This window comes from Motacilla alba, chromosome 13 (genome assembly GCF_015832195.1).
Source record: "Motacilla alba alba isolate MOTALB_02 chromosome 13, Motacilla_alba_V1.0_pri, whole genome shotgun sequence".
In the NCBI taxonomy this organism is placed as follows: Eukaryota; Metazoa; Chordata; class Aves; order Passeriformes; family Motacillidae; genus Motacilla; species Motacilla alba.
Genome location: NC_052028.1, coordinates 8,551,297 through 8,694,263, shown reverse-complemented (window position 1 = coordinate 8,694,263; position 142,967 = coordinate 8,551,297). Strand labels below are relative to the sequence as shown.

General features: G+C 45.8%; 4 protein-coding genes across 12 annotated transcripts; 3 read left to right on the top strand and 1 right to left on the bottom strand.

Moving 5' to 3' along the window:
* The first annotated feature begins 7,851 nt into the window (after nt 1-7,851).
* Nucleotides 7,852-23,337, top strand: PPP2CA (protein phosphatase 2 catalytic subunit alpha). The gene is made up of 7 exons (XM_038149752.1): nt 7,852-8,150; nt 19,079-19,288; nt 19,788-19,961; nt 20,142-20,231; nt 20,523-20,684; nt 21,430-21,548; nt 22,297-23,337. The coding sequence occupies exons 1-7, from the start codon at nt 8,049-8,051 to the stop codon at nt 22,367-22,369; spliced, it is 930 nt and encodes a 309-aa protein (XP_038005680.1). The 5' UTR covers nt 7,852-8,048; the 3' UTR covers nt 22,370-23,337.
* A 4,951-nt stretch (nt 23,338-28,288) lies between these two features.
* On the top strand, nt 28,289-33,505 carry LOC119706671 (atherin-like). Its single transcript, XM_038150588.1, has 2 exons — nt 28,289-28,305; nt 31,679-33,505. Exon 2 carries the CDS (start codon nt 32,873-32,875, stop codon nt 33,503-33,505), a length of 633 nt encoding a protein of 210 aa, XP_038006516.1. The 5' UTR covers nt 28,289-28,305; nt 31,679-32,872.
* On the top strand, nt 33,373-42,661 carry SKP1 (S-phase kinase associated protein 1). The gene is made up of 6 exons (XM_038149751.1): nt 33,373-33,501; nt 36,166-36,262; nt 38,509-38,582; nt 39,687-39,830; nt 40,500-40,640; nt 41,402-42,661. Exons 2-6 carry the CDS (start codon nt 36,166-36,168, stop codon nt 41,435-41,437), a joined length of 492 nt encoding a protein of 163 aa, XP_038005679.1. The 5' UTR covers nt 33,373-33,501; the 3' UTR covers nt 41,438-42,661.
* Nucleotides 42,662-46,756: 4,095 nt separating this feature from the next.
* TCF7 (transcription factor 7) lies at nt 46,757-117,503 on the bottom strand. Of its 9 annotated transcripts, none has more exons than XM_038149741.1 (12): nt 116,795-117,502; nt 116,623-116,689; nt 116,130-116,239; nt 66,749-66,881; nt 63,637-63,730; nt 59,095-59,181; nt 57,054-57,164; nt 56,667-56,829; nt 56,354-56,461; nt 53,769-53,817; nt 52,144-52,216; nt 46,757-48,204 (listed from the first exon to the last, which is right to left on the bottom strand). In XM_038149741.1, exons 1-12 carry the CDS (start codon nt 116,990-116,992, stop codon nt 47,904-47,906), a joined length of 1,494 nt encoding a protein of 497 aa, XP_038005669.1. In that variant the 5' UTR covers nt 116,993-117,502; the 3' UTR covers nt 46,757-47,903. The 9 variants fall into 9 exon arrangements, with proteins under 9 accessions (XP_038005669.1, XP_038005671.1, XP_038005670.1 ...); XM_038149743.1 differs by having other exon boundaries at nt 63,637-63,727; XM_038149742.1 differs by having other exon boundaries at nt 116,130-116,236; nt 116,795-117,501.
* Between the last annotated feature and the right edge of the window lie 25,464 nt (nt 117,504-142,967).

Below are 142,967 nucleotides of genomic sequence, written 5' to 3'. Positions count from 1 at the left end.
ATATGACTCTTCTCTTTAAGATACCTTATACTTTGAAGAGAGAGTATTTCAGTTTAGAAAATCTGCTCATATAACTAGCAAAATTAATAGTGGGTGTAACACTTCATAGAAGAGAAAGTGGGAGTTGAAATGGCCTTGAAGATCTTTAAAAAGATACAAGAGACATCCTCTCCTGTCTCCTGATCTGTTCCCCAGCCCATGGTGCCTCCTGCTATACTGGTTTCATAGTACAGAGTGAGAACAAGAGTTATTTTCTTTAACACAGAAGTGCAATAAATAGTCCCATAAAACCAGAAGAACTTGTTTTGGAAGAAGTCAGCCCTATCTCAAGGCTACTGTAATGTACACACCTTTATTGTGGAAATTCTTTCACTTGGTATATTAATTACACATGTGTTTCTTGGTAGATTTTGGTACATTTCCTGACTGTCTTCAGTTGGGCACTGTCAAAAAATAGAGCTGTAGGAGCTATGCCAGTGAAGATTTTCTGCCTTCTAGAAGAAAGAATATGAGTGATTTTCTGCTGTAATAGATAAGATTTGTTAAAGGAGTGTAACCATAATCAGGTCAGAGAGGGGCATTTATGAAAAGTTACATTGAGAGATTCCATACAGGAACAGCTCCATCACAAGAATGGTCAATTTAACTGCCATGCTGTTGAGAATAACTTGAAGTGCATCTGATGTCTGGAAGGTGATGTTTCTGGAATAAATGTTCTTCTGAGGAGGTTCAGACAGATTTCTTAAAAATTATTTTTGATAGTAAATTTGAATCAGAATTAAACTTGCTGGGCAGTGCCCCACAGCATGAGCCCAATGATTCTGTGCTGGGGAGCCTCCCTTGTGAAGCTGGAAACTCCCTCTCACTCTGCACAGCCGAGATCAATCACTGCTGTGACAGGCCCTGATTGCCTCTCACTCATTCAGTCCTGAGATTTTTATCAGTCAAATTTATAACAGTGTATTTTTTAGTTTCCATTATATTTATCTTATGCAGAACTCCAGGGAGAGAAAACACTCTAAAATTACATTTTCAGAGCTCATGAGGTATTGCGGATCATTTGGCTGATCCAATTCAGTGAAGCTGAAAAGGGGGAAGAAAGGAAGTTATGGACAGGAAAAGGGATAGAGGAGAAGAACAGCATTCAGGAAGAATAAATGCTAGCTTTGTTGTGAAAAGGATGTTGATCAAGGAGGGAAGTCACAGTATGCAATGAAATAGAATATAAAAAAATAAAATTTATTGTTCAAATAGAAAAATCAGGTTTTGTTGTTACTGTTGATAATCACATGGAGAGCAGGGGAGGCGGGGAGCTTGTTACAGCTGAAGGGAGGCATCTAATATTCTCAGAATTGATCACTACCTCTTCCCAACAGTTTTCATCCTTCCCAAGTCATATGTGTTTGATGGATATGATGAAGCTTATGGCTGGAGAGATAAATGGTCTTAGCTACTAAAAATGGAGACAGTACTTTCTAAATGAACACAGTGTTGCTAATGTTACTAATGAGAAAGCTCAGGTTTATCAAGTGTGGCTCTATCCCCCTGGAGATATTCCCTTTCTAAGTAATTTACCATTGTTAGTACGTTTTGCATGTTTATATATTTACTATTATTACACTCACAAATATTTGGACTGTCATTGAGTTGGAATTACCAGCAGTTTCTGCTTAGGCAATTTACCTAAGGATGCTTGTGACTGACAACACAGGACTTTCTCATTCCAAAGCACAGACAGTCTACACATTTTGATATTAATTAATATAATTGTTTTGATTAATATTAAAATGGCCCATCAAAAAAAGAAGAGACAGCTCTATCCAGATTCTGTATAACCCAGCTACAGTATTGCAAATAATTTCAGGTTGCTACAGCATGTTCTTCCACTCCACACTTAAAATAAACTTTTTGGTGAGAACATTGTTATGTAAGGCTGCAAACGAGATTTGGAACAATAAGAATTATCCACTTGCCACCTATTTTTAATACCTAAGATGGAAGGCACTGAAATTCTGAATGAGAATATTCAAAGAGCAAAGTACAGCAGTGAACCCACCTATTACAATTAGATCTGATTCAGTATTAGGTTAAAAATAAGGTCAGGTTCTTATTTGTAACTAGCTATTACTTATAATCCAATTGTTAACCACAGTGAAGTGAAATCAGGATCTAAGTGTGCCTGTGCAGTGAACTTCTCCTTTGTCCTTTAGCACATACACAAAGAGATTTCAGAAGAAAATTTCCCTCCCCAGGCTCTCTCCAGAGGAAGCATTTAATCAGCAGCCAGCACTGCTTGGAACTGGGCTTGAGAACTGAGGCTGAGCTGGAGGCCAAGGCAGCAGTTTAGCCAAGCCATCCTTAGCAGGCTGAGTGGACCTGTTTTGTCACACAAGACACCTGTGACATCTCCAGACCAATGTGGATATCGTATTAACATGCACTAGAAGTCATGGGTACTCCCCAGATGAGTTTATGCTCTTTCACTAAAAGGCAGTGGCAGTGCTATGAAAAAAAACCACAGTCAGTGGGCAGGGAAGTGAGGGAGCAATAACTCAAGTTTTCTTGCTGCAATTCTTTTTTGCAGCCTTTCTGTAGCTTAACTGCTTGGCCCAGCTCAAGGTCATTATGACAGTAAGTGTATTGTAATATTAACTGATAAGTAAATATCAGGGAGAAAGAATAAAGAAGCAACAGCTAGAAAATGCAGAGAATCTCCTTCATTCACCCCTATAAACAGGTACACAGTGGCTCCAACAGCCACATGTTGCCCGGCTGAAGTGCAGCAATCTCCAGGACCAGACAAGAGGTGCAGAATAAAGGTAAGAATGGTTGAAGTGCACAGTGAACTACTTTGCAAGGGCACAGTTAAAGAGTAGAAATGTTATGATCATCCGAAACAAAACGTCACTGGAATTTATAGACATTTAATAGGATAGCAGTCTCATTCGAAGGAAAACTATCCTCATTATGGCCCTGAAGCCTCCCCAGCTACATTAGCCAGCTGCCTTCTTTTGGATAAATTAGTGCATTTTGGCATAATTCTGTGGACCAAGATGAGGAGAGAAAATACATCCTGCGAGGTTTTAGCCATAATTAGGATGTTGCATTGTGTCTGAGATTTCACAGAAATTAGTTGTTCCGCCCCTTTTTAATATGCTGCAGCTTAAAAAAAAACCCCATGTCTTACAAGTCCTACATTTTTCATATTCCTAAAGCCAGCCATCTGAAAGCCAGAAGCAGTGGTTTCTCCACTGGGTATTGGCGTAAAAAGCAAAGATATATATCTATCCTATATCTAACACAGGAAACATGCAGGAATTGTCCATACAAGGCATGTGGGATGTGCCAGGTTTGTGCCACTTACAAAAAATGCACTTGGGAATCACATTATCTCCATGACAACTGCTTGCACGTATTAATAATTTGTTGTGCACTTAAACATAGCTTATGGAAAGGACTGAATAATAGGAGTTTTTCCAAAGAAAGCACTTGTAACACAAGTTGTGCTGATCAGAGCATTACACCAGCAATCAGCAAGCCTAAAACCTCGCAGCATGAGCTTAGCAGGGCATTTCACAGATGTTTATCTTATCTGTGTAAAAGGAAGGAATTTAAGGATGGGCCCAAGTATCTATTGAACTGGGGTCTCTACTCTCGACTCTCAATGCTTCTGTCATGTTTGGAAAGTGAGTTAATTTCAGTATCTGTTTCCTCGGGCTGAAATCATGTATTTGTCCATCTGGCGATAAAGTGATAGTATTTGTCCTGGCAGAGGTGGTGTTTGTCAAGTATTCTAGGGATAAAAACTGGTAGATGATCGGTAGGAGGAACGTGGCCCTGTGCTCAGGTGCACAAGGATGTACCCACTGCCCCAGTGCCCTACCCAGCCAGGCTGGACACAGAGTTCAGTGCCACACTCAGAGGGAGAGAGCAGGACATACAATATTTGCAAAATATTAAGCCCCTACCATTGAGGAATCAGCACTCTATTCCTAGCTTTTAAAAGATTCTTGACTATGAAATATCTGTAACCATAGTGACTTGAAAATGTGATTTTCATGGTTACTCTGTAATTTCTCCTTTCAGTAAGACACTGCACTTCCTGCTTTATCTACAACACGAGGGTGAATGATGAACTAGCAGATTTCTATGTTTTGTGGTACACAAGGTAATTAATAATGAGATTCTATCTTTTACAGAAGCCATTCCATTGAAGTGAGTGGGCCACTGTTGATAGTGGCATTACTGATGTCACTGATTTTGTCATGTACTAGCTGGATTCTGAAATTAGTCAAATATACAGAAAGAGCATTTGTTTGTGATGATGTAACAAATATCTGATGTAAAAGTGTTCTGTTTTTCTTTCGGTCTTTTGCAATGGTTCTACCTAAGATGACAGCCTTATCTGATTTAATGGGACTATTAAGATACAAAACATATATTTTATACAGTAGTGGCTGGTATCTGAATATGCAAGAGACTATATGAGGTGTACTTCTGAATTTATTTGATCAGAAGTCCCTTTCCTCATAGAGGCAGTTGACGTCCACACTAGTGCACCAGTGTCTATATTCTTTGCTTGCAGAAATACACATATTAATCAAAGTTGGCAGGCCTACATCTAAAGATGACAGCTCATTATTACACTATTGTATAGCCTTTAAATTGTATAGTATAGTCTTTATATTGTATTGCATAGCCCTTTAATTCTGCATTTAGTATTAAAAAACCATAGCAACAGACATTTTGGACGTGCATTGATGGATAATTTAGAATCACTAAAATATTCAGAGAGAGTCAAGTGTGAAGAAACTAATTTACGTGTTCCTTACTCTACAATGCTAAGTTGACAATACGTTGTGTAGTTGGGTGGTGTGATATAAATCCACATAAATCTGCATTTAAACACTGATGTCTCATAGTACAATGGAAATGTTGGTGTTACTGATAAGATTATTGCAGTTGCTAACAACTTCATCCATGAGTTTGAGATTAATTTCAGACTAGTAGAGAATTAGTTGGCACTATAGGCTAACCTGGATAACTTAAAGCTAGATAAGTGCAGTCAGCCTGACCAGTTCACCTCTCTCCAGAATGCCACACATGTGACACATTGGTCCCTGACTCAGGTGTCAGCACAGCAGCGTGGCCTCCATACCCCTGACTCACCGGGGCAGCCGCACCCAGACAGCTCCCTGGGTACAAACCACACACATGCCTGGCATATAGTCACATTCTAAATACGATTTATTACTGCCATCTCACAGGTTACAGTTTAATCGTACTGTGTATCTGAAGCCTTGACAAACACCCAATTTATGCAACACAGCACGTATCCTGTCATTATTACATTCTCCTTTGAAGGCTCAGATAAATATCTAAGAAGAGAAAAGCAACTGTGATTCTCTAAACTATTGATTGTCATTCTCAAGTCAGAGGGAGGAAGGAGATCTGATTTCTGATCCACATATAGACAATTCAAAAGAGTATGAGGATAAAATACAGAGCTAATGCTTGGAATGGAGATGGAAACCAAAGCTTTCCCCTTCTCTGTGAGTGTACCAATAAAGGAATCCTGAATTTCCTCTGCAGAGTCCTGAATTCTCCTGTAGTGACTGGCACAGCTTCAGCTTCCAGCAGCAAGCAGGGAGCTGAAGCACCGACCCCTTCCCAAGTGGAGATTGCCTAAAAAATCTGCGACCGAGCCTTTTCAAACAAGTGCTCCTTTCTTTACCACTATGCTCCTGGGAACCAGCGCTGGGTTGGGAACCATCACAAGTGCTCTGGAGACAGCAGTGGTTGTTAATCTGTGAGGTGTCCAGCCTGATCCACACTAGTGGGAAGAAACTGTTAACTTGGCTTGTTTGCCTGCAAAACTGCAACTGAAATCCTGCCGTGTTTTATCTGGTTTTTAGGTGTGAGGAAAGCACAGCTCGTGTAGATGGTTTGCAGTGTGATCCTCAAACATGTAAATATGCCAGAAAGTCAACAGTTATTGAAGAAAATGAACTTTAGTTTAGCAAATTACACAAGAGTTGATGTTATTGTTTCATATTCTTCGCATATATTTGCTCAAGAGTATTTTGGGAAGATGTGCTACAGAGTGAATTCTTGAAACCTATCACTTCTCAATGAGTGGTACTTTTCCTTCTGCAACTTGAAGCACAAAACTCAGGTCACCTGAAGATGGGAACCTGTGTAAGAACAGCAAAATTATTTTGGAACATAAACAAAACCTAAGTCAGGCAATTCAAACCAACTTGTCTAGCAGGAGAGTATGACACCAAGAAACCGAGACTGACCCATGAAAGCAAACATTCCTTACTCCTTGCTCACTATGGAATTCTTAATTTCCTTCAATAGCAGGCAAAGAATTTAACAAGTCAGACTACGTATTAGGCTAGTGATGACCAAGACAATTAACACAAATTAACTAGGAAAAGTTATTGTGCCCTCTTGATATTAGCAAATCAATATTTTATCAACATTTTGACCCATTTAAGTGAAAAAATATTAAACTGATAATTTCATGCCTTTTGTAAGTTATTTAGGGGAAATCTTCCTCTATAATTTAAGATGCAGATTGCAATAAAATACATAATTCATTAGAAATTGGTTCTGCATATTTCCTATATTCTTTTTTATTGCAACTTATCTGTGTCTTACTGACATATTTTCCCTTAGGTAGCAAGTGTTTGAGTATAATAAGGTAGCTGAGGTCACCACTAGTTTCCTGAAAAAATACCACCTTCCTGAAAGTTTCCTGAATGGTCGACCACTAATTTCCTTCACTGACCACTTACACTGCACTTCATACATTACTTTTGTCTAAAAAGGTCATAATAAACTCTGGACTTCCATGAACTCATTCAGTATAAATTGTTTTAAAGAAATCCAGCGCAGCCTTTTTAACCTAAGCACTACCTAGTGGTACAATTAAGATGGTATTTAATGCCTATGATTTAGAGCTGAAAAGTTTTATTTCAAAGTATCCAACACCAGCAAGTGCCCCCACTTCTCTCTTCTCTGACAGACACGGTAACCCGGCTCGGGACCTCAGCATCACAGAATTGTTCGGGTTGGAACGGACCTCTGGAGATGCCCCAGTCCGGCCCATCATCGGCCAGGGCCGGGTCACCTGGAGCAGATGGCACAGGAACGCGTCCAGGGGGGCTTTGAAAGTCGCCAGAGAGAAAGCCTCCACGCCCTCCCTGGGCAGCCCGTTCCAGTGCTTTGCTACCCACAGAGTAAATAAAGTTCTTTCTCGTGTGGAGGTGGAACTTTTTGTGGTTTAGTTTCCGGCAAGTGCTCCTCGTCCTGTCACTGCAAAGACCCCGGCACCAGCCTCTTGGCACCCGCCCCGGGGATACCCACATGCATTAATTGCAGGGGGAACCACGAACACTGCGGGGCCGCAAAAAGCCCTCAGAAACATCATCTCCCGACCCCGCAGCAGGCACTTAGCAGGCGAGGACCCTGCCCAGCCTGTACCCCGCGAGGAGCCGGCGCTCAGCACCCGGGCACAGGAGAGGCCGGTACCGCCATGCCGGCGACCCCTCACGGCAGTGCCCTGGCTCCCGCCTCACGGCTGCGACCGGGCGGGGCTGCTCCGCGCCCCTCAAACAGACCCCTCCATGGGGACAGCGCCAGCCCCCAGGGGTCAAGGAGCAGACGCGGGAACGAGGACCGGGACGAAGCACATCCCCCGCTCCCGGGGCGGGCGGGAGGCTCACTGCCCTCACCCGCCCCCTCCCCTCAGAGCGCACTCGCGGCCCCGCCCGGGCACCGCGCACGCGCCGTCGGCTCCCGCGGCGTCCCCCTCCCCGCGGTGGGGCCGGGGCGGTGACGTCAGCAGCGGCGGCCATTACAGGGAGCGGAGCGAGGAGCGGCAGCGCTGCCGCAGCCGGAGCGCCCCGGGCCGCCCTCTCCCCGCGCCCGCCCGCCCGCCCTGACGCGTCGCGGCCGCCGCCGCTGTGGGGAGCGCGGATCGCAGGGGCCCGCGGGGCGGTGCGGCAGCAGCAGCCGGTGAGGAGGAGGGGGAGAGCGGGATGGAGGAGAAGGTCTTCACCAAGGAGCTCGACCAGTGGGTGGAGCAGCTCAACGAGTGCAAGCAGCTGTCCGAGGGGCAGGTGAAGAGCCTCTGCGAGAAGGTGAGAAGCGAGGGGCTGCGGGGAGGCGGCGGGGCCGCGCCGGGAGCTGCTGGCGGGGGCGGTGCCGCTCGGCCGGGCGGGCGCGGGGCCTCGGGCGGGCCGGGGGCTCGGCGCGGCCCGGCGGGGGGAGCGGGCCGGCGGCCGGGGCCGGGCGAGCCGCGGCCCCTCGGCGGTGCTGGAGCCTCGGCTCCGCCTCCCGCCCGCTCAGCGCCTCCTAAAATGGCGCCGCGGCCGCGATGGATCCTCGGGAGAGACCCCCGAGAGACCCCCCCCGGGTAAAATGTTAAATCAACCCCCCAAAGCGTGAGTTGTTATAATGAAAAGAAAAGATTATGGTAGGCGCTTGGAAATTCCACGCGGTAAAGAGCTGCTGCTTTGATTTATTTCTTGTATTTTTCATGATATGAATAAGAGCAGACGCATTTATATCTGATTGAAGGGTAAATTAGCTTTGGGGTTTTGGTTTCCCTCAATAAGATTCTGGGTTTCACGAAATTCACAGAATAAACATTTGCGATCCTATATAACTCCATATTTTTATGGTGGTGGTTTGAGACGTGGATGTTACAGGGCGATGTGTTGATTGAGACACTCATAGCTTAAAAAGGTTGTAAAGCTAACTTAGGACAGATCGTGTCTTGGAAATTCGGGAAAATTTTGTTCTAGTAACATCCAGAGGCATTTTCCAGTTAAATTCTAATTGTGGATGTAACCTCATAGATGAGGGATGATGGTGGTGGTTTTTGTTTGTTTGGGTTTTTTTTTTTTTTTTTAATCACTGATGGTTTTATCTCTTTCTAGACTGAATGGAATGTTTGTGAATTTTTTTGGGAACTGGGTATAAGGAATACATGAAGTTATCAATGTACAGGCTTCTAAAGAGGCCTATGTACCTGCCACAGAAAGTAGCTAGAATATTTTTAAATAGGAATCATGCTTTCAAATACTACATCAGGTTGTTTTGGAAGCAATTTTTTTCGAGAGGACTGTCTATGAACTTAAAAAAGAATTTGTAGTGATTTTGGCCAGACCAGCTCTTGCTCCTGTACAGATTTTAGTTCACTTGTATTCCAGCAACTCAACACTGTTTCCGTTTGATCCAGGCTGTGTATTTAAAGGCTGTTGCAAGCAAGTGGCAATGTCACCGCCTGGCTATTTCCATGTGCGTCTCCAATGACGGCGGTCCAGCTTCTTCCTTGTATTGCTTTATGTGAGAGGCAAGTATTTCACTTGCCATCGTTTATGAACTGATGGGTGCTGAGTCCTGAATCCCACATTTTGTGGGGCTGTATGGTACATTGCAGGCCCTCGAGGAATGTATAATGTACAAAAAGCTTTCAGTGTTCTGGGCGTTTTGGTTCAGTGAGAAGCAGGCATACCACTAGAAATTCCTTACAGAAGATGCAGTCCCAGGCATCAGTGTTGCACAAGATGACATTTTCATTTTTTCCCAGTGAAGAATAGAAATGAGCTGCATTTATGGATAAATGTGTAATGCTCACCACCAAGATAATGATAAAGTAAAAAAGAACAGAAAACTTTGTGTCTGACTACCATGTGTTGAGATGAGAGACCATGAGAATGTGGAAGAGAAATCTGCCAATCAAAGTATTATTTAGCAGCAGCCTTTGTGTTGCCTGAGTTGGGTCTGGGGGTGCTCTGGGTGGGGTGACCGTTCTCTCTGTGTGCCAGGCGTGTGGTCAGCACTGTGCAGAGTTCAGCCACAGGGCTGGTGATGTTAGGGAAGGTTGATTTGTTGCTGATAACTACAGGTGGATTTACTTGGACTTTCTGCTAAGAGTAATTAAGTTTCTTCATGATTGCTGATGGAAGGAATTGGAAGTAGGCCCTTGAACTCTTGAGTTTTCCATCTTGTTGTCTCTGCCATGTTCATGGAAGTTGGGTGAGAGCTCAGTTCTGCACCTTTGTGCTGAGGGACAGCACTTTTTTTAATGTGTTTCCATGTTCCCAGCACTGACTTTCATCAACCTCACTGGGTTGTTCTTTGTTTGGACTGTTTAAGTAGTTTTGTGGATGTAATCACATCAAAAGGCTGTTTTTCCGTGAATAGCTTAAGGACAGTGTCAAATGCAGCTATTGTTCCAAAGGACAGATGAAGACCCTACTAGGTATAAACTGTTGTTCTTCACCACACTGAATTGCAGCTAGGGCTAGTTAAAATAAACAATTTTAAAAAATTAAGGGCTTTTCCTGTTAACACAGTTTGATTGGATGATCTCCCTGACGAGTATTTCTTGATCTGCTGGGGCTTCATGTGTGCAGACTGGTGCCTGTCTAATAAGAAGAAGCCTAAGGGCTCTCTTGTATTTCAGTATTGATACCTGAAGAACTTAACAGCTTTTTACGAACGTGATAATTGTGTGGCCATTTGTGCATCCCAGTTACTTTCTTGGTGTATCTTTCACTGAGCCTAGTTACCTGGGTGATGGTGGTGGTGGGAACTGGGCAGAAACATCTTCGAAGTCTAAAGTAATTTGTAACCATGAATACTACATTATACTTTCACAAATGATTTGAAATAATCAGCCTCTGCGTGGCAATTAAATTACTCTAGGCTTAGTACGTGCTGTGTGTTTAATGCTACATCAGTTGAGCGACCAATTGTGTGTGCTTTGCTTCAGCATTTGAGAAGTGCAAGTTCTAAAGAAGTGGTCAAAATATACCCAGTACAGTTACTGTTAAGTGTCAGCAGTGTTTGTCCTGTTAGTGCTGAATTGTTTATTGGCAGAGGTGAAAGGAAGTCCTTTATGGCCAGGTGAGAGTTTTTCCACTGGCCATTTTGAATGAAAGGATGCCGGTTTAGTTTCTTTCCCATACATTGTGACGGTGGAGGGAAATGGTCTTGTCTCCTCTGTGTATAGATACCCTTTGTCGCAGGAACTGGGGGTGTGGCACATTGTTCAGGAAGGTGGGATGACAGTCTAAAATTGCACGAAGGAATGAGGTGAATTTTTGGATAGAATTTGCTTTGGTTATTGCAGAAAGTATCTAGTGCAGGTGCAGAAGGAGGTGTCAGAGCCACTCCCTCAGAAACACTACTCTGTAATTTAGTGAGTTTGTGTGGCATCTCCAGTTTTTGGAGAGAGGTGTGAGTATTTGGTCATATATACTGTGTAAAGCGTTTCAGGGTTCTTGAATTGCTAGTGAAATACCTTTGAATAGATAGTGCTGCTAGCCAAAATACGTTAAACTGAGTGAAGGGCTGATACTGGGAAAGGCATTTAAGAAACCTTGATTCAGGGTTTGACTCGTGCGGTTTTTGATCTGTAACAATGATATTGGTTACATTTGCTTTTTGATTTGTCACCGTTGCTAATTTTTGTAGTGTAAATGTGTTTCTGGGCCGTACTGTTTTCTGGTGTGTACCTTGTTCATGGTATATTTTTCTAATTTTTTTTCCGTCGTAGAATTTTCATTTTAGCATCTGATCTTCCAAGTTAGATGTTCTGTAACCAAAGATTACCCACTGCAGCTGTGCGAGTTACGCAAACTCATTTAGCTTATGCTGAGTGACTTAATTCTGAGAGGATGTTTCTGATGAGGGTTTCTTTTGGGTCAAAAAATGCCTGTGCAGTCAAAGTTCAGTTCCTGTAATACACCAAACTTACATGTTCAGTGGATCTCACTCCTGTGTTTTAAGCTGAGCTGTCTGTCCAACCTCTTTTTCAGACACAGGCAGATTTCCCTTCCGCTTCCTACATTCCATTCTGTTCAGGTGTTCCCTTTCTTAGCTGATTATTTTGACCAGGAGTGGATGTTTTAAACTGTTTCCAGCTGCATTTGCAAGGGCTTTTCCATTAGCTAGCTTTTGTATTCCCATATCCATCATGTATAGCTAACTATTCTTCAGACTAAGATTATTGTGAAAATTAATGTTCCTGTCTGAACTTGCTGTAAACCAGCCAAGAAACTTGTCCCAACAGAATTCCCAGGTAGTGAGAGTGTGCCCTGTGTGGTGGGCTGTGCATTTGGCAGGTTCTGTGTTCTCTGCCCCTGGCAGAGGAGGAATGTGCAGCATTGCAGTTCTGCCTTGCCAGTGCACTGGCTTCTGGATTCTGTAGCCAGGGAACGCCGCTGCCAATGGCGGGAGGGCCCCTCAGCAGCTGTCCAAGGGGCTCTGGGAGACCAGAGGGTGGTTTAGGGCTCCTTTGCTGCTTTGTTGAACATACCTAGAGATCAAGTCATTGGTGGTGCCCTGTAGTTATACCTTCTGTCTCTGAAGAGTTACAAGTGTAGTGTACAAAGCCTTTTGTAACATTTAAATGACTGTGTTTTAGATTATTCTTGAACACTTTAAAAAAAATCGTTTGATACCCAGTGTTCTGATTTGTTGTGGGTTTTTTTTTTTTTGTGGTGGTTTGTTTTTTTGTTTCATTTTGTTTGGTTTCTGTTATGGTTGATAATGAAAAATGGAAATTGTCTCTTTCCACAGAGGGCATTTGAAGAGTCAGCCTTGCCAGCCTTCTCACCTTGTCTGGATTCACATGCAACATCTTGATGTGCATATAAAAATTTAGTCTTGAATGTGCCAGTGATTGTACCATCAGCAGCTTTCTGGGTTTGTTTTTTATTTCAATTCTAGTAGGTTCTGTGAAGATTGAGTTGTGCTAGCAGTGAGATGTTTGGCTTTGTTTTTTTGCTTTTTAGTTGCAATATTAGTTGTGATCAAGTAGGAGTGAAAGATAGTTGTGTTGTTTTGGGCATAGTTTAGGTTAACAGCAGAAAGCACTCCTAAGTCAGAGCAAGTTCCTACTTGAGTTCTGCCAGTTTGAGGCTGAAGACATGGATGAGGCTGCAAGACTGATGTCCTCTTCCAGATCTACCTGTGCTGAGGCTGTTGCCTCCTCAGATGTGATGACAGTGCTGCTCTGTGATCGCTGCTGAGCCATTTACAGTTACTCACCTGGGTTGCTTTGCCCAGCACAAAACCCAAACCTTAGTCTGGCCTCATGCGGAGGTCTGTGTGAGGGGAATCACAGGAGCAGGGATTGAATTTTCACTCTTGCTTAGGGACCCTTAAACACTATGCTGTGTTCAGTAAGGCTGTTCTTTTTTTTCAGGTAGTGTATATTAAGCTGGAAAAAGTTTATTCCTAACTAAAGAATGAATACTAGAGCTCAGTTACTCAGTAGGCCTCCAATATTTCTGCTGAATATTTTGTACATTCCTTCCAGTGCAGATGTTTCTGGTTTGCTGGTTGGTTTTAAACTCTTTCTTGAGGTTGGACATGCCATTCTCCAACTGGTGTCCTGACCTGTAGCAGGACTGTGCCAAGCTGTGTTGGAGTTACTGCAGCAAAAGGGTTGAGAACTTTGAGTTCATTGCATGAAGCTGGACTTGTTGATACCAGGCACAACTAGTTTGGGAATAGGTTTAGCCTATTTCTTATTTTAAAAACGAGAGTGATTCAAAATGAATGAATACAGCTTGTTCTACAGGGAGGACTGAAAAACCTCCCTGTAAGTGGTCAGCTTCCTGCATTGCTGTCATTGCTGTGTTCCTTGGAGCTCCCATGAGGCAAGGAAGGCTTAGGGCTTCCTGAGCTATTTCACTTGTTAATATTTTTTTAAAGAAGTTGTTCCTAGATTATTTTTCTTCGATTTAAAGATACTAAGATCTTCTATAGGAATCAAAATCATGACGCTGAGTTCTTTCAGAAGACCCTCTTCCTCTCCCCACTGCTCTTGTCAACTACTGATTGATTAACAGCCTTTCCCCTTCTTCCAGATTTGCCTCTGAGGGCAAGAACGCTTAACAGTTACTCTGAGTTTGTAAGGCTACTGAACTTTTCAGATGGAAATGTTGCAGGGACTATCAAAGTGTCTAATGGTGTCAGTCCTTTTGTAATACAAAGGAAGGCAGGGTTATTTGGCAGAAGTTTGCTGCTTGCATGCTTTCTTGTAGGCCTTCTAGAATTTACAGGCAATGAAGGAAAGTGGTCATCTTATTTTAATCTTACAGCAGTCCTGGCATTGGGGTTGCTCTTTTGGTTGGCTAATATCTTCTGTTTAAACTGGTCTCTCTTCTCCCCGGACAGAAGAGATTAGAAAAGCAGGTGTAGGTGCTAGTCACAAATCCTGAGAGAATGCAGATGCATCAGCTTCTGTTCCGGCAAAAGAGTTTTATGCTGCTTAGTATTTCTATGTGGATGGAAATCTTGGTTTTACTTTGGAATACTAAATAATTACATATCAGTGGGGAGCTTTGTGTTTTAATTTTGTTCCTACTTACACATTCACAATGAACTCCTTAGTGGATTGTGAAGTTCAGCATAAATCAGTTTCCCATTTGTGTCATGTGTAATCTGACTGCCATGCCTCCTTCACAGAAGGGTGTTATTTGAGGCTTAATTTATCTAGTTTGGTTTGAAATGTCAGTGAATTTAAACACATTTTGCTTTAAAAAATAAGCCTTTTTTGTCTGAACCTGCTCTCTTTCTTCCCCATGTGAGGAGTGGGGAAATCTTTAAATTGAAAAGCATTGACTCTGCAGGAGAATTGCTGACTGTAATGGATGACTTTGCTTGGAACTGGAACCTTTTCCAGGTCATGATGTTTGAACATCTAAAACCAGTACTCATCCCAATTAGCTGATCATTGTGTCTTTAGTCACATCCTGTGCACCTTGGTGACAGGAAATTATGGGTGTGGTTGAAGTCTTCAATCTCATCAAAATATCTTTATGGTAACTACAAATAACTATTTCTTGGTTACAGTGGGTTCTTCTCATTACACACTTTAGTAGCCAGCGTGGTGGGCTGCAGCTGTGAATTCTGGTCTGCCAAGAATGACACGTGTCCATCTGCAACCATGACTTTGGGGTTGTGTTGTCTAATTGAAATAATGGTTGTATTTTCTTTACTGAGTTAGTAGTGGTAATCTTTAGGTGACTAGTTCATAGCGATGCTTCAAGCATTGATTTGCAGTTCTACACAGATACAGTGATGTTTTACTGTTTGGTTTGGGTCTTGTTATTTTCTTTTATGTGCCCCAGAGTTTTTTGTGGTAGATAATTGGGCTGGCTTGTCAGAGCTCATGCTAGAATGTAGGGACCTAAGAAGGGCTCAGAGTAATTACAAAATAACTGGTATATTTTGGAAACACAGAGGAATTTGGGTACAGATTAATTCAGAGGATTTTGTAGAAATAGACCCCTGGAAATTATTTCTGTGAAACAAGGTTGATGATGTACATTGCTCATAAGGGAAGCTTGCATATCCTCAACACAGACTGAGTTGAGGAAGTAAAATAGATGGATTATGGCTTTTATGGCACTCAACTCTGAGCCCTAATTTGTGGCAGATAGGATAAAAATATTTGGAGGGAGCAGGGGAAGTAAGAGATACATCTGCATGTATACAATCCATGCATCTTAATAAACTGAGGATCTGAAAATCATATGGTAGTGACTTTAATAGCCATCTTCTCAAAATTCTTATCCATGGTAGTTCATACACTTGGATCTTGTACTGTCTTAAAAAAAATGAAGCTGATCTTTGTGTTTTAAGACCAGCACCTTGCAGAGATGTGCTTTGTAAACAGAGCCACCAAAGCAGCTTGGTACTGTTCAGCTGGGCCTTTAGATGATGTGCAGCAGGCCAGGAATGGTTTAATTCTTAAGTACTAGCTTGAGTTTTTATGCAGTGCTACTCTTTTTTATAGTAAAGTGAAAATTGGTTGTTTTCTGATGTGTTTAAACCAATGTTGGTTTTATTCTTGTTAAGTTTTGGGATTGTGCAAGTTTTCTCTTTGCAGAGAAATGACTGAGTAAGCCAGTTTCAAGTCAGAATGAATTCCAGTCACTATGACTAAGCTGAAATGTATTTGATACTTACTGCTTATTGTTTGGACTTTGAGATTGTTCTGAGTAAAATATGTGACTTTCCACCTCAGCAGTAGTGTTTATGACAGCATTGCACTTGGTTCTTCTTGTACTCTTCTTGTGTAACTGTCTCACAGCTGTGTGTTTTTTGTCTTTGACTTCTTTGGTAATTGGCTGTAAAATTAGCATTTATCAACTTGAAGTAACATGTTCTTTGCAGTCTTACTCTGTATGTGTTTGCACTTTATTTTGAAATCTGAGAGTGTAGTGCTGAAAAAATAATTAAACTGATTCAGAGGCAGGGTTTTACAACTGTAATATGGTAGGTTGTTGATAACAAGTTTTTGCCTAAGTATCTTGCACCACAGAGGTTTGACTTGTGGTGGTATTCTACTATGTAAAAAAGATTAATTAAGTGTTGGAGGTGTAGAGAAGTTCAGGGCTGTCTTAATAGTAGGAATTGTTGAGAGCTGAAAAAAGGCAGAGATAAAAAAGAATTAATAGGTGCTTGAGAAAATCTGTGAATTTTATCATTGTTTGTCCTGATGCTAGTCAGTAAAGCCTGGATGTTTCAAAATGTTGATGTTAAAATACTGCACTGTTGCACTATTATCCTTTGTGGCAATAGGTCCCGGGCTGTTTGAAATTCAGGGGATGATGTGTGTGTGTCTTTCCAGTTCTCTTTTGTCAGATGGTTGGATCAAGGAGTTTTCTGCCTTCTGCTGGAGAGTGCTGAGGAGTGCTCTGCTGCTTCCTCTGCGTGAGGAAGTGTAGGAGAGCTGTTGATGGGAAGTCCATTTGGTGGAGAGGAGGATGGGTGGGTAGGGGGAGGGAGTTGTGTGATGCGGTGAGCGAGCAGCACCTTCAAGAATCAATAAAAAGAGGGAGTGGAACCAGGTGGAGTTGCTGTGTGTGATCCAGTGCAAGGTCAGGGGCACAGATGCTGCAGGAGTAGTATTAGTGATCACAATTTGCCATTGTGAAACTGTAGTATTAAATCTACTGTTGTCTTACCAACTTGTGTTTGTATTGTTATGGTATATTAAAAGTCCTTTTTTTTTTAACTTTACCTTTTTATAGGAATTCATTATAAAAGTTGGGATATATAGACTGCTTGTTGGTGGCTTGCTTTCACGATATTATTTTTTCTACCTTCAGCTTTGCTGAAGCTCTTTTATAGAGCCGAGTGTTTAAGCATTTGAGTATGTGCCACTTCTGATACTGTGGGATAGAAGAGTGTAAATGAACTAAACAGTTCATAACACGGTCTACATGAAACTGGTTTTAAAACATGGAAATGTTGGAATCCCTGCACCAGCATTCCTCCACTGCAGGATTTAAACGGAGGTTGCTGTTTTGCAAATTGACCTGGAACAGTCTTTTTCCATCAGAGCAGCTGTCTGACTTCTCTATGTGTTTGGTCATGTGTGTATTTGAGAGATTTAATATTTCAGAAACTGAGGAAGCAACAACTCAATTGCTGAGAACTCTGCCGTTCTCAGCACAAACGCTGCATACCTTTGATGAAAAATGAATGCTGCATTCTTTGTGCAGTGCTTCAAGGGTGTTAAGAAAATCCAGAGGTAGAAACATTCTCATTAAAGAGGAGGTTTTTTATATCGAAGTGCTGTAAGCATCTGTGATGTTCTCTATTTAAAGGAGAATTAAGCTGGCTAATGCTTCTGAATGTAAGAGAGTGTTAGAAGAGGCTAAGGCTGTTAAAACACCTTCAAAACATCCGGTGAGTGTCACTGCATTAAAATTAGCTCAAGTCAGGCTATCTTAAAATACATCTGCACTTTAAGCATTGACCACAAGCCAGGAATGACCTATCTTTGGTACTGGGCACAGCGCAAGTGGGAACTGTCATATGAGACTGACTTTTGATGTAAATACGTCTGCAGTGACATCTGAAGCTTTGTGTTGTGCAGGGTGCTTAGCCATGCCGTGTATTTGCATTTCTTTGCAGTGAAACATTGAATTTCATGAATTTCCGTCATTAAACTTAGGTGTTGCTTCTGTTTGAAGTGGTGACCACGGTGGTCAGCCAGGATGATGTGTGGGACAGTGACACCACTTTTGGGTGGGAGTGTCAGCCACTTTCTTGTAGACAACTTGTTATAGATTAGAATATAATTTTTATGTATTTTCTTGTAATTGAGTTAATGAGGTAAAAAAGGATCCTTTTTGAATAGGAGCATTGATTCTTGAAAAACAGGGAAGTTTTAGGAGATGGTAACTAGTAAACCCGTTACTATTTATATTTCTAATAGCTTCTTGATTTAGCAAATCATTGTGGCATGTGTCTGGTGACTGTTCTGAGAACAAACTGTAACCACTGTCTTGCATTATTTCAGAATTACCTTTCTGGTGCTATATTTAGCCTATGCTTCTTCATACAAATTACCTTTGTCTACAACTTTTATATACACAATTTTTTGGGAAAAAATGGTGATGACAAACATCTTAGCCACTTTTGGTTTATGAAGACACAACTTGATGTTACTAGTTTGTGTTTAATCCCAAAACTTGAGAGAACCTGTGCAGGTAATGGCCTGCTCTGTAATTGCTGGTACCAGTGGCTGTTTGTTCTCATTCTGCTTCATGCAGGACTCCCTGCCTTTGCAGGTGGGTTGGAGATGCTTGTACAGGTGAGTGCCAAGGAATTGGTGGTGTTTTGGCTGTGTCAGAGTTCATGCTTTTGGAAGCAAGATGTTGGCAGGATTTTTAGATTCAATTTTTCAAAATTCTTAAGAACTTTTAAAGTTCCAGTAGTGGTGTTCATTGTTCTGTGTTTCACAGAACCATTTTTGTAGAAAGTCTGAGCTTTTACTTAAGATACCGTCCTCAAGGAGGAAAAAAAGCCACCCAACTACTAATTACTAATATGGGGTTTCATAAAGTGAAATGCTGTTTTAATGGCATTTAAGTAAAGATAAACTTCTCCCTCGAGTCCTTCAGGGAAGGAAGGGACAAAAGTCCCTAAAGAGATCAGGTAGCAGAGTTAGTTGGAAGTGGTGGAGTGTGCTTTGAACAAAACAGCTCTTCATAGACAAACTCACAGTTTGTGCTTTTTTGCTTTACAGGCTAAAGAAATTTTGACAAAAGAATCCAACGTACAAGAAGTGCGATGTCCAGTCACAGTCTGTGGAGATGTCCATGGACAATTTCACGACCTCATGGAACTTTTCAGAATTGGAGGCAAATCACCAGACACAAACTATTTGTTTATGGGGGACTATGTTGACAGAGGATATTATTCAGTCGAAACAGTCACATTGCTTGTAGCTCTTAAGGTAACTTTTCTTCTCAGCTTTGCAGTCTTGTATAAAATATATCATTACTATCCTTACTACACTTAATATCTATTATGATTTTCACTGCATTGGTATTAAAACTACTGAAGCTGACTTCTTGGCTTTCTTAGTTTTCTAAGTCACTTTAAAAAAAAAATAAAAATGTTCAGGTGCAAGCCTGAGCTTTATCTAAAATGGGTGTTCATTTTTTACCTGCCTAAGTAGCAGTCTTTAAGAATTTGCTTGGAGAGATCAGCTTAATGCACAGGTGTAGTGAAGTCCCCTGGTAATAATAAATACAACTTGTAATTAATCTCAGAAGTAATTGGCAGTTGAAGATTGGAGTAAATGAGTCCTTTTTTCCCTTAAAGGTTATTATATAATAATCTTTAGAATGGTTTTAATTGCTTTATTGATGTGTGGCAGGGATTGAGGAGTGCCAATTCTGTTCTGGGGAAGAGTTGCTCATTGATGTGCTGAAATAAACTCTTCCGTTTAGGTCCGTTACCGCGAACGTATCACAATTCTTCGAGGGAACCATGAAAGCAGGCAAATCACACAAGTTTATGGCTTCTATGATGAATGTTTAAGGAAATACGGAAATGCAAATGTTTGGAAATACTTTACAGACCTTTTTGATTACCTGCCTCTAACTGCCTTGGTGGATGGCCAGGTATGTTGGCATTTGACAAAGCTGAATGTTTTTTATTGTAAATGGAGTTCTTAACATTGCATTCTGTCAGTTCTCATCTTTAAAGGAATCTCATGCAGATTTTCTCGTAATAATTTATTCTGAACTGTTATAACTGCACTGATTAATGCAAATAAACTTCATGTTTCTTAACTCTTGCAGATTTTTTGTCTACACGGTGGCCTCTCTCCATCTATAGATACACTGGATCACATCAGAGCACTTGATCGCTTGCAGGAAGTTCCCCATGAGGTACTGAAAAATCATTTCCTAAGCCAATAAGATTGATGATTCAGCATGTATTGGGGGGTTAAGCTTGCTGGCTGAAAATGAAATTTAAATCAGCTTAGCAATATCAAATGGCCTGTTGTCTTCCTGTTCTGAATTTTTTAAAGGAAAAATGAGGGGCATGTTCTTGATTAAAGAAACATATTAAGTCTCAAAGAGTTGTGCAGGGGTGGTGCAAGTGCAAGCATTTTTGGGTTTTGTTTGCTTTTGGTTCTTTGCACTTCACCTGTGAAACATCATCTCCATCTCTTACAGGGTCCAATGTGTGACTTGCTATGGTCAGATCCAGATGATCGCGGTGGCTGGGGAATTTCTCCTCGAGGTGCAGGTTACACATTTGGACAGGATATTTCAGAAACCTTTAACCATGCTAATGGCCTTACGTTGGTTTCAAGAGCTCATCAGTTGGTAATGGAGGTGAGCAGGACATCCTGTGTGTTCAAACTTTGGATTGTGTTCTTGGTCCATTTATTCCATGCTCTGTGTGTGAGAGATGTACTTATGCTACTGTGGCAGGTGATGATCCAGCTAAGAGTATTCCAGAAACTTGACCTTGGCAGTATTCACGTGCTACTAAAGGAATTTGACAGTGGAGTAACCTTTTTATTTTGGCCTTGTTTTCCTGAAAATTTACAGCAATATCTCAAACCAGGCTTTGGTACTAGATGTGGTATTGCATTTGTGTGTAGATAAAAAGGTTTTTAAATATGTGTCTCTTGGAAAAAAAGGTGTAATTTTTCTTTTTAGCTTGGATTCGTGCTTTTGTTCTTGGTCTCTAGTTGTTCCTAGCAGTTCCAATCTTTAAATGTATGTCTGGTTTTGGTGGTAACAGTTGAAGGTTCCGAATGGATTGTGTACTTCAGTTAAAACTTGCTGTTTTAGCTATTTAATGCTAATGCAATGGAGAAATATTGCTAGGTGGGTTGTTTCTTTTAAATATCTAGCTCATATTTACTAGTAGGAAGCAACCTATGAAGGCTAAAATTCCTTTTTACCCTTTTTCTCTCCAGAAGAGGAAAAAAGATACAACTTTAAGCTTCTTTAAAGTAACCCTACAAATGCCACTTAGGGCTGTGCACATAAAAAGGTTGGTTTGTAGTCAGGTAGTTACATGGGGTACATTAATTTGGTTGTCTGAATTATTTTTTTCCTTCCTCTCCAGGGGTACAACTGGTGCCATGATCGGAATGTAGTAACAATTTTCAGTGCTCCAAACTATTGTTACCGCTGTGGCAACCAGGCTGCAATTATGGAACTTGATGACACTCTAAAATACTCCTTGTAAGTATATTTTAAAATGAGAATTATGTTGCTTGTGATTTGAAGATCCCATTTAATTATGTTAAAGTATGGGTTTTTTCCCCTCTCTAAGCTTTTGGGAGGTGGAGTGAGTGTGGAATTGTTGGGTTAGTCACATTTAAAGTCTTGAAGTCAAGCCTCTGGAACAGTGTCTGTTGAGATCTTCTCTGTTAGATGAAAGTGAGACTCTTCAGTTTTGTTTTGTATAACTACCTGGATTTTAATGACTTACTGTGTAGGGATGTGATTTGAGAGCAGGAGTAGTCTGTGACATCTAAGGGAAATGCCTTCCTGTTGGTCTTGGGCAGGAGACTTCTGGAACCTTTTAATTCTTCAGGTGTTGGGTGTCAGGTCTTTAAATGAGATTTCTAATTAACTACTGCAGGAGCAGCTTTATTAGTAAATTTGAGGCAAAAGCCCTGTGCATACTGCCCTCTTTGATAATGACTGGAGACTTTATGATAGATATGAATGTTCAAGCAGTTTGAGTCTTAAAGCTAAAATTAATTTCTCTCCAGCCCTTCATGGTAAGAGGAATTTAAAATGTGATGGTTAAAAGTACATACTAACAGGAGTGGAAGAGCTGGAACACTTGTTGTAGAAAAGTTACCTTGGTTGATAAAACTTGCAGAGACTCACTTGTGTTAAACCACTGCTCCTGTAACTGATGGCTAGAACATCCCTGAATGAAGGCTGAGCTCTCGTTCTCATTGCTGTCTGTGCTCTTCAGTTTGCAGTTCGACCCGGCACCGCGTAGAGGTGAACCGCATGTTACTCGTCGCACCCCAGACTACTTCCTGTAAAGAGATTTTAGACCTGTACAGTATTGCCATGAACCATATGTTGACCTAAAGGAAATGGGAAGAGCAACAGTAACTCCAAAGTGTCAGAAAATATTTAACATTCAAACTTTGTTTTCACATGGACCAAAAGACGTGCCATATTCAGTACAAAGCCTCTTGTCATCAACAACTGTGACCACTTTAGAATGAACCAGTTCATTGCATGCTGAAGCAACATTGTTGGTCAAGAAACCAGTTTCTGGCATAGCGCTATTTGTAGTTACTTTTGCTTTCTCTGAGAGACTGCAAATAATAAGATGTAGACATTAACACCTCGTGAATACATTTAACTTTCCATTTAGCTATAGCTTTATTCAGCATGACTGTAGATAAGGGTAGCAGCAAACAATCATTGAAGCTTAAAGAACATTTTTAAAATAAGTACCAAGGCCTCATATTTGTTCTGAAACTGTTTGTTTGTTTTATTTTCAGGGAATACTGTTTAATTTAATTGTATTGATTTTTTTTTTTTGTCTGCACTCAGTTCCCTTTTCCACTCTGCCCTACCATATTGTCCCTTGTAATTGTCCAAGGATAGTGAATTACTTTGAACAGAACTGTTTTTTTCTGTAAAACAATGTTACTGCAGGACAGAGCTGCAGTGTTTTTCATAATAAACTTGTGAACTAAGTATGGAAAAATGTCAAAATTCTAATTGCATCTCAGGTCAACTGTGGTTTAATAAACTAACATGTAGCTGGATGGGTTTTATAAACTTGCATAGAAATTTCACCTTATAAATAACTAAAACTGAGGTGATTTGGAGTGTGCTGGAAAACTCTGACCTTCTGAATCCTGTCCCAGGAAGGCACCTGGGCCTGTGTCTCACAGCTGAGAACAGCTTGCTGGTTACTCACATGTTGCTCTTTCCCTCTTGGTGCTCTACTGAAATACTCAGAAATGGAAGAATATAAGTTCACTTAACTGACTGCGTGTGGCTTTATTTCAAGTGTAAATCTAAGTTTGAGACATTTACAATGTAGGTGCTAATACTTAAAATCCTTTTTCTGAACAACTAAGAATAAAACCAGTTTTGTAAATATTAAAGGAAACAACTTGAAGTTTAGTGCTACGTGTATTTGCCCAGGCTTCTATTCTGAAAAACAGTGGTATGTGGTTTATGTTAACTTCTGTTTAAGTATTTCCTTTCTGCTAACTTCTTCAAAATTTGAACCCAAATTTGATTATTTGGTTCAAAGCCAAAATTCACAAGTTATGCCTTCTTAAGGCTTGTGTGTGAAACTTCTTGGGTACATCTAAATGATGTACTTGGCTGTTGACTTAGTAGAAGGTCTCTTAATATTCATATTGTTTGAGACTTTAAATTTCTTGGGCAATGTAGATTCTGTAATAACATGGAGGTTTGTTTTTTACACTGCTTGTTTCTAAGGGAACACACAAATTTTGCAAATGTCCAACTCACCTAGACATGATTTTCTGAAAAGCTGGAGGACCACTTAATTCTTTAACTTGCGAAGAAGATGCTGCATTTCATCAAGCATTACTTCATTCCCTTTCAGAAAGGCTCAAGCCATTGCTTTTCCTTCAGCGGAATTTGAGCCTTGTCCTGTAGGTTGGGTTCCAAGTGGCTCCTGGAGACCTCAGTGCTGTAGTTTGATCTCTTACAGGAAGAAGTGCATGCTAAAAATAAGTGCATCTGAAGCAGCTTTTTTTAGTATATTGGGAGCTTTTGCTTTGATCACTATTAAAAAATCCTTTACTGAGAGTAGTTCACGTTCCATTCCTGTCGCTTGTCTTTCTCTGTGTTTGTGTAGATGAGACTTTGTGCTTTCATTGACACCATTCCTTCAAGAGGAATGACTTTGCCCTATTTTCTGCTTTCCTTGTTGCTTTAATTGGTGTGACTCATCTGCTCTGGCAGGGAGCAGTCCTTTCCTTGCTTCAGTTTCTGTACACAAATCCAAGTGGTTAGTAAAGTCCATGGACAATGTTGGAGTCACTCCAGTTTTTGTGCTTTCCTCTATAATTACGTTGTGATGGTCTGTGTGAAGATTCCAGTGCGAAAACCACATTGGGAAGAAAAAATACGTTGCTGTGATGGAGCACTAGCCAGCTGACCTCATGTTCGCAAGATGCAAGAGAAGAAACAAAGATACAGATCATTGGGGTTTGGTTTATTGGTAGCTGATTGGTACCTGCACAAAACTTCCTTTCCTTTACCCTGTGCCCATGGTGGCTGCAGAGAAATGAGCAGGTTTTGGAGATCACTGGTAATTCCTCCCTCTCCACAATGCCTGCTGCATTCCATGCAATACAAAATAGAGGCATAGCTGAACTCTTGAATTGTGGTGGTTCAGTGTTGAAGTGGAAATGTCACACCCGGTTCTTAGTGGGGAGGGCTGCCATTGGGGTTTAGGTTATCAGAAGGCAGTTGGGGATGAAGTTATACTTTTCCATGAGCTGTTCTTTCTCAGAACTTGCATAGAGCCAGGAGAATATTGATGGACAAAGGAGGAGGGTTTTGAGCTTTCCAGATTCCATTTTGCATAAGTCATTGGCCATATCCTATCAAAGTAAGCACCCTAAACTGCTGCAGGCCTGTCCTGAACTAAGGGCCCATTAAATCAAAAACAGAAGACAAAATATGCATTATATACATACAGGAGTGTATAGAGTTGCCAGATTTTTCCCCCCCTTCACCCTCTTTCTACACCTTTCGTCTACTTCTTTCCACCCTGTGCTTTGTTCCTCTATTTATGCCCCCCCTTCACAGATCCCTGGAGCCTGGGGCTGGCTGCTGCCCCAGTCCCTGCCCTGTTGCTGCCCGAGCTGCCGCTGCAGGTGGATGTTTGTCCAAGGTAACCAATGTGTGTGACTTTCACCTGGCTCATTTCAGATTGTTTCAGCTGCTGATGCTGCTGTACACACTCAGTATCCCTGCCTGCCCCAATGCTTGGGCAGTGTTACCTCGTTTAGGTCTTCTGTTCATACCCTGGCAAGATACTGGATGCGTGGGAGAGTGCAGAGAGAGCGTGACCTCCTTCCCCAGGTGTCTGGATGGTGACAGAACAAATTCTGCCCTCTGAAAAAGGTGGTGAGGGGACATCCTGCCAATGGAAGCTGTGACATTTCACCTGCCTCTGTCTTGGTCCAGTTCCTGTCAAAAGCTCCTCTAGTAACAGAAAAAACTGCCAAGAGGTGCCTACCAATCCTAGCAATCCAATACCTACCAATCCACGTTCCATGGGGTTTATTTTGATTTTTATAGTAGTAAACTGAAGTACTGAGTCCTTTTTAGAAAGCAATTGTGTTTCAAGGACCTTGGGACAAGTCTTTGCTCTGCCAATTTAAAAACGTATCCTGACTTGTAAAGGATTTCCTCCTGTACAAGACAAAACCAAATGGCTATGATAGTGCTGGGTTTATTTTGGGCCTTTTTTCATAGTTCAATAAACATATTCATTCTTTTCCTTAGTAATACTGGAGTGCAGTTTTTGCTCTTGGAGGAGCTGTGACCTTGGAAGGGGGCTGAAGGATAAGTTCTGTTTTTCATTCAGGAAAAATGGTTGTAAGATGCAAGTGTGATCACAATTTTGAATTTCAAATTAAATGCTGCTCCCATTTCAGTGAGTTGAAGGTGTGCCTCCACTCTCATTACTTCCTTATGCACCTGTTCCACACTCATTTATTGCTTTAATTGCTGCTTGTTTTGTCTGGATGCAGAGCACTCCTGGAAACTCTCAATATATTATAAGGGTTGCCAGGTAGGTTAGAGCAAATTTTGCCTGAGAAGTGGCTTTTTACGTGTTCCATTTTTTGGCAACAATACTCATGGTTTGTATGAGCTTGGGTTTTTGGAGCAAAATGTCTGCAAGCAGGGATTTTTGAAGCCTTGTAGAAGGCATTGGATGCCTTCTGTGTTCTGTGGCAGTCATGACACAGTATTGGTGTTCTGCAAGTTCTTCTGGGAGAAGGTTGGAAACAGGTAAAGTGTTAAGTGAAAATCACACTGGGCTGCATAGAAATCTTTCAGTACCCATGAACACACCAACAAAGCCCTGCACAGTCAGCAGTTCATGAGTCAGCCTTCTGTGGTTTTACAAAAAGTTATTTTGGTGCTCTAATTCATTTGGCTTTACTCCTTTTGGATGGAACTAAAGACAGGCTGCTTTCTTGAGCAAGGGGCCAGAGTGCTTTGGCATATGGACAGGGAAAAAAGGCTGAAACAACACTTTTGGTTTTAAATTAAGCAGTGCTGCAGGTTTTATCCTTTTAAAATCTGTGCGGGAGCTTAAAAGCTTTAGTCTTTAAGATGAGTTGAACTACTGATCTCTTAATTACTCTCTGGCGAACAGAACTTTGGGATGGAGACTAAAATGATTGCTGCTGGTATGAATAATGTATAAAACATTAGTTGCTAATAGTACCTGGCACTGCTAATTGGAGGAGGAGCAGTGTGATCAGGGTGAGCATCCTACATGAGAACTTGCAGGAAAGTGATTTTGAGAACATTCTCCATTTTGCAGCTACTCATATCATTGCACAATGTTTTATAAATTCAACTAAATCTTTGATTTTGGTTGTCTTGACTTCTGTATACATCTTCCTCAGTAGATTTCCCCAAAATACATCTGGGTTTTTTAGGGTTAGGTTCTTTCGGTTTGTTGCTTTAGTTTGTTTAGTTTTTAATTTCAATAAATCTATAAGCTATTTTCCAGATGATGCATTTAAAACCGAAAGTGCTGAACTGTAAAAGAGGAGTGTCCTGTTTACATTGATAATTGCATGATCGATTGGGCTGAAAGGCTTTAGCCTGCTCCCAACTGTCCTTATTTTTCAGGTGTTTGAGAAAACACCCCCTTACAGCCAGCCTAACCCTGAACCTCGCTGTGAGAAACCTTTATCGTGGCCACCAGTGCAGGAGTCGGCAGTGATGGCTGCTCTACTCTGCTTCTTTATTCTTTATTTTATGAGGAAAACTGGGGGGGTGGGCGGGTGGGGTGAGGCTGGAGAAGCCCTGGCTGGGAGTATCCTGTGGTGGGTGTTTCATTCCACGCTTGACCCACTTTTCAGGCAGCTCTGCTCCCTTTCCACTGCTGTGTTTGTCCTCGGGGAAGAGGAACACAGCCGGCTGCTGCTGGAGCAGGGACAATGCCCAGGGGAGGAGATGCCACAGCTTCCTGGGAGAGAGAATGGCTGGTGATGGCTTCTGTTTGTCTGGTCATGAGTTTATCCAGCTGTAGCTCAGCCGTCTCAAAATGTTATTGGACTGTCCCTTTCTCCCCTGGAATCTTCTTTTAAAATGCTTTGAATGCATTTTAAAATGCTGACTTCTGAAACACACAGTTTTTATTCCCATGGACTTTGAAACCTCAAAGCAACTGCTCATTATCATCTGTGGCGTCAGAACCAGCCCAGAATCTGCTTTTTGGACCTTGAACGGCTCCAGCATTGGAGACCAGCGCCAGGCAGCCCTGTAAAGCTAACCCAGTTCCCTTCCCCTTGCGTTTATGACAAGGATTTTTACAGTTTTATACGCTACCACTGAAGATCGCTCTCAAGGCCACCTACAGCAAGTCCGCGCTTTCCATTTTCCCGGGAATGCCCGGGAGCGCATCTCCCCGGGACCGACTGGCTGAGGCTGCCGCGCCTCGGAGCGAGCCCCGGCGCCCCCGCGTGGCACCGCCCGCCCGGCGGGAGCGCCGCGCCCCGCGCTCCGCTGCCCGCAAGGCTGCCGTGCGCTGGCTGCCTCTAACGCGGCTGGACGTGGGTGACCCTCACCCTCGGCAGCCGGAGCATCCCGCCTCGGCTCCTCCAGAGTGCTCCAGATCATTTCAGAGGGTGCCAGGGCAGAACTGGTACAAAAATCCCTGTTTAAATAAGGGGAGGTGGAGTGAGGGTGAGATTAGGATCTAGGTGCTGCAAATAGGTTTGAGGTAGGTATTTCTATTTTCAGTCTTCCTCCTCTTCATCTTCAGTTTTTTAAACTATCTCGAATCCCCGTTGTTATATAAGGGGAATGGGAGTGCTGTTAGAGAAAGGAATAGAAGCTGATTAAAAAATCTCACTCGGTGTCTGCTGGCCAGGATTTGGTTATTGGGTTTTGTCAGTCCATTGGTGTCTACTTGCTCCCAGAATCCCCACCTGCCATGCTCTGGGATCCCCAATGTCAGAAGAATGTGGACCTGCTGGAGCAAGACCAGAGGCTGTGGAGATGCTCTGAGGGCTGGAGCCCCTCTGCTCTGGAGCCAGGCTGGGAGAGCTGGGGGTGCTCACCTGGAGAAGGCTCCGGGGAGACCTGAGAGGCCAGGTCTCAGTCCAGTGCCTAAAAGGACTACAAAAGAACTGCCTTGGGACAGGGGCCTGGAGTGACAGGACAAGGGGAAATGGCTTTAAACTGAGAGAGAGCAGGACTAGATTGGATGTTGGGAAGAAATTCTTGCCTATGAGTGTGCTGAAGCCCTGGCACAGGTTGCCCAGAGAAGCTGTGACTGCCCCATCCCTGGAAGTGTTCAAGGCCAGGTTGGATGGGACCTTGACCAATCTGGTCTAGTCCACAGCAGAAGGTTGGAAGTGGATGAGCTCTAAGTCCCTGCCGACCCAAACCATTCCAGGATTCTCTGACCTGGATTATCACCCAAGTGCTGGGCTCCACCACCCACCATTTTGCTGGGCTACAACTTCTATGAAAAGTGACACCGTCTCAAGGATGCTGCTTTAATACAAATTTTGATGAAGTGGAAATGCAATAATTAGCTTTTTATATAATTAGCTTTTTCAGACTTGTACTGAGAACAAGAATTTTCTTCTTCTGCCACTGCATTGTTCCAAGAGTGCTTTAAAAAACAGTGGCCCAGGCCTTTGAGCTCAGCAGTGTCCTTCTACCATCTCTCTCACATGAATAATTCTGATGTTTTCTGGTTTTACACTGAACCACTCAGTTCAATTATTTTCAAACTTGATGTGCCTGCTTGTTTTAAAAAATGCTCTTCATCTTTTGTATTCCTGAAAAAAGGGATGATTTCTGCAGCAAGTCTCATTCTCCTCTACATGTAGATTAGGTTCTTTCTCAGATTCCATGGTCATACCTGGCTCTCTCCCTGGCTTGCTCTCCCTGGTTCAGTGAATTCAGGATGAGTTCTGTGGATTTTTCCAACTTGTTGATGGAGCAAAGCTGAGGTCTTTCAATCCTGATTGTCATTAGACTTTGACAATGCCAGATCACATTTGTATTGAAAAAGAATCAGTGTGTTATTTCCATAGTCTCTAAACCACCAGCAGCAGCTAAAAAAAATGGTGTTTCTCTGTCCAAATGGAACGTGAGGTGCTCTGAGGAGTGGGGGGCACATTAATTTTTGCCCGAGAGAAACATCTAAGAAGGGAATGTGAGGCTGTGGAGCAGATGCAGGGCTGTGTCCAGGAGGCTGCTCCCTCACGTTCAGCACGTGAAACTCTCTTCCCCTGCGGCTGCATGGCTGCTCAACTGGCTGTGCCTGCAGCCCAGGGATGCTGTGAATATGTAGGTCAGGGCTCTTCTGGATCTGATTAAGCATTAAATCAAGCTCAGTTGCTCCAATCTTTTCAGGTATTTGCTTTGGTGTTAAGCTGCTCCCTTCCTCCTCCATGTTCTCAGTGGCCAAATGCCCTTAATTGTAATTTACCTGTGGCAGATCCACGGTGTGCTTCTCGGCACTCAGGGGAGCAGTGCTCAGCTTTAGGATTATTTGCAGTGCAATCATTACCTGTGTGCAGAACAATTGAAATCGGGCCACCCCTTTTTTAAGCAATCTTGTTTTTGCCTCGCAGCTTTAGCCAGGGATGGGGCTTTTGTGCCATTATACTGAGTGACTCACAGGACCCGGGCTATCGGCGCTGCAGCAGCTGCTTTTCACAACAGATAACGGGGAGCATCTGCAGCGGCTGGGCAGGCTCTTTGGATGATATGTAGGGCACAGTGGGAGGTGCTGTGTGTGATTACAGCGTATCTGTGACAGCCATCTGGCTCTTTTTGGGGTGTGGGGTGTTTTTGCTGTTTTAACTTTCCCAAACTTCTAATTCAACAGTCGAATTCGAAGTTCACTGAGGATGGAATTTCCTCCTTTGGAAAGCTGTAGAGAGCTGTACCAAGTATAATCAGCAGTAGAATTTTGAATTAAATTTATCCACAACTATAATTAAGCATGAAATTTAGCTTTCTGCCTGTTCCTAGATTCCATTAGATTTGTCTTGTATTGAGAGCAAACCCCATCCCCCCTTTGCTGAGCCTGATTTGCAGTCTGTGAGCTTGTGCTTGCTGGTCACGAGCCAAATCAGAAACCCTGGTCTTTGGCAACACTGGGAAAGGGAATTTAGAATCTGTAGATAGGTTTTCCACTGGCCACCTTCTCTTATCATCTGATTCTCTAAACCAAGGAGTTTTAATATAAATAAAAACCAATAATTTAAGGAAAATAAAGGCAGTGGGTTCTAGTGCACTGAATGCAGTTCTCAGCACTGGGGTATGAGACGGTGTGATTGAGGGAGAAAGAGGTAAATGTGAGGCTGGTACAATCAAAAAGTCAGGTTAGATGTAGTCTGGAGCCTTCACACTCTACATATGAGATACATATAAATTAAAAATGAAAACTGGGTCCCATTCAATGGTGAACAAAGAGCTTATGTGGTTATCAATACCAGGATCTTCTGTTAATGTCCAAGTCTGCTGCCAAGCATCACCTGGCTGCTCCCTCAGCTTTTAGGAAGAGTTCCAGGGGAGCACACAGTAATCCAGGCTGGAAGGGACCACAGAGGTGACCTGGGTCCCCCTGCAGTCAGACCAGGTTGCTCAGAGTTGTATTCAAGTCTGTTCTTACAAGCTGCTCAGCATCCTGAAGCCCATGGAACAAGCTTCCCAAGTCAGGCAGGCGCCTCAACAGTTCTTTGGAATTTATGGAGAGGCCTGTTCTAAGTGATGTGCTCTGATGTACAACTCCCAGGCTATCAGCTGAGCTCCTGGAGGTCCTTTCTGGCTGAGAACCTATCTGAGTCTTCCATCTCTCCAGAGAACAGCCCCAATGAACATGGTATTTAATACTGAATATTTTCTAATTGTAGTCTCACTCGGTATGTGAGATAGATACTGGCACTGAGGTTGCCAAGAGGAGCTGTGGCTGCCCCACTCCTGGAAGGGTCCAAGGCTAGGATGGATGGGGCCCTGAGCACCCTGATCTAGTGGAAGGTGTCCCTGCCCATGGTGGGGTAGGTGGGACCAGATGAGCTTTGAGGTCTCTTCCAACCCTTAACATTCTATGATTCTATGTCCACTCTCAGATGGAAGGGAAGGGAGCAAAGGAGAGAAGGGAGTAAGGAATACTTGACACTTCATTGGCTTGGCTACTGGACTGAGCAGAACAAGATTCTCGACTAAGAAATTCTGAATCCTGGGAAAATTCTTCATGGTAGAAGATATCTTCCAGTGGGTCTGGAAAATAAGGATTTGTTAACGTGTGGGGTGCACAGCCTGGGAGTCTCTGGGACCCCAAGAGACAGGAAACCTGTGACTAAGCACAGAAACATTAAGGCTGCAAAACATTTCCAAGATTGCCAAGTCCAACCCTCGATTGATCAGCACCTTGTCAACCAGAGCAGAGCACTCAGTGCTACTTTCAGCTGTTTCTTGCACACCTCCACGGATGGTGACTCCACCACCATGCCAGTGCTTGACAACCCTTTCAGGGAAGAAATCCTTGCTGATGTCCAACGTGAACCTCCCCTGGTGCTGCCTGAGGCTGTAAACGATGCTGTCCTCTGCAGTGTGTTGCTGTCCAGTGCGCTTACAGGCACCCTGGCTGCGTCTGCATTGGAGTGATGTGAAAACATGCTTTCTGGCTCCTAAAACATTTTTGTTCAGGATCGGAAGTAAAGCAAATTGTCAGAATCCTGTGTTGTCACTGCATCGCCTTGCCTGCTTGAAAGCCATTTTGCCATGGAGAGCTGACACAAAGCTGGGCTCAGCAGAGAGCACGGAGTGCGTGCTGTGACAGCACAGCACAGCCTTCAGACACTTCACAGTGAGTGAGGGATCACACCCTGCCCTTCCCCACAATGCAAAACCCTTCACATACCCTGTTTATTCCCCTGAAAACCCAGCACCTGTAGCTTTCTAGCACCCACTGGTGACCTGTCAGCTGTCCCCCGTGCTGGGGGCTGTGCCAACACAAAGGCCTGGGCTGTGTGCGGGTGCCCAGCTCTGCTCTGCTCCTCGGCCCGGGGGCTCCTGGCAGAGCTGCTGTCCGGAGATGCTTTAAAGGGCTGAGCTAGAGCTGCCTGGAATTCCTGGCGGCACCTAGGGCAGATGTTCTGTGAGGACACTCGGAGCTAAATCCATTTCCGGCTCCACGAAAGCTCCCGCACGAATTTCCACTGGAGGAAGGCTGTCTGATGTCGGAACAATTTTAAGCTAGCCCGTTGTTCAATGTTGTTTTTCGGCTAAAATGTCTTCCGCCTCTGGAGCAACACCTGGCGATGGGCTGTCACCGCGTGTACCTGCGGAAAGCCTCCACAGATACTGGCAGCATCACCCCGCTTACCCCCGGGCCTCGGCCTTTCTCCCCGGGAAGGAAAACCAGCACCCTGGGCGTTCTGGGGCGAGCCCGGGCTACCCTGCATGACCGATTTCACCACGCGACCCGCCAGCCGGTCCGGCGGCAGGGCACGGAGCCAGCCCCGGCCAGCGGCGGCCTCGGCCGCGGCGGGAGCCCCGCGCTGCGCTCAGGGGCGGCCCCGGCCCCGCGGGGCCCGTTCGCTGCGGCCGGGGGAGGGGCCTCGGCCGCCGTCCATTGTGCGGCTTCTGGCGCGGTCCCGCCGCTGCCTGGGAAACCCTGCAGCGGCCGCTCCTTCGCCTCGAGCTCGTTCCGGCTCCGCTCCCGCTCCGCACCCCGCGGAAGGCGGCGCGGGCCCCGGACGGTACCGCCCGGGAGCCGCGGGGGCGCGTTTCGCTCAGGCGTTCGCGGCGGGCAGCCCGGGCGTTGCGAGGCGGCGAGGGGCGGGTCCTTCCCCCCTCCCCCGCTCGGTATAAGAGCGCCGCCGCAGTCGGGCCCGAGCGCCGCCGCCGCCTCCTCACGGTCCGTCCGCGGAGCCGCCGCCGCCTCACGGTGAGGCCCGAGCGGGGCGGGGGGGCGCGGGGGCCGTGCTAGGAGCTGTGTGGGCGCGGCGGGCCCGGCTTGCCGCGGACGGAGGGTCGGGAGGCCGTGGGGTGATGGCGGGGGCCGGGCCGGGCGGACAGATGAGCGCTCCTGGGCCGTGCGGGGATGGATGGAGCTCCCGGGGTTCGTTGGGCCCGAGCCCTCCCGGGCCGTGCGGGAACGGAGCTGCCGCGGGGGCGGCGTGCGGAGCCTTGCCCGCGGGGGTGGTGAGGGAAGCCTCCGAGCGGACCGAGCCTCCCCCCGCGGCTCCGGGCGGCTGTGCCTCCCCCTCCCCGCTGCCCTGCCCCCGGGGCCGCGGCGGCCGCGCCTCAGGTGCGAGTTCGTTACCTGGCTCCTGGTTACCGGCGCTGCCGCGGGAGGCGAGGGGGAGGCAGCGGGCATCCATCTGGAATGGCGCTGGGAGGCGCGGCTGTAGGTGGCTGAGCTCGGCGTTTCAGGCTCAGACGAGTAAATTACCGCTGTAATTCAGGTTTGGCTTGAGCTCGGCTCCCAGCCTGTTGTGCTGTTGTCAAATAAAGCTTTTAGGACTGGTTTGCTTAGTCACCCAGTGGTGCTGCTGCCCAGGGACTGTCACCTGCCGGAGCTGTACTGCAGCTTGCTAAAAATTAGTTTTGCTTTTTTCCTATTTTGTAGGAAATGGAATTCAGCGGTGCAAAAAAAAAAAAAAAAAAAAAGAGAAATTTGGATGAAATTCTGATGTGTTGTCAATGATTAGGCAGTAGTTTAACTTCATTCTATCTATTTCAGACCCTCAGTAATAACTGAAGGTATTGCTAGAAGCAGGGTTGGGTGATAGGAGGGGAATATCCTTGCTGGGGCTCCCCTGGCTGAGGCAGCATCCCTGCCTGCCTCTGCTGTGCAACATTATGTAAGCTCAGGCTCAGGGAGGCTGGCGATGGAGCTGGGTTTGTTCTGGAGTGCTCCCAGGCAGTCACTGCAAGAACAGATGCATTAAATTTAAAATGTGTGCCTACAGCACTTTTTCCAAACATCATTCAAACTGCTAGCACAGAGCTGTTCTGTCGTCCAGATTCTGGTTTTGTGTGTGTGTGTGTATATATATATATGCATACATACACACACACACTTGTACCTTTGGAACAGTCATGAGCGTGTTCCTCCAGAACACCCATCTTAATTAGAAGTAGCGCTGTCATATAGAGTTACAATGCTGTGTAAACATTAACTGGCTGCTCGCTGCCAAATGGAAATTAAAGCGATGAGGACTCGGGGCTGGTGTGAGCTGCTTAGTAACACGTGTTGGCCGAGCCTCCCGTGGCCTGGCTTTGCACAGGGCTGTCAGGCTCAGCCACGCTACACCGATGAGCTTTCAGAAAGAGGTAATGCAAGTTTGCTTCAAGTGGTCCGGTTAATTAACTGTTGATAGCTCAGTACTACCGGGAGGATCTAGTGTGTGAAGCTGGTAAGTTTGGTGGGGGAAGAAGGTAGGCAATTCAATTGCAATTGAAATTCTTTGTTCCCAGAGCTGTTCACAGAAGTTGCAGGCTGTGCAAACACATGCTTCAGTGATCTTGAGGCAGGTAACTCGAGGACCGGAAAAGAAAGGAAACTGTTGCAATGGTTTGCTAACGAATATTTTGAGTGGTAAAGGAACTTATAACACATCCTTCTAACTGGTTGAGAACAAATTTATAAAATGTATGTGGTCAGACAGTTGTGTTTATAGTGTCCTTTGGTTGGCTCAAGTGCACTGATACCCCACAGTCTGCATGCCTCGTTTCAGCCAGAAGTTGTAATCTCCTGGCTGCTGTGTCATGTGCTTTACTCCTGGGTTTCAGTTGGTACATATCTGCAATGATGCTTTTTTGTAGAAGTTGATTGTGGTTTTGCTAATGACATCTTTCAAGCCTGCTGCCTCTTTATTGTAGGTCTTACTACAGTTTGTTTGAGGAACTTTGTTGAAATGCACGTTGTCTCAGATGCTAACAAAGTACCGATCTTGCTTCCTGCTTTGCAAGGGCAGTAGTGAGTGCTGAAGGCCTTCCTTGTAGGAGTTTATTGCTTTTTAATCTCTTCAGAAAACCAAACACTTTTCTGGAGGAAAGCCTTTGATCCTGAGTAACCTGGCCTGTTTAACTCTGTTTGGAGCAAGGGAGGCTGGACTAGACTGTCTAGAGGCATGCCTTCCAACCTCAGTGTTATGATTCTGTTCCAGAGGCTATCATTTGAAAACTGCTTTTGAGATCTGACATTGTTTGAGCAGTTGAAGTGAGGAGCAGTTGTTTGGATTTGAAAGCAAGTGGTGTTTTGGAAGTGTTGAATTTTTTTTCAAGAGAAAGATAGCTGTAGTGTTACACTGGGGAAAAAAGGCACTATTGACTAATCTGTGTATTTTTTGCTTTCAAGTTAAGGAAAAAAGTTCATGGATTAGTGTTAGACTTCAGTCAATCCTTGTTTCTTAAACATGAGGATTAGTGAATTTAGGGCTGTTGATTCAAGGAGTGAATAACCTGACTGCACCTTTGGTGGCACTGGGCTATCTGCTCTTGGGAAGAAACAATTTCAGCAGTAAAGGTGATGCACATCTTTGAGTCAGCTGAACGTGTAACATCTGCTGAATATTGTGTGGAAATAACTGTCCTTGTCTTGTAGATGCCTTCAATTAAACTGCAGAGTTCAGATGGAGAAATCTTCGAAGTTGATGTGGAAATTGCCAAACAGTCTGTGACTATAAAGACTATGCTGGAAGGTAAGAGTGAGACCCTGAGGAAGCCTCTTGGACAGGAATTGAGACAAGCTGGTGCTGTGGTGAGAAAGGATTCCCAGGTCTATGGAGCAGCTTGCTGTCTCCTGCCTGAACAGCTGTAACTCCTGCTGTTGTAGCTGAAACTGTTTAGGGTGGATGTGCTCCTGTAAAAAGCCCTGGTTAGGAGCACTTGTAGGGAGGCCAGTAAAATACAGGCAGCCCACTGCCTTGCCTGCAGTCTACTTCAGTTTTGTAAAAGTTAAGCAAACAGAACATCAATAATATTTAAAACTTGAGTTTATTTAGTCACACAAACCAGTCTTAGAATGTAAATATCACTTGTATGGAGTTGGAGATAATAAACCAATGCAATAAAGAGCTGAAGTTAAACCTGTATTGTGAGCTTGTGAATGCTGTTAAATTATTTGGGATAAATACTTAGGTCTGATCTCCTGCTGACATAAATTTGAAACAAAAGAACTCGTGGCGGGGGAGGGGAAATCTGCCAGATGGCTGGGACACAGAGCAAACTGTCTAATCCCTCTAGTGCAGATCCTCATTGTTTACTGCTGTTTTTTTCTAGTTTTTGGATGTATTAATTAATTAACTTAGGAAAATTATTTCTGTACCTGTAGTTAATATTATGCTCTTGCATGTAAATGTTTGGTTGCGACACCTTACAAGAACAGTAAAAATAAGGTTGAATTATGTCAGGCATCGAATGCTTCTGTTCTGTTAATAAGAGGCTGTTGGACATGGCTGGCAACACAAACAGGAAATGGAATGTATTAGGGTGCACAATTCCCAGTTTTCTCCTGCAGCAGTTGTGCCAGTGTTGGTGTTTAGTGCCCCTCAGCTGGAGATAGAGCGAAGTTATTAATGGGAAGTGTGTGAGCTGGGCACCATAAACTTGCCTCTTTGTAACCTGGGAGAGAGCCAGTCTGCTAGCACAGGTGAAATGCATTTTCAGTGCAGGTGGCTGAGCATCAGGTCATGTTTTGTGTGTTGGGTGCTGCAGCTGAGAGAGGAGGAGCTGAAAGTTTGGGTTGTACTGAGCACTATGGGACCACTGATGAAATATCAATTTTCTGCTTACAGATAAAATTGCTGGTGCAGAGGTGATGATGACAAGCAGAGTTGACTAAACTTCAGATATTCAAGCCTCTCTTGCTTGAATTATTCCAATATCTTCTAATGGCAATGTTTCAGTTCTGAATCTGTGGAGTCATTTCAAGCAAAAAAGTAGTGTTAATTAGCATCCCACTGATAACAGTAGCAGACTTGGCTAAATACAGAAGTACATGATTTTTATCACGTACAGATTTGAGGTGTGATGATGGTCATATGTTCTTAAAAATTAGATTCCTTGGCAATGTAGAATTGGCTCATCTGTGCATGTAATGAGTGAAGATGTGCATTGTTAGTCAATTGCATAACTAATTCCAAGACGTCTTTGACAGCTAGGGTGTCATCCAACTGTTAGCATTTGGGTAATAAAAAAAGCACATTCTTTAATCAAATGTGGTATTTGTTCTGTGTATGAAGTTGAAACTTTAATTATCTTTTTCTCCTAATTTTTACATAAATTCCTTGATCATATCAAGGGGACAAATCCAAATCTCTCTGGAGTGTGCTGACAAGCTTTTAAAAAAAGGAGTGTTGGAAACATGCTTTATAAATGCTTTTTTTGATGGAAGGATTTGTGCTGCTCTCTTACCATGTGAACTTCTTCAGCTGGTACTGGATCAATATGAGTGATTGGAGCCTGAGAGCCGCACTTCTGTGGCTACACAATTTCCTGCTCATGCAGAGGACAAGATACAGTGTGTGTTTACCACAGTAGATTTGAATTCCTGTTTAATCATTAATGGAATGGGAGCCCTCAGAGCTTGTGGGTTCAAACTGTGTAAGTGGTAAAAATACACAAATGTTTGTCGGATTGTTCAGCATCTGAGTTCATATTCAGAACACTGAGTTAGCAAGTGACAGCTTAGCTGATGGTTTGTAGATGCTGTTATTTGATGAGGCAGCCTTATCAGCCACTTAACCTCAGCTTGGTACAACCTAGGATGTATAATGCAGCCATAGTTCCACACAGCCTTCCAAAAGCTCCTTACTTCACACTTTAGAGGTCCTTTGTTACCAATCATTCAGCCTCAGTGTTGTCAAAATAGTGAAGAACTGATGAAGCATCCCAGTTCAGTAAATGGTTTTGTCTGCCAATTGCTCAGTCGTCTTTCCATTTTTAGATTTGGGAATGGATGATGAAGGTGATGATGACCCAGTCCCTCTTCCAAATGTTAATGCAGCCATCTTAAAAAAGGTAAGATGATGAAAGCTGTTTTGCTCCATGGCAGTAAGGAAATGTAAAATTGATCTTGGGTATTATGAACTACTAGTTAAAAGATATTTTTCATGTGCTACAAGCTTAGCCAAGTCAAGGTGCATGAACATGCACATGAGGGTACAGGGGTGACCTGGAACAGCAGCTCTAAGCCAGACAGGCTTCCTAAGGAAGTGGTGCTGGGCATCTCTGCACACTGGCATTTCATGGCGTTAAAGCACTGGTTTTAATTGGATTCTGTGAACTGAGGTGGCTGTTCATGAGATGCAAATGTTTGGAGAAAGGATTAAGGGACAGGCAGTGGTGAGAGTGACTGGCAGTGGCGGTCGCTGTGTCAGGGTGGCAGTGACAGTGCTTAAGAGACACTGTGTGCACTTGTTGGTATTGAATTCATTAGCGGACCCTGGTCATTAGGCCAAGGGAGGAAAGTGTAGTTGTGTGGTGTCCAAGATTCTTTATGCTTTCAAATAGAGTAGTGCCAAAGTAAGCACCAAACTATTGTGCCTGTTTTGGGGTAAACACAGGGTTAGGAATTGCTTCCTACTGAAAAGACACATAAATAAATTTGTGAAGTCTCTCAGGTTGGTGAAATGGCACAGGATATTGCTTGCAGTAGATCCCTGCTTCTTGTATATGTCTGGGTCATGAGATTGCATGTGCCCAAACTAAAAAAAAAACCCAAAACAAACCCCAAACCAGCACTAATGGCAAACTTGCTGGCTGAACTTTGTACAGGGTGAATGTGACCTGCTGGTAGCTATTACCACTCTGCTCTCTTCCCCCATATAGTGTTTGCTTAATACCAAGTATGTTTCTTTGAACAGATTAAATGCAGCAAAATGAGGTTTAGGTTTTCTTTGTACAGCCCATGTATGTTAGCACAGGGACTAATAACTTCATAGCACCAGCAGCTGGCTTTTAAGTAATTAACATGCTACTACATTAGTTGGGATTTCTGAAAGCTGTTGTATTCTGGGATTGGGGATCAATTGTTCTAATTTCTTCCAAAATGAAGTTAAGTTGTAGTTGGGGTTTCATGGGAGAATTGCTTGGATAAAACTTTAATATCGAAACCATAATTAGGTGATTCAGTGGTGCACCCATCACAAGGATGATCCACCTCCTCCTGAGGATGATGAGAACAAAGAAAAGAGAACAGATGACATCCCTGTGTGGGATCAAGAGTTTCTGAAAGTAGACCAAGGAACACTTTTTGAACTTATCCTGGTGAGTGTCCTCAAGAAGGGCAAAGGCTGTGCCTGTGAAGTTATGCTATGCCCTTGAGAAATAAAGCCTTTATGCTTCTTGAGTTACTTCTTCATTGGAAAGGGGGGATGTGGGGAGGGCAGGTGGTTCTGGTGAGTATTGGCTGAAATTGGTGAGGATGTTGGGATGTTTGTTGGCCTAATGCTGGTATTAATCTATACTCACTCATCAATCAAAATACTTCACTAAATAGCACTGTCTTTTATTCTTGTTGCTTGAGTCCAGGTTGAGGGCTTATTACTACTCACAGAGATCTGGAGATCTGCATAAAAATGAAAAATCTGACTTTGTCTGTTAAATTTGTGCTGTGTATGGACCTGTGAGGCAACATTACCTGCCTTGGCTGGTTAACAGTACTGCAACACTAAAGATCTTGGATGTTTGCAGACTTCTGAAAGCTATTTGTAAAGGGTGGAGCAGGAGTGTTTTTCATGGTACAAATGAGTACCTTCTGTTTGGCAAGCAAGTTTTAGGTACTGTCCCATGAAGGTTTTAGCTAGAAGCTCCTCAAAGTGGAGATGATCTGTTTGCATACAGTATTCTAAAATTTCAGTGTAAACTTAACTTCTGTAGTGCATCTACAGAGACAGAATATTGATATGGAGGCTTTAAATCTGAAAACTTTCACAGGCTGCAAATTACTTGGACATCAAAGGTTTGCTGGATGTCACATGCAAGACAGTGGCAAACATGATCAAGGGGAAAACTCCAGAAGAAATTCGCAAGACATTCAATATTAAGAATGACTTCACTGAAGAGGAAGAAGCACAGGTACTTGGTCTGGGTTTAATTATAATTTAGATGGCTGTTTGTGCTGAATTACTGTGTGGTGCTTCATAACTCAATTTGTGATGCAGCAGACTTGTTACCAATAAATGTAAACTAATGCATCAGCTCCTCATAATTGGGATGTTACTAGCAGAGGACTTTTTGGTGTCTACCACGCTTGCAGTCCTGAAAAGGTCAAACCAAAATGTGTTGATTTTTCTAGCTCCAGCATGTCTAATAAGAAAGCATGTAGGGTTGTTTGTGGCAGTCTTAGTTTGTTGGTTTGGGGCAGTCATAGGAATGCTGAAGATGTATTGCTACATGTGGCTGGAGAGGTGAGTTTGGGTTCTCTAAGTAATAAACTCATTGATCTTAAAACTTGACCACCAAACCAATTGCAAAATGGCAGAGTTGGGGAAAAAGCAGAACATAATGCCTGGTTTCAATACAGGGCAATGAGTTGTAGATTTTTGAGGGTATTTTTCAATGCTGTGTCATAAACAGCTTAGACTTCAGATATTCCATTTGCTTTGCTTGGTTGGAAAATTTCAGATTGGATCAAACCTAGGCATGAAAAACCTGGCTTACACTGATAAATAGGCCCGTTTGGAAGACAGATTTTATAATTGCAAAATCTCTGTGGAAAACTAAAGCTGCTCCAAGTTTGTCACTGTGCAGTATATAATCCTGAATGCTTGTGGATATTTACAGCTAAAGGCTTAGAATTTCCCTGCAACACACTAACAGTTAAACTGCTCTTCCAGGTACGTAAAGAGAACCAGTGGTGTGAAGAGAAATGAAGTTTTGTGCCTGACACTCGAACACTGTAAGGATTGTTCCAAATACTAGTTGCACTGCCCTGTTCATAATTGTTAATATTAGACAAATGCAGCAGCAAATGAAGTTGTGTTAGCAGGATGTTGTTCCCTTTGCATGTGTAGTGTTTTTTTGAGTACAGATCTAGATCTCTGAGTTTTTACTAGCGTAATTGGATGTCTTTTTACTTTGCAATGAATAAAACTGAACTAAGTGTGGATTCTGTATGGGAAGTAGCACTTAAGGTTGTCATTTTCATCACACTTTTAAACTGCTGAAGTCCAGATATAGTACTAAGGATTGACTCTGTTGTAAATAAAACATCTATTACTTCTTCCTCAAGAAGAGCAAAACACATGTATTTACAGGGTATTGATAACTTCAGAAAGAAAAACAAATCATCATGTGTCTTGGGGAACTAGATAATATAAAAATGTTACTGGATTTCTTACAAAAGCATTGTGGAAAAAAGTTAAGTGTTACTTAAGCTATATAATTTTCAAGATGGTTCTTGTCCTGCATTTAAAAAAAATTAAATATTTGACCACTTTCTTGTTCTTTTAGTCTTGCCTTATAGACTAGTGAAAATGTGATTTAGAACTAAACAAGCTCCTGACAGTTAAATTTGAATACTTCAGTCATGTCTTGAAGACCTGCCTCTAGGTGATAGCAAATAAAGTGTGTTGCTTTATGCACAGGATGGGTGTGTTTTTATACATATTACTGTTTAAAGTGGAACCCAGATTTGACCAAAAATGACTGACATTACCAAAGTTAATATTATTGACCTGTGCATGCCATTAGTGGCTGGTTTTTAGGCAGTTTGAAAGACCCTTGTGATGTAGCTCTTGGAAACATGGTTTCATGTGTCCACAGGAAATCTTTTGCCTCTGTATGTGATACTTCAGCTTGTAGAGACTTAATTATTGCATACAAAGCTAATGCAATATCAAGCTTAACTTCTTTGGACAAAGCCACTTGCAACTAGTTAAACAGTAACTGGTTTTCTGATTTTTTTTTTTTTTTTACAGTTCCCTTATAGGGAGTAGGGGATGGTTGTGTGGTAGATCTTTGAGGTGTGCTCTTAGCTTGTATTGCATTCCATTCTCTGTATAAACCTTAGAGTAGAATGAACCTTAATAAACATACTTATCTCACTTGAAATATTGGTGTTTCACTTCTGAATTAATAAAGGGCTTTAAAACTTTTGTTTGCAAATGGTTCTAGTTATTTGGAACTAGAATAGTTTTACTGTCACTTACTAAGTGTAGAAATAATAGCACTTAGGCAGTGGTTAATTGAAATAAAACAGATGTAAAGTTTTTAAGTGACTAATGCAGGGTACTAGTCAGACACAGCAGGCAACTTTGAGATGAAGCTGGGTGATGGTTAAATATCCAGAGAGATGTTTTTTGATGGCTTACCAAGACTGCCTACATTTTGAATGTAACCATTATGAAAGCATTCAGAATTTGCTCTAAAGCAGCATTCAAAGCCATGCTTTGGATACAACTGCTCCTCACATCTGGTTTCTCAGGAGGTTGTGGGGCCTGCCTTTGTGCTGCCGTGCATTATATTGGGTGTATTGTCAGTGGGCATAAAATACTCCACTGCGACACTTGGACAGGCTGAAGCCTTTCCAGCAGCCTGTATTGCAAACAATGCACCTCAGTTTAAAAGTGCTGCTAGAGGAAAATGTGATGTCCTTTCTGTGGCTATGTTTGTAGTTAATATTCAGAAGCCTGGTGTAATTGTGCTTGGTGGCAGCAGCCTGTGGGAATTCCTTTGGGTGGTGTCAATGTTTGTCAGCAGCCACCGCCTTGCACGATGCCTCATGCTGCTTCAGGGCGAGGGACGACGGACAAAGACACGGTTTATCTTCCTCATTGCACTGCTCCCACTGTGCCGTGCCTGCATAACCACACCTGCGATCTAACTTGGTAGTTGTGAGAGCAGCTGGCCCAAATCTGTGCTGGTCAGAGGTGCAGTGCTGGAGCCTGTGCTGCAGCCCCGGGTTGTGCCGCTTGGCTGTTGGCACTGAGGTACCTGTGGAGGTGTAGGGGAGGGCTGCTCTGCATGCTCCAGGCTTTGTGTAGCTTTGGCAGATTGTAATACTCTCACTGCTTTTGGTAGTTATGATTGCATACAAGTTACTTTCTCTAATTGAAATTCCCCTGCAGTACTGACTCAGACTTCAGCCGGATTCAAATTCTGTAGCTGCCTGGCAGGGATGGCAGCAGGAAAGGATGTTCTTTTGAATCTCTCAGTTGTCTTACCCACTCCAGTAATACTAGTGCTCAGCTGTAGAGAAAGACACTGGGGAGGTGCTGAGAGTTTGGGCTGTCCTGTGGCTGCTGCCTGTGTTCCATGCTTCAGCTGAGCTTGCTGCTTGTGGCTGTAACAGGCACTGGCTGTGTACTCTGAAATTCCAGAAAGCAGGAGAGGCTGATTTCCTACTTTTAAACTTTCTGTTGCTGTTTAACTTGCATGAAAGCTGTTTTTTTTTTTTTTCCTAACTTTTTTTTTTAAAGTCAGTGCACAATCAGGGATCAGGCTTCTCTTGGATAAAGGGATTGAGTGTGGGGGTAGGGAGAGGCAAGGCTGGGTGTCAGTAGGAATTGTAGGAAAAAAGTATTTTCTTTGTACCCTCAGCTTAGTAGTTCAGTCTTACCCATTGAAGGTTATTGGCAGTTATTCTAAAAACTATTCAAACATACAAATGCTGAAAGGAAAAAACAAAAGCAAGCAGGAATCCTCTTGAATGCTAAGAAATAGTTCCTTGAGAGTTTGATAGCATTATAACTTCCAGTGGCCTCTTTTGAACAGCCAGTCTGGCAATTACTTTATTTATAAAGCTATAAACATACTTTGAACATAAAAGCCAAAAAATACAAACTCAGTGAAGTAAAAAAATTACAACAAATGATGGATAGTCATTGGACAAATGAAGGTACAGCTGCAAAACATTTATCCCTGCTACATACATACAGTGGTTTTACTTGTTTTAATGAAGTGGTACTTCCATGACTTCTACATTCAGACTGATTCCAGGAATTCAAATATGTATTTCAGGAAGAGTTAAAACTGCTGTAAAATAACTAGAAAAAAATTCTTGTTCAGTTAAAAACTTCAGGGCAAAGTCTTCCATGTATTAAAAAAGAGTATTAACCCAAAATAGCAACACTTCATATGGCAGTTTGAAAGACACTTCTTTTGGTATTAATAACTTTGTTTTGGCATTGGTTATCAGCCATGGGGCCATGGAACAGAAGTCATGCTGCTTTGTCTTGGAAAGGGGCAGCCAAACTTATCTTTTCTGTGTTGTGGAATAAAGAGAATGACATTTTCTCAGTTACCCCAGTATAAACTGAGTGCAGTATATCACACGTGGGTATTCTGAGTTTATCCTGCAGCAGCTGGAAGCACAGGGTAAGGTCTGGCCTGTATGTATAGAGCAGACAATGCTGTGGGTGTGACTGCTGCGGCTCTGGGGCTCTGAAAATGCTTCTGTGCCACGAGGGCACAGGGAAGGGCGCCTGGAGAGGGGGTGTTAGGTGTCACTGAGGAGCTTTGGCAGGAATCAGTTGGAATAACAATGGTGAGAGGAGGCTGTAATGCAGATGAGCCTTTTGCTGGTCGAGGCAGGGACTCACGACAGCACGGAGGGGCCAGCGGAGCCTTGAAATAACTGGGGGAAAGTCCCAGGGGGTGAAATGAATGAGGGCTGGTCTGGGTGCTTCGGCCAGTTTAATACTGATCAGGACTTTCCCTGAAATTTCCTCAGGTGTTATTTAGACACATCTGCCTTTCCTTTTCTATCTGCCTTTGCTGTGCTGCTCAGTTCCATCTGTCATCCAACCACGAAATAGCAGTTGGGTTTGAGTTCACCAGACTATGGTGGCTGGTCTGTCCCCTGTGGTGTTTCCAGTAGGTGACACTCACAGCACCTTACAGCAGAGGGTCTCAGAGTGACGAATGATGAGCTGAGACACAGCCATTTTTAAAGCTGGTTTTTTTTTTTTTGTTTGTTTAAAAATCAAATGATTTAAAGAGACCATATCAGGTCTGGCAAGTCTACTGAGTTCCTCTGTTCAGCACCGGAACATGCTGTTGGCTAAGCTTGCTAAAATAATTTAAAATGAGCAGATTGCATATTGATCTAGTGCTATGTCATTAACCCTCTGAGTGCAGTCAGTACAAAAGTGTACAGTTGGCATTGGATCAGGTAATGCTACTTCTCCAAGGGTTAAAAGGATTCAAACTTCAAAATGACTCTTTGCAAACTTGTCAGGTTTGTGCACATAGCTTTCTGTCAGTGCTTCTGAAGTTACATTTATACAGGAGAGGAATAAAGAAATAGGTTTAGATCTTCAAAACTAAAACCAGAAATAGAAAATCTACACTACTAGAAGCAAAACCGTCTAAATAAAGGGACTAAACCCAAAGCTGCTCTACAGACTAGTTAGGGTTTTTTTTTTTAATTTTTAAATCTTTGAGGCATAAACTTGGTTAAAAAGTTACATTTAATCCAATGTAAAAAATTATGGTTTGTGTTTTTGCATTAAGAAAAAAATATAAAAATAGTTTGTACATTATAAAGGTCATCTTAAATTTCTTGCAGTTCTACAATAATATTACTACATAATTTGTATTCAGTACTCCAAAACCCATCTATCAAGTAGGAAAAAAATAGTGCCCCCTCTACCTCTGTGTGGTGTCATTTTTCTCTTCAGCAGTCTGGAATAGATTTCTTTCAAACAGGAAAAAAAGTCTGCACCGGACTAGACTGTGGTCTCTGAGAAGACTGTAAACCTGAAGTAAATCCAAAACTTGGAATTATTTGGGATTTACATCAGTTCATGGAGATCATGCTCCATCCACAGTGTTTTTTGTTTATCAAACTCAGAATATAAATACAGTACCAGAAACTGGTAAACATTTTAAAGCTGGAGAGAATACATTAACATTTGGCATCATCATTGTGGTGGAGGGAGAATCTTTTAGAAAAAGCTAGAATAAGGTTTTTTAAAAAGTTCTACAGTGAATCATGAGAAAGAGGGTTCTTATCTCGCCGAGGGTGTGTACAGACAGATGCCTACAGAGCAGGGCACTGAGTGCTGCCATGCTGCTCTGCTGCCACGCCACAGGAGAACTCGCACCTCCCCACAAGGACCCGCTGGGCTAGCGTGGTCCTCAGCCCTGGGCTAGTGTGAAGCTGGGTCACTGGCCAGTGTGGTCCTCTGCCCTGGCCTAGTGAGATCCTGGGCCACTGGCCGCTGTGGTCCTCAGCCCTGGGCTAGTGTGATCCTGGGCCACTGGCCGCTGTGGTCCTCAGCCCTGGGCTAGTGTGAAGCTGGGCCACTGGCCGCTGTGGTCCTCAGTCAGCCCTGGGCTAGTGTGAAGCTGGGCCATTGGCCAGTGTGGTCCTCTGCCCTGGGCTAGTGAGCTCCTGGGCCACTGGCCAGCCTGTTGGAGCTGGTGGCTCCCCACATGCCCTGCCCTGCTCACTGCTGCGGAGGTGCGGAGCTCGATCAGAGCCTACAAAAGCAACAGACTGATTCCTGAGGCTTTGGCCAGTCTGTCTGGTGGGATTTCTGACCATCCACATGTGCAGAGGACAATTCCTAACAGCAGGACAGACCCTGCACCTGACCGATGCTCTGAGCAACCATCAGCCCTTCCAGCAGCCTCTGTGCTCCTTCGCCTGGCTGGTGCTCCCTTTTCCTGTGCCTGGCTGTACAGCCGTGGAATGGGACATGTCTGCACACAGACCTGTTACCTGCAAACAACATCTTCCTCTTCTCAAACAAGAAGTTCAAAAAATTCACCTCATTGCTTTAAATATTTAATTTCTCTTTTACCTGGTCAGATCAGAATGCTGGCATTGCTTCCTTTCCTTTTCAGACATATGGGCTTTTAAAAAATTCTCCTATTCCAGCTTTTCCAGCTCCTTGGTGTAACGGCTATGGGAGATCTGTGAGTGACTACACTTTCAAGCAGCTCGGAGGGCAGGGAGTGGAAGCCAGGGTTAGACTGACAGCACCTACCACCTACAGCAGCAAGCTGGGGATGTGGCTCTGCTCTCTGCCACACTTGGGAGATAATGCAGTAAAAAAGAAATCAAAACAAAACCCCAAACAAACAAAAAAAGCATCACAGGGCAGGGACAAAAGGCTTGTTTACTCATCAGCACTTTAAATTTTGGCCAGTACTAATTTTTTTACCTTTTTTTTTTTTTGAAATTGCTTTTCTATCTTTCACCCCTCCCCTCCAAAAAAAAAAAAAAAACCCAACCAAGTGAGTTTTCCATCATCCTTAAGTCATCCTGTCGCCAAACTTTGCATGTTTTACAGTGAGATGGGGATTTTGCTGGGCCTCTGGTCCTCGTACGGGGGCACCGGAACCAGTTGGGCGAGCGGAGTGCCCGGTGCGGCCAGCGGCCGGCAGGGACTATGTCCCCGAGGAGGCGCGGCTGGAGGCGGGGGGCGCGGCGGGTGCCGAGGAGCGCCGGGCGCCGGGTCTGGAGGGGCCGGAGGCGGGCGGGAGGTGCGCGGACACGGGGCAGGGGTCGGGCTGGTCGCGGTGCGCGGGGTCGGCGGGGGCTGCGAGCTGCTCTGACGGGAAGGCGGATGGGATGCATCGGAGTGCGTCCGGTGGGGATGGAGGGGAGTCTATAGCACTTCCATCGGAAGAAACTGGGCTGGCACAGCGTCCTTCTCCTTGTAGGTACCGAATGCACTTCTTTTTCCTCCTGGAACAGCAGAGAGAGGCCCGCGTGAGTAACGGGAGGGTCGCGGCAGCCCCGCGGATCCGCCGTCCCCTTCTCCCGGCGGCGCTGCAGCGCTGCGGGAACACCGCCAGGCGGCGCCGGCGCGCCGGGAGCGGGGCTGCGGGAGGGGCTCGGGCAAGCGGAGAGGAGGAGGAGGAGCGGGAGGAAGGCAGGAAACAGGAGCCAGGATCAGAGTGCCGGGAGAAAAATGAAAACAGCAAAAACAAAAAAACCCCAAAAAACCCAAAAAACAAACAAACAAAAAAAAAAAAACCAACAAAAAAACCACCCAAAAAACCAAACCAAAAAACCAAAAAAAAAGAAGAAAAAAACCTCCGCCCCCTCCAAATTAATAATCAAATAATCATCAAGGCCATGAAAGGAAAATAACAATAAAAAAGCGAAACAATACAATTTTAAAATAATAATATAAACAATAATAAACACCCCAAAAATGTAAAAAAAAATTAATCAGAATAATAATAATAAAAATCTAACCCACGAGGTCATTCCTCACTAGTCACCACCCCGACTGCTCGGATTCTGTGTGGGTGCCTGGCTCTCGCAAGTTCAGGACTAATAAAGCATTTCCCTCCATGCATCCCCTCCCCAGCTGCCACAGAGCCCACGCAGGGCCCGTGGGACAGTCGTGTGCACTGGTGTCACAGGGCATGTCAGCACCACTGTGCTTGGTGGCCCCAGGCTGTGCTCTGCTGGGACACTGCCCTTCACCAGTCTTGGCTTTTCTCATCCCAAAATCTGAAGGTTCCAAGAGCTCACTTCCCAGCACTTTCCTAGCCTTGTGCACAGTGTCATCTACCTAGAACCACAGACTAGTTTGGGTTGGAAGGGACCTTAATGCTCATCCTGTTTCAAACTCCCTGTCATGGGCAGGGAACCTTCCACTAAACCAGAGGTTGCTCCAAGTACCATCCAACCTGGCCTTAACTCTCAGCTCTTTTCTTCTGCTCTGAGTGTACTTGCCCTTCATCCCACCTCCAAGGACAACTCTGATACAGCTGAGCAGAAATGTGCTCAGCTACCGTTCAGGAAAAGGGAAGGAAATGGTCTGGGATTGGCTGGAGGGAGATGGTCTGAGCGTGTCTGAGGTCCTACTTTGAAAACTGGAACAGTCCTGAGGCCTTCAGAGGACTTGTTGCTTCTTGGAGGGCAAATCACCTTTAACCTGCTCACTGAGCTGAAGGAAAATCAGCCCTGACAGAGCTACCAATCACACTTCAGCCCAAGGGGTTCCTGGAGAGGAAGAATTTGCTGTGACCTCCCCTTAGGATGTGACCTCTCCCTTGGGAAGTGGAGTACAGGTACAAAGTGCAATGTACCTGTACGTTGGGCAGACACTAGGGAGAGACGGGCAGAATGGTCCTGCAGTGGTGACAGACTCAGTTCCAGGCTCATCAGCTGGGGATGGCTTTACTGACCCAAAGGGGTTTTTACAGGACAGCACCCATCGGGGGCAGCTCTCCTCCCCCAGCCCTGCTCTTCTAGCAAGAAATCTGCTGGGACTGGGAAGGTTCCTAAGGCAGCAGCCTTAGAGAGCAGGGACCAGCCTCCTTTAGTCCCTCCTGGAAGAAACACTCAGGTTCCCCACATGTGTGTTATGATTTGGGGGTATCAAAAATACAAGTCACACATCATTCTTGCTGTAGCTGGGTTTGGCCATGATTCCCTCACATCCTGTGACAATTCTGTTCAGTGTTTATTCCGAGTTCCAGGTGTCACCTTGTACATCCAGATTGTTTGAACTACCGCTGCTTGTCCAGAGTCAGTCCCTCACACTATCTTGTCTTCACTGTTTGTTGAGCTGGTTTTCCTTCTCTCCACGTGACAGATCCCCCATGTCACCTGCCTTGGGTCCTTAAGCACCTCAGTATAGATCCTCAAACAAAAGAGCTCTCCAGATTGTCACCTTAACAGTATTGAAGGGACAATTGCTCTGCTGGAGCCTTTACAGCTAGAACAGTAAAAGAACATCTCCCAGGCAGCTCCCTGCCTCGGCTGCCTGAACCGAGGAGAACGGATCCAATGGAGAACTCACTCATGTGGGCACACACCTGTCTTTGATCTTCCTAATGAAAAACCAGTGCGAGAATGAGTATCAACTAGTGCAGTATTAAACATGACTTGCACTGGATGTGAACAAGAGCAGTGCCATCACTGCTGGCAGTGCCATCGTCAGCCGTGCTGACCCAATTAATGCGATAGGAAACACCCCAGCCCAGCTGAACTATTTAACTCGAGGGCATTTTCCATGCGTGTAATTCCCCAGAGACAAGCCTGAGGAAGAGCTGTGTTTCCCAGAGACATCTTGGGAGTAGCTGCAGGATAGAGTTTCAATGATCTGTTTAAGATTACAGGAATATGCCCATTGATTCATTGGATTTTTACAGGGGGAAAAAGCAGATGTGATACTACAGACTGCTGATAATGGCCCAGTCCATGGGTTATGCTGAGGTGGGTGTTACACTGCTAAAGGTGTTTATCCCTCTCTCTTTAAGGGAACTTATCCCTCTCACTTTGGAAACTACAGCACCCTGGAGTGTTTGTCCAGGGTATGGGGGAGGAGTGTGAAAGCTCTAGAGCAGGAACACCCAGTCTTAACCAGTTAACCTCTCCCGTGGAGTGGAAATCCTCGTGGGGAAGTTGTTCTCCACAGGTGAGCCGAGCACGTTGGGCAGGAGCCCCTGAGTGGCAGCAGCACGTTAGTACAGAATTGCAGAGCAGCTCTGGCTGACCAGGGCTTGGTTACACGGGGGACACAGGAAGAGCATGCCAAGGTGTGCGGGCACTCCAGCAGCCGGTGTTAATTGGGAAGCCGTGCAGAGAAGTGAGTTCAGAGCTGGAATGGAGGCAGAGGGAAGGTGAGGAAGTGTCCATGAAGAGTGGGGCGCTCAGCGTGGCAGCACAGCTGCAGGGGCATGGGGCACTCCAGCAGCCCCTCTGGACATTCAGGTATTAATGAGACACTAAGGGAGCTCTGCCTAGATTCTTAATCAATTAAAAAATGGTGCTTGATGACACCACCCAGGGAATAAAAGGCAAACAGGGAGCTCTGCCGTTGTGGCACGCTGAAGTGCAGGAGGGGACTCAGCCACAGGGACTGGAGCTTGGGGTGCTGCAAGGTGTGGGTCAGCTAAATTATTTTAGTCACTTCAAGCTGAAGTGAATACATCAGGCAGTGTTCCACTTTACTTCCGCCTTTTTCTTCATGCATTGGTGTAGAACTGCAAATTGCAGATCTCTGTCCTAGCTGGAGTCTCTCTGTGCTCCAGCACCCAGATCCAGAAGCTCCCAGGAGCTTACCCTGCCTGCCTGCCTTTGCAGCCCCTCTGAGCCCAGCAGCACTTGGCTGATGTGAACTTTGCTATTTCTTGACGAAATCCATCTCTGGGAGCCTGAGGAGCACAGCACTGCTCTGTTTTGCTGCTTGAGGCTGTCCCACCCCACCCGTGGTGGGTACTGCAAAATTTAAGGCTCAGGAAGAGATGGATCTTGAAATACATGGTTAGCCCAGTATAAATAGGAAAAAAAACCACATTAAATCCTCACTTGCTGGCCCTAGGGTGTGACTAATGTGATTGGAAATAAAGCCTTATGTAAGGGTCACAGAGGTCTCCATCCTGGAATTGAACTTTTAAGACCAGGGAAGTCTATCAGCTGAAGAACATGTGCAGCACTAAACCAACACTGCCCCAGAAGGGATGAAAACCCCGGAGTACAGCCTGTCCCTTGCAGCTCAGAAAACTCCTGAGGATGCCCAGAGCACGCCCCATCCCTGCCTGGACAGAGCAGCCCCCGCTGGTGCCGGGATGGCTGCGGGACACCTGGATGGCTGCGGGGGGACACCTGGAGCTGGACCCCTGTCCCAGGAACACCCAGCAGCGAGGAGATGCCGATACACACCTGCACGGGCCGCACCAGTCCGTTTGTTGGTTGAGGCCAAAGCGAGCTCTGCATTTCTTAGGAGAGGCAGGATCTGAACACAGAAGCATGCGCGGCGGAGAATGGGCAAGGCAGAGGCACAAAGAGGAGGAGGAGCACGAGGAAGAAAAGAGGCAACATCATTTTAGCCACTTGAACACACGACTAACAGACTACAATCCCATTATTTTCTGCTACTGAATGGCGCTGGCACCACCTGGAAAAAAGTGATCGTTAGGCAAATATCAGTGATCACTGCTGGCAGCTGGAGGTGGTTTGGGAAACAGCTTTGAGAAACGTGGGCAATTACAGGGAAATTCACAGCTCTCCCAATTTCTTAAGTCTGGAAAAGCTGCCAAATCCGGAGGCGATGCCTGACTCCTGTATCTGCATCCTTCCCGGCTCCCTGCCTTTCCAGCAGACACCACCGGGCTGCCAGCGAGCTCGGACTGCGCACGGAGGAAAGAGGAGGAAACGTTGCAGAAGCAGGCTGAAAGCAGAGTTAGCACCACGGAGACCTAGGCACAGCTATTCCACTCTGCCCCCCATCAAACCCTTCCAGTTTTAATGGAAAAGCTGTTCTCCACGGCCTTTCCTAAAACGTTGCTGTTTTGCTGTATAATTTCAGGACTCATTAGGGTGAAGCCCTGTTTGCTTTCAGGCACATGATGTTTTCTCTGGTGTTGTGAATGAGACTGGACAGCACATTTCTGTGCTGGATTCAGCCTCTCTTTCAACCACCATCAATGAATGTCTCGTTTTGTACAACCAGTAGTTGGTTTCCAATCTGTAACAGGTGAAATTATAATTTTTGTATCACACAGACAAGACATACATATGGATATATAAAAATATACAATGCACTCTACATGGAGGCCTAAAAGCTTGTATTCTTACCAAACTCAGCACTGAATGAGATCAACAGTGTTAATTAAGCTGAAGGCATTATTGGGACACATCTCTTGATAATGATTCCCCTTTTAACTAATATTTATTGGTACAGATAACATTTATTCCTGATATGGTAGGAATACTTCAGAAATCAGCACATGAATAGCCTTGGATGATGGGAATGTGTCTGTGACCAGCTGAAATCTGTCAAAAGGGCCTTTTCCAATCAGGAGGGTGGTACAGGGGGGTGGGGTTTAGTATGACTTTGCTTCAAGTCTACATTACTATGAAATGACAACCAAAGTTGGAGTACTCCCATGAGTGATCTTCAGTCCTGCCACTACATTTCATCCCGCACACAATATGGATGCATTTGAGAGGAGTTTTCTTTAGTTAGTATCATCTGTAGGTCTGATGGGGACATTCACCTTGGATGTTTTCAACAGATAAAGTTTAGTGATAGTTTATATGAAGTTACTATACATTTGCCCAAATCTAATCTTTTCAGTTTTCACACACTACCCATGTTCTAAGTCAAACACGTCCATTAAAAAGTCACAAAAATGTCAATTTACCACGGCTTAAAAAATAATGCATATGTATTTCTCTAGTTAAGCTCTGGAGAATAAAAGAAAACATGGTAAAACACAACAACTGCTTTGGATTGTCCCATCTGAGCAGGAAAGCAGAACAGCTGCCAGGCTGCAGGCACTCACCCGAGCTGGAATCTTGCTGCTTTTCCCGTGTTCGTCTCTTCTTTTTCCCCTAGGAAATCAAAGGAAAGGCTGTTACCTGTGCTCCAGAAAACTGAGGGTGCTGTGCAGGGTTTTTGGGGCTGGACTGGGTGCTGGGGATGGCTGCTGCCTCCCAGTGAAGAGCCATGGTGCTGCTGGCTCAGCCCATTCCAGGAGGAGATGAACTGGAAAAGGCTGCAAAGGGACCACTCAGGTTTATCTGTGAGGGTGTCCCCTGCCTCTCCTCTTGTCCCATTCCAATGCTCCTAAGAAGAAACCCAGGAGGAACTCTCAAAGTGAAGCCCAAATGTGTTTTTGGGGACTTGCTATGGCTTCTGCACAGCACAAATTCATTCTGGGCTTGTGCCTTTTCTCAGGGATTAACCCTCATTTCCAATTCCCCGGATCCAGCACCACAGGCATTTTGGCTCAGCACTTTGAGTGAGACCTGTGCATTTGTGGAAACTGCAATAAACTCAAGAGGTGGTGGCAGCCATGTCCCCCCTCCTACCCCCACGTCTGCTCCATCTTCTCCCCAACACACTGCTCTGGTCTATGAGTCCAGGACTATGCTGCAAATGCAGTTAAGACCCAGATCTATGGTGCAGGCTGCGTCAGAAAGTGTGAGGGAAAATGTTAGTGCATGTAAACCAGCTGTAATAAAGCCAGTGCCTGTGCCTGTGCTGCTCAGCACCTCTGCCAGCTCCTGCCAAAACTCCTCAGCCCACTCTGATGCATCTCACTTGGGGATCCCACCCATTATTGCTTTAGTTAATGAAGTGATGGTTTAATTAATATATTTAATGAGATCAATAGAGTTAAACATTTGCTGCATGCAATGGAGAGAGTATGATCAATGGCTGATGCTCCTGTCATATTCTTATTCCTTCTCCTTATGTTTCTAAAAGCACTTGGTCCATTTTAGAAGCTTCCCTATTTCCAAAACATGCTTTAATGTGGTGCCTTATACCCAAACTGAAACTGGTTCTTGATATTCCCTGATTCCAAATGGGAAAGAAAGTTTTAGGAAATTCCCAGAAATTTATTTTAAGTAATACTAATCTATTTCAGTGCTTTTGCAGTTTTGGACCCATCTCTCATTCTCCTTTCACTAATAAAAAAATCCTATTTTATCCCCAAACTGCCTCTGATTCACAAGATGCAGCACCTCCCCATGCCCCCTAATGAGCTGATTAATGAGGGCACAGCAGCACGGAAGCAAATCTGGCTGTGTGGCACAGGCAGCTCCCAGGGCTGCCTTTGACCTGTGACTTTTTGTATGACTTCTTGTGGTTTAAGTGAAGGTGGAAAGCTCTGAGCTGTGGTAAGCTTTTCCTTCAGTGGGGGAGCAGCTGTATTTCCTGCCCGATATCCGCATCATATGCTGCACGAGTGACCTACATTCCTCCTCCTCATCCCTGCTCAACTTCAGAGAGAGCAGCACCTCTTCCAACAACCACAGCACCCAAACCAGCTGGTTCACAGTGCTGGGAGGACCAATATGCACTTTTGGAGCCCACCATCTATCTTCTGTAGAAAGGAACCAGCCTTGGTTCCCCAAGGAACCAGAGGAAGATGATACAGGACTGGGATTTCCATGGAGGATGTGCTTGGTCTTGGAGGAAGATGGTGCCATGCTCTCAGCAATGCTGATGCCTTCCAGATGTGTGCCCATCAAAATGTGGGCTGGGGGCTTCCCATCACCTCTGCTTTTTCTGCATCATCTCTGCCCTCTGTTTTTGGGGGCAGTTTGGGGTGGTTTGGGTCTGTTTACAGGTGTTTTCTTGCCCTTGGAGGTGTTTTGTCATTCTGGAAGGAGAGCTGGAGTCAGTGTGGGAAGGATGGGCTCTCACTGTGCAGTTCCCAGGGGTAAGAAAGTGTCTGTGAGGGAAATGATGGAAATGTATGGATGGACAGATGTCTGAAGACTTATGTGTGCTTTGCTTCAGTTCACTAATGAGCTTGTTAGGCATGTATTGTCAAAACAGTATGGAAGTCACAGGAAAAGACTCCCTACAAAAAGATCCACTATTTTAAGTCACAGAATAATAGAATTATTTGGGTTGAAAGGGACCTCAAAGATATCCTGTTCCAACCCCCTGACATGAGCAGGGACACTTTCCATGAGACCTGGTTGCTCCAATCCCTGTCCAACTGGACCTTGAACACTCCCAGGGATGGGGCAGCCACAGCTTCTCTGGGTGACCTGTGCCAGGGCCTCACCACCCTTACAGATACCTCAGCTGCTGTCCAAGATGCACAGAGCTGTTTGCTTCCATAAAATTACATTTCCAAAGATATATCCACAGCACTTAAAAGCTTCTCTTCCTTTCTATTTGTATTTGCTTGGACAAAAAGCAAATAAAAGCTTGTGGTTGCTGTGGGCTGTATCATTCACCCTTTAGACAGGCAATTAGGCAAGAGGGTGTCAAAATACTCCTGAAATGTGAATTTCTATGGCTCTTGTGAGGCATTTCCAGGAGCAGGTGTTTGGTAAGCACCAGCCAGCCCCCCAGGCCATTCTGGGCCATGCCCTAGGGTGGGGGTCCCAGCACGGTGGCACTCACGTAGTTGTCTCTGGCAGACCAGCCGGGGTAGAGCTGCATGTGGAGCTGCCGTTCCTTGCGAGCCAGTTCGTAGTACTTGGCTTGTTCCTCCCGGGACAGGGCGTGCCACTGCAAGGACAAACAGCAGTGAAGCATGGCACTGCTGTCCCCTCCTGGCCCAGCCCACCACGGCCACCCCGCCCCAGGGCATATCCAGCCCCTGTGCTCGTGGGAGCATCCGGATTTGCAGCAGATGCTTGTAATGTACTTAACAGCAGCTGTAAGGGACAGGGATGTGGCACTCGGTGATGACACTGGCCCCGTGAGCTCTTACCCTCCTTCCCAAGATCTGGTTGATGGCAGCACTCTCTTTCAGGGTGCACTCGGCGATGACTTTCGCCCGCATTTCTTTCATATACAACATGAAAGCGTTCAGGGGCTTCTTAATAGTGGGCTTCTTGGCTTCCTTCTCTCTCTTTGGTTCTGGTTGAGGTTTCCTTGGTGGGACAAAAGGAGGGGCTGTCAGCATCAGAGCCAGCAGAACACTCGGCCCCAAAACAACCCAACAGCACGAGCAGGTGGGGGGCCGGGATTTGCTCCTCAGAGCAAATGCACTGCACAGCTCAGTGTCCATCCATCCTCCCCCCGCTGGAGCACTGAGAGTGACAGACGAAATGGATGTTGAGGAGCTGCTGCTGCCGAGCCAGCCCTTCCCACTCACATGTTTCGGTCGTAGTGCTCCATCTCTTGCTTGCCGGAGTGGGGCACGATGGCGGGGTGCGGGATGCCGGTGGTGTGCATGCCAGAGCCCAGCATCAGCGGGTGAGTGAACCTGCAACAGAGAGCGGGTGAGCCGTGCCGGGAGGGCTGCGCCAGGCGGGGACACGGCGGGGGCCGGGCAGCCAGGGCATCCCTCGGAGTGCCAGGCAGCCAGGGCATCCCTCGGAGTGCCGGGCAGCCGGGACATCCCTCGGAGTGCCGGGCAGCCGGGGCATCCCTCGGAGTGCCAGGCAGCCAGGACATCCCTCGGAGTGCCAGGCAGCCGGGACATCCCTCGGAGTGCCAGGCAGCCAGGACATCCCTCGGAGTGCCAGGCAGCCAGGGCATCCCTCGGAGTGCCGGGCAGCCAGGGCATCCCTTGGAGTGCCAGGCAGCCAGGGCATCCTTGGAACGCGCTCGGACGTGGCGAAGCAGACGGAAAGCGAGGACATGGAAAGCACGCAGGTGCTGCCAGGCTGGCGGGGGGCAGGCAGTGCCCACCACCCCTGGGTCACCCTCGTGGCATGGCTGGTCCAGCTGTGGGTATGTGGATGGAAAGGATCCGGTGCCACAGGGAGGGAACCCGCCTGCAGCAGGAGCCAGCCTGGCTGAGATCAAGGGTGCTTTCACCCAGCAGTTTCAGCTACTCAAATCTCTATTGGAGTATCTCATTAGCACTGCAGAAAGGAACAACAAACTCAACTTGGGGTTTGGATGGCAGAGATTAGGACCACCCCACACCTTTCTTTTATCAGAAATAGACTAAGTCTGAACATGAACCCAGCTGCAACTCTAGGAGGTGCACCTTGCCTAAGCAATGCTCTCCACAACACGGGCTGAGATCACGAGAGGTCTCATTAGCTCTCAGGCTTCATTAGCTCTCTCCCAAGTTCTGGAGGATAAAGCCAGCAAAGTCAGCTTTGCCAAGCTTGCCACTTTATGACTGCAGCTTGAGATGGCAGAATTGCCCATGGGAGATGAACTGTTCATTAGATATGCTGGCACGAAAAGAAAAGCTGTTTAATTTAATCCACCAGCACAGTCTGATCCTTATCTGACCAGGTGTACTTTCTCGGCTGCAGCAGTGCTGCAAAATCCACCCCAAAATCCTGCAGGCAGGAGCTCAGGGAGGCTGCTGGGGCTCCACAGGGAACCGTTAGCTCCTCTTGCCTTCACTTTTGAAGCTGTGCATGGGTCATACCTGGCGAGAAAGGAGGGCTGGCAGCACTCCCTCCCCTCTTCTGCAAGGCTAAGGGGCTCCATGGATCAAGGGATGCATGGATCAAGTGTTGTACGGATCAAGGGTTGCATGGATCCAGGTTTCTGCATGGCTAAGGGCTCGCCTGAGCAAGGGTTTGCATGGTTTTCCTGTGGGAAATCTCCACTAACAGCTCTTCAGGACAACATGAAGCAGAAGCAAAAGCTGGTGTGGCCCTGGCATCCCTATGGAACCAGGAGGGCTTTGCCCAGCAGCATGCCTGGAAGAGCTGGGCTCAGTGATTCCCATCCACAGGGGATGCATTTTGCTCACCCGAAGGCAGAAGCTGTGTCTTAATCTCACAGAAAAGACTTGTTTTGCTGGGAGGGCAGCAAATCACTGCCCCCCTCCTGTCCTGCTTTAAAAGACCAAGTAAACCAGATCCATCTCTGCAGAGCAAAGCGCTGGTGGCAGCAGGGACACATTCAGGGTTAGTGACACGGAGCAAAGTCCTGAGCAATGGATTCCACCCCATTTCCCAATCCTGAGCTGAAGGCTGGAGTTTTCGACTCTGTTTAGAGCTCTGCTGAATAAAACCCAACCGTTGTGCATCCTTCCTCCTCAACATTCCCCTGAGCACCCTTTGTACCAGACACTGCCTAAAAGCGCCTTCTGTCCCCGTGGCTGCCCTGGGGAGGGTGGGTGGCTGTCCCTGGGTGGCTGTGGTCTGCTGCAAGCTCCTGCTGCACAAACTGCAAGCTGCACGACCAGCTGAGCTGCCCTGTCTGCCACAGCTCATACTCACCTGGAGAAAGAAGCCCCAGCAGAAAGCGCTGACGAGTACGGCTGTCTAAATCCACATGACGGGAGCGGATAGACAGACTGGCTCTGCCTGGGATCAGGAAGAAAGAGGCTATAAAGCATCCACAGCTACGTGGTGTTTCCTAAAGATACCCTTTGCTAACGGGACTCAGAGCACTGATGCCCCTGGTTGGGTGGACACTCGGTGTCCCTCAGGCTTGAGGGGCAGTGTGGGCTTTGGATGTTATTTTGAGAGAACCTGGGCCTTCCTACGAAGGTTGGATCCAGTTCTGAACCCCTCTGCCCCTGGTACTGACTAACTTTGCTGCAGCTTTGAGTTTACCTGGCAACAATGCAAAGTGCAGAGGCGTGCTGAAAAATCAGGACGTGTTGCTATTGTACAGAAGAAGCTGCTCAAAAGAGCACAGTGTGACAAAAAAAAAAAAAAAGCCTGCTTAGATTCTCTGTGTGGTGCTTAAGAAGCTTCACCAGGAGGATAAATATAAAGAAAACTTCATTAATGTGCAGTGACCAAGCACTGGTTGCCCAGAGAGGGTGTGGAGCCTCCCTCACTGGAGATACCCCAGGGTTGTCTGGATGCAATCCTGTGCCATGTGCTCTGGAACAACTCTGCTTGAGCAGGAAGTGACCCGCTGTGGTCACTTCCAACTTTATCTACTCTGTGATTCCCCAAGCACAGGAGACTCCTGGAGCCTGGAGAGGAGGTAGCTACCCTGCCTTTGTGCTTCAGGAATGCTCTGATTTCCTCAGCACACCCTTTTAAGGACACCCATCAGTTTTAAAGAAGCCAAAAGCTCAGTCCTGCATTCTTTTTGAAAGCTGTTTCATACTGGGGACCAGACATGTATGAGACCTGGGGCTGGAAATTATTTTTGAGATAGTAAAATAACTATGCAGGAAGTTCCTTGTTGTTCCCAGCAAGGGAACCCCCGCATTTTCATATGGAAATAGCTCAAAAATACCTTGGATTGTTCTGCAAACCTGCCAAAAGATGCTTCTAGCCTGAAACTGCACATGGAGATCATAGAATTACAGAATGGTTCAGGTTGGAAGGGACCTTAAAGCTCATCTCATTCCAACCCACTAGACCAGGTTGCTCCAAGTCTCATCCCACCTAGCCTTGAACACTTCCAGGGATAGGGAACAACGGGGTGCTTACAGCTGTGCTGTACTCACGCTCCTCTGGCCAGGCTGCACAGAGCTGCACCTAAACCCAGGGCCAGCCATTTTCAGCTCTAATGATGAAAAAATTCACAAAAAGTCCATTATCATTAAGTGTGGTGAACTGTGAAGGACCCAAGCTCCTGGATGCCTGGGATTTTTCGGGGCTAAAGAGAAGTTTCTGCCCTGAAGAGGAATAACGACAGCGGGGCAGCAGTCAGAGCCCTGAGCTGTGCTGGGCAGGAAGGAGGCTCCTGTTCCTGCTGCTGTCTGAAATCCTCCTGGCTGGACTGAAATCTGTGGGATCTGTCTGCAGGAAAGGCAGCCAGGGCTGTTTACACCCTGGCAGGCAGAAGCCCTCTCCGACCCCTCAGATGTCGGCAGGTATAAACACACCAGCAAACAGCCAGCGCTGCGCACCGGCAAACCCAAACAGCCTTTGAAGTTGGAGGCGGCTGCCCCAGGGCCAAGAAAACACTTGGAGCTAATCCAGAAGCGACCTGGGTTACTCCAGGGGCCGGGGTATTGGGATGGGAATGGAGTCGGGCACTTGCAGCTTCATCCAAAGTCCCTCTGACATGAAAACTAAAGCAACTGCAAAATCAGTCCCTGATGGTTGGGAGTGCAGGATTACAGCCCATATCATGGGATTACTGGTCTAGGTTGGAAGGAACCTTAAAGCTCATCTCATTCCAAGCTCCTGCCATGGGCAGGGACACCTCCCACTAGATCCAGCTGCTCCAAGCCCTGTCCAAGCTGACCATGAACACCTTCAGGGAAGGGGCAGCTGCCATGTCTCTGGGCAATCTGTGCCAGGGCCTCACAAGCCTCTGTGTAAAAAACTTCCTAACATCTGATCTAACTTTCCTCTTTTACTTCAAAACTAACTGCCCATATAAAAAGTGCCTCTCCCTCTTTTTTATAAGCTACTTTTAAGCACGGGAAGGGACTCTGAGGCCTCCCTGGAAACTTCTCCAGCCTGAACAACCCCAGCTCTCTCAGCCTGTTTCCAGAGGATCCTGGTGATGGGAGGGTGGCTCAGGAAAAAGGCTGTGGGATTGTGGAGGAGAGGCTGCCATGGCACCACAGAGCCCGGCCCCGGGCACGGGTGAGTGACACGATTTGCAGGTTCCTGGCTAATGTTTACTGCCAGGCTCCCATAAGCAAAACTCACTGGACTGGACTCTTGGAAGCTTTTATCTGACTGTCATCCCAGCTTAATTACAGAGAGAGTGATTGCAGCTCCTCCTCCTGAAGCGCTCAGTGAGAACAAAACCAGTTTGTGCCCAGCTCCTGCCTGCCAGCTTGTGGAGGAAAAGTTGCTTCCCATGTGTGGCTGCCCTGGCCTGGCAGCTACTTGGTGGCACCAGCACAACCATGGAATCCTGTAATGGTTTGGGCTGGGAGGACTCTTAAAGATCATCCAGTTCCAACGCCCCACCGTGGGCAGGGACACCTTCCACCCAGGTTGCTCAAGATCCCTGGTCCCATCCAACCTGGCCTTGGACACTTCCAGGGATGGGGCAGCCACAGCTCCTCTGGGATGCATCCCTGACATGACCATCCCCATCACACCCATCTCTGGCACACAGCCCTGCTGCCTGCTGCTGGCATGGGGGGATGCTGCCACGAACCTGCCAGGCTTCAGTGCTTCTGCACCCACCCACAGCGGTGTGCTGAGCCTCAGCTGAGGACTGGGCACTCCACAAGGGGGGCTGGGGCTCTTCCATACATTTTGGGCAAGGAAAAGAATGAGCAAAACTCTGTTAGACACATGTGCCTCAAGGTGCTGCTCTCTGCATGTCAGGCCCTCTGCTGCTTTGCCATATCTGCTCTATTAGCCATTAATGGAGACAGCTGATGAGGCTGCAGGAGGATGCCAAACCCCACGGATGCTGGAGCAGCTCTCAGCCATGAAAACTCTCTCCACCACCAACTGCCCCACAAAAACCTCCATAAAAAACTAGACTGCTCTCCCTTCATGAGCCCAGGGCTATCTGAACAGCACCATCCTAACCCGGGAGTGGACCTTCCATTTCACAAACAGTCAATGGAAAGTCAAAACTCCTTTCTCCCCACTCCAACTGTTTATTTCATGCCACAGCAGAGTCACCCCAGTCCTTGTTTTTCCTGAGGATGAATCACATCATATGACGAGTTAAATCATCACCCAAGAGTAGCAGATTTAGCACAGAAGGCAAAATGTAATCTCTTTGAAGCCAGACTCTGTATCAAAGGCCTCATTCTCTGTTTCCTTGTGGTAAAATATCTGGAACATGAAATTCATAAACAAAACAAAGCAAAAGCTAACATTTTACTTTGTGCTTTAAGAAGCTTCCCCTTTCCTACTCTACAATAGGTTCTTGTACCTGAAACTCTCTGCCAGGCTTTGCCAGGGTTTTATCCACTGGGACTGGGGGAATCTGGCCACTGTCCCTGTGATCACCAGCCCTGCACCCTCTCCTCATCCCAGTGACCCTGAATTGCCACCTGCAGCCACCAGTCTCCCTGCCAGCCTCTGCCATGTCCCTGTATCATCACTGGGGATTAAATATTAATCTGAGGAGTGATGATGCCCACATGGCAGCACCTGCCAGACCCGCTCTCTCAGTGTGCTCATGGTCACGGGGACAAAAGCCAGTGGCAATGACCACAGAGAACACACTGGTGTATTTTTAACTTGTGTCCCCAGGGCAGGTTTACCAGCAGGCTGTGCTTTGCAGGATGCTCTGCAGGGCTGGCCCACGCAGGGGGTACGTTTTGGGAGCGCTCCAGCTCATGGTCTCTCCTTTCCCATGCCTGCCGGGGCAGTGCTTACCACCTGGCCAGGCTGTGGGTACCAGGGCTGCTTCCTGGCAGGTCTCTGCCATGATGTACTTTCTCCCTGTGTGTCAGATCCCAAGAAACACCACGGCCTGGCAGATGGAGCATCCCACGGGATCACTCCGTGCTGGTGGTGTGCTCAGGGAAAGCACTGCTTGTGCCGAAAAGTCCAGTGAGGGAGAAAATTACCTCCTACTCAAAAAACAGACTTTTGCTGTGATGAGGAGGGGTGGGTAGGAAGTTCTCTCTGGGTTCCCTAATCCACACAGACAGATGTAAAGCAGGAGGCAGTTTTGGATTGGGCAGGTTGTAACCCCTCTCCAGGGATGCCTCAGCCAGGGAAGCCTTCAGCCTCTCCACGGGTCTGCTCCCACCTCCAAGACAGGGCTAAATTCTCCTCCCTCTTCACTCAGCACACAGGAGGGGAGAAGCTGGGGGAAGGCACCGTGGAGGCCATGGAGAGCAGCAGCAGTGGTCGGGCTGGCTCACTGACCCCGTCCCTGGCGTGCTGCGGGGCTGGGGCTGGGCCCTCCTCACTCACCATCCCATCGACGGCGTGATCTGGCCCACTCCTCCGGGGGGCAGGGGGTAGAAACCAGGGATGTCTGAGGTCTGGGAAGGACGGTGCACTCCTGCTGGAGGAAGGGAGAAGGAGAGGAGTTGAACGTGGCACTGCACTCCCTGGGTGACCCAGATCGCTCCCAACCCCCTGGCTGCTTCATCTCTGGGCACATGTGGATAGCCACACGAAACAGCCAACTGCAAGTGGCAGGCTGGTGCTTCCTGTCCTTGTCTCTGTGGGGATGTGGTGGATCATCCACATTGCTGCAAAACCACAAACATAAGGGGGGGGATGGAGGAGAGACACCTTGCTCTTGCACAAGCATCGCAGCTGCTCCATGCCACACTGAGGCCAAGGAGCACCGTGCTTTGGTAAGGATTTGGCTGACTCCAGGCATCCCTCTGCCTTTCCCAGAGAGCTCACTCAGGTGCTCAGTGGACGGTCAAAGCCATTCCTGTGCTCCCTCTCCATCAGGCATCTGCAGGACCCCCCGTGAGCAGGCAGTGGGGATGTTCCAGCAGGCATCACTTCCAACTTAATTTTAAGCAATTTGAGTTCAAAACAATTATTCTGCAGCTCTGTGGGTGCCAAGGAACTATGGAGGTGGGTATGGTGCCAGCTGGGAATTCACCCTTTGCATGGGGAATCCCTGTGTGATCTTCAAAGCTGCTGGCACAGCAGCATGGCCAGGGGACACAGCCACAGCATTGCTCCGTGCTGGCCTGGAAAACATCCTGTGCCGCCTGGGGCTGCGGGTGGGACTCAGACAACCACGGTGCTGCTGGCAAAACCAGCTCCAGCTGACCCCTGGACTGGGAGACTGGAGGGGTGCTGGGGCTGAGCTCTGATAGCAGCCAGTGTAGTGATGGTTGCTACTGAGCAAGCTCAGACAAAAACTGGGAACTGGGATTATCAAATGGCCATCCTGGATGATAAACACATGGACTAAATTGGCTAGAGTGGCAAGCAGCTGCAACTGGATTTTCCTCCTAGGTGTTTGACTGATACCTTATTAATCAAGAACGACACCAACCGATTCCAAGTACTTTATTAGGAGTCAGCTAAAATAAATACAGAACTGACCTGACAGGAATCTATAACGCAGTATGAGATTTGCTTCAAGTGGGACTCAGTGGCCCGTGGAGGGTCAAACAAAAGCAGACCTGCACAAGGCAGCTGGTGGAACATCCTCAGATTTGCAGCCCCAGCAACAGGAGTTGCGTAAGTCAGAGCACAAGTTATTCTTGCTGGCCCAGTGGTTGGGCCACCAGCCACTGACTCAGAATTCCTGCTTGTATTTCCTGGTCTGTGTGTCCTTGGGCTACTGTGAGAAACTTTAAAGGGATGCTGGGAGAATGAGTATGAGAGTGCCTCTCAAGCACTTACACTGGGTGATAGTGGGAGCTGCTTCAGTGCTGAAAACAGAGATGGGGCACATCCAGGATGAGCACAGAGAAAACCCTCACCCTCAGTGTGGGCATGGGGCGTGTGTGATCACAGCTGCACCACAAAGGCAAGACCCAGCTGAGCATAATGGGCTGAACCTTTCCTTGAATAGCACATGGAGGGTCTCTGGGACAGACTCCCTGTGTCTGTAGAAGTACAGGCTAAATGGGAAGGGGAGCCTGGACAGGGCCTGCACTGAGGGCGCAGGTGGGCAGCCCAAGGACAATGTCCAAGGATGACTGACCCACTGCAGAGCTGAATGCTCAGGGACTGCTCCAGTGCCAGCTGTAGCCTCCACAGAGGGATACAACCAGCTCTGCCCTTGGGTGAGCTGCTCTTGTACCCCTTAAGGTTTCCCAGGCTGACAGTGAGCCCCAGGAGGCAGCTCACAGTGAACAGCTCCTGGAGGGGCAGAGCTCTGCCAGGTACAGCAAAGGCAGCGTGGGGGAAGGTGTGTTTGGCTGCCTTCTGCACACTCTTTCAGACCCAACTCATTACCTGAGCTTTTAGTAGGTTCATTTTGTTAACTCTTTCTATTTTTCTGCTGAGATTATTATGCCCTGATGGCTGACAAGCAGTGTGCTGCCTGGAAGACAACCAGGATGTGCCTGGGTATCCCTTACACCAGACCTAAATCCTACCCATCAGCATCCCTGATGAGTCCAAAGTGTGGTCTCTAGGTTCAGACCAGGGATTATTCAGTGGGTCCTCCAGCCAAGAGCATCCTCAATAACCCATTGTTTAATCAGTGATGTTAACTTGGTGAAGCTGATGCCTCTGGGACTGTTTGGATCACTCCTGGGTGGAGGCCTTTGCCCAATTCACAACAGCTGGCTTTGTGCCTCTGTTTTGGCACTGTCCTCCTTCCTGAATGCAGTTTGACACAAAACTCTCAGTTTTTTTGCTTTCCCATGAAATCAAGCCCAGGTTTGTGAAAAAACTGGGTAATCTGAACAGTGTTCCACACTAAGGTAAGGTTGAGAAAAGTTTGATTTTACACTCAGTTTGCCAGGAACCCATGCAGAATGATGGAACGATGGACTGGGGTGAATTCCTCAACACATACTTGTATTTACAGTTTATTTTACAGGGTGTAACCTCAACATACTGTACTTTCCTCTAGAGCCTCATGAGCCAATTGACACAGCCTGGGCTCACACAGGAACACAAAAAGCCAAACCAGGTGACAACCACATAACATGTGGCTACGGGGACACACATGTCACAGTCCAGTCAAGTATCAGACACCAATCCAGTTTAGTCAAAATATTTCCTGTTTCAAGCATTTATTTTCTCAAAATGACAACCTGACAACAGTTTGGGTATGAGTCAAAGGAAAGATTACTTTCCATTTTCTGGTTGACTCTTATGCATTATTGTGCAGGCTCTGGTCTGGTCTCAAGGTGCAGGACAATTTGTACAGAGAACTGAGCACAGTCCACCAGCAGGGCTGGCACTTTTGGTATCAAACTGCTCACGGCCAGATCACAAAGCATTGCCAACAAGCTAAACAACCTCCTCCTGCTAAGCAACGTCCCAGCTGATCAAAGGTCCTGATTTTTCTCATCGATTTGGGACCAGGAAGGTGCCAGCCTCAGTGCTCTCCGGCTGTGTCCCCTCCCAGCACATGGGTCCCAGGCGTTACCTTGTTTCTGGTTGATGTCAGCGGGCAGGTGGGGGGAGTGGGAGCCGTGGCTGAAATGGTCGTTGCTGTACGGGATGAGCGGCGTGAGCGGGTGCACTCCGTGCGACGGCTGCACGACGGGAACTTTGTTGGACTGCAAGACACAACAATGGAGAGGACTCAGAAGTCATCAGGATCCACCAGCGAGGACAGCCAGTGCCCTCTGCAGTCCTGCTGTCGCCAGCAAGGCTGGGAATAACTAAAACCACTACGCAAACACGAAACAAATTACCAAACAAACACTGCAGCATCCTGCAAAAAAAACCCCAAACCCCAATCCATAAACCAAGCAGGGGAAACAGCTGGAGATGATTTCTTGGATAAGTGGAACACAGATCAAACCAGCTTGAAGTTTTCAAAGTTCAGAACTTTTTTCCATTTAATTCCGGTATCTTTTACTCCAGGATGAATGCTCCAAGTTACCCAATGCAAAGCTGTTGTTCTCTGTCCTGGACTACCTCAGGGTCTAAATCTGGATTTTCACAGTGAATCCTTCATATTCACTGTGAAAGTCATGTTTGGGCTTTCTTAATCAGGGCTGTCATGCAAGGACAGACACAGGATCACAGAATAATTTAGTCTGGAAAAGACTTTCTAGAGATCATCAAGTCCAACCATTAACCCAGCACTACCAAGGCCTCCATTAAACACTGACAGTAATGTCTTTGAAAACAGGACATGGTCACCAGTTAGCCCTTGGGCTGAAATCCCTGTTGGACTGAGCTCCAGTGTTGGAGAAGGACCAGAGGGAGCTGAAAAAATGCTGGAGATACAAAAAATCCAGGAAAAGTAAGCAAAGAAAAATCTGTCTCCTCTTGTAGCTGCTCCAGGTTACGTGCAGCATGGCTGTCAGAGCCCAACACCTTGGAAAAGGCCCTTTTTTGGTGAACACAACAGGAAGTCCTCCTGTGTGTTGGAGCAGAGAGAGGGGAACCTGTTTGGAAGAGCTACACAGCTGTAGGAAACACAAACACACACACACACACACACTCTCACACACACACGCTGCCATCTACGCAGCCTCCTCGCCTCGAGCGTCTCGTGCTGTTTCCTACATGCCCAGTTTCGCCCATGGTTACCTTTAAATCCAAACTGACTTCATCTTGGTGGTGGAATGTTAGGATTTGTCCCAGATAAATCCACAAAAGAAACCAGGACTAACAGCACCCCAGAACAGGGTCAATTTGGGAACAGAGCAGGTCAGACAGCTCTCCAGGGGCTAGGAGCTGGGCATGCCAGACAGTTTCCATCAGCCTCATTGGGATGTCCACAGATGATTTGCTGTGCGACTTTTGACAAGTCATTTAGGATCCCTGGACTCAATTCACTGGTGCCTTCCACTTTGGTGATGATTTTGCTCAGGCAGAATGAGCACGAAGCTTTGGTTGGCTTTGGTGAGGCACAGACACAGACAGTGGCTCTGATCAACCTGTCCTGGACCCATCCTGGCTTCTCCAAGTGAACTGGGAGCCCTGGGCAAGTCCTGTGTTTTGCATCCCTGCTCTGAGGAGGAAACCCATGAAGCGGAAAAGAAAACAGACTGATGGAGATGCTGCTTTACATCTGCCTTTCCCACAAAGGTTTGCTCATGCAAATAAAAACCAAGAGGCACGCAGGTTTGCATTTGAGAATGAATGAAAACCCTAATTCCTGGTGCTTAACAGGGGTAGATTTACTGCACACAGTGGGGTACTGGGAATGTAATCCCCCTTCCCAGCACAAACTGGTGTGGTGCAGGCGTTCCTGGCCTGCAGCAGGGCCATGGGTTATGTGGTTTTCCCATCGAGAGCAGCACTGGGCTGGTTCCTGCTTAGTTAAACACATGTTTGGAGCTTTGAGCTCTTTCTATTCTTAGCCATGAAATGAGATGAAGAAGAGCTTTTCAGTGATATTTCTAAAATTAGCTATGGTTTAGCTTATTTAAGAGCCACAAAGCCTAAATGAGGGATATGCAGTTCTACGTGTACATTCTAACATGACACTGGAGCAGAACAATCTCAATGTTGAGCTGTTTTGAAAACCTCAACTCAAGCACTTCTGTTCAAAGTAGGGCAGATCTTTCTTTCCCATTTGCCTCATGCCTGATCCAAAGCACAGTAGCATTCAGCAGCCAGCCTGATGACTGTGAACAGCTTTCAGAGCAACGACAGGAGACACAGACCACTCCGAAGGCAGATGAACTGCTCTGATGCTGATCTGCATCTGATCCCTGGGGAAAAGCAGGGGGTACACGTGGTTAGAGTAAAGCATGGACTCTCCTCCTTCCCACCAAAGCAGAACATGGAAGTGTTCAAGGCCAGGTTGGACTGGGCCTAGAGCTGGTCTAGAAGGTGTCCCTGCCCATGGCAGGGGATTGGAAGGAGATGATTTTTAAGGTCCCTTCTAACCCATAGCATTCTGAGATTCAATGGTTCAGTGGTAACCTGGTGGTACAACAAGGCTTGCAGCTCAATTACTCAGTTTTCCCATCAGTTCAGATGGAAAACAACATGCTGCACCACTAAGAAGAGCTGCCTTCCCCATGACCCTTCTACATTTGCCCTTGTCTCACTCAACAACTTCTCTCAAAAACCATAAAGATCTGGTGAGGAAGGTTGACCAGCAAGGAGACAAGACAAATTTCTGCAAGGGGCTATTTATCCTCCTATCCACTTCCTCCATTAGGGAGTTTGTTACAGGAGCCCATCTCCCAAAATTAAAGGGAAGAAGGAAATGCTGCACAAAAATATGGAGAAATAGAGAAAAACTCCATGTTGATCCTGGTTCAAAGACTGCAGCTGCCAATGGTTGTGGCCCATGGCCATGACTGCAGCTCCTGGTCTTCCCCAGCTGCACTGTGAAACCATACCTGGCTTACAGAAATCCGTATGTCAGAGAAATGGGATCAATTCCCCGTTTTTTGCAAGGTCTAGATTACATTTCTACAAATGTAGCACACGAACACACAAGCTGCAGCACACGAACCTTGAAGAGGCTTTTCAAAGCCAGGACTTAGCAACTGACAGTGTTTTATGCCATAAAGTTACGCTGATGTAAAAGTTTTCTCCCAAGAGGATTGAACTGACACGAGGGCAGTGGTTTGGAGCTCTCTCAGAGGGTCCCCTGGGAGGACAGAGGGTGCTGCTGGTCAGGACATCACAGGGGACGTGCTGTGGTTTGGTAAAGCATCTTATTTTGTCTCCTGCGTTTCAACCCAGCCCAGAGCTGCAGTGACAGAGCTGCTCACTACCCAACCACCAAAAATAACGCTGCTGGTGCCAAACATCATGGTCCCAACACCAATTTGTCACCTCCTGTCCTTCAGTAGCCATGGGGGGACTTGAAGGGGCTCCAAGGACAGCTTTGTCTCACCTTTTCCAGCACAGCCCCTTGAGGACAGGTTGGGGAATGAGCTGTGCAGCCACGACCTCATGCAGAAATGAGGAGACACATTTACAGCAACTGCAGAATGGCATTTCCAGAGGGGATGGAGCAGCACGATGGGGTTTGCAAGCCTGGAGGGCTTTTTTCCCCCTCTCAAATTTGCTAAATTGCAGCTCTGCTGGGTGCCCAGCTCCTGTGTGAGCACTGTCCCCTCCTCCCCTGTGTGCTGGGCCAGGCACTGATGCTGCAGTGCATCCCCCTCCCAGCACCAACCATCCCACCAATCCCCCTGAAAATGACTGAAAAACCCAATGCTACTGAGGGAAGAAGATCTCTCCTCGAAGCCAAGATGTGACTTTAATAACTAGAGGTAATTGGAGGAGCAAAGAGAAAAGACAGTGGCATTAATTATTAAGAAAAATTAATTGTTGGCAAGGCAAAAGTAGATCTCCCCAGTCAAGCCTGGGTGTGTGATTGTGATGGGATCCCAAGGCCAGACAGAAAACTCTCCTTCCTCTGAGCACATGCAAACCCAGTGGGTCTTGCATATGAGGATCACCCTCAGCACTGGAGTTTCAGTGTATTTGGGCTCCAAGGAGCCTGATCTGGCTCAACATCCTTTGCCTTTGCTCCCATTCTCCATCACACATGCTCTGGCCACAGGAAGCAGTGGGGTTATACAAGTTACTGGGATGCTGCTGGCTGATCAGAACTATAAATGATTTTAATCAAAATGTGGGGTTTTCACTAGAGAATGGTATGAGATCACAATCAAACATTTTCTGGAAAGCACCTTGTGTTAGCAAGTATTTTAATTAATTTTTTAAAGACTTATCTATTTAGTCACGGCATGCTAAAAATGAGTAGTTTTACTTCGCTGGTTTGATGGAAGATTTTTCTGTTGAACTTTAAAGCTAACCTTAGAAAAATGTGGCACAGAAGACCAAAAGTTAAAATTTCAGTGAAATGATCGAACTAAAAAATTTCCATGGCTGGTAAAACTCTTTGAGTTTTTAACTCTGAAAATATTGTAGAAAAAAAAAGAATTAAAAATTTTTTTTTTCTGCTTGGATCAGTTTGGGAAAAGAAGCAAATGAAAAAAAAAGGAGGATGTTTTGTAACCTGTGAAAAGTATTCCTTGCTACAATTGAACACAGCTATTAAAAGCAGAAGTGGTCACACCACACTGCCTGGGGGGCTGCTGAGGATCCCAACATCCCACCAGTGCTGGGTTCCACTGCTGCTTTTATGGATGGGAATGACTTTAATTAATTTTCTGGTAGAAGACAATTCAGAACTAAAATAAAGTAGTTTAACTCTACCGCCCTTTCCAATAGTGAAAAATGTTAAATTTCATGCTGTTAAATTTCCTTTGGGGATGTGACTTCAGGGATGTGACATCCTGTGCTCCCCATGGAGGACACCAGGATGCTGCCTGCCTTGCACAAACCACAGCTCCCAGAACACCAGCCACCATCCCAAGAGCTCAAACTGCTGGAAAACCCTGCCCTGGGAGCCTGTATCCATCCACGGGTGCACAGGAGCCTGCAGGGAGACAGGCAGGTCCCATAAATCCTCTGTGACCCTTGGAGCAGGTGGCCCCATGACCCTGGCTGTGCTGGGGGAAGGCTGGGAGCAGCTGCAGGGAGCAGGAGCAGCAGGAGCTGGTGGCCAGGGTGAGCACTGTGGTTTCCAGCCTCGCTGGGGAGCCGCGCCGCAGTCAGGTGAAATTACTCACACCACTTTCAAATTTTCCCACGTTGCCAGCCCCACAGACAGAGAAATGAAGAGCCATGGGCCAACCCAGCAGTGGCCTGTGTGTAGCAAAGGGCCTGGTCAAAGGAAGGGAGCTGGGGCTGGCAGCTGTGCCATGCTGGTGGCAATCACCCCCACGGCAGAGGGGGGTTTGGGCAGTCCCAGAGCCCTGTGTCACTGGCTGAGCTGTGTGTCTGGCTGCTGGGAGCATCCCCCAAGGCTGTTCTCAGCTCAGATGCTGGGCTGAGCTCTGAGCAGGTCTCTGTGCTCCTGTGCCCTGCGTGGGTGCCTGGGTGCAGCCCAGGAGCTGCAGGCTGCAGTCCAGCCCCGAGTTGCCCCATACGTGTTTGCTTTGACATCACTTCTCAGAGAGAGTGAGATGAGTTGATGTGTCGGCTATGAAAAACAAAACCTACCAAGGTTTGCTGCTGCTGATTCAATGAGGAATTAATTCCTCTTCACTGCAAAATTAGTCATCGTGCCACAGAAAGAAAGGTATAAGGTCAGGCTGCACCAAGCATGCACTGCTGCTGGGGAAGCTACCTGTGACTGGGGGCACTTTTGTGCCTTTTGTTCTTTATCCTCGAATCAATCCAAATTAGCAAATCATTAGGGATGGATCAGGGATATTAGTCCAGCTTGGATGAGGCCCTGGGCAACCTGGTCTAGTGGAAGGTGTCTCTGCCCATGGCAGGTGGGTTAGAACCAGATGATCTCTAAGGTTTCTTCAACCCAAACCATCCTATGACTGATGATTAAGGACATTATTAGGCACATCCCGCAACATCAGATGCCAAGAGGGCTTCCAGGAGGACTCCCAGGGGAATGCTGTCACTTGGGGCACTGGGGACCCAGAGCCCATGACTCAAAGCCAGCTCTGCACATTTTAAGTTCTGCTAACACCTCCCAGCTCAGGGCCCCAGACCGTGTCAGCAGACACCTTCGGCCCTCGTTTCCCCGTGGTGTTACAGCAGGAGATGCTGTGATAAAAGATCCCCCGGTACCCACTGCAGACCGTTTCTGGCACTGGCTGCACGCGCCGGGGCCGGAGCCCTCGCAGCCCGCAGGCAAAGGCAGCATTGACTCATTTCTCATCTCAGCACACTTTTTTCTCTTTTCTCACTTTTGCTGCAGTCCCTGCGCCCCAGCCCGCTGCCGCAGAGGAAAGGAAACAGGGAAAGTTAAAGCCACCCATGCTCAGGCACTGCCCTCATCCAGCCCTTCACTCCTCCAGCAGAGACAAATTTTGGCTGCAGCAGCAGCAGCATCTTCCTGGCCACTGCACAGGTCAACCAGCTTGGCTGTGGCACAGAGCTGGATCTGGTTCTTACCCTCAGCACAGCCAGAGTTGTTCCTCCAGAGACCTCATCCCCAAGACCAGAAGAGTCCCACTGTCCTGTGCACCCCACCTCTGGCTGGCCCTGACATGATTATGAGCAGCAGTCAGGTATAACTTCCAGTAATTAATTCTAGCATTAATTCTGCATACGAATTGCAACAAGGAGCTGATTGGTTTAAGAGACATATCACACACACAGGCAAATGCTGTCTTGGCTCAGGTTTTGATCCAAATATTGCCCTCACTCTGGTTTTTACCCCTGCACTCTACATTTTGTGGTTGATGGAGCAATAATTTCCCAAACTCTTCCCTTTCCCCCTGATTTCTTTCAGGTTCTTTAAAATCCAGCTCTGCTTTCTAAATGCTGATGAGGCACCTGGGTAGCCCTGACCTTCTTTGCACATTCCAGGGGATGTGCTTGCCTCCGTGGCCAAACTCAGCTCCCTTGATCCTGATTCCCCTGGGATGTGCATCAGAGAACAATTCCCTGGCATTTCACACCTGCTGTGTCCCAGCACTCAGAGGGGCGACCAATCTCCAGACACGATGGGAACAAATCACAGAATCACAGAACAGTTTGGGTTGGAAGGGACCTTAAAGATAATACAGTTACAGCTCCCTGCCACAGGCAGGTACCACCCACTAGCCCATGCTGCTCAGGGCCCCATCCAGCCACCCCTGAACACTTACAGCAATGGGGGAAATACAGGGAAAGAACTTAAAAACCTTCCAAAATTTCTCAGTGCTGCTGCTGGTTTCTGGTTTTAAGCAATAATGGTTATTATTTTTCAGTCAAACTCTGCAGGGGAAATAAGCTGAGTTTTTCACCATTTACGGGCACAGGAAGAGCTGTTTCACTTCTCAAGTATTTATCTTCTAAGAGAAAGATGTAGGTGGTTCTTCCTGAAAATTTAAAAATTAAAAAAGGCATGGAAAAATAAAGATGAAAAGTCCCTCTCAGAGGTCGCTCTCTTAGGGTGACAGGGGACAAGTGTGGAGGCAGCTACACCACATACCAGAGAGGTGGAAGCCTCAAAAAATGAAATTTAGACATCACCATGCAATGTTTACAGTTCCATTCACCAGAAGAGCCACCTCACTCCGGATGCCTCCTCAAACCTGCAGAAAGTGCCCTCATGCAATGCTTGCCTTGCTTGGGAAATGCTCCTGCTGTGATGTTCAAAGCATCTGCCCAGGAGGGGATAGCAACCCCCCTGCAGTCCCAGTGTGCCACGGCCACAAAAGGCAGTGGTGACATTTGGCTTCATGGAGCCAAAATGCTGGGGCAATATAACCCAAGGGCTACACTGCAGCACCGAACCCCTGCTAGTCTCTCCCAAAAAACAGGGCAATTTAATGGGGGCTGCATCAACCCCCAGCTTGTTCTGAAACATCCATCCCTGGTTACTGGCTCTCTGGTGTTCTGGGCTACAAAGAAAAAAAAAATAAAATCTCTGTCCCCATCATGCCCTGTGGTTCTGAGAATTTGAATCAGAACTTGCAAACCCTGGAGTTACCGGTAACGCTCGAGGCTGTGAATGCAAAGGCTCCCATTTGACCTGTGGAGGCTGATAGCATCTGACCTCCTTTATTTCACTCCACTTCTCAAAGGCAAGCGGTTGGTCCAGTACCCAGAATTAATCAGGAAAATGTCCAAGAGGGCAAGGGAGGAAAGCAAACCAAAAATATGTCACAGAGGCAAGGCTTGCCCTGTGGGCAGGCTTGAGACACCGTTTCCTGAAGGACCAGGGGTGTCACTCTTCATTGCCTGGCAGCACCACGGCCACCCAAACCTCAGGGTGCAAAGGTTTGGTGAAACACTGATGGTCTGCACTGTGACAACCGTGTTGTGATCCCTGTTGCTGCTAGTTGCAAGGATTTTCTCCTGCTTTGAAAAGCCATTTGCAAACCCCAGCCCCAGCTCCATGCTGGATCTGAAATGATCAAGCTTCGTCATTTGGCTGTCACATCCCTAGATTTTGGGAAGAAATTATTCCCTCTGAGGGTGGTGAGGCAGTGGCACTGGTTTCCTAGAGAAATTGAGGCTGCCCCATACCCCAGAAATGTTCCAGGCCAGGCTGGATGGGGCTTGCAGCAACCTGGTCTAGTGGCTGGTGTCCCTGCCCATGACAGTGGAGGTGGAATGAGATGCCCTTTAAGCCCTTCCATTCTGTGATTCTAAGATTCCCTCCTCTCCAGGGATGTGCTTGCAGCAGCAGATGGAAAAACCTGCAAGATTTCTGGGGCCATCTGCCAGCAACAAGAACCCTCCAGGTGCCAGTGTTGTGCAGTTTTCTGGAGGCAAATGTTTGCTTACAGAATCCCTGGGCGTGAGGAGAGGGGTCCTGGCTGCTGGCTGTGTTTTTCCTTTCCATTTATAACAAATACAAAACCTGCCCATGTACTTGAAAGAGTGTGGGGGAGTTTACAAAACACAACCCCTCAAAAACACTGATGTGATTTCAGACGTTTCGATTAACTAAACATCAGAGGGGTGAAACCTGCCCCTCTACATCACAGCAGTGCCAGGATGCAAGGCCACCATGGGTGACACCATCCTGCTGGGACACCCACCCACCATGATGACATACCCTGTCACACTGGGACCTGGACAGGAGACCTATCACAGGGCATTTGCCCCTGTCTATAGGCTTGGGAAGGGACAGTTGTCAGCCCTTCCTGGCAAGCACAATAGTCCCTATTTTCTTTTCACCTTTTTCCTCTCCTCTCCTCTCCTCTCCTCTCCTCTCCTCTCCTCTCCTCTCCTCTCCTCTCCTCTCCTCTCCTCTCCTCTCCTCTCCTCTCCTCTCCTCTCCTCTCCTCTCCTCTCCTCTCCTCTCCTCTCCTCTCCTCTCCTCTCCTCTCCTCTCCTCTCCTCTCCTCTCCTCTCCTCTCCTTTCTCCTCTCCTTTTTTAAATCTGCTAGTCTCACAGCTCAGCTTCAGGGGAGATCTCACTATCTGACAACATCACTGGCTGAAAGAAACAGACAACAAACCCAAATTTCTCATTCCATCTGAGATCCCCAACTTGCTGACAATGCTGTGAAAAAATAACAGTAGTAAAAGGAATAATAAATAAAAAAATAAAAATGGTACTGTAATGCTGCTGACTTATCCAGAGGGAGCTTTCTCCCATGGCATTCATGGCAAGGCCACGCACTCTCAGCGTCAGATGACACCAAGGGAAGGTGTTTTACTACATCAAAAGCGGCCACATCCAAGCCCATGCCACAATCCAGTAACAGACAAGTCAAAACAACCAGGAATGATGATATGTAAGATTATCATCCTCATTGAGTGCACATTTCTCTACTCTGGTGAAATCCCTTCAAATTTATACAAACGCCAAGCACATTTCCAAGAGGGATGGCCAGGCAGGGATGAACCATGGCTGCTCTGAGCCTTCCCCAGGGTCTGTCCCAGACCCCTCTACAGCATCGTTCCAGCCCAGTGTGGGGACAGATGTCACACCCTCCCTAGCACTGGTGTTGCCAACCATCCCTCCCCACAGGGACCCCCAAACCCCCCTGGTGATCCTGGCACGGAGAGAGGCGAGCTGCCCGCTGCCACCCCCGCATTATTCTAATCTGACTCACATTTAGTTCCCAGTTTTCAGATAAATGGCTCTGTGGGGGCCACGGAGGGAAGATAATCCCCTCTGGAGCCAAAGGGATGCTCTATGGACACCCTGCAGCAGTAAGGCGATAGCAGCTTCCCTTGTTGCTCACTTTCAAGGGTGACATGTTTACAAAGAATGCTACAGCCGCTAATCCTGGATGATACCCTGTGTCTGCCTGAGAGAAATCCTAATTTTCTCGATAGGAGGAATTAGTTCCTTTAATGCTTAATACCCTTTTTTTCCTCTGAAAGCAAGCAAGCATTATTGTGCAGAGCGGAATAAACATTTTAATTAAAATGTGGAATTTATCTTCCAGTCAAATTCGTACGAGCCCCCGATGACACGTCAAACTCTGCTTTCCCATTTTGAATCTTCCTCTGATCTCTTAATGCGAGCAGCTGAATTAAAACCTGGGCTTGGTGGATTTGCATATAATTAGAGAGCAAGGGAAATTAATAGGGAATTGAATGGGTTTCTCCTCTGCCCATCTGATGTTTTTACCAGATTAAAAAGAGTTGATTTTTTTTAATGACTGCAAAAACATATTAAATATTATTTAACCTTTTTTTTTTTTGTTGTTGGGGAGAGGGAAGCAGACAGACTAAAGAAACAAACTTATACATATGATAATGAACAACTCCTATCGTGGGAAGCAAATATCATTGTAATTAGGATTAGAAAGGAATCCTAATTAATCTTGTCCTGCCACTTGACTTCTAGAAGTTCCTTAAATGTTACCTCCTATGAGATGTAAAACAAGGAGCAGTTTAAATGCTCGACAGCTATCCTGGTAGCCTCAGCAGCATGGGGAAGAGGCTCCTGGATGAGGTTTAGGATGGAGAGGTCTGACCCTGTGAGCTGGACTCAGACTGAAGGGGAACATACAGCTTTGCTGCCTCAATCTCCAAAATGCTCACAACAAGCCAGGTAATGAGTTAGCAAACCAAGAGAGATGTGATGCACTGAGCACCACAGCAACCCCTGACTCCACACAAAGCATCCTTACAGATCTTTCTCCATTTTTAAAAACAAAATATTGTCTATTCAGAAATACTTCTAGGGCTCATTTTCAGAACTGAAGTTCAGGTAAGGGGTGGGAATATATGAGGTTACTCTGGTGCTGTGTATCCCCACCCCACGCCTTGATTTCATCTTCTCCACACTCGTGATGATAAAGATTACCCACTGTGCCAGTACTAAGTTATACATATTTTAACTCAGCTCTTGTCATGTGTCATCAAATCCTGTTTTTCAGGTATTGAGATTCATAGATTTAATTGCACAAGATTTTACTACAGGAGTGGATGGTCATGAGATTATTTTCATCTTTGTGTCTCAGTATGGAAAGCAGCTTGGAGAGAGCTGGTTTCCAAACTTCAGGGCCTGGATGAAAGTCTCATTTTCCAACTACAGCCAAATACAGTGCCAGGAGGTGCCAGAATGGCAGATTATGACTTGGCCTATTAATAAATGCAGCAGACTTTATTTTTTATGCTAAAATAAAAATAATAAATGAATACTGCTATGGCTAGGCTGGCTTCTCAACATATTTTTACCTAGAATTCCCATCAGTTATTGGCTATGGCTTTATGAAAGTGACTGTCAGCAATGGCCCAGGGATAACCTGGTTAGTTCAGATGTAAAAAATTGTCACTTCGAAATCAGAGACCATGCAAAACGTTCCCAGTCTTGGATTTCATTTTAACACTGGCTAATCATACTTTCACAAGGCAGGACTGATGAAAGACTTCACACTGAAAAAATAAGAAAGTCAAAATTTCTTATGGTTTTGATGACAAAAATAATTGATGAAACTTTTCTCTTTCAACTTGGTTTTTCTTTGAGTTCAGGGTTCATGGGAATACAAACAGCAACAGGAGCAAACCTCTAAGGGCTTAGTAGGGTTCTAATGATGCAGTTCTTCCTGGGGAGCTCAGCTCCAGGACTACACAGGGCCAGGAATTTTAAGCCACATTATTTACTTTCCTCAGAAAATCCACAACTCTTCATAGGGTGCACCAAACTTCACCACAGTTTGGCTGGGAGAAGTTTAAGCGCATGGCAGAGTCCTGGTTGATGCACTCACCTTCCCAGGAGGCAGAAGACCCAGATACAAGCTATGTTCATCCCAAAACTTTCTTTGTATTTTCATGCTCTGATTCTCATCTCTGGTGACATTTGCAAGAGCAATCTTCTGCTGGGCTGGACCCCTGGCTGACCACAGAGAGGGTCCCGGTGGCCTGACCCTGGCTGGGGACAGCAGCCCCAGGGCAGTGTCTGCTCCCATCACCCCAGAGCGAGCTATCACCACTTCACAGAGGTGGCGAAGGGCAAAAATGTTAAAGTACCAACTCTGCTTGCTGAGGTCAGACTTGTTTTCCAACACAGCCTGCCCTGGGAGCTCGCCCTGCCCTGAGGTCAGCCGCGACACGGCGCTCCATGGAAAAGGTTTTCCAGAAAAGTTAAACAAAGCAGAACTGAGCAAACAGAAGGGTGTGTATGGAGTCAGTCCCACAGGAGGCAGGGACCAGGGTGGCTGATGTGCAAGCAGCTGCTCTGTCCCAGCCCATCCCAGTACGTCATGTCTGCCTGCACCAGCAGCCCCCAGTGATGCCACCATGGTGCCACCAAAATGCCAGCTGCTTCCATGCGATGCAAACAGACCCACAACTGCCCCAGCATTTACACCCATCTCGATGAAAAGAAGAAGAAAAAAATTTCAAGAAGAAGGAAGAGTGGATGACAACATGAAGCTTCTGGCACGGATTTTTTCCCAACCAGATAATTAACTAACTCAACCCAGCACCAGAGATCAGCTGTTTAACTGCAGGTCATTTTGTAACACAGATTTTTTTTTTTAACTTACTTGTCATGGTCTCTGATCTATTATAGTAACTGACAGCTGTATTTGCTGAACGATGGAACAGAGGTTACAGAGAACATTGATTATACTAAAAAACCCAAAACATCTACCACGCCTGTATGCATAAAACCTCCACATGCCTATAGTGACATTTTTAAACTTAGGTATTATTTAGGGCTTGAGCAGGAAGTCCATGTGTCCCACATCTGCTTTTGAAAGAATCTGGGAATGGAAAACTTTTCTTGCCACCAGGACAATGATACACAGGAAAAAGAGTTCTTGCTTCAGGACACTGTCACATGATTAAATCCTTTATTAGTATAGCATTTTTTATAGTAAAAATTCTTTTCATTACCCATAGATTGTATATTTGCTGAAAAAAACAATTAAAACACTATTGCCACTGGGTTAGGATTTGCATTCTTCCCAGCGAAGTTTGCAATTAAAAAATAAGTCCATCTGTCTTCTGGCCACCATCTAAGCTCCTCTGAATGCAAAAGGAAAAAAATCCTGTGGATTACAGAGAATTACACTTTTTTATACCTCTCGGTTTTAAGTGAGGTGCTACACAGATAAAGAAATTTGTTCTTAAAACACATGCTTAATATAACGTCTTCCCTTTAATTCTCTGTCTCTCTCTCTCTCTATTTCAGGACATAAAGCAACTTGGGACTTTCTGAAGAAATAAATCCCCAAGCTGAGCTGAGACCCAGCTGATGGGATCCATAAGGAAACACCATCTCAGAACAGGTGACTCTCTGTGTCCCCAGCTGAAGTGTTCGGGACATCTCCAAACACTCTTAGCTAAATACAGCCGGTGCCAAAGTCAATGAAGTTTCCCCACTGATTTATCTCATCTAAGGCCAAGAACACAACATTATCTCCAGTGCTGGCAGGTGTTCATTTGGATCTTGAATCACAGAATCGTTTAGGTTGGAAAAGCCTTCTAAGATCATGGAGTCCAAATGTCAACCCAACACTGCCAAGGCCACCACTAAACCATGTCCCCAAGTGCTACATTTACATGTTTGTTAAATCCCTCCAGGGATGGTGACTCCACCCTGAGTGCCTTGGGCAGCCTCTTCCAGGGCTTGACAACCATTTTGGTGGATATTTTTTCCCAATATTAAATCTAAACCTTCCACGCCACAACTTGAGGCTGCTTCCTCTTGTCCTATCACTCGTTTATTGGGAGAAGAGATGGATCCCTACCTGCCTCCACCCTCCTGTCAGGGAGCCGTAGGGAGCAAGAAGGTGCCTCCTTTTGTCCAGTATGAGCCCCCCTAGCCCCTCTCCTCATCAGACCTGTGCTCTAGACCCTTCCCCAGCTCCACTGCCCTTCTCTGCAAACTCTCCAGCATCTCAATGTCTGTCTTGGAGTGAGGGGCCCAAAACTCAACACAGAACAGAATCTGAGGTGCAGCCTCATCAGTGACTGAGAAGAGCCAGAGTTTCCCACAGGCTGTAGAAGTACGAAGAGACAGAGTTTCCCACAAGATAAATACTTGTTCATTGTGTTGCGAGGAGACCGGCCATAAAACTCTGCCTTTAGTCCATCTCTCTTATCATCATATCCATCTGCCTTGGCTTGACTGTCTTTTATGTGTACAAGGCTATATTTGGATCAGTAGTTTAACAGAAATTGCATTTCTTAACTGTAAAGTGTATTTTAAGGTAGAGACTTGTTATCTCCTGAATCTGAAAAAGATGGAGCTCAGCAGACCCAGTTCTGCTTGTGGTCTTCACCAAGCAAACAGTGAATGCTGCTTGTAACAGGAAATTTTATATAAAGTATTTCTATAGATTTGATGCAATGGCATAATAATAACCACCAGTGATGGACCAAGGTCTTACAGGCAGCTCAGGGATTTTCTCTGTCTGTTTGCTGGCTGACCCCAAAGAAGGGGAGTGGGGAAATTACTCAGATACAGAGGCTAATGAGAGTTTTTCATTATTTTGTCTTTATGACAGCAAAGTTTGCCACAGATTTCAAGAGGAGTATTTTCTGCCTCTCTGTAGCCACTAGCATAGAAATCTGTGAGCATTAAAAACTTGGGCTAGCAAAGGCATAATACGTGCAGGCACACAAACGTCCAGGCAAACACGTGCCCAAACATGCATGCCGAGGCTCTCCTGCACCAAGGAATCACAGAATCAAAGGATCTTGGGATGGTTTGGGTGGGAAGGGACCTCAAAGCTCACCCAGTCCCAACCTCTCCTCAGAGAGCCCAGCATGGGAGGCAGCCCTGGAGCATGGGGTGGATCAGCCCCTCACCAGCACTCCTCATTAATCCTCAGGCTCGTTAGGTTATCAGGACCCAATTACTCCCACTAAACAAAATCCACATGCATGTTCCATTAAAAAAAAAAAGTATTAGTATTTTAAATTACTATAATTTGTGCTTTGGACTAATAAATCTTAATTATTCAGCAGAAAACAAATTGTAGTGTGGGATTTAATTCCTCATGTCTATCTACTACAAATGAGCTACCAGTGATCTAGGAATGAGTTACCTGGCAATTTTATTTTTTTATTTTCATTCTCCACTGGGTATTATCTGAATACCTGCAGTGCCTGTGCTCTTACCTGACATGTACCACACTGTGCTGGCTGCAATGACATCTGCTGGTGGCTACAAACCTTCTCAGCTGGCCTAGGTGACTAGTCATTATAATCAAAGAAGCAGCTATGTGCTCCTGCACTTTTGGTTTTGTTATGGAATTTTTTCCTCCAACTCAGTACAGAGCTATGGAACAGTATTTAGGTGAAAAAGAATAATTGTGCTACATCTGAGCAAACTCAAAAGCAAAACCCACCCCAGCAGCCCATGGAGCTGCTCTGCAAGTCTCAGTGGTTTCTCGAAAAATCCCATGTGCCATGGGTAAAAAAGGAAGGGGCGGGTTTCACTGGAATGGAAGAGTTAGTGTAATTATAAGTTACGGGATCATGGCAAAATCCAGATCAAAGAAAGGCATTTCCCATGGCAGATCTCCAGCAGTTTCAAGGAAAGATAACCTCAGTTCTGTCTGGGTGGCAAAGGCAGGCATTGGCCACTACAGCAGAGGACCACACGACTGGAGTACTGTAGGACTCCGAGCCCACAAACTGGCAAATATTTCCTTTTTCCTTGCCCTGGGGATGGGCTGACACATTCCCCATGCCCCAGCAGGGCTGCCACTGCTGGGTGCTGTCTCCCATGGAGCCCACAAGCTGTTCCATGGAGGAGAGGCTGTGCCACATCATGCCAATGCCAGGTGGGACGGGGCTTGGAGCAAGCTGGTCTAGTGGAAGGTGTTTTTGCCCATGGCAGGGGAGTTGGAATGAGATAATTTTTAGGGTCCCTTCCTACCCAAACCATTTTGTATTCTGTGACCATGAGGGACTGTGGGCTCCTAGGGCTGCAGGACAGTCCCAGGTTCCCTAAGGTGCCATGCTGCTCATTGTGTGCCCTTTAAAATAATAAGCACCTTTAAAATAATTCCTCATGGGTCTCACTGAAAGCTATTTATCTTTATGCTAATGGATAATTCAGAATCCCAGTTCCCTTTGTACTGAGATTCCCACTACCAAACCTGAGGTGTGAGGAAACACACCACCAAAGCCAATGCATTTCAAAATCCAGAAGCATGCTGCAGATGCCAATAGGTAAAAGAATTTGCCAAAAACAATCAATAAACAAATGGGCCAGCACTCATGGAGGGTGGTGTTTGATGGCATTTTTTTGCTGAGACTGAATTCCTCGTGTTCCTGTACCACAGACTTGAAATCTGATTACAACAGCCCTGCCCCAACTGGGGTAAGGACACATTGGGAAGTATTTACAGTCATCCCTGCTGCTTGGGATTTTTTCTTAGAAGGTACATTATTAGAAGAAAAATGCTGAAAAAGAATTTTAAAGAGTTCAAAGAAAAAGTTATTGCCCCGAGTAGAAAGAAAGGAGCACAGCCTGATACCACAACTACTCTACACAAGGGAAATACTTCTCATCACCACTTACAACACCTGATGGGATCTCTGTTCTGTCATATTGAAACAAGGTATTCTGGAGATAGTCACTTAATGATTTTAGCAGGAGGGGGGCCACAGGCAGATTCCTTGCAGGGAGAAACCTCTAAGCCCAGCAGCCATCCCATGCCACAGCACAACCCAGCCACAGTCTGAGGACTTCCAGGCAATGCAAGAAGTAAGATGATGGATGAGATCAGGGCAGGATGGAGACTAAGGGACATGAAAAGGCTGCTAAATTTTTCATGTCACCAAAGAATACCAGTCTGTGAGCTTAGAAGCTTTGAAGAGTCTGATTTGTAAAATTGAAAGAAATGAAAATAAAATTATTAAATAAGTCAGATGGCAGCTAACAGACTGCTCACCTAGCATTTTCCCACCTCGGGCAGGAGCTCTGATTAATGCTAATTAGCTTATCTTCACATTAGATCCTGATGATTCATCACTTACTACCCCAGGAATTATGACGCACTGGGGAGAGATATATTTGTAGATTCCATGGGTGTATGCCATGTCTGGAACACTTAAATGATTTTGGCATGAAAAGGGACCAACCACAAGCCCAGCTAATCAAACCAGCATTTCTCAACCTACACCTTCCAGTAGTTATAAAAAAGATTCAGAGCAAAGACAAGACTATGGCACTGAAGACAAATTTATCTGCCTCATCAGTGGTGTAGAATCTTTGCAGAACAAAGGGCTTTATCGGCAACCTGCCAGGAGCCTGTGGCTGCTCCTCGTTTGCATATAAATTTAAAAAGAATTTTAATAAGTGTTAAATGCACACGATTATTTCTTATTTATAGCTGAAAGTAGGTGTATGCAGTGCTTTGTAAGACATAGAGAAAAGAAAAAGTACCTTGGGAAGTCTGAATGGAAATCAACGGAAAAACCTGTGACTGCTTCACTGAACTAACTTTTGGGTATGTGGCTTTGCTCCCCTGTGGCCACAGGCACAGTGGGGCCAGCTTGGAATTCCAGCCTCCTCCTTTCACATGTGATGCATCAAATGAGAAAAGATGTGCTCACAGCTGTGTGCTCCTCCCCGGAGAGGTGCACAGATGGCCAGCTGTCCCCGTGCCACCGGGTGACTGTCACTCAGCACGGGGCTGGAATGGAGCCGCTCATCCTCACACAGCTCTGACAGGGGTGGTCTGCAACACAGGGGGATGCGTTTGGGATGGGCTTTGGCCTCAAGTTGCTTTGCATTCAGTTGTGAGCAAGCATGCAAACAGCCTGGAACTTCTCTTCTTCTGAAAGCTTTTGAACTGTTGATCACATAAATCCTAAGGCCTCTTGTTACATGCAAAACAGGAGTAGCTGTCATACTCCTCCCAAATAAAATTTCTATTCTATTCTATTCTATTCTATTCTATTCTATTCTATTCTATTCTATTCTATTCTATTCCTCTCTCTCTCTCTCATTTGTCACCGAGCTGCAATGAAGGGAAGGTCATTCCCTCACACTCATCACACCACCAGGACCTGCCACCTGCCTGTGTTTGTTGTAAACAGGATAAAACAAAAAAAAAAAGCTGAATTTTACTGTGGGGGTTGCAGTTTCAGCTGTCTTTCAAAAGCAATGCGGAGTCATGAAACAGAAGAGATCAAAGACTTATTTGTGAACTTGAGAGTTATTATTGGATACAGTCCCTTCTCAGTCAAAGTATCTTGATCTCTTCTGGAACTCAGAAGAATTTCCTTAGAAACAGATCCTTGCACCACTGTGCAAGGAGCTGCTGTTAAATAAAATGTCAAACATTTTATTTAACATTTTATTTACAGGTTAATTGAGGAAACTGTTCCAGCCCAGTCACCTCTCAGTGATGACATCAGATACTCTTCCTTGAAGTCTGTTTTTTCCAAGGAAGATTTTTGTCAGACCATGTCAGACCATGCGCCTAGGGTAGCTGTGTTTGTTTTATCCATATGAGAGTGGGCATGGAAATCTGGGACAGGACACCCCTGACCTACTCACTTGAGAAACCAGCACTAGTGACTGGAGATATGACACTGAAAGTGTCATCACTTTCCCATTTTTTCCTAGCTCATGGCTCCAGTGAAAAATGAGCCTAAACTAAATCCTAAAGTAAATTTGGGGAACAATATTAACCTTGGGCCCAACCCCAGTCCCAGCTGATGGGACTCTGGATCTCAGTGTAGTTTCTGCCCAAAGAAAGCATTCCAGCAGGTCCACCTGGATCTAAGGCAGGTTGTATATAGCTTCCATCTTCATGACTTGGGTGAGAGTTTTGGTTAGGATTAGTATTAGGCAAGGGGAAAACAATGGAACTGAGGCTGAAATAGGTGTTAGAATCATAGGTCAAGAAGAACAGATAAATTTGGGTCACGGGAAGATTCAGTGGAGGCAGATGACCAAAGTGTAGGGAGAGGACGTGGAGCTCTTGGAGATAATTTTCTTCTGGAACTGATGCAGGCTGTGTGACTTTGGAAGGTCCAAAAGACACTGATGGGCTAGGATAATAAAGGGATTTGGGGGAGACAGCACCGAAAGCTCATGGTGAGTGAATCTGTGACTCCTTTGAAATCTGGGGTCACCAGGAGTCACTGGAGCAGTGAATAGGCTGAGGTTGAGGTCAGGGTTAGAGTTTGAATCCAGCAGACTATATGGTGGACTCTGCTGCCACATCTGCAGCCATTTCATTTAGTCTGGGAACTGGGAGAGGTTTCTAGGGCTGGGTTGACATTGAAGGTAGGGTTAGGGCCTGAACCAGGAGAAACCACTGAGGCTGTACTACAGGCATCACTAAAACAACATGAGAACTGCTGAGTGCCCCTGGACCATGCTTCAACCACAGCCCGCAAGGCACTGAGGGCCAAGGCTCAAGGCCGTAGGCAAAGCTCAGCTGGGAAGTGCCAATTGAACAATGTATCTTGTCCAGATCATGAGTACCTAAGCAGCTACACTGTCTCAAGGGTTTTCTCAGCCAAATCTTAGTCCTAAAATTTTCCCTTCCTATCCAGTGTCTCCCAACAGCCCTAACCCCCAGGCAGGTCACTGCTCTGTCCCTGATCCCAGGCTCACTTCCAGCTTTTGGTCTCCACCAGCCCACACCTTCACCCTAACACATACCCTACTCCAACTCAAAAAGCAGAGTTCACTTTTTTGCTGAACTGTACATTTAAGCCAAATCCTCACAAAATTGTCACCATGTGAAAGATGATCACATCTTGGCTTTCCCTTCCCAGCTGGTGTTCTGCAGCCAGTTCATTCTGGGTCTTAGTGCTAAGGAAGAACATGAAGAATACAAGGAGTAAATGAGAATGAGAAATTACACCCAAAATCTGTTTCCTCCAGGGCGGGCTGACTGACCTGTGAAACCCACATGTTTTGTGTTACAGACTGTAAACCTTCAACACTGCAGGAGAAATCAAAAGTAAAAGGAATTATGGATGTGGAAGGGAGTTCCCTCAGCCACCCCATTAGTGCATGATGATAAACACATACAAGTGTCCTTTGCATAGATCTGTAGTGGGAGGTCTCTTTTTTTTCCCCAGTCCAAAGGTGGAAATGATCCATTTCAGATGCATTATAAATGTGAAATTTCCCCCACACTTTCCCCCTGACTTATCGGGCAGCAAACAAATAAAACCATGAAGATTCCCATCCTGGCTTTCCTTCCACAGGCACGAGTCACTGGAAAACAGGCAGCAGCTGTAACTGTGCTGCCAAGAAACAAGGCATGAAAGGACTCTTGAGCCTCTTTGTATTTTTGGGTGTTGCTACTTGCATCTTAATCCTCAGCCTGCTTGGAAGCAGAGCAGGGCCAGCCTAAATGAGTTCTGTGCACAAGCAATCCTTCCCGTCTCGCTCAGCTCCAGTGAAGGGAATGCCCTGTCAATTCCAAGCTGGGAAGATGTGCCATCCATATGAGATGCTGAAGCACATGGGTCTTGTACGAGCAAAAGCAAGGAAGATTTTAATGCACTTACAAATAAAAGAAAGACTTGAACGTGCTTACAAGGATTTGTAGAATCCTAGAAAGATTTGGGTTGGAAGAGACCTTAAAGCTCAACCAGTCCCAACCCCTGCCATGGGCAGGGACACCTTCCCCTATCCCAGGTTGCTCCAAGCCCCATCCAACCTGGCCTTGAACACCTCTAGGGATGGGGCAGCCACAGCTTCTCTGGACAGCCTGTGCCAGTGCTTGCATCCTCAGGGCTAAACAGATGCTGAACATGTGTCCAGGTATGAATGGAATATTGCTGAGGTCACGTCCATGAGGGCTGACTCCCTCCCAGCACAGCGTCCTTCCCAGCACATAATCTTCCTTCCATGGCTTGGGGGGCTGGAGCTCTGCTCAGTCTCTGCTGACACAGCTGCTCACTACAACCTGACTGCTCTGCAGCCAAAATGGCACAAGGACATCACCCCACAGCAGCCTGGGCAGGTGTGTGTGTTTATTTGTATTTGTGTGCACAACGAGGAAATTCATTTTAGTTTCACATCTTTCTTCACTGCTTTAGCTACACAGTCTCCTCTGGCTTCAGTCTGTGTGTAGCCAAGTTCAGGTGAAAAACACCATGTCTGTATTTTCCATGGTAAACCACACAGGGTTTAAACTCACCGTGCTGTATTTGCAAACATGCAACTTCTGCATGAGCTGAATCCTGTTTCATTTGAAAGCCTCACCCCCAAAGTGTCTAACGTTAGAAAAAAGAAAGTTCTTGACCACAAACAAAAAACCTCATGCTGGCCCCACTGTATCCTGTGTACACCATTAGAGAAATAGGAGCCTGTGTTTTGATTTCCATGCCATGTTGTCTTTCTGGTCTGGCTAGGGTTGGTCTAAACTGTATTCTGAGCAGAAGGAGAAGCTCATCCTTCACCACCCTCCCCCTGTGCCTCCCTGTGATACAGGACAAGCCCAAGTGTTCTCAGGCAGGGATAATCACCCTCCAGGGCCCCATATTAATTTATTCTGCTCTGTTCCTAAATTCAGTCTCTCAGCTTCAATTATCACTCTTCTTTTCCATGCAACCAGCAGCATGAGATTCTGCCGGCTGGGTATTTCAGGCCCTCCAGATCCTAATTCCCTATTCTTTTTCCTGGTTTCCCATGTTATGGGAGCTTTTTCTCTGCTCTATACATTACCTGAAGAATGGGAAGCAAACCCAGGGCTCTAAGAACACTTTTTACCACTCAGACTCTTCATTATATGGTTCCCTTTTTAGCAGGTGTTTTAAACAGAAGCACTTCACTGGGGGAAAAGAAGATTAATCCAGTTGTGAATGACCAGATACTCATTAGCACTGGCTGACAGGCTTTTCTTCAGAAAGTTGCACCACCGAATCTTGCCTGCCTGCATTCTTTGTAGGCAATGTAATCCTCATTTAAAAGTTTGTGGCTGTCCAACGTCACTTGTTACCTCCCTTCCACAAACAGCAGGGGAAGGCAGAAGATGCAGAAATTAGACTTCATCATTGGATTGCACTCCATGACATGTCACAGGCTTAGTTTACCTCAACAGAAATGAACTAAAAAATTAGGAGAAAACGAGCTGAATTCCTCGTCCCAGCTTCTGCAGCATCAGCAGTGTGGCAGCTCCAGGCAACAATGCCCAGCATCCAGGGACAGGATGAATTTGGGATTCACCCAGCCCTTACCACTGCTCCAAGTACCTCCCTGCGTACTCACTGAGTAATGAGCATTATACCCTGCTGACTCATCCATTATTCACAAGTAAATCCATGTGTGGTGGCTTGGAAATGAAACATGAAGAGAGATTTTATACACATTTCTTTCTAAACGTGTTCTGAGTATATTAGCCAGACTGAAAAAGAAAGTACTGTCCAAGACCAGATCAGCACACGTTTGCTGTAAGGGGACAGCAATCATTCCCAGCCTTTCCAAGGAGTGGCCCACTGCTCACTGATGGATCAGTTCCAGACATTTCCACTCCTACCTGTGATTACAGCAGCTCAAGCTTTTCCCCTCCCTCTCTCTGGGCATGTTTTTGGGTGACCCAGCAGCTCTTTGGATCTCCATTGCTGCTGGTGGCCTCAGCACTTGAGGACACCACTTCACCTGTGCTCCCTCCAGCAGGCAGCAGAGCTGCCTCCCTCCTTTTCAGCCCATTCCACCCATCCTTGTTGCAAGGAAACATCCAAATCTCTGTGAGCCTGCTAAGGGAGCAGGAAAGCAGAGATAACACCCAGCAGCTCTTGGCATGCTCTGCTTATCATTTAAGAAGCTGAATTTAAAAAAAAAAAAGTATCAGAGTAGCAACATGTTGCTGCTTTTCTGTTCTGTCCTGATCCAGCGTTCCCAGAATGTGTTATGTCTTGACCAAATGCCCCAAGGGGCAGAGCAGTGCACCCCAGTGAGTCACCCTAAATAGCACCCTACATGCTACAGCTGAAGTGATGAACCCAACAGCCACTTGTGCTGCAAATGGAAGTCAGGACATTTCCACACATGTGAAACAGAGACTGGCACAGTTGATATAGAACAGCCCTTTCCTTAAAGCTGATCAAGAATTTGCTGAGTTACAAGGCAGGGCAACAGGCAGTGCTGTGGGAATAATGGAGCCCCAGTGTGGGACCCAAGACACTGGGGTCACTGGATTAACTCCCTGTTTCACAGGCACTCACTGTACTGCTGCACCTCCTCCCTCCAGTGTGATCCGTCTGCTGCCAGTGAGCAAAGAATGGGAAAATGGAGAGGACAGGGTGGCCCAGAGATGCTCCCAGGGAATGAGGACTCAGCACCCGGGTGGCACAGGGATGCAGGAGAAGGATGAGAAGGAGATACAGTCCTCTGCCTCAGGAAGATTCAAACAAATACCCACACTGCCACTCTAACCTCTACCTTCCCCCAAGGAGAGAATTCCTTTGAGGACTGGGGAAATCCCGCAGCATCACTAGATTTTCTGGGAAGGCTGGAGGATAAAAAAAGGCACCTGCCTCCATTCAAGTCTCTAAAGCCTTAGAGGCCTCTTTGCCAGCAGAACATCAATGAAATAATACCGAGTGGTTTGTGGGATTGGGATAATTTTATGTAGAGGCATTTTGAAAAGGCTGGATCACCACCACCTGGCAAGTGTGAGTACATCTGAAATCCTCCTCACCTGCAGAAGGGGTGCTCCTCACATGGCAAAGTGCTTAAGAGGAGAGTTGTTTTCCAAAAGAAAGTAATTAACTCTTTTGTCTTAATTCAGGTGGATGAGCACCAGGAAGTGACACTGGAAAATGCCCATATTGGGTTCCACGGTTGTCAGCCTGTGAGTTCATGATGCAATTCCAAGACTGAAATTATATGGCTGTTTTTTCAGTATTAGTCATGCAACCTTTCTCTGGGATCTGAATGTCAAGCTGGGTCAAGCTCTCTCCTTCCTCCACATGGTCACCAATTCTAAGGAATATATAGGTCAGATTCTATGCAGACACTCCTGCAAAGCTATTACTTCAAATTATATGTCAATTATATGGGTTGAATTTAGCAACTCTTCCTTTTGCATGCAAGCTTGTTTCATGACTTTAAAACTCTTGGTATCTGCAATAAAATATTTTGCCTTACTTTTCTTGTCCTGAAATCACACAGGACCAGCAGAGCATGGAAGTTGTCTTCTTCAAGGAATTGTGTGGTGGCCTTCAGAGTCAAATTCTGATGGCCAGAATTGGCCAGAGAATCTCAGAGAATCTCAGCCCCACCACTGCCCCTAACACCAAGGGAAGGGTAGAGAATTGAACTGACAGAAAATGCATTTCACTGTATTTCCTTTCCTGATTTTTCATTTCACTTAATTCCTCAATTTCTCATTTCATTACTTTCCATGAAATAAAATTTTTTCATTTAATGAAAGGAAATGAAATCTCAAGATTTCAATGAAAATAATTTCATTAAGTTTTGGCTCATTTCACTGCACTTCATTTTATTTTATCCCATTTAACTGTTTTCACTTCATTTCAGAATTTTTTTTTTCACACCAAACTTTCAGCAAGCTGAGGGCTGTGGCTGAGATGCCCAGCCCCATGCATGGCCCTAATCTGAAAGGTGTGGAGGCAGCAATGCTGTGGCTCTGCTATGATCCTCCTGGCATGAGTTTTCCAGGCCAAGCGTCCAAGGAGCTCGAGGCTATTTCCCTCTCTCACACCTAACTCTAGGCCTAATGGCAGCTTGTCCTGGGGCTGAGGTCCCCATCACCAGGGCTGGTCCAGGTCAGAAGGATGCAGCAGCAGCAGCAGCAGCAATGCTGTGGCCCTGCCATGATCTCCCAGGCAGGCCTTTTCCAGCCCCAGTGCTCCTGGAGCTGTCGGCTCTTGCACTCCCTCAACCCCAACCCTAACACTGACCCTAACCCCAACCCTAACCCTTACCCTAACCAATATTATGGGTTTTCCAGATCAGGAGGATGTAGCAGCAGCAATGTTGTGCCCTGCCATGATCTCCCTGGCAGGCCTTTTCCAGCCCCACTGTTCCTGGACCTGTAGGCTCTTGGACTCTCTCAACCCCAACCCCAGCCACAGGTTAGCTCTGGGCCAGAGGTGGCACAGCTCAGAAGCGTGGAGCTGGCAATGACAGCACCTGCTGTGATGCCCTTGCAATGCCTTTTCGAGTGCCATTGTCCCTGGAAGTGTGTGCTCTGTAATCCTAATGGCAGCCTGTTGCTGGGGCTGAGGTCCTCATCACCATGGCTGGCCTGGATTCAAAAAATGTATAGTGAGCAACCAAAAAAAGGACACGCTGATCTAGAACTGTCTACCTCTTTAGCACAAAACCTTTTCTTCAACAATGAAGAAAAAAATGTACGTTAAACAAAGCTGTGTTCACATGGAACTCGGGTGGAACTAGAGAGACTGGATTAGAGTCAGGATTAAAGAAAACATTAAAGAATTATATTGCTTGTTTTGCATAGGGCAGCGCTCATGAAAAAAACACCTAATGCACAGAAATAAGCATAATTCATTTTCCTTCACCTAATCTGGTCATCTGCAAAGAGACAAGGGTAGCATTACACACATGGAAAAAAAAATAAAAAAGTAGGAAGCCAAGGGCAGCCAATGATTCCAACAAGTAAATGAAGAAATTCAAGCAGAATAAGATGAAGATGCAAGACTTTCTGAATGATGCTGTCGAGAGTTGCTTGCAGGCCTTTGCAGCATCCTGACTGGCTCCAACAGCAGGACATGGGATTTCACCAGTCCAATGAGATTTTACCAGTTCCATGAGATTTTACCATTTCCTTCATGACCTAGAGATTATAGATTTGGGGGTTGACTAAGCAGAACTAATTGGCTTTTATTGTTGAAGCTCAATACTGACCAAATGACAGAAATCCATGAGTGATCAAGCAAGAAAAGCCTCATGTGAAATGCAGATGTGGTCAAACTGGGGGGCAAAGGTGCCTTTAGCTTTCCAAAGCAAGATTCCACTTGGTGTGATGAACTAACTGCTCACACTCAGAGCACAGCAGACTCCAGGCTCTTGGTGCATCTGCACTGCAAGCCCTGCCAGCTCCCAGACCACATGAATCATGCCTTAGGACTCTCAAATTCAAAACATGCAAGAAAAATGCTCCCTTTTGATACCACAAAGGTCCTAAAATGTCTTTGGGACTGGGATTTAGCTTTCACCACTCTGTCTGTGGATGAGGTCCCCTCCCAAGAGCCAGTCTGCAATGTCTGGAAAACCATGTCCTGTCACAGCAATGGGGTGCACCAGGGTCATTGCCTGGGAACATTTTGGATGTGTAATGATAAAAGGTTTTTTCCACATCTGTCGGAGGTGGAGGTGTTGAGCATGTGAGGAAGCAGAGAATTCACAAGCTAATTTAGCAAAGAAAAGGAAGTTTGAGAGGCTTTGTGGTAAAGTCAGTTAAAGCAATGGTATAGTACTGAGGTAAAATAACTGAAGATACAAACCCCACATCATCCTAATCTTTGTTTAATCAATGCCATTCAAAGAGGCTGAGAAAAAAAATGTGTATTTCATTCTGTCAAAACCAGACATTTTTGGGCCTTGATTGCTGGTAACACATCATTGGAAATGTGGCATCCTGGAGTGAGCTGACCTGATGAAATATCCTTCAGTTTATAATAAATTTGAAAATTTTGTAAGTACCTAGGTCTGCTCAAGAAAGGCATACAAGCGCTTTTTATTGAAATTCAACAAGATTTATGCAGCAGAGACCTCTGGGTACACAGCCAGCAAAGCTTTCATGTAGCAAAACAACAAAAAAAAATTACTAATTAAGTCCTTGATCTTGCATGTATAAATCCAACACTTGCAAATACAAATATATACAAATAATTTAATGCACCAATTGTTAGGCTGGTTTTGACAAGACCATCCATATATGTGAAATCATTTCCCTACGTGAGCATCTGCAGGTCCAAGCCTAACACCCAGCAAAGACTTTGGGAACGCTGCCCATGGAAGAGGCAGTAACCATGAATTTAGCAAAACAAAGCATTTATGGCCATAAATCCTTGGTATCCATACAAATCAGATGGGACACAAGTTTTTAATAATGACTAAGTTTGCTGTGCTGTTTGGCACTGGCACAGGCTGCCCAGGGAAGCTGTGGCTGCCCCTTCCCTGGAAGTGCTCAAGGCCAGGCTGGATGGGGCTTGGAGCAACCTGGTCTGGAGGAAGGTGTCCCTGCCCATGGCAGGGGGTTGGATTGAGGTGAGCTTTAAGGTCCCTTCCAGCCCAAACCATTCTGTGATTCTGTGACTTTGGTGCTCTCTCTTTTGTACTCTGATAGCCTGCATTCCTTATTTAAGAGAATTACAGAACTGAGAAGGGATTAAACCAATGTAATATGCAGATATTAAACAGCTGCCTGCAGAATTTTATCTAGAAACCTACACAACTTTTAGAGAATGATTCATTTAGTATGAGCACATTGATCATGGTCTGGAAAGGAGTGAGGAATTCTATCTTTGATCTTTATTTGAGAATTCCACTCCCTATCACAAAAATCCATAGGAAAAAACCCACCCTAAGATGGTCTTACACCCTCTGGGAGTCTTGCACATGGGTACACAATACCTGCAAGTTTCCTAGGAATCTAAAGACTTGGCTGTTTTTGGGGAATAATTAATAAGCAACAAATATAGCCAAAAAGTAGGGAGACCTGCTGCTGGAGAGAGAGCACAACAGATCAGACAGACCAGAGGAAAACGCAGAGCCCCAGGAAAACAAAAGCTTCAGGGCTTTCCCAGCTGCTGACAGTACACAGAGCACGGCCCTGCCAACTCACCAGCTCAACATCCAGCCCTAGCTACAAAGATACCTACCCAACATTGTCATATTCCACCTTCAGAGCTAAAGAAAACAAATTACCCACCAGCAAAGAGATAATTTTTGCTACTAGCGTGTTCTGCAAGTGTAGGATACAGCACTCCCAGCTTCTGCCTTTACTTGTCGTTTTGTGTGCAGAGATAAAGCATTTCTGCACAGCCCTTATAGTAAAGGCAAATTGTAAATGCAGGGTTATAATTTATTTATGTACATTAAAAACTAGCTAATTTGCACTGGTGACTAGATACCCTATTGGAGCTTTTCATATTTTATGAATCAGCAAGCGAGCTAATGAACTAACAATTAAAGAGTGAACAAAGAAATGTACTTTGTTTGTAACTCTTAGAGAACTCTACTAATATATCATATTAGTGAATACATTTGGTTCAAGTGATGCAGTCTAGACAGTAACCCACACCATGTGCTGCGATATTTTAGAAAAGAAGGGAAATGTTTGTGCAGGGCATGATAATGAGAAAGAAGGCAGGGCTGTGCACAGTGGTGGGCAAACACAAGGCAGGCAGGGAAGGCATGTCTGATGGGATGAGAAGACAACCAAAAGGGAGCAATGCTGCTCTGAAAGATCTGGGTTGATATCACAGAATCATAGAATGGTTTGGGTTGGAAGAGACCTTAAAACTCTTGTTCAAACCCTCCTGACATGGGCAGGGACACCTTCCACAAGACAAGATTGATTCAAGCCCCATCCAACCTGACCTTGAATATTTCCAGGAGCGGGAATCCTTAAATACAGCTGTGGGTCAATAAACATGTAGTTATTTCCACAGAGAAAATCAATATATTTAGAAGAGGTAGAAATTAAAGCAATTGGTGCTGCCCAAGCAAGTGCAAATGCTGCCATCAGTTGATGAGGTGCAGGCTGTGGGAGGGCTGCAGCTCTCAGCTCCCAGAAAAGAGAAGTGAGGTGCTCCAGTAGCACATTCCCCATTTTCAGACCAGCCTGGCCCTCTCCATCCCTGGCAGGAGGTGTGCATTTGCACCCCACCATGCACCCCGTGGCAGGGGGAGCCTGGCCTCCTGGTACAGTGCCACAGTGTGCAGGAGTGACAGGAGATGAGTCTACAGCCGTGGGTTGGCTGCTGAGGGGGCACTCCGGTCCATGGCTGTGCTGACAGCTCTGCTGCCAGTTTCTGCACCCCAGCTATCAAACAAGCCTGGCAGCTCCACTAGGGACCAGCAGCTCCAGCTCTTGCTGGCTCTTTTTTAGGCCAGCTATAAAGCTGGTAAACACTTGGACTTGTCTGACAAAACATTCGAGCAGGAGGAAATGGGGTGTGTGCAGAAATGCTCCATTACATATTGTAATGGCAGACATTAATTCAATGTTAATAACACTTTGCACTTTTCAATCACATATTCTAAAGCCCTATAGATAGGTGGGGAAGCATTTGGCTGATGATTACTGGGCAGAGCCCAAAGGTGTATTTTTCCCTTAGGCACGAGGAGATGAAGTGACTTGTCAAAGTGGCAGAGCTGGGAAGGGAATCTACATTTACCCATTTCTAGACCTACATTCCCATCTAGTTGCCAGAAAGAGGAGTTAATTTAAATATTACCGTTTGCTGACCTACTTACAACGCTACCATCAAAACTTCCAAGCCGTGATCAAGTATATTCCCCTCTATACTTGGGCTTTTTTAGGATAACAGAATCTTTGAAGTACGCCTTTCAGCTGCATTAAACATATGGATCATTATTATTTGCTCCAGTTTCTTAACGAGTCCCTGTTTGCTGCGATTCAGCTGCTGCAGACTCTGAACAGCCTCCAGCTCAGCTTCACAGCCTCGAAAAACACCTTTCCAGTGCAAGGACTGCCCTCTGCCACTGTCACCCCATGGCCACCATCACATCACATCACACTCTGCCCAAGGAGCTGTGCAGAAAGAGCAGGAAGTGTGACTGCTCCTGTACCTGCTCCTGTTTGTGCTCTTCTCCTTGGTTCTCTTTCTAAACAACTTTCTCTTTCATCAGCCAGCCTATCTTCGGTACTCAGCGGGACATTTTGTCACCTTTTATTGCCAGCCTTCCTCCCCTCACCAAAACCCCAAACCCTTTCCTGCTTGCAGAGAGAACTACAGGCATAACCGAACGTCAACAACCACAGCATGCAACGTGAAAGACAGACTCACAACACCCTGGGACTCCTTCCCAACAGGCACATCACCCACCACGGCTCTGCTCCTGCAGTTCCCTGTGTCCCAATTCCCCACAGCTCACCAGGCATCTCAGTGCCAGGCAAGACAACCCCCCGACGGAAGCTTCAGCCACTGTGCTAGATTAAAAAAGCTGATAAGTAAAAATTTGATGTAAGAGGACAGAGGAAATGGTCAGCATTGTGCCCAGTTTTGAGGGCTGACCTTCCGAGGTAGGTCACGTTGTGTGGAGGTGAAATCACAGCTGCCAGACCCCGCTCAGTGAGAGCCTCCTGGTACAGTCACCCCAGCCACACTGCTTGTCCCACACGCTGCCGGGAAAGCCGACCTGCAAAGCTGCCTACGGCCATGAAAGGGCAAAATCCCCATTTTAATCCCCTGGGCAATTCCACCCCAACCAAAACATCATCCCCAAACCTCGGTGTACCTCTCCCTGCATCTCCTGGAGCCGTTAGCTGTCCTCAGCCTCGCTGTAACCTCACTCCATCCAGACTGTTTACAGACATTTTATCGAGGTGCACCAGGTGTGGATGCGGTTACCGACTTTGAGACTGTTTACCTCATCCTCCCTTCTGCATCACATTGTCACCAGCTGTATGTAAAAATCAGATAATGATGGTGCTTTGGTCACAGCCAGCTCAGCCTCTGCACCTTCCCCTCACACATGCACTGGAGGACGCGATGAATTTACAATCCTCGCAGCAAACCACACACGAGCTGCTGCAATCAAGTATCTGCCTTATCTATTTTTTTGCTGAAGTAAATTACACTGAATTTTTTTTTTTACCCTTTTCAAAGCTGATACATAAATGACAGGATGTTGTTGAAGGAAAATATGAGCTTTCATAAGCTATTATTATTAGCACATGTGCACCTCTCTGCTGCTTTGATCTTACTGTAGGTTTGTGTTTATTCCTCCTGACTCCGTACCGACTGAACTCAAACCCGATGTCTGCTCCGATAGAGATCACGAACAATTAAAGTTGGATTTGTTAGCCACAACATCGTGGAGCCAGAGCTATGGGATAATTACCAGGGTGACATTCGCCCGAATACACTATATATAGTTTTCCCAAGGTCTCTGGGCTGTGACAAGGTGTTTGCTGTGAAACGGAAGGGCGGCGATGTGTACTGAATAAGCGCTCTTTGATATTTCACATGTAAGTTAGAGCATGTTCAGGTTTTGTTTGCAGCGGAACTGTGCTGCTTCTATTGTTTTCTGAGCAGGAAAAAAAAAAAGCAATGTTCAAAAAACCATTAACAGGCTGCCTTAAGAATGGTGTCAAGGATTCACAGCCATCTCAGCTGGGTCAGTGATCAAAATAAGAGTATATATTATTACATATAGGGTTTTTAATACTTCAGCTGGCAGCATGGAGTCAACATTGCTGCAGATAAGGAATTCCCAGGGTGCTTCTGCTTCGATCATCAGGGAATCCTCTGCTGAGCTCCATTTCATTACCCAACCCCAATCTCTCTGAAGGCAGATGAGCTGTACAGAGCAGTTGGATGGGGCCCTGAGCAACTTCATCTCTTGGGTGGCATCCCTCCCCATGGCCAGGAGGATGGAATTAGAAGGTCTTTAAGGTCCTTTCTGACTAAACCATACTGTGATTCTAGGATTCTGTGACTCCAATCAGGCAGGTTCCATTTGTGTTTGGTACTGTGGAGGCTCCAGCTGTAAAGGCAGCTGAAAACAACCACGTTTACCAAGGCAAATTGAGGGAATGAGTTAAAGAGAATAAAGTAACAAGAATGGGACAGGTATTTTTTGACACTGGCTTCATGTGCAATTAAACAAAGATTTAAGCCCAGCCATGCTCTAACACATCAACAGGCATGCATGTGGGGACAAGCACTGCAGTGGTGGGAGACTCAGATTTGGAGGCTGGACTAAGTCTGTCTGTCCTTCCCTACATCTGTGGTGGTACAATCCCCTTTTCTGTCCCTATGGGGCACACAGAAATGCATTAAAAACACCCCTGCAAAAATGGGGATTTCTAGAACCCTGCTCAGCTCATTGACCTCCACAGTGCCCCACCAGTGTCTGCAGCCCCAGCCATGCTGGTGGCATGTCAGGGCTTGTGCAGAGTGATGCCACCGAAGTCTTAGTGAATGCCACCAGGTTTGGTGGTGACACACAGGTGGTAGGTGGCTTGCAGTGCTGGCACAGGTCCGCTGTAGGAACAGATGTTGTTTGTGTAGGAGGGTGATGGCAAACTGTGCGACAGCAGCATCAGAAAGCTGGAGAGAGCTATGGGAGAAATACACGAAGGAAAAAAGAACATCAAGGAACAAAGACGTTCTTGAGGAATGGGTCTGTGAAAATTCTAACCTGGTGAAAAATGCTACTTATTCAACAAAGGGAGTGAAAAATAACCACAGAGCCCAGACAGTTTTTGTAAAAGACAAGAAGTCTGCAGAACTCTGAAAATTCCCCATCAGCCCTAACAACTGTGGAAAAGGAATTGGGAATGGCAGCAATCACAGGAGACAGCGGCTGCCAGCACTGCTGAGTGATATTTACATCAATGTCCTGCCAACAATACCATTACTGGATTATCAGGGTGGATTAAGCCTTTAGCCAATTACCCCGACTGGTAAATTGTAGATTGTCTAGACTTTTTCATGTTCAACAATATGCATGAAGTTTCTCTTTATCGCTACAGCATCACACGATGCTCCTGTGGGATGGAATCCTGTGCTTCCCTGGGAGGTTCAGGTGAGCCGTGCCTGCAGCTCCAGGTTGCCTTAGTGTGGCCCTGTGCACAGACAGATTTATTTCAGACAGGATTCTCATAAATTCAGAACGACTTCCAAATTTCTTGACTAGGAGATCAAAGAGGCAAGCATTTGCTTCATGCCATCTGGGGAGCTGCTCGACAGGGCAACGCAGTCTGGGGAGGGGGGAGGAGAAGGGAAAAAAGAAAGTCTTGGAGATTATGCCCTCAAAAACAAACTCAAATGCCACCCTCACATTAAAAAGCACTGGTTGGCAGTAACAATTAATTTCTTAACTGAAACCCGCCCAACTGTGTCCAAGTGTTTTAATTTGCCTATTGCTACAATATGCAAGGGAGCTGGCAGTAATGGATTTGCAATTAAAACTAAAACTGGCAAAGAAATCGCAAAGCTGGCAAAAGAGCTAATCTGCAAGCCATGATCACAAGATTACAAAGTGTTTATGAACATGCTAATTACTGAGCACATCGCTGAGAATGGCTTGTAGGAGAGAACACTGAGTTTGCGTGATCTAAATCCCTGGATCTGCACGGCCGGTGCTGTCGGTGTTCTACTACTTCCCACAGCTCCCAGCAGCTGGGGAACACAGGGAATTGCTGTGGTCCTGTCTGGAAGCAGGAAGAGGGACAGGGGACTGAGAGACAGAGGGTCCCTGTACCCTCCTGCCTCACAGCAGGGGAAGCACAGATGGCAATTGCCTCTCGAGCAGGTAAATGCTGGTGGCCACTGGGACTCAATTGGAATATGGAGACCACCAGTGTGAAATTAAAATCAGCCTAAATAAAATAGTGCCCTATTTACTTTCATCCTGCTATCTCTTGGCTTTATAAATAGTTATTGCAGCAGGTCCTGAATATTGCTGGTTGCAGAGCACACGGCCCATGCTGCAACCTCTGAGAGCAAACAGGCATCTACTGCCATGGGCATGAAACCTTCACAAATTACCTGCAAGGGACAGGATGGGAAGGGAAAAGGGCTTAAAAAGTGATCAAACATCCGTGCAAATAGCTCATAACAGCAAGTGACAGTGGTCAGGGGCACCGTGAAGAGCAATTTTGAACCACAGGAGAGCATTTCAAGGAGAAAACAGAGTGGAAGAGTAGTCCCAGAATAGAGGGCTGCTGGGAAAACTGACATTCTTTAATATATAGGATTAAGGACTGCCAGTATCCTCAGGGAGGAAATGCAAATGGGGTTCAGACCATTTTTCCATAAAAATTAGGAATGAGAAAGAATAGACTTTGAAGTTCAACATGTTAGCAAATGAAAGCAACAGCAAAGGAGACACAAAGAGAAAGCAAGCCCTGGACGCCTGGAATTATGTCTTAAACACTCGGTACCGAAAGACAGAACCTGAGGTGATGAGGAGACTTCCCTTAATGCCACGCACAGATCCCAGAAAATCTCTAGATTAGAAACTGCCTGAGAAAAAAAAGTATTGCACAAGCAAGGCAGGATGGAGTACAGCACCCAAATGGATTCTTGTTTTATTCAGCGTGACTGGGATGGATGATGAGGCTGCGTGGAGCACAGCGAGGAAGACATGGTGGGTATGCCAGGCTGCTCTTGGGTGCATGGAGCAGGGAAAGGATTTCTGGATGGTTCTCTTTGCTCTATGAAATGGTGGCTGGAGTTGGCATAGAAGGAGCTGACAGACATCTATGGAGATGTCGGAAATCCAACAGGCCCCTCTGCAGACAGTTGCAGGGTTGGCTGCACTGATGGGCACCGACCATTCCCAACACCCCCATGAAAGCCAGGCAGTTAGTCCAGGCTGTACCGAGGTGGTGAAGGACCAGGAGGACACTGTAGGGACACACAGCAATTGTCATTGCTGGGTCTGCCCGAGGATGGATGGTCTTTGTGGTGACTCCTCAGAGGCAACAAGGGTCTCACTCAGATTTGGGAGCTGGCTGGGATGGGCACTTTGTATTTGGCTGACGGTCATTTCAACCTGAGTACTTGGGTACAGCAATTACAGAGTGAGTTCAACCCATCGTTACTGGTGGCCCTGGAATGCCATGTGTCAGGAAATGGCATCCGACCATCGCTGATGCTGATTAGTGCTACGGAGTTAATTGGTGCTACGGAAAGGGTGGTTCAAGGGAGAAGTGCTTGGAAATTAATTTATCCATGCCTGCCTCTAATGCACTGTCAAGCAGTTAATGTATGCTCAGATGGGGTAACCGAGTGCAACTTGGGAGTCCATGGCCCAGAGGAGATGGCGCATCAGGATAAAGCAGAGGTGAGATCACGCTGGGTCCTTCAGAATATGAACACTGTGGCTCTAGAGCTGCTTGCTCCTTCCCCAAAGTGAGATGCGTGGACTCTAAAGGTTTAAAAATTATAACCCAATCACAAAGTCTTCAGTTGTGTTTTTTTTCTTTTAAAAACATATCTGGAAGAAATATTTCCTAGCATCGAGAAATTTGGTTAGCTCCTGTGTGCTTTTTATCCGGCATCTAAGCCAGATTCTGCTTCTGCTGGGGTCTGCCATTCTGCCTCTTACAAGGAAAGCCCCAGATACAACTGTTGCCTATTTAAAGTCATCTACAAACCAGTTTAATAAAAGCTGACTGCATCTGCTTCCATGTTATTAGTTCTGCCCCAAAACTCTGTTCCTGGCAACACAATGTTCCACGCTAATGAGCCAAATCTTCCCCTCCCATGGCAGTACTCCTAAACCTCCACACCATTCAGTTCACAAAGTTACCACCCTGTTTTTCCCTCGGGGGAGGGAAGGATTGCAGCTGCAGAGGGGGTTCTTCAAATAATATGAAGGCCAAAGATCTGTGGGAAAATCTGCTCTCAGACAAATAGCACTTGGGGGCATCTGCAGAGAGAACCAGCCCCTCTTTACTTCTGTCTGGGTCCCACGTCCTTCTGGCAGCGGAGTTTTTTATGAACCAGGCTGCCATTAATCCCCTGCCAGTTCCTACACCCTACCATCCTCTGTGGGCAGACAGCACTGAGTGGGAGATAATGCTGCAGGGAAGTGGCATTGACTTCAGCTGGATTTTGTGGCCTCTTGGGAGAATTTCGACTCGGGGCAGTTATTTCTAACCCGCACCTGCTGCAAAAAGGAGGAATTTGGTGCAGACCAGGGCACCTTTTCTCAGCTCCTTTTCCAGTGAATTTTCACCCATTCTTGCCAATTTTCCTCCTGCAGCACTGAGCGTGAGATAAACAGCGATGCGAGGTTATCACGCTGGAGTGATGCTGCCCAGATTAAAGGGAAATCAGATAACTCATTACCTAACTGAAACTCGCTGCTAGACTTTTAGAGAGAAGCGATAACATCTGAGAGCTGGAGGACTCTGCTGCCCTGGCAGACACCCTGCAGCACCCCAGCTGAGCAGGGGGGGCTGTGCCCCGGCTCTCCCGCCTGGCTGCCTCCACACCTGGGATGGGGAGATGCCTAAGGATGAGGAGATACCGGGATGCAAAGATGCAGATGCCCAGGGTGTGAGATGCAGAAATGCCCAGAATGCAAAGATGTCCAGGACACTTATTCAGATGCCCAGGATGCAGAGACACAGGGATACCTGGGACACAGAGATGCAGAAATGCCCAGGATGCAAAGAAGCGAGGCAGAGCCCCAGCCGCCACAAACACATGTGGTTTTGGCCTCCACACACTCACACCTGGAGCCTCCAGTAAGGAAAATTTCAGCTTAGAAGTCGACATGGGCGCAATTGATGGCTTTCACATTCTACACACGATGTGCTTGCAAAAGCCGTCTTTGCTCTGGTGTGCCGAGTTTCCTCCTGATTCTAAAAGTTGGACTGAACTCATCTGACCGCCTCCTCGCTTGCTTTCTGCTATAAACCTTTCGGCACCCCATGCGACAGCAGCATCGCCCTGGAAAAGTTTTCATCTGCTTCAGATTTTGCCTCAAGCCATTAACTGACAAACTGGCAGCGAACTACTGTTAAATGATTTCCTAGAGATTACTGTTTAAGTAAAAAAGGTTCCAAGATAAATAGACTGATTCTTCATGACAAAGAATTTGAATTATGCATCCAGAGGTTTGGTACATGTGTCCAAAAGCTACACTGTGTGATCCTGGAGGTTGTTCTCATCACCATATTACAAGTGGGAAAATAAATTACATTTGTTCCTGGTTTAATAACGAGGATTTGTGTGTCATGTGTCTTTCAGACAATGTGTTGGACCATGCCATCATTGTTGCCATCCAGCTAATGCCACTCTATGAAATTATCATTTAGGCTGAGAAGGTTATTTGTTTTTAAAGCAAGATGCCAGCTGCCTTGAAGAAGTTGTGGTCTAAGGGCCACCTACAACTTCCTAAAAGATTATGAAATTGTAATTTGTTTAATATGTTGAAGTAAGTGGTCTAATAAGCAGCACAAGTGGTCTAAAAGCTTACTCTTTTAGGCTAGTTCTTCTCTGATTGTTTCTGAAACATCCCCTCTTGCAGCAGCCTGAGTGGGATTTTATGCTTTGTTTCAGTATCAACATTGCCGTGCTCTCCAAGCATCACTTACACATGAAATGATAAAACTCCTAATGCTCCTGGGGGAAACTGAGTCACAGAAAAACAAGCTCCTGTGGGACTGGGAGCTGAAGCCGGGATAAAACCATGCTTCCTCTGCCGTGGCCATGCACGGCAGTTACAAGACTATCCGGTTCCTCTGCTATAAAACTTGGTAACATGCCTCACTTCTTACCTGATTTTGAGAACATCCTGTGTTAACACATAAACAACTGGTGCTACTCATGTCTGTTTATTTGGCTATTTACACCGTCTGCCACAGCACCTGGTGCTCTCTGGTAAGAGGATCACTCGGCTCCCATATCAAACGAGCTCCAGGGGCGCAGGCAGGAGAGAGGCAGCTCCTGCCCACGGAAACAGCAACGCGCCCACCCCACACTCAGGCATTTACCACTGGTTTCAGCAGGAAATTTGGATGAAGAGTGATGCTTTTGGATATGGGAGCTGATCTTTCAGGGATTCCCTGCAGCCTGCCTCATCCATCACTATGCATTTATAAGCAGATTCATGTCCTAGATCTGTACAAATAGTGTACTGTAATTTGAAAACATTCTATTTTGCAAAGTTTGAATACATGCATGTAGTTATATACTAGCTCCAGTAAATGTCAATAGCCAAACAATTGGCAAGAACATATCAGGTAATTTTCTGTACTCTCGAGTCAAGAAATTAAATTTTCTGTATAACGGCTCTTGCATTCAAGTGCTGTCAGAAGTCCCAGCCAGGAACATTTGGTGCTTTTACCTGAATTCTGCTCCTAGCAGAAAAACCTGAGCTCACCAAAATAGTAAAAAACTGACGTTGCCAGATATAACCTCATTTTCAGGCACCCAATTAATTATGGAAAAGAGAAAAGGGCTTAAGCATGACACCAGCCTCAAGCCAGAAGCATTAAAACTTTTTAGCTTTTTCTAAACACTGCTGTCTGTTGCATTGTAAAGAGCAGGATGCCAAAAGGAGCCAAAATTTCTCAGCCCTCAGTTGGGAAGAGATCCTTCAATTCCTGATGACTTCACGTAGAAATTAATGCAATTACACTATAAAACTATTGCCTTGTCAAGGTGTTCCCATGTCCCCTAGTCCAGCTGTTCTAGGGAGCTAAATTGGCAAGAGCAAACTCACTTCCGTGATGTCATTTTACAGCATTTGATTCTTCAGAATTGTTAACAGCCCGCAAGAAGTCAACCGACCAAGGTAAAAACTGGCAAGCCTGCTTGCTTTGGAACAGGACCCCCGCCCAGGACAAGGGACAGGAGCTGCCCTGCACTTAAAACAACCTGGAACAACTGTACACCTCCCTGTAAATCCCTTGGAGCTGCATTGCTGGGCAAATTCATGTCCAGCCCCACGAACCAGAGCTACATCTGATTTGAATGAAACTTCAGACTTCAGGATTTTCATGCCAACTATTTCAGAAGCAATGTCATTTTCTTCAACACCCTGTTATTTCACTTGCCATCTGCACAGATTCTGCTCCAGTTCCAGAAGCAAACTTATTTTGAGGATATAGACTGTTTCCATGTGGTTTTAGAAGGGCCACACACTTAAAATCCAGGACAGGCTTAAACCACAAGCTTCAGAAACCCTCAAGTGAAGGTGTGCATCTCCAGCACCGTCATATTTCTTATAAAAGAGAAATGCAAACAAGAGATCAGCGCTGAAGATTCCAACGTTCTTCAGCAAACGATCCCTATAGTAATGCTTTCAAACAAACAACAAGCGAAAACCGAAACACAACAGCAATAAACCCAAATCTGATGAGCTCTTCAAAAAGATCTCGCGCGATATCAGCTGGCAGGACTCTGTTGTCTGTCCCAGAGCTACGGCAGTTGATCCCAGCCAGGGCTTTGCTGCGAACACACCGAAGGCAGGAGGCTGCAGCCTTTCATATTCCGAAACAAAAGCCAAGTTCTGATTGCTGGGACAAGGAAGAAATTTTTTGTTGTGGATACATTACTGTGTAATTACTGCAGATTTCATTTACTTTCTTTTGAATACTACACCAGATACAAAGGCTGTATAGATGTGGCAGCTTCTTGTGTTATTATCTAATGCTGTAGGTTTACATTTTAACAGTTAGTTCTCCAAAATACTGGGGATATGTGTGTGTCTACTGAAGGAAAAAAAAAACCCATATATTTCCCTGCTGGGAGACAGGGAAATACAACTGATATTGCCAACCACTGTCAAACTGACAGCAAGGAAAGAGTTTCACATAAAATCTAAAAAAAAAAAAAAAAAAAAGAAAAGAAAAGAAAAGAAAAGAGTAAGGTACCTATTCTCTCAATAAAATCAGGGTTAGAAAAATGGGAATAAGATCAGAAATGAATCTCTACCCCTGGGTAAAGGACTATCCATGGGACGAGATGTAAAATTCCATAAAGCACAAATGTTGCTAACATTCAAAAGTCAAAGCTTTCTGTGGGTGTGCACGCATAGAGATGTCAACACAACTATTTCATGATCACCGAAATTGCTACTAGCCTGCATCCTCTCTGAATGGCTATTTTTAGGACCCAGCCTTTCATGTGGTATAATGATGTGGATTTTACAAGAGCATTTATAATGTGTTTCATATGCTGTACAGTCCTGGAGAAATTTCTTTGTATCAGAGAAAGTCAAACAAAAAGGTTTGGATGTTTATTTAATTTTTCTAAAATTTTATTTCTTATTTTATGTTATTACTTCTGGTTTCAATTTTGGGTTAATATGCATACTTAATTTACCTATTTATTTAATTTATCTGAGCACTCCAAAGAATACTCAGCACAGCATGATGCAATCTTGCGAAACATCACTTGTATTTCTAAATCCATATATTTTTTTGGACGGTGAGATTCCAAATCTGGAAATGCCAGTCCACAAGTTATAGCAAGAAGCCAAAGCTCAAAGGCCAATTTTTGACCACGGGTTTGGTGGTGTCAGGGGTTGTGCTGTGTCTCCCACTTAGAATCCAAAGACAACAGCTCCTCCTCACTATCCTGACTCCCACACTAATAATTCCAGGGCAGCAGCACGAGAATCACCTCATCAGCCTCTCCATGCTAAGAACAACAAATTTTCATGTGGTAGATCTTACAATGGTTTATTTCCTAAACATGAAAGCAATCTCTGCAGTGCCAGATCCTCAGCATCAGAATAAAAATTCCACATTTCTGACCCTTTCTGAGCATTTTGCTGCAAAGAGCCTCTTCCTGGCAACTCAAAAAGTCTTTTCTCAAAAGCCTTTATAATCACAGCCCCCTTGCACCCAGCCAAACACACCTTAAAACCTTGGGATTTCATATTTTACTTTTGTGTGGGTCCCATCAGAGCAGAACTTCAGTTTATGCTTGTGTATGTTACTCCTCAGAGCAAACTACAGCAGAAAACAAATTCAGTGTAGAGCAGACAAGCTGAATCACTTAAAAAAAAAAAAAAAGAAAAAAAAAGTGGTATTTTGGTCAGTCTGTGATTACTATGTAGCTCCTCAAGGCAGACATGTACTTTGTGTATTACAGTTCCAGATTTTTCAATGGAACAAAGGAGATACTGTTGAGATTTTTTTTGCCTATCATTTAATCAAATGCAAAGTTGTTATAACCAGAGGGGAAAAGTGCTCTAGATTCCAGTATCCAGTTTTACTTTGGTTTCAAGAACTTACCACACCATTGTTGAGTTTATTGTTTTCTTTCACAAAACACTAATTTCGGGACCCCGTGAAACACAATGAAGCAGATTCTTCTCACGGCAGCTGAGCTGTGTTTAGCACAGAGGTGGCGAACGGGAGAGGAGCAGTGGTTCAAAGCCACTTGGGTGACCTCCTGCCCAGCACCTCCAGCCAGCAGGATGCTCTGGGTGGGGACAGCTGATTTCATCAGGTTTTGCTAACCCTTTCACTGACCAAGTGTCCTACTTTCCCCATGAAGCACTTCACAGAGGGGGTGGTGGTGGAAGAGCTCTTCATTGGGAATGGCCGCAAACAGCAGGGCCAGAGAAAGGCAATGGAGCAGATGAAGGGCCTGGAGCACAAGTCTGATGAGGAGCAGCTGAGGGAGGTGGGGGAGGCTCAGCCTGGATAAAAGGATGCTCAGGGGGGAGCTCCTTGCTCTCTAAATCTACCTGAAAGGAGGGTAGAGCCAGGTGTGGAGGAGCTTCAGTCTTTTCTCCCAAGTAAGAGGCAACAGGACGAGGCAATGGCCTCAAGCTGCACGGGGGGACATTCAGATTGGATGGCAGGGAAAATGTCTTCACTGAAGAAGCTGACAAGCCCTGGCATAGGCTGTTCAGAGAAGTGGTGGAGTCACTGTTCGTCACTGTTCCTGAAGAGATTTAGAAGATGTGTAAATGTGGTACTTGGGGACATGTTTTAGTGGTAGCTTTGTCAGTGCTGGGTTAAAGATTGGACTCAATGATCTCAGAGGGCTTTTCCAGCACTAATGGCTTTATGATCCTAAATTATAAAGACGCAAAGACAAAAAACAGTGACAGAGCAGTGCTAAGTTCCTCTGTAAGGAGGTGAAGGTAAGAGCTCTTTGTCCAAGATAACCCACCAAGAAAAAGATCCTGCTGGAACCAAGCCTTAGAGGCACACGGTGTTGCAAATCCTTCCTTTATGAAACAGTCAGTGGGTTTGTAAGCCACCAGCATGTGCTGAACTGGCAGTCTCATGGTGAGAACAAGACCTTGGTTGATGCTTACAGAGGGTTTGGTCCAGACTATTCAGGTTCTTTGGACATTCACCCCATGAAACACACACACTGCCTGGGGCCTGGAGAGAGCTGTGCCCTCTCGGACAGACCACTGGACAAGCCAGCAGACAGAACAGGCACCTGGTCTTTACTGATTCAGCTGGATTAAAACTGGAAACTAGGAAGTCAACAGCTCTGTATCCTGTATCCAGCCCTCTGAGTCACCTGTTTGCCTACCAAACCTTTGTTTCATCCTCCAGACACAGAGACTAATGAGCAAGTATCTTGTTATAGCCTTTTTTAAAGAGAGATTCAAAGTACAGCAATAAAAGAGCCTAGAGGGGGGACTCACACATCCCTGCTTGGCACCAGCCATGGATTTGATCAGGCTGAGAAGCTTTGCCTGCTGCAATGGCTCTGCAAAGAGTTCAGGAAGCAACTTGTACCTACTCTCCTATTGCTGTGCCCTCCACCCACCACTGGTAAATGATGAGGTAAGAGCATGTGTACATCAGGCTGGCAGAGATGCTGACATAAGCCATCTCCTGGCTCCCTGAGCAGTGAGGTGGAATGGCAAAGGCATGGGAAACCAAGGGCCCTGAGCAACCTGGAACAGTGGCTGGTATCCCAGCCCATGGCAGGGGCTTGGAATGTGATGATCTTTAAGGTCCCTTCCAACTCAAACCATTTTGTGTTTCTATGGAATGAGCAGCAAGCAGGAAAGGGAGCTGCAGCAGCTGTGGCCAAAGACTCGGAGGGGTGGGATAAAGACAAGCTCCCACAGCAGCCATGCCTTCAAAAAGACAATTTTGGCACCTAGTCCCTGTTCAAATCAATGGAAGAGACAGGGGAAGACAATCCTTGAGGATTCGTTGATGAAATTGTGGCTTACACATGGTGCAGGAGATTTTAGTAAGTGAAGAGCAGCACGTGTCTGACTATCGTCACCCAAACCCTCTCAGTCCAGCACAGCCTCCCCGTGAGAGTAACAATGCTCACAAGGGCTCAGGTCCTTCCTCACCTTCTCTGTGGAGAATTGGCAAGGGGGCTCAAAGGCCAAACAATAGGAAACAAAGACTAAATTTGGTCTTGATGAATCATGGCCAAAAGGCAGATAAAAAACTGCAGATGTGAAGTTAATGGCAAGCTGTAGATGCTTCCTCAAAAGTGTTGATGTTTCTCAGCAGTAGGCTCTGCTCTGCCCATAACCACCATGCCATGTACACACAGACACACACAGTCCACACCAGATTGCCATCTTAGGTGTACAGCTCACACCAACCCATTGCCCAAAATCCTGCTTCCCTTGCAGATCACGCTGCAGATAGGGAGGGTTCAGCCTGTGATTAGGATCTGGCCCTATGCAGAAGATCTCTGACAATAGGCAAGAGAGTCATCCCTCCAGAGCCAGCAATGTCTGTTTAGTCACACGAACACACGCCATGTTACTGGACTGGGTACTTTGCCAGAGCAAATGCCAGCACACCCCATGGCATGGATTAGCCAGGGTTTTTACCCCAGTGCAGGAATTTAATGGTGCCAACGGAGTCGTGGCATGAGAGGGACCACAAGCTGTGAGGCAACACACGAGTGAGCACATTGCAGAGCTCCTCCTGCTCCCCCTTCTCTCAGTTACAGCTTTGGATACCAGACCAGCTCTGCACTTTTCATTCTGGACATGCCATGTGCCACTCAAACCCAAATCGCTTTGTTCTTCACAGCTAAAATTTCAAAACCACTAATCATTAACATGGATGAGCTTCAGGAACTCGAGTTGATGTTAAGTTTTTGCTTTTCTCTCCAGATTCTCAACCGGTCAAGCCCATAAAATTTCACACACAGCAATGGTTGGAAATTTGCAGGAACAGTGCCTTTACCATACATATCTCATAGCAACTCCCTGCCAACAAAGCATCCCATGCCTGGGAAGCCAGTTCAGGGTAGCCTGTGAAGGAATCCCAGTGGGAGACCAGATATTGTTGAACTGTCTGGATCACGTGCATACTTATTCACATGCACAGATTTACATAAAACTTGCTTTTGTTTCCCTGTGACATTTTGCTTTCTCTTTTTTTCATTCCAAACAATTTTAAAAATAAGGTTCTATTAGACCACACACATCCAGTGCTGTATCATGTCGCTGCCTCTTAAGCAGAACTCTCTAATTTATTTCAAAGGGAAGTTCTGCTTCAAAATTGAGGGTGTGATATGAACTCAGAAATTAACGCAAGAATTTTCCTTGGGGGAAACCAAGACTGAATCAGACATGCAATAAATGACCTCGTAAGCCCTGTGCCTTGGTACATCCACATATCCAAAACTGCGCTTTAACAGGAAACATTATTTTCAGTATTACCTCATTTCGAGCTAGGTAGAAGAGCTGAAAGAAGTGGATTTGCTTTGGTCAGGAGGGAACAAATTACTCATCTGTCTGTCTGCCAGGAGGTCCATCAGCAGCACCGCGCTGCTAGCGCTGTGTGCCGGGAATGTAACAATTCATGGGGACAGGGAACCATCCCGGGGAGGTCCCGCAGTGTGAGCCCTGCTGCCAGGGAACCTGGCTGGGATGCTGCTCTCCCACAGCAGCAGGCACTGCTGGGAACACACAGAGCTACTGTTGGCTCCCAGCTGCCTCCCTCCCTCTCTCCACACACAACATCTGGAGAGGGAGGCAGCAGCCCTCTCACAGCGACAAATCCCCATCGCACGGGGACTCCGGGGAGTTCTCCCACTGCTTTCAACAAGATCAGAACCCAACACAGGAAAAAGCAACACTAAACTATTGCCCTGACAGTGCAAGTCAGGACAGAGAGGCAGAGAAACAGCTGAGCTGCAGATTTCCTTCTGCCAGCTGCTGTGGGGGCCACAGTGTCCTCCTGCAGAGGGATGGAGCAGCTGTGGGGAAGGGGATGCAGCAGAGGCAGCCGTGTCCTGCGCCTCAGCTGCTGCTGCTTCAGCTTCTGTCCAGTGAAGAGCAGCCCTAGACTGCAGCTCCCTGCTTTTCTGACCTCGTGTTAGACATTTGGGCCCTGTGGCCCCAGGCCAGCAGTAAGTGCACTTTCATCTTGCCCTGCCCAAGGGGACATTTCATACCCTCTCAACAAGCTCAAGGAACCCAGTGGGCCACAGGGACCAGGCTCTGAAAAGCCACATTATTGTGAGTCCTGCTGTCTTATTTGGGGACTTCAGCTGTGCAGGGCTTGGGGAGGTACCCCCACTCTTCTGTGCCCATGTAAGCTCTGGTTTGACAACTTAGTAATTAAGAAAATGAGGTAGTGTCTGTTTTCCAAAGAAAAAAAGGCTCTTGAACTTCTGTTTCTCACACAGACCGAAAGCCCAGTGCCTCAGCTTTACATGCAGAACATTTTAATCCTGCCTTTACACTCCTCACACACTCACCAAACACATCTGAAGTACACAGAAAGTGTGAGGAGCTCCCCTCAAATCTCTCCCATCAATGGGAGCAGGGAGACCTCATGCCCTATATACAGGGCAGCATGGCTCATTCCCTTATTTTATAAACCTATTTACAAAAAGAACTTAAAGGAACTTACAAGAGCTCCTTTTACCATTTAACTACCACATAGTACAAGATATAACAATGTTCAGAAAACCCCCTCAGGTCTAAACTCAATTATACAACTGTAGCAAGAAAAATATTTTAATCTGATCAAAGTGTTAACATGTTTGACCATGTCTGACCTCTAATGTTTGTAACCACCTAAAAGGCTGCTGCTCTTACTAAGGATGTACCTTAATTTGATTTAAAGTCATTTGTACTATTTAAAAAAGGATATAGTTTTATGATTTTATATTTAATTTAGAAAAACAGTTCCTCAACTTGTTCATATTCTTTGGAAGTTTCTTACAGATTTTTAACCCATAAGTCCTATACATTTCACTCTGGGGAAAGTTGGACCTTGCGTAAGATGGGATAAAGTGGAGCCTTGAACGACCACACACACAACACCTGAGAGCCAGGTGAGAGATGGCTCTCCCGGGGCCTCACAGATTTCAGACACACATACAGGTTGTGCCAAAATGCTCTTAAACACCCTTGACTGAGTGTGCCCTCCGCAGCCTGGCAGCTGATGGGGTTCACAGCTCCCAGAACAAGGGACACCTGGGCTCAGCCCTCTGCCTTGTCCGCAGCTCCAGAAGCACCTTCACCCTGCCCACGCCCCCAGCGACAGCTCTACTGCCAGTCCAGGAATCCTGAGCCTGCCCAAACCAGCAGCACTCCAGCTGAATCATCCCACTCTGGCATTTGCCACCTTCAGCCAAGGAGGGCCACCCTGCTGCGGGCAGCTCCTGCCACCCCCTCCGCTGCTGGCCCTCCAGGGAGCATCAGCCAGGCTGATGGCAGGTACCCAGCCATCTTCAGAGCATGTAAACAATAACATGGCTGGGTGTGTTTTGGCAAAAAGAGGCAATTTTGGCTGGGAGATGTGGGGACCTGAGCAGGATGCTCGGGTGAGCAACATAACAGTTAGTGGCTACAAACACCTTGAGGGAAGCAAAGCAAAAGTGGTGCTGCTGACAAAATCAGAAAGAAAATAGGAAAGCTGCACCCCGGTACTGCTGGTAGCAACACACCCAGCCAGGCAGGCGCTGGAGCCAGTCCAGAGCCACTTGCAGCTCCCTCACAGGGTTCGTGGGGAGCCCACCGAAAAAAATGTGGTTTTGTAGAGCGTTGCAGGGTAGGGGTTCAGCCCCAGCCTCGATGCTGGCTGCTCTGTATATTTCAGGGAGTTATACTCTGTTTTCAATCAGGTAAATTACTGTTTTCAGTGTAAAGCCCTGACAGTGTGCCAAAGTACTCCTGGTTTAATTTTTTAATTGATTTTTTTTTTTAAGATTCTAAAATTAATCCTACTTGCAAACAACTGTTTCCAGGAAGCCTCATTAACCAAAATACAATCTCCACTATCAAGTGCACGCATGATTGTGATACCTAATCCTATTCACTCACACAACCCTCCTCCCTGACTCGTGCTAAAGTGTTAATTAAACACACTTTTATGGATGGTTAAGTATCTGCAATCTTCGGTCACAGATCTGACCTCCTTGATTATTGAAAGCAGCCACCAGATTATAGCCCACACTTTATATAATGTACACCAGCAGCAATAAATCTATACGAGAGCAATCCATAATTTACCACGATAATCTTTGCACAGTCAATAGAAATAGAAGACAAAATTGCCCAAAATAATATATTGAAATAGTTACTGTAATAAGTTGAAAAAAACGCAAGATCAGCCTTCATGAGGAAGAAATCTTCCCCTGTCTGCCAGGTTTTTAACTGAAAACATCAAATCAGCTCTTCATAAACCACGGCAGGATCCAAACAGGCCTAAAGGAAGCTGTTTGAGGCACTGGATGATTTTGATGGCCCTCAAGGGGATGGGATCAATCCTCCTCTGCTACTTGTATCTTCTCGCCTTCCAGTTCTGCACAGTTCATTTGCTCCTGTCCGCTGCTCTGACAGCACCCGCTCGGATTTTATTCTGTTAGCAAGGGAAAAGGTGATTCCTAAACCACAACCTCCTTTATAGCCTAGCTGCTGATAAATAGGCTATTGCACTTTGCTGCCCATCTAGGAAGAGTTTAAGACTAAAAGAAATATTCCACCGTAGCAAAAAGATACTGGACTGATGGAACTCTGGACTTACCCAAATTCTATCTCAGGGAGCAAATTGTGTTTACGAAAGACAAATTTAAAAACAATCAAACCTTATCAGGAAGAGAATAGCTTAATATTTTGGGGAATGAGGGGGATACCTGGTACCTGCATAAGGTGGGAAGCACCAGAAGAAATGCTTATTTGGGTTACAACAACGTAAGTGTGCCCTGCCCTACAAACACATCTCTTCTTGCTGTAAACTGAAGGAAGACTTAAAAATTTAGGGATAGATCCTTGATCTCTGCAAACTCCAGCAAAGTTCCAGCAGTCTCCAGCCAGGGAAACTGAATCTCCTAGAAAAAGCTGTGTGGGATACAGGCAGGCTCATGCAGGGACCTGTCTCCTGCTACCCAGGCCAGCTGGGTCAGGTGTGAGGGTACGGCACTGATTTCCACAAATAATTCTAAGTTTGATACTCCACAATCCATCCATTTTCCATAACACCAGTTTGACATCCTACCCCTCTTGTGAACAAATGACCGGAATTAAGGACAGGTTTACATATTCTTTTAAACTTTACCCCTTTAAAGATTAAAACCTGAACCTGAAATAAACCAAATTATGTTCTGTCCTCACTTGCTGATGGCTAATGCGGAACAATGCCTGAAACAAACGCAGCAGTGCCGGCTCCCAGGAGAGACACCAGCATCCACTGTCTGCTGCAAAGTCAGGACAGTGTTTTCTGAAGTTCTGATCGAGATGGTGGCGGGAAAAGACAGCTTTTGTAAAGAAGACTTTAGTTTAATCACTCAGATGGCAAAACTTAGAAACATGAGAACATACAGAATTACTAAAGCTGATTTAAACTGAGAGGGAAAACTTTCCAGGAGGAAGATGGGAATAGTCCTCCAGCAGTACGAAGCCTTTTCCTGAAAACCTCTATTGCCATTTTAGAAGCACAAGATCCATTTTCTGGGCCATCATCCACAACAGAGCCCTAGCACACAAGCTCAGCTGCGGGACATATCCCTGAACACAGACACAAAGACCAGGAGCTGCTCCCTCCAAAGCCCGTGACCCAGAAAAAGGAACGGACACTCTTCCATGAGATATTAGGATCTGACTGCTGGTAGAGTAAAGCCAAACCTAGAGGACGAGGAGACTGGAAAAGCAGCTCGTCCAGCAAACTCAGAGTGAAGCAGGCACTTCCTGCCGAGCATCTCTCCCCCTTCCCACTGCTTTTCCTTTTGGCTTGGACAGAACAGTGTCCAGCTATTTCAGAAACCGGGCTCCAATTTGTCAGGAAAAAAGCATGTGTAGATGCCTGCACAATACCTGCAATATACTTCAGCAGTGAGAGAGGCAACAAGACTTCTCCATACGGAGAGGAGGAACTCACCAGAGGTGACATAGATCCATTGGGCAGATACGGATCTGAGAGCATCAGGAAAGGGTAACCAGAATAGGCAGATCCTTTATACATCCCTGGGTCCTGATGTTTCATACCTGCTGAAATCAATGTTCCCTGTCAAAATTTGTCTTATGACAGATGACTCCTCTGCCGGTCAGGGGTCCCCAAAGAGGTTACAGCATGTTGTGGAAGTCTTTTTATCCCATACTCCTCAGAGAAAGTGTTGGGGAGTGCCAGGGTCCCCCACGGGTGCAGCCTCCCGCCGCGGGGACACAGGGAAGCCTCGGTGCTGTCAGGAGTAGCCTTCCCGCTGGGGGCTGTGGCGACCAGGCTAGCATCCCTCACTCCCAGGGGTGTCAGGGTGGTGGGCTGGGGAACCGGGGGGTCAAGCACTATACGGGGAGCACCGGGGAAGACCAGCAGGAACCGGGAATGGGGAGAGGGGGACACACAGAAACACGCGGAGGTTGCTGTGACTAACCATCATCCATGTGGTCCGGGAGCTTCTCCTGGTACACCCTCTGCGGATCCTGCACTCGCCGGAGGGCCTGCACGGGGAGGAGAGAGAGGGGCAGCGCGGGGGCGTGGGGCGGGGGCCGCGGCGGGGCGGGGGGCGCGGGGCCGCCGTGCGGGGCCGCTCCGGCCCGGCTCACCTCGGCATCGGCGGCGGCCGCGGCCGGGCTGCCGCTGCCTTCGGACTCGTTCACCAGCGAGGACTTGAGGTCGGCCAGGTCGCGCTCGGTGAAGGCGTTCTCGGGGATCTTCTCCTCCTGCTCGCCCTCGTCCTTGAAGGCCAGCATCTCGTCCGTGGCGCCCAGGTCGTCCCCGCCGCCGCTGCCCAGCTGCGGCATTTTCCTCCCGCCGCTCCCTCCCCGCCGCGCAGCAACTTTCCCGGCGAGTATTGTTCTCCCGGATCAAGCCCTTTGCAATTATTTTTTTTTCTCTCCCTCAATTATTTTTTTTCTCTTCTTAAAAAAAATTAAAAATAAAAACTAGCTCCCTCTTGAATTTTTCTTTTTAAAGTTTTTCCTCCTTTCCTTTAACTTTTAAACTTTTTCTCCCCCTTTAATTTCGTTCCCCCTTTCCAAATTCCCTTTAAATCTTTCCTTAAAAAAAAAAAAAAATTAGAATCGCTTTCCCCTCGTCACTCTTTTCTTTCCCCCCCCCTTCTTCCCTCCCCGCTCCGGCGGCTCGCGGGGGGCTCGGCAGGCTGCGGGCGGGCAGGCGTCGCGGGATGCCGGGCTCCACGGGCCCCCCCGTGCCGCCGCCGCCCCCCCGCCCTCCGAGCCCCGGGAAGTTTGGCTGGAGCAGCGGGCGCCGGCGGCTGGCGGAGCACGGAGCGCCCGGTCCGACTGCGAGCGCGGCGGCGCGGCGGGCGAGCGCTGCGACATCAAAGCGGCCGCCGGGTGATTGGCAGCGCCGGGGCGGGGCCGGGGGCGGGCGCACACAGCGACACACGGACACACAGACACAGACAGAGGCGCGCACACGCGTACGAGCGCGCAGGGACACACGCGGACACGCTCGCTGACACGCACGCTGCGACGCCAAGTCCCTGCGTTGAAGGCGCGGCCGGCCCGACGCCGCGCTACGGCGGGGTGACCCCCTCCCGGTCCCGCCGGGGCTGTGGGGGTGCGGGGCGGCCCGAGGGTGGGCAGCGCCGGGGGCTTGGTGCGGCCCCGGGTGTGTGTGCACATCTGTGACACGCACGCATCTCTGCGGGCACATCTGCACAATCACCTGTGCCTACCTCCGTGCACACCCGTCTGAGCACACACGCACACGGCCCGTGCACATCTGTGCCCGTCCACATTCCTGCACACGCACACCTGCACACGCACCGCGCCACAAGCTCGCCTGCAGCCACTCCTGCCTGCCCACGGCACAGCACGCACCTGCACACGTCGCTGCTTCCTCACGCACGGAGCTGCAGGTGCACATCTCACACACATCCGCACCTACCTGTGTGTGCACACACATCAGCGTGTGCCGGCGTCTGCACGGCCCCACACACGTCCCTGCAGGGGTGTGTGTTCAGCTGCACACACACCTGGGCACACACAGAGCACACACGGCTGCACATCTGGCACACACGAGCACTCGCACAGCAGCACACGGCAGTGGGATCCACACAGCCCCACGGCCCAGATAAAGCAGCACAAAAGAACATGTAACTGCACACATCAGCACACACAGCTACACATCTGGCACCCACAGGCATCTGGACACACACAGCTGCACACACAAACACATCTGCATGCTCACATGCACCTATGAATCTACAAGCACAGATCAGCAGCACACAACTAAACGCAGAGGACAGAAGGCCAGACATGGTACTGCTGACACACATCAGTGCATGTGTGTGCACACAGACACGCCAGCTCACATGAGAGCACATCGACGTGTGTGCACACGCTGAGACATCACGACGTGTATGTGTGCGCAGAGAGACATGCACAAACAGACACACGTGTACACAGCAGGACATCAGGATGTGTGTGTGTGCACACAGACACCCCTCAGCAGGTGCATGTGTGCACTGAAACTCGTTGGGATGTGTGTACAAACACACACCGCAACACCAGGACTCGTGTGGGTGCACAGACAGACAGACGTGAACACACACAGACACTGAGACACATCAGGGCACGGATACCTGAGCACAGGCACACACAGCACTCGTGTGTACACACACACACAGACACACAGACACACAGACACACAGACACACACACTGAGACACATCAGGGCACGGATACCTGAGCACAGGCACACACAGCACACGTGTGTACACACACACACACACACACACACACACACACACACACACACACACTGACACATCAGGGCACAGATACCTGAGCACAGGCACACATGTCACACGTGTGTACACACACACACACACACACACACACAGACACATCAGGGCACGGATACCTGAGCACAGGCACACATGTCACACGTGTGTACACACACACACACGCACACACACACACACACTGACACATCAGGGCACGGATACCTGAGCACAGGCACACACGGCACACATGTGTACACACACACACACACACACACACACACACACACACACACACACACTGACACATCAGGGCACGGATACCTGAGCACAGGCACATACAGCACACGTGTGTACACACACACACACTGACACGCACTGACACACAGACACACACACTGACACATCAGGGCACGGATACCTGAGCACAGGCACACATGTCACACGTGTGTACACACACACACACACACACACACACAGACACACACACTGACACATCAGGGCACGGATACCTGAGCACAGGCACACATGTCACACGTGTGTACACCCACACACACGCACGCCCACTCCAGCTGCCCCCTGCCAGCCGTGGGTGCGGACACACCGTGTCACACGTGCGTGCCCCTGCCACCCGCCCGGGCACGGGCGGCGCTGCCGCCACCGCGCCCTCGGCCCCTTCGCAGCACAGACGTGACGTGGGGTGGCAGAAAATTATTAGTTTTCCTGCCTGGCCCCGAGGGTCAGGAAACAAGAAATTACCGTCTTCGCAGCCCATTTTGAAGGCACTAGACACTTGTGTGTCGGCGTCGGAGGGTTTTTTAAGCAGTTCCCATGGAAAAGGAAACTCCCCATCTCTTCTGATCACACACGACAGGTCCTGTGCATGTCTCCAGTAGCTTAAAACAACACACCGATATTTATTTTCCTTAATTAAGATTGCACAAGATAGCCCTGGGTCCTGGAGACTTTGCTACAGACTGTAATGACGCCATGTAAATTGTTTTTTATGACCCAATATACAACATATTGTCACATTCAGCCCTTGAATAGGAAGCTAAAAATCTTGGTCCCTATTTCTCTTGTTAATTAGGGTATTATTACTCGGGATATAATCTCATTACTTTTTGGGGAGGAGAAGAACTAGTTGGAGCCACTTTGAAAAGTACTTGAATATATTTAAATGGAGCAAAATCTGTCTTTCTGCTAATTGCTGATTTTGCATGACATAGAATTATTGTTCTGATTTTGGGGCACAGTTGATGCCGGGCTGAAGAAGATGGGAAGGATGCTGTTTGCTTTTTTCCTGCTTAGTTTTCCCCTCCAAATGAATAAGCTGCCCCATAGGAAACTCCGTTGGCAAATTTCCATTCTTTTAAACATCCCAAAAATAAAACAAGATGCAGCCACTTTGAGGAATAATCATTTGAATGAAATATTTGCTACTTTAAGATTTTTTTTCCTCCTTCTTTCAGATGATCCTCTTGTTTTGCATGTGAAAAAAATCGTCTGAGATTTACAGCCCTCCCAAATGGAGATAAAGCCTTGGCAATGAGTTGGAAACCTGTTGTAATCTGTGATCCAGGAAACAAAGAGCCTCATTAATGCAGAGACTTTGGTGAGCCTTTGATGTTAGCTAGCATAGCATTCACTCTCAGTTCCATTTGCATTTAAACATTCATAAAAACATCATCTCTGCTTCCTTTGCCTTAAGCAATTTAGGAGTAAAGTATAGCTTCTATTTAAAGAAACCCACTGTGGTGAGGCTTAGAATACAAATATCACATAATCTTCAAGCAGAGCAAATATTTTATCCTACATTTCTGGTGGGCACGTTTAATAATATTATATGTAAGACCCAAAATAAAACATCCATCTTATTTTCATTAACCTTACACCACATACTCGAGTCAAAAGAGAAAACGGGCCCTGTTAATTCTAAATATACTACGTACCAATTTGTGGAAGGAAGAGAATCCACAGGATTTTACATTATTGACAAGAGCTGAATTTTTGAAAACTGCATGCCTACAGCAAGGTGCCTAAATCTGTATTTAGGCACACAACACTGAAAACTGTAAGTTCAGGTTTGTGTGTGTGTGTATATATATATATATATATATATATATATATATATATATATATATATATATATAAATATTTTTTCTGGACTGCAGAATCTACATCCTGGTTTGAAAACGGAATAGAAAAAGACTTTAAAATTTTTTAAAATTTTTATTTTTAACAGAATCAGAAAAGTAAAATACAAAAACAAACAAACAAACAAACAAAGAAAACAACTAAACAAAAAAACCCCCACAAAAAAAAGCCAAAAAACACAACCCCAACCCCCTCCCCAAAAAACCAAACAAAAAACCCTAACACGTGATGATTTTCTTCCAAGAGAAGGCACTGTTGCTCCCAGATGGCATCTTGAGGGAATGGCAAGATGTGGGGAATTTGAAGAATCATTTAGAAAGTAAAGGCCTGTCCATCTTATTATCTTCATAAGTATTATTCCCCAACACACTTAGGGGAAGTGAAACAGTACAAAAAATACTGTAGTTGGCTTGTCTTGGTATTTGGAAATATTCAGCTGGAGTTGTCCACGTTTCCTGTACCCTTAAAAATAACCAAACAATGGAAATTGATCCTGTGGCACATTGGGAGTTCTTGATGTTCCCCCTCTCACGAGCAAATACAAGAAAATCTTTAGGTTTGGTGCTGTGAGTCAGTGCAGCCTGATGGGTGTTTGAAGCTTTATAAGCAAGTTTCCTATATGATGAATATCCAAAATTAAAAACTGAAATGGAAAACACTTAAAACCAACTTTACCTTGGATAAAATATTTCTGGAGCTGGATCAAAGGAAAACAAAAAGCCTGGCTTACTTGTCAGATCATATCTGCACTGAACTTCAAGGTTTGATTTGTATTATTTACATGGAAAAGGTCCCAAGAAACCAATTTGGCACTAAATATCTTCATTACGTTTTTTCGCTTGTATGGGTGATTAAATCAATCTAGGGTTCCTGTTTTAATTTTTTTTGAAAGGTGCAGCCATCTGTGAATTGAGGAACTTTTCTGATGTCATCTTTGTGCTTCAGACATACTTTCCCCCCTCCTTTTAATTTTTTTTTTAATAAGGAAACTTTTAAAGGAGCAGGTTTGCTTTACTATTAGAGTTTCTAGCTGTCCTTCCAGTAACTGTTTAGAATTAAGGGTATATAGTAACTTTTTAGAACATTTTAACTGTAACACCTGCAGGTAACAGTAAACCAGATTAAAATATAACCAAGTCTGTCTGTTAGTCTGCCTGTTCCTCATCTTGCGTTTATCAACATGTTCCCTGAATGCTGTGTGTGAAAGTCAGCACATGTATTTTGTACCATGCTATGCACAGCAGCACTTTGTCGTGTGGTTTTACACCTTAGAGTAAGTGAAGCCTCTCCTTTAAATTCAATCTAAATGTTGCCACTGACTTCTCCTAGACCAGGGTTCCACCTTCTGTGCTTTAAAAGTGCCATCCTTGGATTTATTTTATTTAGGGGATTTTTCTTCTCAATTTTATTTTCTTTTTTTTTTTTTTTTTTTTGTTCATTTGAATTGATCAGTTTGGAGTAGCTCCCATTTTACTGTTTGGACACATTTTGTCCTCGCACACAATTTCATTTAACGAGGCTAAGGGACACATCTACCCCTGGCAGGTTAAACATCCTACATCAGCTTTCCTATTTCATCGTATTTTTCATTGTATTTGCAGCAAACATGCTTCCCTGCTATGCATATACAAATCCAAATATGCTTTAATTTAAATCCAGATTTATTTCAGCTTTTTTTTTTTTTTTGAGTCTATTAATCAGTTCTCCACTAACAGAAGAGCTTCTAAATATTTACCATCCTTTTGGAGAAAAACATTAGCACAACCATCCCACAAGGATGGCTTGACTGATAGATTGGCAGCGCCAACGTTTCAGATGAGACGGATGAAAACTTCTGTGCGGGATTCCAGCTGGGAGCAGGAGCTCCAGGAGGACAGGCTGGTACCAGCTGAACTAATCCTGGCAAGTGACCAGCGTAAATCAGGCCACTGAAAGCTCTGTTTTGCCCAAAGGGGTTTACACTGGTGTAATTACTTCAGCATAGTCATAGCAGGAACATTTCCTTAGTCTAGACAAGCTCTAATACGTGAAAGAGATCTATCGTTCGCAGCTGAAAGCTCCCGACCCAGCTGAGGCCAGGGACAAGCCTCGTGCTCTGCCTGCCTTGGCTGCTGTGTGCCCAGGTAACAGCAGGATTTGGGGCTGGGCTGGAGCATCCTCCAGCTTGGTTGGTCTGTGACAGAAAAAAGGGTCAAGCAGTGGCTCACCCATTTCCTGACTGGATCCACTCTTAATCTTGAGGGATTTTAAGTGTTTATTTGACTTCATGCATTGATCTAAATGTACTTAAAGGATTCCCTGACAGCTGCCAGAAGTTTGCTTTTAAACTACCAACAAAAAATTGACTCCCTGACACTGCAATATTTGGGTTGCTTTCAAATATCTACAAGCTTTTCTGGAAATGCTTCCAGCTGCTAGGAGTGAAGACTCCATTCTTCCCCTTTGGGAGTCAAGTAGCAAAGGTAGTGCGGACTGCTGACTGGGGCCAGCATCCTGCTTTCTCCAGGAAAAGAGGATAATCTCTCAAGACGACTTCATCAGATGTCAAAAGCCATAGTGTGAAATCCATTTTGGAGCCTGTGATCTTTGGATCACACCCTGTGTGTATGGCACAACATGGCACAAGCCATCATCAACTTTACCAATTTTTGGTTTTTTACCCTCTGTTCTTATTTTGTCAGGTCATAAGACCATCTCTTCAGGCAATTTTCTCTTTTAACAAGTCTTTTCTTTGCTCCTGATACCCATAACACTTCAGATTACTAAAGGATTTTAAAAGACTAATATATTTTTCACTCTGTGTGTTTTGTTCACCGCTTGCTGCTGGAACTGGACCGAGCAACTGGCGTTGCATTTAATAATTCTTATTACTCTCACTGTCAGGTTCTCAGGCGCTTGCCCAATGCCGAAAGATCTGAGTTTCAAACAGGAAGGAACATGTTTATTTGTTTACAAAAACACTTTTCCAGGGCTGCATCCTGTGGTCACACAATCATCCAAGGAGTCCCTGCTCCGATGACTCACGCCTCTAAATTAAAAGGATCCATGGAGACAGATTTGCAGAATCACACTCATTTCTTCCACAACAATTTTTACATAAACTATAGGGAAAAGTATGTTAATTTTTTGGGTCTATAAAACTTGATTTTTTACCAAACCAAGGTACAAGGCTGCTTTTTCTCTTAAAGTATTCTTTATGTTTTAAGCAAACCTTACAACCCATTGGAAGTAGCCTCTTCCTGTGCATTTGCTACAATTCACATAAAGTACACTTTGTCCTGGGATTCCTGTTTGAACACTGGATGGGACAAAGTACAGGAGAAATCCAAATATTGTCCTTTTAGCTCAGGCTCTGCTCAGACATGCTGTCCAGGCTGCAGCTGAGCCTGGTTAAGAGGTGGTGATCCAGACCCATCTTCCAACTGCTCCTTCCCTCACGCATCTCCCACCAAAGGTGTTCCATCAGACAGGGCAGTGTAATTTCCCACACAGGCACTCCCCAGCTTGCTTTTGTCTGAATGAGCTCATTTCTAAAGGACAGTTCTGGTGTTAAAGGGACAGCTCCCTCCCTTCCAGTGGAGGGAAGTGGTAGAGCCACCATTCCTGGCCCCTCCTGTTCAAAAACCAAGTTAATGTGACCCTTTGGAATATGATTTAGTGTGCATGGCAGTATTCAGTTGAAAGTTGTTCTTGATGATCTTGAAAGTATTTCCCAACCTTAATGATTCTGTGACTCATTTTGAAATTTTAGGAAATATTTGGAAAATCTAGGTTAGGTAGATCAGAAGGAGGCTTGTTGCTGACAATGGGGCTGGATGGCAGCAATGAACTGCTGAGGTGAGTGGCAGACAGTGAAACTGGCTTTAGTTGTGGTGACACAACCTGGGACATCTGAATGGAAAACTGCTCTCTCTGGATGCTTGAGAGGACAGCAAAAGGAAAACTATCCAAACCAGAGGCTGCTTCAGTAAGAGGTACCAGCAGGGACTGGTGCCTCTGAGGAAAAGGGGAAAGGGCTGGCTGCAGCTCTCCCTGTGATCCCACATTAGCACATCAAACTTCTGCAGGGCAGAGCTGGAGGCTTTGGCAGCTCCTGCCTTGCACCCGTTTGAGTCCCACGGCAGGGAGCCCTCCCTGAGCCTTTGCAGCCTGACCCACTCCTCCCCAGAGCCAGGGCCATGCAGAAAGAAAGGGGGAGTGAAATGGAAGCAGCTGCTAGGAAGTGAGAATAAAGGGAAATTGTCAGGATAATGGTGGTGGGATAGAGTGGCCAGATCAGAAACTAAAGGAAAATGATTCCAATGTCTGAAATTGACCCATGTGACGTGGGGTGTATTGGCCACTTCTGATACACCCAGCATCACTCCAGACCCACACCAAAAGATGAGGTTTTTCTGTGCTGTTTTTTTTTTTTTTTAAATGATTGTTAGTGATTGTTTGTGACAAAGAATAAAATAATTGAAGAGATGAAGGGGCAAATGAAGCAGGAAAAAGAATATGGGATTAGGGGGATGCTGAATTTATAAATGTTCACACCAAAATTATTGAAAAAAAAGGAAGAAAGAACTGAACTTATTTTAAAATCTGAAGCCATCAAGGAAAAGCTTTTTGTTAATGAATGCAGAACACTTCATTTCTGCCTTGGAATATACTTTTATTTATTTTGCAGACATTATTTCTTTCAGATCTTTACTGGTGACTTTCTCAAGACTCACTGACAATGAACCAGGGTGAGGTTGTCATCATCATCGTGCTTTTCTGTACTTCAGACTGAAAAATGAAAGTGAGGACATGTGAAAGCGGAAGAGAGGATTATATTCCTGTTTCACTTATGACAACCCCTCCATCCTCGATATTTCCCTCTTGCCAACAGGTTTGTCCCTTCCCCCAGCTCGAGTGGATGTGGAGGAGCTTGAGCAAAGCACAGCAGGGCTGCTCCTACCAACTTCGGAGAGCTTCCAAAGGGGCTATAAAGAAACCAGATTAAAGCAGCATTAAAAGCTGTGCTACAAATCCTACCATATTAAGCAATACAATTCTAATAGCTGTTTTGGGCTAAGTGAACAGAAGGGGTACCTTGGAGTTGAACTACATGTTTCAACAGTATGTTGTTCTGAAAAGTGTTGTATATGTGCCGACATCCGCTGCTGGCATGTGTACAGACTGAAGCTTGCCAGCTCCTCCTAATCTGGAAAGAGGAGACATGCAGTGTTAAATACATGTGTCATCACTAGTCATTCCCTCCCTCCCCCCAAATTTTATCATTTGGTTGTGCAACACATTTGAACCAAGGCAGCCCATTTAGTTTAGATGAACTTAGGCCAAGTAACTGTACTGGAGCTGACTTCAGAGGCTTGAGAGGAACTGCTGGTGCAGCTCTTCCACAAGTAAATGCAAACACTGTGTTATGCTCCCTATTCCACTCCTTAGACAAAGGCCTTTTGGTAGGGTTGCTCTTGGAAGGAGGGAGAGCCCCTGAGAAAACAAACTGCAGCTCATTGCATCATATGACTTTTGACTCCCATAGTTTTAAACCTTATAGGCAAAACAGGGTCAGGTCTAAGCAGGGCTAGCAAAGAGGACTCCAAGGAAATCCAGGCTGCAAGGGGTGGTTTTGGTGACTCAGTAGGTGACACGGGTTTTTCTGAGTCAGGGTTGAACCAGTGCTCTCTCATGACGTTAGTGCACCCGAGCTTAGGATGTGTTTTAGACTGACAGCCTGCTACTCATGCCAGTAAGGGTCCTGGGAGACTTTTACACTCATACAGAAGGTGATTTTAGTCTCCTGGTTGAAGTCCAGCTGTATGAATTGTGTTTTCCCCCAGTATCTGCTTCGTATGGTGTTAGTCACTGCCCCCTTCAAGGCTGTGACCATGGTGCCCACCACAGTCCATAAGTACACCTGGAGCTGCACTTCTAACTCATCATGTGGAAGTGAACACCTGGCACGTACAGCATCAGCTGCACAGTATTTAGGAGGGGTCTCAGGGCTCCCTCTCTTCCCTCTGAGGATGGCTATAGCACCGGTGGTGAGTGAGCTCAGTGGCTTGAACAAGCTTGGTGCTGTCCCCAGGGGCTGGACACACTCCCTGGGGCTCTTGGGGTGACTGGAGCTGTCTTGCACAGCTCTAAATTGCACCACCAGCACTTCACTGGCAATGGGGCGTGCTCAGGAGATACTCACAGCTCTCCTCTGTTTTTTTTTAATGGCTTTGTTGTTCTTTATATAATCCGATAAGTGGGCTGAAAAGCCCTGAATACAGTCAGGAATACAGAGTATATCTTGGTGGACCCTGGTCCAGACTTTACCTCCTGAGACCTTCAGTTTCAGACAGTATTAATTCAATTCAATGTTAATTCAATGGGGAATCTGTCCTGATCCAGAATGATGCAGTAGCATCAGATGGTGCCTTTCTGAAGGCTATGGAGATGTGGAAGGTGTGCAGTTGCCATAGGCGGTTTGCTAACAAAGAAAAGCTGTGAAAAGTTTTGATGATTAGAGAAGAAAGCACAGAAGCAGAGACTTTAGAAGGACAAGAAGAAAAAGTATGTAAAAATGTGATCCCCCATTTTAATGGCTAAACATGAATTATGTTATGAGATGCTTTCATCTTAGTATAGGTTAGCATTCCTCAGCTTTTTATATTTGTATATAAATATTTTTCTTGAAGTAAAGTCAGCCTAATTGGAAGTAAGAGCCATTCTATGTCGCTTATTTTAATACTCTAATATATTTCCCCTAGTTAATCATTGCTATTTCTAAATATAAATTTCCTTTCCTTTTCTTTCAAGTCACTTAAAATGAAAGGGCCTGCTTTACTCTTTGACCTTCTCTAACAAGCAGACCCTTGAAATGCAGAATTTCCAGAAAGAAAGCTGTAGGAACAACAGATGGATTTAGTAAATTACAGCCTGCAGATGAATTGTATGAGGAGTCAGTTTGGGATGGAGGCTTAAAATACACAGAAATTTTCTGTGCTGTAGCTTTTTTCTTGCTGTCAAACACTGCCTGGTAAATGCATAACTCGTGTGATGTTGGCTTTCTGCACTGATTGATTTGGAAAAGCTATTCCATCCCAAATTACCAACTCTTTGGGTCTCAGCCTACAACCCTACTCAGCCAGGAGACTCTGTCCTCTAGGTATGTTTCGGTATTTTGCATTTCTTTTATTTGCTAAAGCTATTCTGACAGACTACTTACCCTGATCAGCAGATTCTAAAACCTGTTTGTGGTTTCCCAGGGATTTCATAGACAAATTATTAGTGCATGTGTATTTGCAGGACAGGTGACTCCTAAATGATAAAAATGTAGTTTGTAATCAAAGTGCCTAGCTTGTAACAATAATCTTGAGCTAGGCATTTGCTTATCTCCTAATGTGCTAATCCTTTTCAGGATTAACAACTCATTTTTCAAAAGCGTGGTCTTGGTTCTGCAGACCTTGTTGACATAACTAAATCTTTGTGAGTTCATGAGATGCGATTGTGTGCAAGGGCTGCAGGAATGGATGGCCACCTCAATAGGTTTCCTCGATGTGATTTAGCTCTTGCTCTGGGGTGTGAAGCTCCATAATGTATGTGATGCAGAGCAGAAGCAGTAAGTTGTCATTGTGATCAAACACAAAGCTTCTGTGGGGAAGAATAAATTATTTGCATGGGTGTGATGAATGCTTGAAGGGAATTTGATAAGTGGCATGTTGAGCACTGGGAAAATTTCTGAATATGATCCATGTTGTTCTTTGCAGTGTCAGAAACTTAACATGGGCTGTCATCCCTAGCTCTGGTTATTGCACAGTTTTATTAAAGGTCTTACAAAATGAATCTAAGATAGAATGGCCATCAATATGAGATCAGATAGGCTTAGGGGTTTTTGCATAAATAAGGATTTACTTCTATCTACTCCTGTATTCAGAGGATGGTCAATAATTTTCCTTTTACAACAATTTCCTGTGATACATTTGAGAGTGCAGTCCTTGAAGTCACTCGCATTTAAATCAGCCTGCGACAGACTTCAGTGAGTCTCTGCACTGGGGTTTTTGCATGTAGCCTATATTTTTCAGTATGGGACTCTCAGAAATCCTTTCTGCTTGAGCTAAAATGTAATTCTCTTTTGTAAGGAAAAGATGCATATGGTAATAACAATCTCATCAACACTTGGGAAGCTCTTTCAAAATACCCTCGGTGCTGCTTTCTGCTGCCCTCTGAAAGCAGATGGTGGTATCAGGGGCTGCAGTTCAGTACTGCCCTGCTTCCACCAGAAACTCCCTGGGCACCCCTCGGGGTGCAGCCCAGCTCCCATCCCCAGGCATGCCCTGCAAAGGCAATCAGTGCTTGGGGGTGGCTGCCCCTGCCCTCCCTCCTGGAACAGCGGCAGTGCAGGGCTGGGCGTGTGCCCAGGGACACGGGTGGAAGGGAGGGAGCACCTGCCCAGCCATGCAGATCTGCCTCCAGGGAATCCTCCCAGAGACCTGTGTCTGGAGTTGTAAATGCTCTGCTTGCAGAGCAGGTCTCAGTGCCACAGCTCTCAACGTGCTGGTAGCATCCAGCAGCCAGGCTGCAAATGCTGCGTTCACAGTTGGTAGCGGTGTTATGAGCCTGCAAAATTTTCCCACAACTCACAGTTCCTAGCAGGACTGATTCCATGAGAAATAGTGACAGGATGCAAACTTGAACAATTCCAGCAGAGCAGCAACCCTCACCTGTCTCTATGAGCTTCTTCCAAAGCAAGACACTGTGAGTGAAGGTACAGAATTTTTTCCTTTCCAGGAGGTCTGTCCCACAAAAGCCATGGGCATTGTAGGTTTCATGCGTTCCTGGGGCTGCCTGTGTGTAACAGGGCTGCAGTGATGCACGGTAACCCAAACAACTTTTCTGTGCCATGATTTGCTACCACTGTGGGGCTTGCATCTCCATAACACAAGTGGTTGACACAGAATATTGTTGGGTTGCACAGTCCTTTCCTTGAGCCACTCCCAGCAAGGCTGAGTAACGGTTCAAGGGCTGAAATGTCCAGCTGGAGCTCTGCAGAGAACTGCTCAGGGAGGCAGAATGTAATTATCTATGCTGGAGCCTGGCCAGGTTTCCAAGGTTAACACCTTTCATCTTGACATCAAATCTTTAATGACCACATGTGGTAAAGACATTTGTTCAACATCTCATTTGGGAATGTGGCATTGTCACTGTGCCTCTGTTGTCTTGTACTGGTTCAGTATTGGTTTAAAGGAAAATTTGTCTCAAAGTCCTTCATGGACAACCACACATTTCCTCTGGAAATTCCTGCTTGAGTATAACCAGGACCTACAGGTCTGATCTTTCCTTCCTCCAAATCATCTAGTCCTCTGTCCTCCTTACAAGCTAATAGAGAACACTGTAATTACCCTTCTTTTCAGACTGCCAAATAAAGTAATTAGAGAAATAGGCATTATGATTTTGGAAAGATACATTAGAGAATGAAGGGGAGTGATGAGAGCATGTTCTCACAGAGCCAATTAAAACACTGCTGAGGAGATTCAGTGCTTCTGCCTGGCAATCCAAGCAGACAAAAGAGATTCACAGGGATTTACTCAAACAGAAGGATGGCAGAAACGCTCCTTTCTGTTTCTGAGCATATGACATATGGAAATCCAGCTGGGGAAATGACTTATGGAGTGACTTCTTTGAGCAGTACCCACCACTTAGAAATGGTGGAACAATATGAAGCATCTTTCTTGAAGGTATTTGTTGTGATATCTGAGATGGTGTAGCTGAAGCAAAGAATCTTGAGTTGCATTTACTTATTAATTAGTCTTGTTTAGACTTTGTAAAGAACTTCTCTTTATGATCATTAAAAATATTAAACTTTTCATGCCATTAATCTCTGTTTAGTTGGAACTTTTGCTTAGAAAGAATTAAATATATCTAGGCTATGAGGGTTTGAAGCACAAACAGAATGTGTGCATGGGGGTCAAGGAGATCTGGAACACCTCTTATGATGCTGAATGCAAACTCTAAGCTTGTAATTTTTAATAGCTTTGGAGAAATGCCTCTTCCTCAGCAGCAATTTTTAATGCTGAATGAACAACTGGATCCCAGTTTTTGCCACTCTTACAAATGAACTGCACGATCTTCTCCATGTGCCAAGGTGGTACATAAGGCTTCAGCCTAAGTCTTGGGTTTTTCCCTTGATTGCACATCCATGAAGATCTTCATACCCACTGCTCTTTAGGCACTTTGCCATGAAGTGTCTTCATTTCACATATTAGAAAAATGAAGCTTAGATATTGCTTGTACAAAGTTATAGAGAAATGAAAAGTTTCTTAGCCTCTCTTCCAATACTGATATTGGATCACACCACTGTAAAGCAAGGTAAAGTTGAACTTATCCATTTCTAATGCCATGGGATTTCCTGAGCTCATTGTGAACCATCCTGGGTTCTGTACAAGGTATTTTTGTTATTTTTGTTCATATGAAGTAGTATTTGAAGTACAATAAAATTCTAACCTGTGAACTGAAGCAAGAATTTAACTTGAGTCAAATCTCCCCTTCCAGAGCCCATTTTTTCCCCCCAGATTATTGACATATATGTTTATCAGTAAAATTTGTGATCTTCCAAACAAATCAGTCCACTTTGTGCCTGGCATCTGCCACATTGGAATGTGTTTCTGCTCTAGTGAGCTCACATGCTCACGGGTGTTAATGCTGTGTCATTTTGCTGTGCCCCTGTGTAGCTGTTCCTCTGGACTCAGTCTGGGCTGGTGAAGCTCCTTGGGGGCTGTAAAGCAGCAGGAGTTTGGTGCTTTCTTGTCTAGAGAGTGCCTGTACACTGTGGCAGTTTTCATAGAAAGAAGGGTTGTAAGCCAAGACAGAGAAGAGGTTTGTGAAAGCTTTGGCTGTTTTCCCTTGAGGCGTGTACATCCCAGGTAGGCAAAAAGAAGCTGCAGCAGCTGTAAGCACTGTGTGCCTCACCTCTTGGTGTGCTGCTCCCCTGCTAAAGAGGAGCAAAAAGATTTCTGTGGTCTGAGAAGGTCTTGCTGTGGATGTCAGTATTGTTCTATCTTGGTGCATTTTTTAGCAATATGCCATTTTCTTTAGGAAAATATGAGCATGATGACTCTCCAATATTAAATGCAGAGGTGAAAAGAACAGGGACTGTAGCAACCAGACAATAATGATGATAGGTGACATACAGAGACTACCTGGACCCTCTAGAGACTGCATCAAGATCAACTTATTACAATAGAAATATCTGCTATAAAACTTTTCTTTTCTTGTGGTTAAAAAATGCATATCTGAATCCAAAAACATTTGGGATGGGGCCCCTTCCAGCTTTCACCAGAACCTGGTTATGTGCTTTGTTTCACATCTTTCTATCTGTGGCATCCCAGCATTCCAAAATATTGGTACATTTATGGCTTTCTCTAGAAGTAAGAGTAAGGGACATGTGCTCTTCTTCAAGTGCTGTTCCTGCTGTAGCTCTGTCTGATCTCTTGCATGTGCTTTTGATGTGAGGCAAACCTGGGACCACTCATCCTAGGTCCCCAGGAAAGGGGAAAAATCTTACAAATGCTTTTTGTTTTAAGGTATTGGAAAGCACAGAGTTTCCACACAGCTGTCACTCCTGATGCCACAAGCCTCTCTCAGTGGGGAGGCAGTGGGAATGCCAAGTCCTATCCCATTCCCCTGCATGTCCTGCCCTGCTGACCCACTCCTGCTCCTCTTCCCCTCAGGCACTGAATGTTTGGGACATAAAATATCTGTTTGCTCTTTGCAGGCAACCTTTGGCTTAGTGGCTGAGGAGCCTCGTGCCAGGGCCTGAGAAGGTTAAATGCACAGAATCAAATGTTTCTCTCTGGTTTTGTTGCCGTGGGGTTGGCAGGACTGTGGGCGCTCCCCGAGCACCCGGCCCTGGCCGAGGAGCCACCTGTCCCTGCCGAGCTGGCAGAGGAGGCTCAGGGGCAGCTGTGCCCCTCCACCCTGCTGCAGGATGAGCTGAACCAGCCTTTCCCCTCCTCCTGCCCCTGCTGTGCTCAAGTTGGCCTCCTGCTACATCCAACTATCGGATCTCCGTGTGACCCTGCCCCTGCAGGCGCTGAGCCTGACTCCCAGCAGCCTCTGCCCAGGCCTGCACTGCTCCAGCATCCCAAATTTTATCCCCATCGATCTGAGAAGCTGTAGAGTCCTTGCTCCTCCAGCCTCAAGACTTGGCTTGCTCTCTATCTCATTTAAAAAATCATAGTAAAAATTCTGGTTTTCATTCCTCCAAAGAAAAGCTGGAAAAAAAGGTCCCTGTTGTCTGAACCAGATAGAAAGAGAATGCCTGAACATCTTTATCCATTTTGGGGGTCTCTTATAATCTCATGATTTTTTAAAAATCAAACCTCTCTATTATTTCATTTTATGAGCATTCTGACTAATGACTTTCGTAAACTTGTCTTGGCAGAACTAACATCTGCTTAAATAAAATGAGTAATTGTTTTCATTCATCAGTTGCAAGAGCAATTATAGTTTCAGTGTTCTGCCCCCAAATGGGGGCTGAATCCTCCAGTCATGGATTATTTATATTACCTGTCTCCCTGTTTACATTCTCCAGCCCGCTGATGGCTCTATTCAGCATCCAGGCCCTTCTTGTAAAATGTGGTTGCTTCAGATTTGAGTAATCCAGGTAACTGCTGCTTCTTTTGATCTCAAGCATGAAATAAGTTATAATGAATTCTTGTAGCTTGATTTGTTCATTTGGTGCTAAGTGGCTACTAAAATGTTAAGATATTAAATGTTAAGAAGCCTTCACATGATGTTCTGACATATAAGGTTCAAGGGAAAAAACCCCATTGAATCACAGAATGGTTTGGGTGGGAAGGGACCATTGAAGATTGTTTTGTTCCAAACCCCAGCTATGGGCAGGGACACCACTGCAAACCTCAGGTTTCCCTGATCACACACGCAGTGAAAGAACCAGAAATAGTTCAGTTTGAAAGGGTTAAAGAATAGACTAATCTGTCACGTGCCTGTTGGACATGAGCTGTGGGACAGCTGCTCTGGGAATGGAGCTGGTGATCCCTGGCACCCCGGGCAGGGCTGAAGGATGAGTCTCATTGTCTGGGATTTTGTCGTAGTGGTGTGGTTGGAAATCATACCAGGATGGAACAGCTCAGCAGGGATTCAAGTGCTCTCTCCTCCAAAGGTCCACTTGTGGTCACGTACACGGCCTGGAGCACAGGGAGTGTTCAACCCACGGGAGCAGTGGGAGAGATGTGCAGGAATGGAGTCATATTGCTGTAGGCACCTCCGTCCCTGAATCTTTATTGCTTTTTGTGCCACTTCACTGCAACATGGAAAAGGCACAGAAATTATCTACTTTGCCTCTATCTCAGAGCTGAAATTGAGCCAAAAGCCCAAGAAAAGACAGCTTTGCTGGATTCTGCAGTATTCTGGGCATGGATTAAAGTTTGTAATGTTCCCTTGTCTTTCTAGTGGGAAGTAAAACTGATGCCTTGAAAATCATTGAAGTCTAAATAGCAATTTTCTCATCTAATCCAAATTTCATAGCTTTATCCTGTTTCTGCTGTTGCAAACTCCATTTCTGTGGATGACACCCTGAAAGCCACAGTGTTCATTCCTAACCCCCTGATCTGCTTTTTGTCCACAAAGCAGCTGGAGTTGACAGCAAGTAATGAATGGAGAGGGGGGAAAAACAAATCAAAGTGAGAATGGTAGTCTTAACAGTCTACTTTGTACTTGGCAGATCTCAAAACACTTCCCAAAGTGAAGGTGCCTAATGTTAAGTCCTTCAGCCACCCAGTGTTCTTGTTAAGAGGAGGGAGTGGAAGCATTTGTTTGCGACAGAGCTATTAAATGTAGGATTTGTGTCTTATAAAGTGGCAGTGTTGGTTTTGCAGGCTGATTAGAAACGGTGAATAGATTTGGGTCCCATGGCCCTTGGAATGAATGCAAAACTCACTCCACTCCCGTAGGAGATGGATAGGGAAAATTGTTCCTATTCCAGTGTCTTTCCCTGTGAGGGTCATAGTAATGTTGTCTTGAATTGCACAAACATTGTAGGCAGATTTTGAATGTTCTGGAAGCAATCTTTAATGCTAATGGCGAGTAAAGCGATACTAGAGGTATGAATCTCCAAGAATTTAATTTTAAACAGTGTATCTGAAAGCAATGCAATTCTATTACAACATCGCTCCTGCTTTGCATATATATATATATATTTCTCTTTTCCAGGGCTCTCAATATGATTTATGAGCAGCAATTAACTCAACCTTTTAACAGCGTGTGACAGGTGTTGCTGGGCCCATTTATGAACCAGGCAAGCTGAGGCACAGAGGTGTCAAGCATAGTTTGGCAGCAAGAGTATTGCAAAATGAAGACCAGAACCCAGGAATCCTGAATCACAGCCCCTATTCTATGAGCTCTCCATTTATTGCTAGGAGAGAAGATCATTAAAATCCACTGGGCTTGTCTGGCAGACTTTATAAACTTATGCATGCTTTTAAATGCAGTGGGGGTTATCGTTATTAAATGATGAATGTGGGAGGGTTTTTACATAATGCTGAAGAAACACATTAAACCATGATGGAATGAGAATCAATATAGGTCATTAAAAATAAGCATTCTGCTGAAATGGATTTTGCCTGTCATTCAGCAATGTTTATATACTGTGCTTGCTTTATACTGCTCTACCTATGTAACAGAAAATATTTTTTTCAAATGTAAATGACAGGTGGCTTTTAGAACATTGTACTTTAGTGCTCACAGACCTTGGGCTTCCTTCCCCTGCTTAGCAGGACTGAGGCTCTGTATCACAGCCTGCAGCACTGGGGGAGGCGTGGGCTCTCTGTATTTTATGCTCACAAGATAGTCTGGGGTTTCAAATCCCTCTTGGAATAGTGACCTTGGCACTCTCACTGGCAGCCTCAGAGGATGGTATAGTGCTCCTGACTGGGGAAAGGTGCTGGGAAAAGGTGGTCCCATCAAGATAAAATTTGCCCCTCCTTAGCTGAGACCACAGCAGTGCACAGACCTTGCAGTGTCCCTTGAGGACAGTGCTCATCCTCAAATGCTTCCCCACCGAGGCAGGGCTGGAATCAGAGATGAGTATCTGCTTCCAGTTCTCAGAGGGTCTGCAAAGTTCTAGATCAATAGAAGAGGGGCACTTCAGCTGAAACCTGACTATAGCACATGTTTTGCCATAAGTAAAGGGGGTCTGAGCCTTTGTTTTTCAGCTGTATGTGCAAAAGAAGAAGAAATTTATAATGTATCTTGCAGTTCCTACCTGAAGTACATTCATATCAGTAATACACTAAGAATTCCAGAAGTTCTACCTTGCTAACTTGGTGGGATAGAAACATGCAAAAACTTGATAAATGCAGCATGGGGATTTGCCATGTGCTTAACTCTTGGAAAGGGAAATGCTTTATTCACATCTGAAATTAACAGCTAAATAGTAGTGGAAATAGGACCTTTTTTGGTGTTGTATGGAGTTTTCTGCTGTATGGTAGATGATTTAAACAGGGGATTTTTTAAAAATTAAAAAGAAAAGTAGAATACAGATGTGGGTAATTGAATATAGAAGATACTATTTCTGGTTTTAGTGTAAGTGCATTTATTACCTGTAAACCTGACTCATTTGTAAAGTCACATACCAAAAAGTGGACACACATTCAGAATTATCCAAGCCCCTTATGAGTGTGAGCAGTGTTTCATGAGCTGGTGTCAAAATGTTCCCCAATAATGGTCTGGGCTGCCACTATGTTTATTGCTGTCACTGAATAAATCTTCTATATGTTTATTTTCACATGCAACTGTATTAAACTCTGGGCAGTATTTTGCCCTTTGCAGATATGTACTAATAGAGAATCAGATAAGCAGTCAATATTGCTAAAAATTACCTCAAAAATATAAAACCCATTCCCAAAATCTAAGCCAAAGGCAAAACCAGTGGACTTCTATGACCCTGTAACCCAACAAAAACTTCTCAGCCCATGTGGCTGGATGGTCTGATGATCCTTATGTTGCTCTGGACTCTTGATTCAAACCCCAAATCCTGTGAAATGGCAAGGCAATCCCTGCCTATTGTTTGTTTGGTATGTTGGTTGTTTTTTTTCCTCTAGCTGAAGGTGCAAAGGAAAATAGGTCTGTGGTCCCACTGCCATTACAGACTGTGAGAGTTTGCTTACACTGAAGTCACTGACAAAACCCTCAATAGCTTTAATGGGGGCAAGAACAGGCTCACCATGATTTAATCTAAAGTGTTCAGCTCAAGGCAGAAAGACGGGGGCTCTTTGAAAATGACAACTTGTGGGTTTTGGAGAGGTCATTAACATATTTGTCATGGGGGAAAGAGGGTAAATAAGGAACTTGAAAAGAAAGACAGATATTAATTACGCTTCAGACAACATTGTTGTGTGCTGATGACATGCTGCAGCTCTCCAGACGACTATAATTTGCAAGGGAACCCAACGAGTAGGAGACTTTACAACAAGCCAAGCAATTAGTTCTTCCTGAGTTGCAAGAGTGACATCATGTGTGCAAAACATGCCTTCGCCTTCAGCTAACAACACATATTCATTTATTCTTCCTGCAGGGTCACTGTTGGCTGTGAAGGCCATTAAATCATTCCTCTGATGGATGTGTTAACTTTCAGAGCCGAGTGAATAAGGGTCCCTGAAGTGCAGATAAAGGAACACGTGTCCAAAGCTCCAACTATCAACAAAAGCAACCCCAATATCTATTTTTGTGTGCTACAGCTGCCTTACAAAACTCACGTATTCTTTTAAATACCTTAAGTAATTCTCCATGGTCTTGAAAATTTGTCCCTGTTGTAGGGTCTGACCTGATAAGTGAGTGGGTTTTCTTTGCTTGGCTTTGTTTGTTTTGGTTTTGGTTTTGGTTTTTTGTGTGGGTTTTTTTTTTTGTGTGTCTGAAATTTGTCAAGACATTGTTGGACAAGCTGAGGCTTGCTTTTATGAGCTCTTTGTATACAGTTTGAGAAAAAAAAAAAGCAAGGATTTTATTTGACTAGGAAATTTAATAGAAATTAAATACTTACCCAGCAATGTTAATATATATGTGTGGGTATAGATTTCCAGTAGTGTGTGCTTGGTTTCGTAAGTTGCATCACTTAGTGTTTTGCACTGCATGAGTTTATTGAAGAGACAATAAAGATCTATCTGATACTCAATGAGGAGTAAATTATGGCATTGATCTGGAGAGACAATTACATTTATTCTTTAATCAGATACTTAGTCCCACTGGAGCCACATACTACTTACCTGCAGTAAATTTAGCTCCTGCTTAAATGCTTTGTAGAATCAAAATCCAAAAAAACCTAACTTGTGAAGATATTTCAGATCTTCTGTGTGTCAAAAGAGTGATCCAAATTGTCACGTAGGTTTTTTTTCCCCTCCAGATTAATGAAAAAGAAGAATGAGATGTGAACAAGCTTGACTTTAGAGATCCACTTTAGTGTGTGAAAAGCTGTTTTATCTTTTGAAGAAAGCTGTTACTACAAATGCAAAACAAACATTTTACCACTACTTTTTTTTTTCCTAAACATAGCAGTGGGCACAAAGATTTGGCAGAGCAGATGCAGAGCAGGGCCACAGCCAGCTTGGCACAGAGAGCAGAGGAGCTTTGCATCAATCGAGAGCGGGGTTCCCTGACTGGGATGAGGTTCTAGACCGGGCTCTGCACACCCTCAGTGCCTTTCCCTGTCTGATAGTGTTTGCCCAGTGTTGGTGGCTTTCAGTGCATCTTTATCTGTCCCAGATTTGCCTTTTCCCAATGAAGCAGAAGGGAAAGCTGCTGTTTTCAGCAGTAGCCCAGCCAGACCCACGGCACCCCTGTGCTGCACCCTTCTGTGGGAGCCCAGGGCAGTGACCTCAGTACAGCAGGGTATTTGGCTCTGACCACCCACCCCAGGCTTTCAGCAAATAATCTATATGGTTCTTTTGTTTGTTTCCAGCTCACATGTTTACATAGTCCCCAGAAGCTTCTAAAATTAGAACCTGAGGAAAACAGAAACCTGTTCTCCAAAGCCAGCAGGATGTTTTAATAGGAACTGTTATTGCTATTATTAAGAACAGTAATAATCTATGTTAACCAAAGGCAGGGATGAATCTTGCTGGACTGTGCCTGGACGTGTGCCATGTCTTTATATCCTTGCAAAGCTGTGGCAAAGAGCTATCCCAGAGAAAAGGTGAAGCTGATGATGGCTGTTCTGTAACAAGTAATACAAAAGGGAGCTGTGCAGCCTTTTGGTGCCTGAGACACTGGAGTTTCTTCTATTTGTGACAGTTCATCCAAGCAGAGAGAGGCAGATCATGTGCAGCACTCAAATGAGTTTTCTGCAGGAAAGTTCCTGTTTTGGTCACAGCACTGTAGGCAGGCAGACATCTGAGAAGGTGACAGTGAAAGTGCCAAGCAGAGCTGAAAGGGAGGAAGAGAATTCTGACTTCTGTGAAAGAACTCTGAACCCTGCTCCTCAGCTACAACTGCGGGGACTTTCCTCCTAACTGAACCCTGAGGATCCCTTCATATGAGCCTGCTCAGTTAACTGCTTTATCTCTAGCTGCCAGCATGGCCACAGATGTGATAGGGGAAGCCACTGGTTTTGGTGGTGTGGTCAAAAGAAGAGTGAGGCATGTGTGCATGAACTTTTTTGGCTACAAGCTCTGCACAGCCTGAAGAATTGAACCTCCCACAGAGCCAGAGCCTGTCTGCTTTGTGGGCCATCCTGATTGAATTATTCCTCTGGCAATGCACCCCCTGAGCTAAACTTAAATAATATGAAGCTGGTGACAGGCTGGTTTAGGTTTTAAGTGCATGTTTTTGATTAATTTGCTGTATTTCAAGAGAAAGAAATGTGTAAACTTGGTCTTTATTAAATACTACACTGCTTTTCACGTGTTGTGGGCCTACAAAAATCATATGCCTTTTTTGCCTACCTAATGAACATTTTCACATATGGGAGAGGCAGAATTGGGACACTCCACATTTAAATAAATACTTAGCAAAAGGGTGTAGGGGAAACTGAGGTTCTGTAAGGATTAGGGCAAAGCTTTCAATGTAGTAAGAAAAAGAAGCACAAAATGCAACCATTAAAACCCACAAATTCTCGTGCTCTGTTCACTTGGCCATACTGACACATGGTGTATAGAAGAGGTGAAATTCTCTTTTCTGTACCCACACATTCATGTGTGCCTGTGTGCCCATGTTCATACCCACCAAGCTCCCACAGAGCATGTAAGAGAGAACCTATTTAGTGGTTTTAATAAAACTACAGTTTCATAGCCCTAATAATCCACAGCTAGGAAAATACATGCTTTCTTCCTTCATCTTTAGATTTATTTAAGAGATTTTTGTCATGTGGCTTTACTGGGTGACTTTTCCAATGAAGTGACTTAAAATAATTTCATTTCTTCGAAGACCATAGTGGTTACCATAGAAATACGTTAGCTGCAAAACAAGGAATAATTAGTTTATGTGTTCCTTTGTGTCCCTTAATTTCTTCCATTCAGAATTTTTAAGCATATAATTATAGGGATTATTCAGCTTCGTGATCTTTTTCCCCCCCTCTATAAATTCATTTAAAGACAAAACTCTGATGTCTGTAGAGCATAAATAATAATGATTACATGTGGTAATTAGTCCAACCCGTTTGTCCACATAGCAGAAACAATGTGTTTTCTGTCTGAGGCTGCAATGCTGACTAGTGGCCACTCGGAGCTTCCAGTGTGGCATCTCCAGTTATCTGTCTTATCCCTTATGGCTGCTCAACCAGTGACCCTTAAGAGTTAGAAATGGGACTCTGGAGAGCCCTGCAGGACACTTCCTTGTGCTGTTCAGGTTCTGGGGCAGGCTAAGTTTGACAAGAAAGGCATCAGCAGGCTCCAGAAGTCTCTAAGGTTGGGTGACAGTTGAGCAAGGACAGGAGGGTTGCGACACTGGGGCTGTTATTTAACACCTCTGCCCTGGCTGGATTTGCAGAGTAGGCAAAGTTCTGCTTCTGTGGAAGGGCTGAGACTTGTAGGACTTCTCCAACAGCACTTGTGATGGATCAGGCTTTTTGCAAAATGGCAATTTTCCCTGAACACAGGGAAGGCCGCTGGAGCCCTTCGGAGTAGTCCAGAGGTTAAATCACTTTTCAACTATTGTCCCTTGGGAGAGATGCTCTTTCTCTAAAGCTCCAAGATGAATAAACAGGAATAAGAAAGAGACTTATCCTACACTTGTTCCCTTTCTCCAGTCCAATCTGTCTGGAAATGTTCCATACAAGGGAAAAGCATCAGGTGCAGGATTTATGCACAGCCTTTTGTTGCCCACAGCCTGCTGCTTGGGAGCCAGGATGCTGCTTCTGGAGGGGGTAGCTGTGGCCCTATGCTCCTGGAACTCTGAGCCAGGGAATGAGGTATGGCCCTATGCTGCTGGAGCCCCAAACCATGTTCTAACTCTGAATTCTTCTTTGGAGAAGAGAGGAATACTGCCACTACCTGTTCTGGTAAATATATTCCAGTGATTCTCCTGGACCAAGCCTTTAAGGAAAAGCAATAATTAGTGTCATGTGGCTTTCAAGGGCTCTGGTCCGAGCTAGGTTAAAATCGTGGAATGATTTTTATTGGAAGGGACCTTAAAGCCCATCCCATCTGAGCCCCCTACCATGGGCAGGGACACCTTCCACCAGACCAGGCTGGTCTAAGCCCTGTCCAGCCTGGCCTTGAGCGCCTCCAGGGATGGGGCAGCCGCAGCTTCTCTGGACAGGGCGCTGATCCCGGTGTTTCCATCATTCCCGGTGTTCCCATCCTTCCCGGTGTTCCCATCCCTCCCCGTGCTTCCATTATTCCCGGTGTTCCCATCCCTTCTGATGATTCCACCATTCCCGGTGTTTGTTTCCATCATTCCCACTGTTCCCACCATTCCCAGTATTCCCATCCCTCCCGGTGTTTCCATCATTCCCGCTGTTTCCATCATTCCCGGTATTCCCATCTCTCCCTCCCGATGATTCCATCATTCCCGCTGTTTCCATCCCTCCCAGTGACTCCAATCATTCCCGGTATTCCCACCATTGCCGGTGCTCCCACCATTCCCGCCGTTCCCATCCCTGCTCCCGGTGTTCCCACCATTCCCGCCGTTCCCATCCCTGCTCCCGGTGTTCCCACCATTCCCGCCGTTCCCATCCCTGCTCCCGGTATTCCCACCATTCCCGCCGTTCCCATCCCTGCTCCCGGTGTTCCCACCATTCCCGCCGTTCCCATCCCTGCTCCCGGTGTTCCCACCATTCCCGCCGTTCCCACCATTCTCGGTATTCCCACCATTCCCGCCGTTCCCATCCCTGCTCCCGTTCTCTCCCGTTCTCTCCCGCGGGGCTCGGCCGCTCCCGGCAGCGCCCCCTGGCGGCCGCGCTCGGTGCACTGCGGGCGGCCCCGGGCGCGCTCCTGCCGCTGCTCCCGGCCCGCGCCCCGCGGAGTGCCCTTCCCGCGGAGTGCCCTTCCCATGGAGTGCCCTTCCCGCGGAGTGCCCGTCCCGCGGAGTGCCCTTCCCGCGGAGTGCCCTTCCCATGGAGTGCCCTTCCCGCGGAGTGCCCTTCCCATGGAGTGCCCTTCCCGCGGAGTGCCCTTCCCGCGGAGTGCCCTTCCCGCGGAGTGCCCTTCCCATGGAGTGCCCTTCCCGCGGAGTGCCCTTCCCATGGAGTGCCCTTCCCATGGAGTGCCCGTCCCGCGGAGTGCCCTTCCCATGGAGTGCCCTTCCCATGGAGTGCCCTTCCCGCGGAGTGCCCTTCCCATGGAGTGCCCTTCCCATGGAGTGCCCGTCCCGCGGAGTGCCCTTCCCACGGAGTGCCCTTCCCGCGGAGTGCCCTTCCCATGGAGTGCCCTTCCCGCGGAGTGCCC

Coding starts and splice junctions, on each gene's coding strand:
- PPP2CA (XM_038149752.1), top strand. CDS start 8,049: ATGGAGGAGAAGGTCTTCACCAAGGAGCTCGACCAGTGGGTGGAGCAG. Junction 20,232..20,522: donor TGCAGGAAGTTCCCCATGAG/GTACTGAAAAAT, acceptor CATCTCTTACAG/GGTCCAATGTGTGACTTGCT. Junction 21,549..22,296: donor GACACTCTAAAATACTCCTT/GTAAGTATATTT, acceptor TGTGCTCTTCAG/TTTGCAGTTCGACCCGGCAC.
- LOC119706671 (XM_038150588.1), top strand. CDS start 32,873: ATGGGCTGTCACCGCGTGTACCTGCGGAAAGCCTCCACAGATACTGGC.
- SKP1 (XM_038149751.1), top strand. CDS start 36,166: ATGCCTTCAATTAAACTGCAGAGTTCAGATGGAGAAATCTTCGAAGTT. Junction 38,583..39,686: donor ATGCAGCCATCTTAAAAAAG/GTAAGATGATGA, acceptor AACCATAATTAG/GTGATTCAGTGGTGCACCCA. Junction 40,641..41,401: donor CTGAAGAGGAAGAAGCACAG/GTACTTGGTCTG, acceptor CTGCTCTTCCAG/GTACGTAAAGAGAACCAGTG.
- TCF7 (XM_038149741.1), bottom strand. CDS start 116,992: ATGCCGCAGCTGGGCAGCGGCGGCGGGGACGACCTGGGCGCCACGGAC. Junction 59,182..63,636: donor ATCACGCCGTCGATGGGATG/GTGAGTGAGGAG, acceptor TCCTGATCCCAG/GCAGAGCCAGTCTGTCTATC. Junction 56,462..56,666: donor ACCAGATCTTGGGAAGGAGG/GTAAGAGCTCAC, acceptor TTGTCCTTGCAG/TGGCACGCCCTGTCCCGGGA.